A 144,179-nucleotide genomic window follows, 5' to 3' on the forward strand; every position below is an offset into this window, starting at 1 on the left:
ATTTTTATTTTGGCTGCAGGGAAGATGTTTTTGCTTCTTTAAAAATATAAGGTATCTTTGGGAAGGGGTGCAGTGCACTTGACCCACTGCTTAGCGGACAATGGGGACTTTCTATTTGCAGCACTTACACTGCTCCATTGCAACCAAACTGTTCTTCAGGGAGGTAATGTGCCCTGGTGCAATAATCAATGCCTCTCAAAGATTCTCTGGAGGCTTTTTATGACAGCAAAGCCCCTCTCAGTTTCACTGTAACACGGAGGGGAGAAGCTAAATGTTACTAATCACACGTTGGAATCATTAACCCTATGTGGTGCACAGAATGGGACATCACACCCAACCCTTTGGCTGTGGGGACTGGTGTGTCCCTGTGTGGCCCCCAGAAACCATAGAGATGGGTCCCCTCTCTCCTCACAGGGTCACAGAGACAGCCAGACATGGGGACAAGGCATTGTGTTATTTTACCATGATGCTATTAATAGACCCTTTTGGTTTCCAGGTTTTTAAAAATCTTAATATAATCTACATAGAAAAGCCTTGTTCATTGTCCCACAGAAAGTGACACTAATTAAAGGAAATTTTATTTACCTTTATTCAGTTGGTGGTCACAGTTGGGTGAAAAATACTTTTTGCCACCTATTCATTCATAAAGAAGGCGTGTTTTCTACCTGTTAGATGACCATAGGGATGGGTGTCAGCAAACGTGATGAAAATGTGTAATAAAGCATAGAGGGGGTGCGGACTGCCCCTCTTTTTTCCCTCTCTTACCCTTTTCCACCCGAACACACTCTGAGTCCCAATGAAGCAGCTCCCTACTGAAGGAGTCTGGTCACTTGGCCCTTGCTCAGATGTGCCTGCCTCTTAGATGAGTAATGAAATCCCCTTTTGTTCTGCCTTCTTATGCCTGAAACATTCACTTAAGCCTAATGACATTTTCTTCATACTCCATCTCTATGGCTTTGGTAAAAAAGAGGACCATGCTTTGGGTTCTAAGGAGGGAGAGGGAGTGGGGTGGGAGGGAGTTCTGGACTAGCTTGAGGGCAGAGGAAGAGCAATGAGAGCAAAATGGTTTTCCTCTGGACGGTGCCTGTTCTCCCTAGAAAGGATCTAAAACCAGCACATTGTGAGGATTAATGTCATTCTGAAGACTCCTGTCTGATATTCATGAGAAATTTGTATTCCTTTAATTTTATTTCATGCAAGGTAATAATCCTTACCTTATTATGCTAAAGGAGTGTCTACCCTTTCACTGCCCTGTGCTTTATTACACAGTTTCATCACATTTGCTGATAAGAAATAGTCCCTTGTCCAAATCAATTTTCTTGAACACCCAGGTTCCTTCCAAGATTGTGGTGGGGGGAGGGGGACCTCTCTTCAACAATCCATATAGAGACATGGCTCTGGGCTTCAGGGAGGGGATGGATTTTAAACCTATAAAGTAGTCATCTGCATTATTAATGAGCCCCCCCCAGATGATGTGGAGGTGGCCCACTGCTGGACTGTGCTCTGAGAGTCCTAGTGGAATGGGCTCCTCCATGACCAATGGGGAGCAGCCCCTGGGTCTCAGGAGATGGAGGAGAATGTGAAGTTCTGCCACCATTCCATTTTTTAAAAAATTTAAATTCTTTATTGTTTAAAGTATTACTTAAGTCTCCTTTTTCCTCCATTGACCTCTCCCCAGCCACCCCCACCCTCCCCCAGCACATGCCCTTACCCTTTCCCCCCGATCTGTGTCCATTGATTATTCTCATATGCATGCATACAAATCCTTTGGTTGATCTCTTATCCCCTCACCCCCCGCCTTCCCTCATAGGTTGGACAGTCTGTTTGATGCTTCTATGCCTCTGGTACTATTTTTGTTCATCAGTTTATGTTGTTCATTATATTCTACAAATGAGTGAGATCTTGTGATATTTATCTTTCTCTGACTGGCTTATTTCGCTTAGGATGATGGTTTCTTTCGCTGTGCAGAAGCTTTTTATTTTGATGTAGTCCCATTTGTTTATTTTCTTCTTAGTTTCCATTGCCCTAGGACAGTGATGGCGAACCTGTGACACGCGCGTCAGAGGTGACACGCGAACTCATTTTTTGGTTGATTTTTCTTTGTTAAATGGCATTTAAATATATAAAATATCAAAGATATAAATCTTTGATTTACTATTTGGTTGAAAATATCAAAAAACTTCTATATGTGACACAGCACCAGAGTTAAGTTAGGGTTTTTCAAAATGCTGACACGCCAAGCTCAAAAGGTTCTCCATCACTGCCCTAGGAGCTACATCGGTAAAGATATTGCTATGACAAATGAATGCTGTTTTGCTACCTATGGTTTCTTCTAGGATTTTTATGGTTTCCTGTCTTACGTTTAAGTCCTTTATCAATTTTGAGTTTATTTTTGTGTATGGGGTAAGTTGGTGGCCTAGTTTCACTTTTTTTGCATGTATCTGTCCAATTTTCCCAACACCATTTATTGAAGAGATTGTCTTGACTCCATTGTATGCTCTTACCTCCTTTGTCAAACATTAATTGAGCATAATGGTTTGGGTCAATCTCTGGGTTCTCTGTTCTATTCCATTGGTCTATATGTCTGTTCTTGTGCCAGTACCAGGCAGTTTTGAGAACAGTGGCTTTGTAGTATAGCTTGATATCTGGTATAGTGATCCCTCTAACTTTGTTCTTCTTTCTTAAGATTGCTTCAGCTATTCATTCTGGGTCTTTTTTTTTTTTATTCCAGATGAATTTTTGGAGAGTTTGTTCTAGGTCTTTGAAATATGCCATGGGCATTTTAATGGGGATTGCATTGAACCTATAGATTGCTTTGAGTAGTATGGACATTTTAATGATCTTGAGTCTACCAATCCATGAACATTGTATATTCTTCCATTTGTTTATGTCTTCTATCTCTTTGTTCAGTGTCCTGTAATTTTCTGAATACAGGTCCTTTACCTCCTTGGTTAAATGTATTCCTAGGTATCCTAATTTTTTTGTTGCAATGATAAATGGGATTGGCTTTTTTTTTTAAAATTTCTCTTTCTGTGAGCTCATTATCCTATATAATAAAAGGCTAATATGCAAATCAACCGAACGACGGAATGACCAGTCGCTGTGTTGTGCACTGACCACCAGGGAGCAGAAGCTCAATGCAGGAGGTCAGTGCACTCCCACAGGTAGAGCGTGCTCAGCCAGACACCCCCTGAGTGCACGAATTTCATGCACCAGGTCTCTAGTTGGTGCATAAAAAGCCATAGATTTCTGGGTGCTAATTTTGTATCATGCTACATTGTCGAATTCATTTATTAGTTCTAGTAGTTTTTGATGGAGTCTTTAAGGTTTTCTATGTACAATATCATGTCATCTGCAAATGACAATTTAATTTCATCTTTTCCAATTTAGATGCCTTTTATTTCTTCTTCTTGTCTGATTGCTATGGCTAGCACTTTGTTTTACTATGGTTGCAAATATCAAAAAACTTCTATATGTGATACAGCACCAGAGTTAAGTTAGGGTTTTTCAAAATGCTGATATACCGAGCTCAAAAGGTTCGCCATCACTGTTCTAGGTTGTTTAGTTTGTTTCAATAGAGTTGTTCATAGTATTTTTTTTCAATCTTTTGTATTTCTTTGGGTTCTGTTATTATTTTGCCTCTTTCATTTCTGATATTGTTTATTTGGTCCTCTCTTTGCTTCTTGGTGAGCCTGGCTAGAGGTTCATCAATATATCCTTTTAAAGAACAAACTCTTGGTTTTATTGATCTTTTGTATTTTTTTTTGGTTTCTGTTTCATTTATTTCTGCTCTGATCTTTATTATTTGCTTCTTTCTGATCACTCTGGGCTATTCCTTCTTTCTGATAACTCTGGGCTATTCTTATTGCTCTCTTTATAATTTGTTAAGTTGTAGAGTTAAATAACTCTTATTACCAGTTTTTCTTGTTTTTTTTTTTTTTTTTTTTTTTTGTGGTAGGCCTGTAATGCTATGAACTTCCCTCTCAGGACTGCTTTCACTGTGTCCCATAGGTTTTGGATTGTTGTGTTTTCATTGTTATTCATTTCCAGGATCTTTTTGATTTCTTATTTGATATCCCAATCATTGTTTAATAGCATGCTATTCAGCCTCCAGGTGTTTGAATTTTTTTGATTGTTTTTATTGTAGTTGATTTCTAATATTATGCCATTGTGGTCTGAGAAGATGTTTGATAAGATTGCAATCTTTTTGAATTTGGAGAAGCTTTGCATGTGACCCAATATGTGGTCTATCTTTGCAAATGTCCCATGTGCACTTAAGAAGAATGTATATTCTGTAGTTTTGGGGTGAAATGTTCTGAAGATGTCAATTAAGTCCATCTGAGCTAGTGAGTCATTTAGGATAGCTGTTTCTTTGCTAATTTTTTGTCTAGAGGATTTATCCAGTGATGTCAGTGGGGTATTAAAGTCCCCTACTACGATGGTATTGCTGTCAAGCTCTCTCTTGATATCATCCAGAATTTTTTTTTTTTATGTATTTGGGTGCTCCTATTTTATGCATTGGGTGCATATATGTTTACCAGAGTTATATCCTCTTGCTGTGTCAATACCTCTAGTATTATGAAGTGGCCTTCCTTATCTCTTGTTATGGCCTTCACCCTGAGGTATATTTTGTCAGATATAAGTATTGCTACCCCAGCTTTGTTTTCCATTTCCATTTGCCTGAAAGATATTTTTCCATCCCTTCACTTTCAGTCAGTGTGAGTCTCTTGTTCTGAGGTGGGTCATGTATTCTTATCCATTCAGCCACTACATGTCTTTTTATTGGAGCATTTGTGCCATTGACATTTAAAATTATTATTGAAAGATACTTGTTTGTAGCCATTTTTATTTTTTTGTGCCTGTATTCCTTCTTCCCTTTTTTTCTTCTCTTTACAACCATTCCTTTAGCATTTCTTACATTGCTGGCTTGGTAGTGATAAACTCCCTTAGCCTTTTTTTTTTTTTTTTTTTAGCTCCTGATTTTCCTTCAATTTTGAATGATAGCCTTGCTGGATAGAGTATTCTTGGATTCAGTCCCTTGTTTTGCATCACTTTGTATACTTTCTTCCATTCCTTTCTGGCCTAATGTGTTTCTGTTGAGAAATCATTTGATAATTTAATGGGAGATCCTTTGTAGGTCTAACTTTCTGTCTCTCTCTTGCAGCCTTTAAGATTCTCTCTTTATCATTAATGGTTGCCATTGTAATAATGTGTCTTGGTGTGGGTTTTTTGGGGTTCATCTTTTTTGGGACTCTGTGCTTGTGTGACTTTTTTTCTCCCCCAAATCAGAGAAGTTTTCTGACATTGTTTCTTCGTATAGGTTTTCTAGCCCTTACTCCTCTTCTTGTCATTCTGGCACCCCTATTATATGTATGTTGCTTCATTTCATGTTGTCCCAAAGCTACCTCAGGCTCTCCTCCTGTCTTTTATTTTTTTCTCCAATTGCAGTTTAGACTGGGTGTGTTTTGCTTTGGGTGCAGTTTAGATTGGGTGTGTTTTGCTTTGGGTGCAGTTTAGATTGGGTGTGTTTTGCTTTGGGTGCAGTTTAGATTGGGTGTGTCTTCTAATTCACTAATTTGGTCCTCTGATTCTCCTAGTCTACTGTTGAAAGCTTCCATGTTGTTTTTTATTGTAGCTATATTACTCTTTATGTCCTCCTGATTCTTACATATGTTGTTGATTTTCTCATCCATCTGGTTTATGAAGTGTATGACCCTTATTCTGAATTCTTTTTATGACATATTGCATACCTTCATTTCATTTAGTTCCTTTTCTGGCGATTCTTCCTTTTCTTTCCTTTAGGGGTTGTTCTTCTCTCTCCCCATTTTTGCTCTCACCAAAGGATCTAGGTGTTGAGTTGTGCAGGGCCTGTGGCTGCAGTGGTGGGCTTGGTGGCGGTCACATAGTTGTGGGCAGTGGCTGCTCTGCAGGCAGTTATGGGTGGTGTCTGCTTCTTGTGTGGCAGCAGGGTGGCTGTTCCTTGTGCAGTCACGGGTGGCAGCTGCTCCTCGTGTGGTCACAGGTAGCGGCTGCTCCTTGGGCAGTTGCAGGGCTGCTGCTTCTCCCGTGGTCATGGGGTGGTGGCTGCTCCTGTGAGGGGAGGGAGCAGTCATTGGGCGGCTGCTCCTCATGCAGTTGCAGGCAATGGCTATTTCTCTCATTTTAAGTTTTAATGAGCAGGTATTTTCCCATGATCACCTTTGCAGACCAGTAATTGCATATCCTGGATAGTTCACAGAAAGCTATTGAAATGATAAAATCCAGACATTTTCTAAGATCTATCAAGGGCCTACCATGTGCCAGACATATTAAAGTACTTTCATGAGCAGTGCAAGCAATGAGAGGCATTGATGGTGTGACAGGGTAGTATGGACTGCAGTGTTCAGGGAAATCTTCCTAATGCATTGGGAGTTGGTATTCTGTTTAGAGGAGTAAACTTCATTTCCACAAACTCATCAAGAGCATCAGCACCAAAGTCCTGAGACAACTTGTTGAATATTTTCTTGGCTTTGGACCATGGCAGAGAGTCAGCTGGATGATGACAGCACTAGACTGATGTCTGTTCCAGAGTTGTAGCCCTGGCTCTGCCATTAGCCAGCCATACAACCATTATGCCAGGTCTCTACCTCTCTGAACCTCTGCTTTAACCAAGGTGCTTATATTCCTCCAACTCATATCAAGAGTCAAACAGAAGGACCTGTTGCTTCCACTCCCATGATTTTATCCTAAGGCATGTTTTCTCACTGTCATCACTGTTATCATTTTGGACAGAATAGCATCTGCTGTAGAAAGATGTCCTGCACATTGTAGGGTACATTGCAGCATCCCTGGCCTCTACCCACTAAATGCCAGTAGCAACTCTCCCCAACAACTTGTGACAATCAAAGTCTCTGGACATCATGGAATGTCTTTAGGAGGACAACATGACCCCTGGTTGAGAATCATGGTTGTAGGAAATCAAAACAAAGATGGTTGTATGAGTAATGAGACTGGCAGCAGCATTATATATATCATAGTAAAACATATGAAAACCATTTGCATCAGTGGTAAGAGAGGGGTTAGGGAATTGATATATTCATTTTATGGCATATTATGTAGTCATTACAGATAATATATGAAGTAATATATTACAATTTTTCATATAATTCTATTAAATATATAAATGGAATATTAGATAAATACAGACTGCAGTTGAGTAAAAAATGCTCTCAGCTATAAAATTTGGGGATTAGAAAGACCCTTAAAAGTTACCTGGTCAAATAACTTACTTTTCTGATCCTGAGATTTCTTTGGAGACATCTTTACTAGCGGGGCATATATCCCCTGCCTAAATCCCTCTGTATTAGTTTTCCATGGCTACCACAAGAAATCATCACAAACTTGGTAGATTAAAACAACAGAATTTATTCTTTCACCATTCTGGAGACTAGAAGTCTGAAATCAAAATGTCTGCAAACAAGTCTAGTCTCTTTCTGGAGGCTCTAGAGCAGCAGTTCTCAACCTGTGGGTCGCGACCCCTTTGGGGGTTGAATGACCCTTTCACAGGGCTCGCCTAAGATCATCAGAAAACACATATATAAATACATATTGCTTTTTTGATTAATCACTATGCTTTAATTATATTCAATTTGTAACAATGAAATTGGGGGTCACCACAGCATGAGGAACTGTATTAAAGGTCGCGGCATTAAGAAGGTTGAGAACCACTGCTCTAGAGAGAATCAATCCTTCCTTGACTTCCAGTTCTGGTTGCTCCTGGTGTTCCCTATTTTGTGGCAACAAAATTCCAGTCTCTGCTTTCTTCCTTGTGTCTGTGACTCGCAGCTCTCTCTTTTTTCTCTTATTAGGACACCAGTCACTGGATTGGAGCCCTTCTAAACTCAGGATGATCTCATCTTAATTACATCTGTAATGTTACCATCTCCAAATAAGGCACACTCACAGGGCCTGGGATCAGGATATGGGCATATATTTAGGTGTGTGGGGGTTTGCAATTGAAATCACAATCAATACCCTCTATTGACAAGCTTCTCACTTTTTCCTGAAGCTGGGTCTTTCACTTTTGGACAGCTTTGAAGTAGAACATTCTTTTTTCATATGTGTGTGTGTTTTTAAGTAGAACATTCTTCGTGTTGCATAAACAGCTCATATATGTATGATTATCACACACCCTGGAGAAATATACGTAGTTGGATGGTGAGACTGAAGGATTTGTTTTCATTTAGTTATATGTTTTTCCAGTTAAAAATAAAAACTGCTTTATATCATAATAGAATCCAGTCACATAGAATATATGAAATAGTTTTGTACATTTTGAACTAATACATAAACAGTAGGTCTCTTGGATGATGCCACCTTCATTTTGTAGGTGCTTATCTATTTGGTGTATGCCACCTGATGAGCCTAGGCTTGGGGCATTAGCAAAGAGGGGTCATCAAAAACATGTTTTAGAAGAAGTTAACATTTGCTATTTTAAAATACCATGAAATCATACTTACTATTTTAAAAAATCACTGTGAAAAAAATTAGAACTTAGATCAATTTACTTATTATTATTATTGCCATTGAAATGGCAGGGCTGGGAACATCCTACATTTTTCAGTGCTGGAGGCTTCAAAGAGCATCCTCTCAGTGGAATGTGGTGATCAAAGGCTGTCCGTTCTGAATAAATCAGTCAAGAGTCACCTCCGTTTCCCATCACACAGGAACCAATAACTTTCTTCTCTTCTTTAATTCTTCTGTCCCCTCCTTTTATTTATCTTTCTCTGCCTTTCTCTAGTTCTTACTCCCCTACCAATATCTCTTTTATCCTCTGTATCTTTCTCCTCCTCCTCTCCCCTCCCCAGATCCCAGTGAACACATGTCAGACATCTGGGTCCCAGCACAGAGAAACAGCTCCTCCAAGTTAGGAGGGGCAGGGCTGTCTTGACACCTCACTTGGACACTGAGGGGCCTCTGAAATACTTCCCAAATCCCTCTCTTGATACATATGATATATTTAAACTAAAGCATGCCTCCTTGTCCACTCCTCCAGGCTCTCAATGACTGTTGCCCAGGGCTCTCAAAACATCTCATTTCCCATGGCTATGTGGAGGGCTGCACCAGAGCCTGGGGTTCAAGGCCTTCATGGGTCATTCACAAAAGTAAGATGCCATTATATTCAGAGATTGGTAGTGAGCCCTGGAAGTGGCTAACAAGAGGCTCCAGGCACCCACAGCCATTGCTCCAGCCAACCAGGAACACCTGAAAGATTTGAGAGGAGCCTTCTGAAAGCCAGTAACCTGCTTTATTATTGGCCTAGGTTATTAATTTTTTTTGTTCACTTACAGACATGTGACTATAGTTATCTGCTAAAGGTCTTTTTAGCCAAGGGTCTCATAGCAGAGGACACAGGATAAAATTGTGGTGATAAGAAATTAGTCTTGACAATCAGGAGAGGAGAAGCCACTGCTCTATTTCAGGTAGTCTAGAACCAGGAGCTGTTTCCATTGATGAAGGAAAACATCCCTCCCTTACTCACCTGATAGCCAGATGAAGTCTGGTTTGAGCCTGACTGTGGAACCCACATGGTAACTTTCTAGAGTTTGGGCCTTGTTTCCCCATCTATACAGAGGATGAGCATCACCTCTTCCTTCTCATTCCTTAGCCAGGCTGTTGTGAGAAGAAATTAGGACCAATGATGGTAAAATAATAAAGATGCCATAACCACATAGCTAATGACTCTGTGAGTGAAAGCAGAAGGAGCATATCTCAGAGCCTCTGGTCTCCATTCTCTTCACCAAGCTTACTGAGTGGGCTGAGTAGTGGCCCCCAGAAGATATGTTCACCCAGAACTTGTAGATGTGACCTTATGTGGGAAAAGGGGTCTTTACAGATATAATAAGGGTGAAGAGGGCAAGAACATCCTGGATTAGGATGGATCCTAATTTCAATGACAAGAATCTCCATAAGAGATGAGCAGAGACAGCCCTGTGAAGTTGAAGGCAGAGATTGGAATGATGCTGCCACAAGCCAGGGAATTCCTGGAGCCACCAGAAGCTGAAGAAGCAGTAAAGGATTCTCCTCTAAGCCTTCAGAGGGAAACTTGATTTCAGATTTCTGGCCTCTGGAACTGTAACAGAATAAGTTTCTGTTGATTTAAGCCACTGACTCTGTGGTCATTCATGCTGGCAGTGCAAGGGAATGAATGTACTCACTAGGAAAACGTGGCATATTGGTGGAAAATTTCAGTGTTAATAAAACACCCCAACATATTGTCACAGAAAGGCACAGATTTTGGAGTCAGATAGACCTGGATTTGAATCTCAGATCTACTGCATTTTAGCTGGATGTTCGTGGGCAAGTTGTGTAGCCTCTGAGGTCACAAGTTCCTCATCTGCAGAAAGTGGAGGGTAACACCTCCCTTCCTGGGGGTCATGAAGAGCAAAGGAGACAAGGTCCAGGGTGCTAGTTCTCTTCACCCTCCCTTTCAACTTCCTCTTCTCTTCTTCCTGCTCAGAAAGCTCTGGTGATCTACAAAATCAAGTTCAAGTTCCATAGTGCATGTTTAAGATCCTTCACATTTTGCCTGTCATCCACCAACGTTTCTTTTGAACCTCATTTCCATCCATTTCCCCCTAAAGAGTCTACTTCTGGCACTTACTTGTCCCTGAACCACGTCTTCTACCAATCCTTCCAAATCTGTACATGTGGCTCCACCCATGCCTTCCTCCTCCACCCTGTCAGCTCCATGCCATGCTCCACTTCCTTCAAGCATCTTTCCTGCATCACTTCCTGTGTTTCTTCAGGGCACTGATCCATTCAGATTCAACCATGGAGCACGAGGATTAGGGTGATAGGGAAGACTCTATTTCTGGGGTCCTTGATCTCATCCACTCCTCCTCATGTCTCCTCTCATATCCCCTCACTTGCTTTTTCTTGGTATTAACTTCCTCCTAACAACCCCCACCCTCACCACCACCATGCAGATCATTTACACTGTGCTGTAAAACAGTGATGATAGCTGAAAATATTGCCTCCTGAAAGGGGACTCAAAATCCTAACCCTAAATAATGAACTTCATGTGTCATCCAACATAGAGATACAAGGTGCAAAGGGGAGACACAAAGGTCTCTCTTAAATCCACCCAGCTGCCTCTGCTGTCTGAGTGTGCCTGCCATTAGGAATGTGAGGCAGCAACTTTCACCACCTCTCACCCTTCTCTATGTCTGTTGCCTATTTATCTGCTTTATTAGGACACCATTGGATCTTATTTCTCCATGATACCTTTTCTTATTCCCACCCAGGCTTTTTCCTCTTCTTTCTTCCTGCTACTTCATGTTCTAATTGCTCACTGGGGGGACCATCCATCTTGTTCACTAGGTGTTCAATTAGAGTGGACTTCAGCTGCTGAGCTCCTCCCTTTCCCTCCCTCACTCCCTCCTGTTCTGCCCACCCCCAGATGTCACCCTTCAGGAAGCAATATATAACACCCTCCATCCCGGCAGTCTACTGGCCACCCGCCATTCCCAGTCTGAGTCCCCATTAACTACGCCAAGGCAAGTGAATAAATAAATCTCTAAGTGGGGACAGAAAGAGGAGGAAGCACTGGTTCAGAGCTAATGAAGGTCACCTCCTAGCCAGGCCTCCCACTCCCACTTCTATGAAATGAGCCCAGAACTGGGGAGGCAGCTTCCTCCTCAGACAAGAATCCTGTGTGTGTGTGTGTGTGTGTGTGTGTGTGTGTGTGTGTGTGTGTGTGTGTGTGTTGTGTCTGTGGTGTGGCCCTGGGTCAGTTCCAGGAACACAGTGTATTATCATAGTTTTGCTGTTACTATTCAGCTTAATTTGGTCTTCACACACCATGCCAGCTTAGGAGCAGACAGGCACAGCATCTCTTGTCAGGACAGACAATGCCTGCTTGATGACTAGTAAAGTGACATGCCATATGTATGTTGTATTATGAAGTCACTCTCTGTAGGCTGGTAGATAGACAGTATTATAGCATCTCAGGAATGGGAAAACCATCTTGCCCAAGATTTGAGAGAATGATGGAGTCAGATTTGCTCATTCCTATTCTAATTTTTATTCACTAACAATCATATTTCTCAGAAAGGGAGACACATCAGAGAATGCTTGGTTTTATGCCAGGCCATCCCTGAAACCATAGAATAAATGAGATAATTTTTTCTAGATGGTCAGTTTTACTTTTTTAAAAATATATTTTATTGATTTTTTTACAGAGAGCAAGGGAGAGGGATAGAGAGTTAGAAACATCGATGAGAGAGAAACATCTATCAGCCGCCCCCGAACACTCCCCACTGGGGATGTGCCCGCAACCAAAGTACATGCCCCTGACCGGAATCGAACCTGGGACCCTTGAGTTCTCAGGCTGACGCTCTATCCACTGAGCCAAACCGGTTAGGGCTAGTCAGTTTTACTTGATTGTGAGTAATTTGAGACATAATTTAATATCAGTAATATTAATCTCATGGTGTTGTGTTATATACACATACATACATATTACATATACATTTGTATTATGGAATAGAAAAAAATGTTTATATTAACTTTTATAATAAAACAGAGGCAAAGTAATTTCATGCTTGTTTTCTCTATTGCATTGATCCCTGGACTACACTATCACTCTCCCCTGCTTTAGGGATGGCCTTTGACAGGCAAAGTTTGAGCTCTGCCCACAGACTCCCTGGATTGATCTGTTTAAATGACTCTAACTCCCAAACAACACACACACACACACACACACACACACACACACACACACACACACACATTTCTGGACACATACCAACTCAGTTACAAACTATATTTCTCAGGATTTTGCAGATAAAAGTAGCTTTATGATTTAAGTCCCTGCCAATATATGGTAAAAAATGACATGTACAAATTCCATGTCACTTCTTAAAGGCAATTGCTTGCCCTCACTTCTTTTCTTTCTCCTTTCCCTCATCTGTAAGAGAAACTTGATCACAACCCAGTTCTATCTTGCAGAGGAGGACAACACCAAGAGAATAGCAAAGTCACAATGTGAAGGGAATCTAGGTCCCTTTACAATCTCAAGGAGCAAAGTTCCAGTTCCAGCTGCTTACCTTGGACTGTTATGAAACAGAAAAAAAAACTCATCTATCTTATTTATGAGATTGTATTTCCAGGTTGCCTTGTTATAGTAAATCCCCTTATTTATACAGCTTCTTAGCATGAGGAAGAAGAACATCATCTTGAGATTCACAGTCTGTTCAACTTAATTCTCTCTTTCTCAAACTGTGGTGTCAAGGAATGTGATATGGAAGGTAGTGGTGGTTCTCATTGAGGTCAGCCCTGGAAACTAAAAGATACCTCTCATCCTAAATCCCTTGCCAGGCAGCTGAGTCCTCACTCTATCCTAGTAACTCCAAACCCTGGCCAAGTCACTCTAATTCTTGAGCCTCGATTTGCACATCTTCAAGAATGGTCATTGTATTTCTACACGAGAGTGATGACAATGCTTGTCACCCTGCTTCTTGGCCCCAGTTCTCAGAGGCCCTGGGGGAGCATTGCCTTTACAGGTGTGTTTCAGGTGGCTGGCATGGTCCTTCAGGTGCAGGGTAAAGCAGGTGTTTATCTTTCAGTACTGGGGTCATCCAGGCTTAGCACATATGTCATTATTCCAGATTTTGGGCTCTTTCTTAATGAGGATACCACCTTGGAGCATGTCATCTTATGGGCTTGTAAAGCCACTCCTGAATCACGTTTTCCAAGTTAATAGCCAAGGTGTGGGATGTTCTTGAGGAGGACACCAGAACAGAAGGAATAGAGTGATAGGAAAAAGTCAGATCCTAGACCAGGAATCACAGTGGCTGGATCCAGTCCCAGCCCTGACATTGAGTCACTCTGTGACCCTTGGCTAAGCACTTGCTGTCTTCGAATGCCATTCTGGAAAGTGACTAAGTTGGATCTGGTAGTCTAGAAGATTATTTTCTAGTTCTAAAAAATCTGTGATTCTAGGCACTGTTGAAAAAAGGGACAAGGACACCAGTGGGTAAGGACAAAGCAAATAGAGTGGAACTCTAACAGATGGGAATAAATTCATTCATTTTCTCATTTATTCATTTTTTCTTTCTTTTAGCAAGATGTCACCAAGCCCCTACTATATGGGAGTCCCATGGATAGAGATAATAGTGAGGTGAAAGCCTGGGGTGGGGCAGGAGCTGGGTGGAGTGTCAAAGCGGGGAAATGGGGGAACATCTGTAATACTCTCAGCCATTAAAATAACAAGAATGAGAAACAAGGGACTGCCTCCTTTCCTAGGTATTGAGAGAGTATGACCACTATCTGGCACCAAATGAAGCCAATAATTGTCCACTGTGTAGTTAATTCAGTCCAGTGCAGACTGCTAGACAATAGTCATTGACTCCATTCATTCACCCTTATATTTCCTTTTTAAACTTATTTTTATTGTTGAGAGTATTACAGATGTCCCCCATTTCCCCCCTGTGACCCCCCTACCCGGCTCCTGCCCCACCCCAGGCCTTCACCTCACTATTGTCTCTGTCCATGGGCTATGCATATCTATACTAATAAAAGGGTAATATGCTAATTAGACCGGGAGACCTTCCGGGCATCCTTCTGGACAAAGCCATGGTGGCAGGGCTGAGGCAGAGGCAGTTAGGAGCAATCAGGTCGGCAGGGGAGGGGGCAGTTGGGGGCAAGCAGGCCGGCAGGGGGGGAAGCTAGGGGCGAGCAGGCTTGCGGGGGGGGGGGGGCTGTTGGGGGCAATCAGGCAGCAGGCAGAGTGGTTAGGGGCAATCAGCCAGGCAGGCAGGTGAGCAGTTAGGAGCCAGCAGTCTTGGATTGCGAGAGGGATGTCCAAGGGGTCCCAGATTGGAGAGGGTACAGGCTGGGCTGAGGGACACTCCCCACCCCTGTGCACAAATTTTGTGCATCGGGCCACTAGTATACATATAAGACCTTTGGTTAATCTCTTACTGCCCCCTCTTTCCCTCTGAGATCTGTCAGTCTGTTCCATGCTTCCATGTCTCTGAACCTATTTTGTTTGTCAGTTTATTTTATCCATCCCTATTTTTCAATGTGACTTGAAATGGTAGCTGTAATAAGAGTAATAAGGAGAATTACTAATGTTTAAAAATAAATGATGAATACAAACCTCAGCATATTGGATTCCAAAGACCACAGAATTGCTGTGCCAGAAACAAAAAGATAAGGCAGCAACATGAGCTAGGAATCTGGGCCGTTGCCCGAGATCTGTCACCAACTACAGTATGAGCAAGGCACTTTCTCTCTCTGAGTCTTAGTTTCCTGTTCTTTAAAGTCTAGGGTTGAGCTGGATTGTCTCCAAGGACTCTTCTAGGTCTGATGTTACATGAGTCTGTCCCTGATATTATTCCATAAGGTAGTATTCCCTTCTAATAGCACAACATAATGAAAACTCCCCAGAGCCAAATGCAACACCTCTGTTTCCTTTGTATGACTGATTAAATTAGAGAAAACCAGGCAGGCTCTCACTGGAGAGCCTGGGAAATGGCTGGATATGTGGAAGATTTCTGAGATTAGTGCACAGTTGCCCTTGGCTGGATTGTGAAGTTCCCTCGGAGTTTTCTTTGTGTTCTAATTAAGCATAAACTAGAGAAGTTCAGCTATGTAGAGATCAGGCTTGTTGAGCCTTTCCTTAATAGAAAATGATTCTAAACAAAGGAGACCTTTTACCATTTGATGCAAGGAGATGGATTTATTCTTTGACTCTTTTTTTACATCTCCCAAAACATTTTTAATTACATAAGAATATATAAGCAAACCTGAAAAACATCTTGAGGTTCATCTGACATTCAGTGTAATAGAAACTAAATAGGAACATTTGGTAATGCTCTCTGAGAACATATCTGAAAGATGGAGAGAACACACGTGTGTACAGTGCTTGTGTAGAAAAATGGTCCTGAGATAGGAATTTCTCTAAGGTGACTAGGGTGCCAGTGGGCCACAGGATAGGCACTGGGGACCCCCGTAGTTCTGTCTTACTCACCCCTCAGGTCCATGTGAAAGGAAGCATCTTGAGAAGGAGAGGTGAATGTAGCTCAATTCAGCTTCCAGGATTAAAATTGGGAAGAGCTAGGGGTTACGAGTTATTGAAAACCTACTATGTTCCATATACTGTGATAAGCACCTCATAGGTATTTTCTTTTTTTAATACAAACACACATAGGCATACACATCCATTCACAACATTTTGAAGTAGGTATAATTATCCCCATCTCATAGATGAAGATGAAAAAAATGGAAAGCCACATCTTATTAATTCTGAAGCCTAAAGCTTGTCACAAAACCAGTGGTTCCCAAACTGCCTGAGTTAGGGGAAAGCCCCTTTATAACATTAAATTCTTTCTCTTTGCACTTCTCTATACTGCTAAATTTTTAAAAATCCATTTGACAGCTAATGATTGGGACACATGTGAATTTGGTGGAACTATAAGGAACATTGCACTAACTATGCACAAGAATCATGGTTTCCTTGGGCCCATGCAAGAAAGGGGCAAGAAGTAGAGTGAGTGATAATAACACCTGTGTCATATCACATGTGGAATCCTCTGACCTACAAGACTTCAAATTGAAAGCCTAAATTTTATTCTTTCTTCTCTAGCACCTTATTTCTGAGAACAATGGATTTTGACATTTCTATACTTTCAAGGAGATGTCGGAGTGTCCTTGAGAAAACCAAAACAATGCTGCTCTGTAAGTAAATATGTGCTGAATGAATGAATTACCATAAGCCATTCATTCTAGGTTCATTAATTAGTGTACTTCATTCATCAGCTGCATTGTCCAATTTACTTTACTGGACTAGCTGTCTTCCACCCTGGAGGGCTAAGAAAGAGATGAGATCATTAGAGTTGAGCTCTCTTTCAGGATGTGGAAACAGTCTTGCTCTCTTGAAGAATTACATCCCGAGAAACTGAGAGGCAGAATAAAAATAATCATATTTATATGTTATAGCTGCATAAAATTATGAAAGAACATGTTCCCTTTACTATATTAAAGATGTAAGTCTAATCAGGCCTCTCTCCAAGCTCTTCATCAAGGTGGAAATTCTGCAGCAGGCTTTCTACACCCTATTGTGTCAAACAGAACCTGCTTAAAATGCAGGAGACTCTGTGGTGTAATCTCAGGAAGCCCCCTCCCTTAAAATAATCTCTTCCCCATTGGTCTTCTGGCACTACTTGTCCTGCCACCATTCATTTCTTTGGGCTAGCTTATTTTTCTGGAATAGGGACAATGGACATGATAAGAGCTGAGGTTGTATAGTTCTGATAGGATAGATGGAGAATTAACAGTTCAAAGCATGAGGTTCTGTTTTAAGGCAAATTTGGATGAAGACACCCTGTCAGGCAGGTAAAAGTTTGGTGGTCCATTGAACTGGGTAGGCTATCAAGGAAAGGGTACAGAATGGAGAATCATTTGTCTGTGTGTGTGTGTGTGTGTGCACGTTGAAGATAGGAAAAACAAGCTTAATCTGATCCATTCATTCATACATTAAATGAACATTTGTAGAGCACCTACTGGACATCAGACACTAAGCCAGGCAGTCATAACTTGAAGCAAAAGCTTTGCAAGCTTGTTAAAAATATATATACTAACAAGTATAAACTGAAGGAATTCACAGATTATACAAGTGAACAAGGATATAGGTAAAGGAATATTTCAATAGGTATGGTAAAGGGGAAAGTTAATCCCAGAAGACATCTGGAAATGTTGTAGTTTGAGTAGGAAGAGAGGGAAAAGGTCATTTTGGGTATAACTTGGCTCCAACATTAATTTTCCCTCAAGTAGAAGTTGGCGCAGCAAAAGCAGAATCCTCACTATTCCCCTATAAATGGGCTGAGATCTTTCCCCAAAGCACTATTATGCATCTGAACATTCTCTTACTATATTTATATGGGAAAGAAAGAAAGCGATTCACAGCCTCCCCAGTTCTTTTTCTTGCTGCTCTCCATTTGTCTTTGTGGCTGGCATGTTATTTCACTAAAGAGGAATGTCCTATTTTTAAGAGGTGGAAGACAGTATGTGGAGTGGAGATTACACTAATAAATTTTGATATAGAAAAAAGGAGACCTTCCCTTATTTCCTTATGATAAAGGAAAACCAATCTAAGAATTTTGAAACTCAGTGTCATCCCAGAGTGACATGAAGGTCTTCGGATGGGAAGAGATTTATTGAGAGGGTAGCTGAGCGTGTGCCTGGCTGGTAATGTGGGAGAGAACAGCAGTGCCTTGAATCCCCTACAATTTTTATTAATGCCCTACACTAGACTCTGGAAGTCCCCATATCTACTCTATGGTGGATATGTCCTTTCCTTCAGGATGTGATGCTTAAATCTACCTTTCCTGGGGTGATTCCAATCTCAGATGCCATCTGTCATTGATAAACATTTTTTGTTATCTTCTACATTCCAAGAAGCTCTAAGTATCAAAAATGTAAAGACTTCAAGGGTAAATAAAAATTGTTTCCCCTGTCACACGTGTATTAGTTTGTTAGGGCTGTCATAACACAGCATCACAGACTGGATGGTTTAAGCAATAGAAATTTATCTTCTCACAGTTCTGGAGTCTAGAAGTCCAAGATCAAGGTGACCACAGAGTTGGTTGGTTTCTTCTGAGGCCTCTCTCCTTGGCTTGCAGATGGCTTTTCCCTGTGGCCTACCATGGACTTCCCCCTGTGCACATCCTTGGTATCTCTGTGTGTCCTAATCTTTTCTTATAAGGACACCAGTCAGATTGGATTAGGGCCCACCCTAAAACCTAATTTTAACTTAGTCACCTCTTTAAAGGCTCTGTCTTCAAATATAATTACATTCTGAGGTATTGAGTATTAGACTTCCACATATGAATTTGAGGAGCATAAAATTCTGCCCATATCAGCAAGGCAACTCTCTATACTCACAATAAAGCAGATATCTTAAGCCAACTTACACTGAAAAAAAGGATCAACAGACTGACCTTCTGGCCACAGTAGATCTTCCCTATAAATGTGCTGAACTAGCTCCTCTAAGGTTGTGGGGATAGCCCCACAGCTCCAGGCTCTCTTTCATATTCCAGTAGAGATGTGATATGCAAAGGTAATTCCAGGCAGAGGGGACAGATGATGCAAAATCACAATCATGGTAAAGTCCTAGTGAAACATTGGGTGTGTAGGAGACATGACAGAAAAGGTAAGTTGGACCCTAAGGGTAAGAAGCTGGGCTTGTGTGCTAAAGATCATCTTAATTATATTTTAAATTGAGCTGATTAAACCTTGGGTTTCTGTCATTGCAAAAGTGGTTCTATTTTTGGTTCCCCTTACTCCTAAGAAGTAGCCTTTCAACAATCAAAACTGAAAGCATTTCTTTGTCAGTGAATTTTGAATTCTGATTTTTTAAAATGTATTTTATTGATTTTTTACAGAGAGGAAGGGAGATGGAGAGGGATAGAGAGCTAGAAACATCAAGGTACATGCCCTTGACCACAGTCGAACCTGGGACCCTTCAGTCCGCAGGCTGAAGCTCTATCCACCGAGCCAAACGGATTAGGGCAGATTTTTTTTTTTTTTTTTTGTCTCTAAAGGATGGAGAGATTACTGAGGTTCGCCTCTTTTTTTTAATATATATTTTTTATTGATTAAGATATTACATATGTGTCCTTATCCCCACATTACCCCCTATCCGCCCGCTCATGATTCTCTTAGCTGCCACTTACAAATAAGCAAATGCCTCAGGAGGAAAATGGAGCTGAAAATCAGTTCTACCTTTCTGTGCTTCCCCTTTCTCTGAGATCTTGTCCCCTCATGTTCATGCTGCCATTGTAGCTCTCCAATTACTTTAAGTATGTTTTCCCTTTTTTTCTCAACATTTTATGTTTTATTTTTATTTTTAAATAATTTTCAGACATAAAAAAAGGTTATAATATTTAACAGTGAACAGTCACATACCCACAGCCCAGATTCTATGTCTTTTTCATGATTGGCTTGTTTTACAGATATTTTTCTTAAGACAAAATTTACATAAAACAAATTACACAAATTTTAAGTGAACATAGACTGAGTTTTGACAAATGTATACATGGTTTAACCCAAACCTCTACCTCTCCTGAAGCCTCTATCACTTCATATATCACTGTATAACCCAAACCTCTATCATGCTATACTCTATTCAGTGACAGGATATCACTATATAATCCAAACCGCCTCTTTCAAGTCATTTTCCATTACTGCTATCCCAGAGACAACTGCTATTATAATTTTTTCACAAAAAATTATTTTTGTCTGTTGTAACACTTCATAAGTATGGAATCACACAAATTATATGATTTGGGGTAAGTTTTCCTTAGTTCAATATAATATTTTTGAAGTTTATCCATAGCATCGTGAGTATTCATAATTTGTTCTTATTTACTGCTGAAGAGTATTGCACTATATGAAAATACAACAGCTTGTTTATCAATTTCCCTACTGAGAGATACCTGAGGTATTTGTATCTTTTGTCTTATTTCTGATCTTAGGGAAAATGCATTTAAAAGTTTACTATTAAATATTATGTTAGTTGCAGCTTTTTTTGTAGGTTCTCTTTATCAAATTGAGAAAAATCCCTTATTTTGCTCTGTATGTATGTATTTATCATGAATAGGTATTGAACTTAATATTGTTAAATGTTTTTTCCTGAATCTATTAAAGATATCCTACGATTTTTCTTCTTTTTCTATCAGTAGAGTGAGTTATATTGATTTGTTTTCAAATGTTAACTGAGCTTGCATTACTTGGATAAACCATACTTGGTCATAATATCTATTCCTGGATTTTATTGTTAATATTTTGTTACAAAATTTTGAATTTATGTTTATAAAATATATTAGTCTATAATTTTCTTTCTCTGCTTTCTTTATTTCTTTCAAGTTTTTCCTTTTTATTCTTTTTCTTTTTTTTTAAAAAAAAATATCTTTTTCAGACTTTGTGTTAGCATTTTCCTGGCTCATATAACAACTTGTAAAATATTTAAAGTCTGATGTTATTTCCTCCTTAAATTTTGATAGAATTTATCAGTATAACCATCTTTTCCTATATTTATTGGTGGGAAGGTTTATGATAAGAAACAAATTTAGTTTTCTAGTAGTAGATAAAAGGCTATTCAGATATTCTACTTGACCATTTGTTAGCTCAAATAATTTTCCCATTTCATCTAAGTTGTCAAATTTATTGCATAAAATTGCTCATGATGTTCCCCTGTTTTCCTTTTTACCTCAGCAGAGGTTGAGTGATAATCCCTCTTCCATTCTTAATCATGATAATTTTTTTTCTATTTCATTTTTCTAGACCAGTCTAGCTAGGAGATAACCAATTTTGTTTATTCTTTCCAAGAACAAATTTTGGCTCTATTAATATTTATTTCTTTTCTTATCTTTATTATTATTTTCTTCTTCTTACTTACTTTTGGTTTACTTTGTTCTTCTCTTTATAGATTTCTAAAGTGTGGAATCTTAAGTTATTGATATTTTAGACCTTTATTATTTTTACTATAAGCATTTAAAGCTAACTTTTCCTGTAAGTACCATTTTATATGCATCCTAGAGATTTTTGACATGTTGCATGTTCATTATCATAGATGTCAGAATATTTTCTACTTTCTGACATGATTTCTTCTTTGCCCTGTGGTATAACTAAAAGTGTCTAGTTTAATTTGTAATTACTTAAGGGTTTATAGACCTCTTATTATTATTGACTAGAGGCCCAGTGCACAAAATTTGTGCATGGGTAGGGTCCCTAGCTGCTGCCGGCTGCTGGCCAGGACCTCCCTTCCCCTGGCTGCTGGTTGCTGGCTGGAGCCTTTATTCTGCGATCCCTCCTGGTGGTCAGTACATGTCATAGTGAGTGATCGAACTCCTGGGTGAGCGAACTTCCGAGGGGACACTTTGCATATTAGGCTTTTTTTAAAAAAATATATTTTATTGATTTTTCACAGAGAGGAAGGGGGAGAGATAGAGAGTCAGAAACATCGATGAGAGAGAAACATCGATCAGCCGCCTCCTGAACATCTCCCACTGGAGATGTGCCTGCAACCCAGGTATATGCCCTTGACCGGAATCGAACCTGGGACCCTTCAGTCCACAGGCCGATCCTCTATCCACTGAGCCAAACCGGTTTCGGCCATATTAGGCTTTTATATAAATAGATATCTAGTTTTACTCCATTGTACTCAGAGAATATACTCTGTGTGAATTCATTCTTTAAATTTAATGGGGCTTGTTTTATAACCCAGTATATGGTCTATCTTTGTAAAAATACTATGTGTACTTAGAAAGAATGTGTATTTGGCATTTATTGGGTGAAATCCTACAAATAATAACTAAGTCAAGGTGGTTGAGAGTGTCATCTTTGCCTTAACTGGTATTTTGGTTATTTGTTTTAATTGTCTTGACCAGGGTATTAAAATCTCAAACTATCACTGGGAATTGTCTGTTTCTTCCTCTATATCTGTTACTTTTTGCTACCTCCTGTAGCCTATGGCTAGCCCTCAAGCTCAAAACTGAAAAAACAGCAAACTCATCTCATCCCATATTTTCACCTTTTTGAAATATCATCTCTCCTCTAAAATATGGCTGCTTTTGTTCATTCTCTGGTCCACAGTATATAGTTATCTGTAGGAGAGTTGGTATGAAAGGGTTTATATAGCTATCTTATTAGTGAAATCTTCAAATAGTTTTTAAAAATATTTATCCAGTTTTTCTAGGTATTTTTGGTTCTCAAATGGTATATTACAATTTGGTCTGCCATAACTGAAGTGAGAGTCTCCAATAAATATATATTTAAAGGATGTTTTGCATCATCATAAACATAATTGATACATTTAAAAATTAAATGTAACTATTCAAATTTTAAATGTTTATCCGTATATCACCTAAAATAATCGTAATATATCAGTGGTACAAACATTATGTTTTGGGAAAGTACATACTTGCTAAAGTGACCAGATCACTGATCTATGATGGCTCAAGTTTGGAAGGAATCTTAACTCCTCAACTACCCATCTAAATCATTAGTTATGGAGGCAACTGATTCTAATTTTGGAAAATCTGTGTCAAAACCATCCCCTTGTCTTGATTTGAAATTTGAACCCATGTAAATCCCACCCATCAATTTTTGTTCTACCCATTGGAGGCTTGCAGAACAGTCACATTTTCATTTACATCATGACCCTCTAGATGTCTAGATGTCTGGGTCCTTTAATTCCTGTTTATTGGATATTCTTAGACTCCTGAGTTCCATAATGCCAAGGACAGATATTGGTGTCAATTCTCCTACAAAGAAGGAATTAGGAGATAAATAGGAGAGTAAAGATTTTGACCCTAAGTTTTATCTATTTACCTATCTATTTACTTATTTGTTTTTGCTTTATTACAAGAAAAAAAATTAAAAATTTGATTTTTATTGAAATATTTCCTTAGCAAGACAGATTATTTTGGGGGGCCATCTTTAATACAAAGGAAAGGAGATGAAAAAGCAGGCAGAATGATATGGGGAAAAATTCATTCAGGTGGGAATTTTAAAAGGTTAATTATAATATTATTGAAAAATAGGGTTCATTTAATTAATCTTCTCTCTTCAGAGAGGACCAACCCTATGTCATTGAAAATAGGAAAGTAGCCATTTCACTTTTAAAGCTGTTCTTTAACCTCTGCTGTGATTAAAATTCTTTTCTGGTTCCTACTGAAACCTTGCCTTCTTAATGTTAAATTAATTTTCTTTTGTTCTTCCAGTAGTGTACAATGGGCACAAAATAAAGGAAATTAACTGTTAAAATAAGTTGAAGTAAATAACAAAATAGAAGAAAATGTAAGGAAGGAATTAGAGGGAAGTGGAACAACATTTCCAGAAGGAAAGCTGAAGATGTGTCTATTTCCTGGGGGTTGTATGGAGAAAATAGATGAAGTGAAGCATCCTGGGAGTCAGAAATTTGGGTTCCACATTCTCACTGATTAGTCTCATTATCTGTGTGATCTCTGGCCAGTCCCTTCATTTTCCTGAGTCTTAATAACGTCCACTGTAAACTGAGGGATTTGATTAGAGGAATCTCAGGCACCTTCCAACTGTGAAAGCACATAAGTCATTAATTCATTGATTCTACATTACAGCCAATCTGTTTTACAATTTGAGATATGGAGTGTGGACCAGTGATTCATACTGTGAATCTCTTGCCAAATATAATTCCATTCTCATCTTGACCATGGACTCTCTGCTAACTCTGGGAAATAGACACAATTTTTGGTGAATTAGTGTATAGAAGGCTATATATTATCTATATATAGAAGAATATTTCCAACTTTGTTGTTTACCTCTTTTATTTACTTAATTTTTTTTAAAGATGCCCATAACATCCATTGGGGAGATCAACACAGGTGGAAAGATAATTACTGAAGCAATTTGCAATGTTATTCTTTCTATTTACTCCAAAGGAGCTAATTTCTAGCTTTGCACTCATTATTGAAAACTTTTGGCAAAAGGCCTTTGTAAGCAGTGGGAGAAGGACCAGTGGAATTCTCTTATCCTTTCTGGAGGCAGAGAGGCTGGACATGATGGAGCAGTGAAATACAAATCTGATGCCTCATGATTACTATCTTGGCAGCAGCTTCAGATTGTAAAGCTCATTCACAGACAGGTTTTGAATGCTGGCTTGTCTGCTGAGTCTGAGCCCTAAGTGGCATTTTAGTCTATGTCTGTGCTAGAGGAAGAGACATTTGCATGAATGTACATTTGTGACTGGATGGGATTCAAATGAAACATATGTAACAAAACATCAATTGCCCATAATGTTCCAATCCAGGATTCTGTAGTTTCTACATGGGCATTTACAGACTTATTTCTTGTTAGAAATGCAAGGCTTGACTTCTGTATGTATCTTGGTGTTGCAAACACTAGTAGTTTTGATTAGAGGCCTTTTAATCTTTGGAACCTAGCCAATGGCCTACCCCTTTGGAAAAAAGTCTTAGTAAGTAGGCACTGTGTAGCTTTGCCCTGCTGCTGCTGGGAGCTCTCTTATCCAAGGCTGTCATGTAGTCATATAGGTGTGTCTGACAGAGGAACCTGCTGAGGAGATGGTAGGTATTGAAATCCGTTCTTCTTCCATGTACCAAGTCACAATTCTGGTGTGAGTTACATTCTCTCACAAAGGCACACAAAGGACCCAGAGATGGACTTGACCCTACTCTTCTCCATGCTCCATATTTTTCTTTCTCTCACCACCTAGGATAACCTTGAGCCCAGAAGAATCGACTATGGACACTACAACACCACTGCTGCTGGTCTTAGCCATGGACTAGAGACAGGAGTCCTGACTCGTGTCTGAGCTACTCTGAATGACCTTAGGCAAGTTGCTTGTCCCTTCCTTGGCCTCATTTTCCTCATCTGTAAAAATGTCATTGTCTCAAGGTCGGATCGTGTAGCTGGAACAGGCAGTTGAGGTTCAAACCTCTGTTTTGCCACTCATTCATACCCATGTGTCCTTGTACATGTTACATAAACTCTTTACACCTCAAATTTAAAATCTGTACTATTATTATCTTCACTTCACAGATTTAAAAATTGAGGTCTAACAGGGGACAGGCAATGTGCCAAAGATCACACAGGAGCTCACAGACATGAATTCTGTCTTCTAGTTTAATAGTCTAGTGCTAAGGTCAGTATTGGGCACTCTGTTGCTTGAGCATTATTTGCATTCTGAATGGGGGGCCTGAGGACAGTCTGCTCTTAGAATGGGAACAGGGCCAGAACTGTCAGTGAATTGACTGGTAAATATAGCAAACTATCAGATGGGTTGGTTGTAGGGATGTGTCTTTCTGTATATGTTTGTGTGTGTTGGGGATGGTAGAGGTATATAAGTTATTTTAACTTGAAATCAGCTTTCCTTGACCCCCAAGAACTGTTAACTTTTTTTTTTTAGTGTTTCATGGTAACTCTGGGAACAAGGTCTTTAAAGTAAAAGAGTCAGTGATTAACTAAGCATTCTTTGCTTAATTTTCCTAGACTTCTGGAGTGGAGAGAAGAATGTTTTCCCAAGGAGATATGGATAATAGAATGAACCTTCCTTGCCCCCTCCGTATGCTTCTCTTCTGTCTTGTCAGTGAAGATTGGTTTTGGGGGCAGGAGGTAAGTAAGCATTGGTCTTGGGGGCAGGAGGATGAATGAAATGACTTTTGCCATATCCTCCCAGCCTCAAATTCTGGGGAGAGTTGTGTAGGAGAAGAGTACCAATACTTGTTATACACTTGGCTAGACTGAACGGGGCTCCTAATTAGGGGTAAGGAGACCTGGATTTCCATCCTATTTAGCCTTAAATTATTGCAAAAGTAGCACCTTTGGATTGCTATTTATTTACTTTTCCAGACTTTCCCTACCTCTTACTACCTAGAAGGGGTAGTAAATGCAAGGTATGGCCAGAAGACTTTTCTAATCCTTAATCCCACCCAAGTCCTCAATTAGAGGTAAAATCCCAAGATGACTTTAATTCCCAGTGGAAGAAATTGTATGATGGAAACAGGGCTGGCTTTCCAGTTAGCTTTTCCAGCTGTGAACTTGCATCTCATGTTTAAAATATATATATATATATATATATTGATTTCAGAGAGGAAGAGAGAGGGAGAGAGAGATAGAAATATCAATGATGAGAGAGACTCATTGATTGACTGCTTCTTGCCCCACACTGGGGATTGAGCCCACAACCCTGGCATGTGCCCTGCCAGGGAATCAAACCCTGACTTCCTGGTTCATAGGCCAATGCTCAACCACTGAGCCATGCCCACGGGGCTCCTGTGCTTTTTCCAGCATGCCATGGAAAGTGCAAAATGCAGGTTTCACTCACACTGACTGCCCAGTAGTAATGGGTAGTATCGATGCTGCCCTGGACTCAGCAGGGAAACTTGCCATTCTTTGCATTGGGAAGTCACCTGGCTGTGGCTTGTAATCAGCTGTTTTCACTCAGAGATGTCATTCTGGGCTATGAAGGTGGAGGAGAGTAGATAATACAAACTCCCAAGTGGATTCATTAGTGTGTTTCTTTGTTTTCTTATTTACATTCCAAGTTATACAAGAAAAATGAGGGTAAGTTCCTTTAACATATGGTAAAATCAAGGAACTGAGAAGTTCAGCAATTTTCCTAGCTCCCAAGGCAGTGACAAGGCTAGCTGTCCATTTTCCTCCTACCAGGCTTCAGCTCCCTGGTTCTATGGATAGCATCGCCTTTCATGGTTACTCAATGCTCTTACAGCATAAATTGAAGCCTAAGCTCCACCTTCAATCCTTTATTTCCTCCTAAGCATTCAATGTTTAACATTCCGACCCTCCCCAGATGAAGGAAGACACAGTGAAAAGGCTGCCTGGACCCTCTTAGTTCAACCCTTGGGTCCCAGACTTCTCCAGAAGCTAACAGACCTGCTCCAAAGGTCTAAGAGTCTCTCAAATCACAAAACATCTATGTATTTTAAGACATCCTAATTGACCCTGTGTAAATACATCTCTCTTCTCCACGTACAGCGAGGCTAGAGAGTGGTTCGGTTCCTGAGTAGGGGTGGCTGGGGATTGAGAAAATGAAAAAAAGAGACAGACACAGAGACGGAAAGAAAAAGCTGGGGCCAAGTGGGACCACTGTCCTCTGACCAGGACAGGGACAGAGACAGTGACCCCAAGCCAATACAGCGTATTTATTTTATACAGCAAAAAACAGGAAGTTTTATTAAAAGTCAAGACAAAGGAGATTATGTGCATTCTTGGGTGGGCTGGAGTCTTATTCATTCCTGGTGCTTGGCTGGATTTAAATAACAAAACCCACCTCCTGGCACCTGGGCTGAAGGTCAAGCTGACAACACTCCTGCCTTTTGGCAAAGCATGTTTCCAGGACGTGGCTTTGCCAACACCACTGGCTTCAGCTGACAATAATTAAAAAAATGCCCATGTGCCTTCCCAAGTGCTCTCTACAACCCTGTTTTTCATGTTCATCTCATTTAGTTATATCTAAATACAAGTGTGTAAGGCTCAAGAAACAGCTCGCTGGTGAGTGGACACAGCTCAGCAGATGCTTGGAAGGGACCGATTACTCTCAGCATTTGTAAATCTGAACCTGAAATATGAAATGCAGGTATATGTGATGAGAGGGATGGCCTAGGGAGTATTTTATTGTCTGAAGATGGAATTAATGGCATTACCATATCTATGTCGAACCCAGGTAGTAAAATTTTATGAGTTCTTCCCCATGAAATATTTTGTTTATGTCACATGGGTCTAATCTAATGGGTTTTTTTTTCTTTTTCTTTACTTCCCCACCCCCACCCTTTTCCCTGCCCTCTTTGTCTCTTGAGGCTTATACCCTTTGGAAATGCATTAGTTACCTAGGAAACCTTAATGTCATATTTTTTATGAGTAGAGTTTGGTGCAGCATAAAGTTAATTTATAGGGTGGTTAGGAATTCATGTCATGACTAGTGAAATGGGAGACTTTATTATGATTTCTATATCCACCTGTGTGGTAGGAATACATACCTTCCCTCTATCATTATGGGTAATTTCTTGAGACATAATTATAAATATGTATGCCATTTCACAAAATGAGTTGATCCACTGTTGTTCAATGTAATTCGTTATATTGTTCAATGTAAGCCCTAGAACATAATTAGCAATAAAAACAAACCAATAATATACCAGGCAATCTGTTAAGAGTTGAGGACATGGTGGAATTTCCTTTTAAATGATGAGGTGGCTCTGCCTTAGAGGCGAAGAATGAATAAGATGAGATTTTGAAATCCTTTGACTATGGCTTTTATGCTCTTTGAGGTCCACATTAGGAAACTATATAAATTCTAACTACATTCACTATTTCATTCTACTAATTTCTTTGTCCAAAGGGGAAAATGCATACCCAGGAAGTTACATTAATGAAAAGTTCAATGATTTACAAATAACAAACAGGACATTCCAGAGTCAAGTTTTTTTCTAAAGGCTGAGTTCCCACACCGCACCAATGAGGTGGCAGTGCTTTCAGTTTAAGGACTATTAGGTTGAGAGTTAAAGCTTACAGAGTGCCAGGCACTATGCTGAGTGTTTTAAATAAATGCGTTCATTCAGTCCTCACAATCCTCCTATGAGGTTGGCATTGTTTCTGCCATTTACAGATGGCTTCTGAGAAGTCCAGGGACCTGTTCAAAGATACACACTACTAGGTGAAGAAGGCAGTGTGGGACCCAGGTTTGTAAGACTCCCAAATCCACTCTTTCAATGAGTTCTAGTTCCTGATCTGTCACTGTTTCCCTAGGGAAAGTCATGGAGAGGCTGGAGCCTCAGCTTTCTCAACTCTTCAATGTAGTAGGGATATAGAAGCTGAGAGAATGTGCTGTTTAGTATCCCTGCTCTCTTTAGAGAGTGATGCTGATAACAGCAAAGCTGTGCTTTCTGGAGATAATAAAACTTTTAGTGAAGACTGGGCTTGCTGAATCAACATAGACAAGTCACTTAGTGTCTGTGGACAACTGCACCCAGTTCGAAAAAAACCAAAAAGAATAATGCCTCACACATGACCCTTGAGGGCATTTGGGCGGAGTTGCTAATTGGCATGATAGCTGGTGTGACTGTTGGTTAGTAATGCTGCACTTAAAATGTGTGTAGTATTGGGGTGGGCAGCCAGGCATCTTTTGAATGCCAGGAGGCAAGGTATCAAGAAGCCCTTCCTGACCCTTAAGTCCCCAGTCCCTAAGTCAACACCTTTTGCACTCACTTTAATTGTTTCAGAAACAGACTTTTGGGCTCCAGCAGCACTCAAGCAGCTGTCTGGGTGACTGGGGGTGGAGATGGATGAGGTAGGGGAAGAGAAAGTAGCTGCAACCACTCTGCCAAACTTCTCCACAGTGCCCTCCAGCAGCAGAGGAGGCAACTTGCAAATATTTTAGGCTCAGCTAAGGTGTGGAGTATAGTTTAGCAATCTCAAAGACAGGAAAGAGAAAAAAACAATGAGAAGACAGACATTCTAGGCTAGGTATGTGATCATGAGGGGAAATCACTAAGCTTGTCTTTGCTGTACATAGTCACAGAGGAAGGGGTCCTTAGAGGTCATTTGGCCCAATTCTCTTATTTCCTAGGTCAACATGTCACAATGAGTAAACCACACATTGGTACTGCCCCCAACACACAGTCCACTTAACTGAAACATTGAGTAGATTAATGCTGTTTTCAGAAGGTAAAGGCATATTTCATTCCATTTCCATTATGTTTCTGTTCAATGCTTCAACCACAGAGTGGTGCTATTGCAAAAGATAAGGGTGGGCAGAACACAAGCTCTACAAATTTGCTTTAGGAGAGAGTTTGAAAAGGGGTTTTCAAACACTAGATCTGGTTTTTGCCCTCACAAACCACTTTCAGGAGTCAGAGCCTTATATGCAGATGCAGCACGGGGAAAAGAAGATTCAGGGGCCTACAAATACAGTCAAGATCCAAGGCCATGGCCACAGAGTCAATTTGGAGGGAGCTGATTGCCTAGCTAATAAAAAAAATAAAAACAACAGCAACCTAGTTATGGATGGATTTCCATACCCAGCACTGCCTTTCGGGCAGGAACTCACCAGCTTACTTCCCAGTTCTGTTCTTTGCTTTAACTATCTATACCACTAAGTTCTTTCTCTATTTAGAAAATCAGACTGGCTTACAAGTCACAACGTTCAGCAGTTCCAAAAGGACTCCCTATTACATACACTAATTCTTTATTCTGTCTTTTAAAAAAAAATACACCTTTCTGGCACCCTCTTCTTATCACCTTGATGCACGCTTGGAAGCCCAAAGGGAGACCTGGGTGTGGGTGGCTTGTCTTCCTTAGAGGGGAGAAGAGAACCTTTTGCTCTGAAGTAGAAAGGGAAACCGTGAAGAAAATGGCATTGTGCCTGCTCAGGAGAGATTGCCTGACAAATGTCTCCCACAGAGGAAAGGGCTAGTGGCTGTCCATTTGGGGTAAAGTGAAGAAAGTGGGTCGTTCACCCTCTGCTCCGCCCGATTCTCTCACTCTTCCTCTCTCCTTCCCCAAGCCCTTCACTCCTTCCCCCACCCCCCAAAGGCACCGCACATATTTGGCAAGATTAAGGTGTCACCTCTCATATTACAACGCGTGTTGATTGCACGCAAAGGCAGACCCACCAGCTCAAGACAAAACCCTCTGGAGTTGGGAAACAATACAAACTCTTCCTGTGATCGCCTAGGTCCTGGCAAAGTGAGGCGGCCAGTCAGTGACGGACCGGCATCCGGCATCCACCGAACAAATTCACAAATTTGGGTCTTAAACTCACTGCTACCTTTTCTTCTTTTTTCTTTTTTTTCCTTCTTGATTTTTCAAATTCAAGTTTGTCCCCCGCCCTTCCCCTCTTCTCTCCAGACTGCCTGTGACCGACAAGCTGCAGGGCAATCAGCCGGCACATGTTTTTAACCCATTCCTCACTGCAGCGGGAGCCAAGCCCTCTTTCCTTGCTATCTCTGGGTTACTGGAGGACCTGGAGCTTCCTAGAACTCGGCGAGGGGAGCTGAAACCCGGGCCTAAATCTCTCCTTTGAAAGCTGCTGGGTGGGGGGTGGGGGTGGGTGGGCAAGTGCGGGAAGTGGGGGACGGCAAGGGGGCGGGCCAGAGCCCAGGGAGGAAACCAGAATCCTACTGAGCACGCCCAATGGACCCTTCGCGGAAGCGTGCCAGGTGTGGGGGACAGCTCGGCAACCGCGTCTGGCCTGGAGGAGGACCTCGACATTTCGGCACGAGGGGGGCACTGAAAGAGGACTCCATTCTTCCCAGGGACCGCGGGAGGCACCTCCCCTGGGCCTCCCTGGGCTCTTCTAGCCGTTTTCGATGTGGTAGCGTCCACCGGCCAGAATAATGACGAGGCAGGCACAACCTATCTAGTACGCAGCCCCCAGACTCCCCACCCCTTCCTGTCTCTCCGCCGCTTCTCTCTACCTGGGGTTCGGCCTGATAGGATTAGTGCTTCTTCTCAGTGTGTGACCAAATTTTCCAAAAAAAGTCAAAGAAATTTGGATGTTTTGAAGCCGGACCCTAGCTGAAACACAGAGCGGGCTGTTTATTAGACCCCTCGAATGGCAGGGCAGGGAGGCGCCGGGCACACACTCATTTCCTCTCCTCACCCCCCGCCCTTCTCCCCTGTCCCCAAGGCGCGTGAGTCTAAAGGTCCTGGCTGGAGATGGAGTGAGGAGTGGCTGAGAGAGCCAGCGAGTGGAGCGGGGTTCGGAGATGAGGTCCGCCACCCCACGACCCGGGAGCGGGATAGGAGGGGAGCAGGACTTCTCCTTGACCCCTAAGCGCCACTTCCCCCTCCACTTTCTCTTATGGCAAATGGGTGAAAGCAAGATGACTGAGCTCGGTAAATTTAGAGAGAACGACCAGAACAAGTGGGGTCTAGCGGGCAGCTAAAATTATCTCGAAATAGGAGATGTTGCCCCCTCCCCATTCCGTTCTTCGAAAAACCTACGGGTGCGGGAGGGCGCGTCACTCCTTTCGGAGGTCCGGGAAGAGGTCTGTTTCTTGCTTTTTCTGCTTCCCGCGCTGTCTGCGCGTGCAGACTGGTGGGTGCTGGGCGGGCGCTCAGCTGCAGGGCCGGATCCTAGTTTGGAAAAAAAAGGGGTTTAGGAAAAGTTGGAGCCTCGGTGAAAGGGGAGAGGCTCCGATCCGTCGCCCACTCCCTTCACGTCACGCACCCCCTCACACAAACGCACCCTGGGTTCCCCAGACCCCGACCCTTTCTCCCCCAATACTTCTCTGACTTTGATCTCTCTTGACCGCCTGCAAGGCGCCCAGCGTACTGTCCCCACGAGCAGCGAGTTCGCCGGGGAGCGATGGTCCCTGGGCGTGTTCGTGCTGTGGGGTGGGGAAGGAGTGACGGGTGGGCTAGATAGGGGGTGGGGAGAGATCTGGAGCTGGAAGGGTCTAAGGTTTGGAGGAGGAGTTTACACATTAGACCCAAGCCGCCCAGAGGAAAGGGGCAAGAAAGGCCCTTCTGCCCAGTAAAGAAAATCTTAAAAAGAAAGGGAAAAAAAGGACGAGCAAAAAGAATCGTTTAAGAAAAAGAACAAATAAGACAGGCTGGAGACATGCACATGTAAAATGCAGTGAAAAGGTGAATATTTCGTTTTTTCCTGGGTTTCTAAAAGGGAAATCGAGGGGAGACTGAAGCAGACTATTCGTCTGGAAGTTTTGGGGGTTTTTCTCTAAGAGGGGCTAGGAGGAAGGGCCCGGTCCTCCCACGGGTCCTCCCCCAGACTCCAGTCGGAGGGGCGCTGGGGCTCAGGCCCGCAGGGCGCAAGACCAGCCGGGCGCGGGGGCGGGACACGCGGCGCGCAAGGGGTTAAGGCGCTGAGCGCGGAGCCATCTGGCCGGGTTGGCTGGTTATAACCGCGCAGATTATGTTCACGGAACTCAGAGTTGAAGGCTCCTCTCTCTACCGAACAGCTCCGCGCGCGGCCCCACGAGAGAGCCGGGAGCAACTACTTTCTTCCCTTTTCTTTCTTTCTCTCTTTTTTTTTTCTTTCCCTTGCTGGGGAGTGGCGGCGGCGGGGTGGGGGAGACTTTGAATGACCAAGCTTGCGCCCACCTTTCTCTTCATGTCGACGTCTCTGGAAACAGTCACACGGATGCCATGGTTACTTCTGCCACGGTAAGGGGAGGCGGGCACGTTGGCTGGGCAGGTTTGGGGCTTGGGGGCCTAGTGTGGGGGTTTTCATAGTGGAGTAGCGCGGGGGGCCCAACTCCGCACCCCGCCCCACCCCCATCGAGCCGCACTACCTCACTTTCCCGGGCTTGTGCCTTCCCCGAAGTTTGCGCAGGGATCAGCCCGGGCCCAGGCGCAAACACAACTCTCTCTCTCTCTCTCTCCTTTCCCTCTCCCCTCCTCTCGTTCGTCCTTCGGATGTCCGATATCTGGGAAAGTGATCAGGTTTAAGGGACGTGGATTGGAAACGAAGGGCGGAGGCGAGGGGAAATGGGGGCGACGGAAGGGCAGGGCAGGGATTCAGCAGAACCGCCACCACCCCTTCCCCAACACAGGCATGTGCTCCTGCAGAGAGGGCTCCCGGTGCATCCGGTAACAAAAGGGGGTGCCAAACAGATCCCGGGTAGGCAAGGGGCGAGGTGCCGCCGCCACTCCCCGGCACGCCCCCCGCGCCCGGCTCTTCGCGAGCTCCGCGCGCTCCACTAGCGGGGCCCAGACGTGGGCTGGGGGAGGAGAGTCGGAGCCCTGGACCTGGAGGGTCGCTTCCCAGTTTGGGGAGTTGAGACTCCTCGCCCGACGAAGCCTACCTGCTCTGGAGGCCCCCTGCCTCTTCCTCAGAAACGACGCTGCACCCGGGGCAGGTCGTGGCCAGCGCCCACCCTGCGGCTACCCCACCCCGGGTCTCTGAGCAGATGTTGGAGCTCCGCGCGGCCCGCGCATCTGGGACCCGGCGGAAGGGCTGGGGGCACCGGGGACCGTGCATCCCTGGCGAAATCCTGAGCCTTCCTCCCAGCCAGCTCTAGGAAATTGAGGCGGAGGTGTGGAAAGGTTGGGAGGCGCGGGGACCGGCGGAGCTAGGTCGGACTTAAAAAGACCCACAGCGGTTCAACTCGCACCATTACCCCAGAGCTCTACTAATAATCCTATGAAATTTGGGGTGCTTGGGGGTTGAAAGTTCAGGGAAAGAGGGGCCGGGTGGGGGAGGGGACTCTGCTTGTGGCTTTCTTGTTGCTTTCGGGCGCGAGTGGGTGCGCTGCTTCTTTTGGGGAGTTTGGCTGCTGCGTTCCTCGTCTGCGCTTCAAATGCACGGAACTGAGAGCCCTTAGCCCACTAGTGAGGATCCCTGGCTCGGGCGGGGGTAGGGGGCGGGGGGATTTCAGCTGGAGGAAACACGGAACCTGAACCTGACCGCCTGGTCTCGACCTCTGGTGGCAGGGCGGCAGGTTCAGAGTCTGAGTGGAGGCAGCTGCCTAGAAGCAGCCTGAGAGCTGGGCTCAGAGCTGCAGAGCCCGCGCGGACTTGTTTATGTGTGTGCAGAGCTGGGGGCCCGGGGTTCAAAGGGGTGGGTGTCAGTCCCGGAGTCTGATGTTTGCAACTCAGATGATTACAGAATGTGCTGGACGGCCTGCTTTTCAATAAAGAGATGCGCTCTCCCACCCTGTAGAACAGAGAGCAAAAAAAAAATCTAAGCCCTCTGCCCTGAATGTCAGGATGGGAGACCGTTGTAACATAGAGGGAACTTTTCTGTAGGTTCTGCTTGCACAACGCTCAGAAATCCTCCAGCCTGTCCCCCTCTGGCCGGCTGGCCCCCAATTCCTTCCTGACATGTTGCACAAAGAAAGTGGAGCGGTAGAATTCAGGGTAGAAAACCCAGCAGTCTCTGCTTGGGACTCAAACGCAGAGACCTGGCTTTGGGCATGGGGGGAGATAAAAACAGGCTCCGTGAATAGTATTGAAGAAAAGTGGAAAAATTGGGGCGGAGGATTGCAGGAGGGAGTGCGTTGGTGAGCACTGCATTGCAGCTGAAAGTAGAAGATTTGATTCTCTGATGGGTCTGCTTTCCTGTGGAGGTTAGATCTGGACCCTTGGGTGCTCTGCTTTGTCAGAGAAGGAGGTTTTTACAAAGTTTCTGCCTGAGGGTGTGTGGGTGGGGAGAGGAGAGCAGGAGCTCCACCCTGCCCTATGTTCCACGGAGGTGTTCTGAGGAGTCTGTGAGATGGACATATGCTTGACTGGCAGGAGAGGAGAGCAGGTGGGAACATAGGTGTAGCTAATGAGAAATCTGTGCTGAGAAGGGTGTCGGAGCAGGAGGAGAGGTACAGTGTGTTGAAGACAGATGGCATGTGTATGCCTGCACAGATACATGGAGTGGGTGTGGCGTGGGAGGGCAGCTAGGCTGTGTGTGGGAGTGAAAGGTGGATGTGTGTGGAAGGCTGGGTGCCTGAGGATTACCAAAGGGATATGTATGGAGGTGGGAGAAGATTATCCCAGAAGAGCAGAGTGTGAACTTTATGAGTGTGCTCTGGGAAAACTAGCTGGGATGGCATTGGATCATGTGGAGGATCGACACATTATGGAGAGACTGATCAGGGAAGGATGCTGAGTTGGTTTTTGCTTTCATCTCCTCCCCACCTCCCAAGAAAGGAGGGAATTGGAGAGTGCTTAGAATGAGGGATGTGCATTTAAGGGGAAAAGTCCTGTGTGTTGGCACTGTGTGGGGATCAGGGAGGATGCATGAATAGGATTGGAGTGAGTGGAGGAATATATTTGGCATGCCTAGTGGTAGAGATGCACGCTGTATTATGTTGCATAATGAATTTCATATTTAATAGAGGAATTTACTGTCACCAATTGATATTGATTATCAATTAAAATTTATGGAATGACTACTGGCTGCTCAGCTCATTGCTGGGTACTGGGCCATGGCACAGTGCCCTGGAAAAATTCCTTCTTGGAGCTCAGCTGACTGCTGCACTTTTGCCAGGAGGAACGAAGCGAGCTCGATGCTAGTTGAGGTTTCTTCGAGAACTATAATTCAGTTTCTAGAGATGTTTATGGATCTTGGGGGCCAAAGGGACACTGACTTGAAATATATCTGTGGTTTTGTAAAAAGATGGCATAAAGATAGGGATGATGTATAGTTTTGTGTGTTGGGGAGGGAGCTGAAGCATGTTACTGTTTCTTGTAGTGGGTGTGAGCTGGGAACTGGGGTGGGGTTGCCCCTATCCAGGTCAGAATGAGGGTCCTGATGCAATGGAGTGATGAGTTTATAAGTGTGTAATGCCTACTTGTTAGCAGGAACAAACTTGATATGTGAAGCTGGAGAAGGGTGAAGGTTTCATCAGAGAAGATGAGGGTTGAATGTTTGTTAATCTTGATGTTTTCTGGGTAAAGCTAACCTGGTGTGTGTGTCTGGAGTAAAGTAACTGGGAAAAAGTTAACCAAGAAAATAGGAGGAGTGTAGATTCTGGCTCTTGTGAGGGAGTGGGTGTATGTTTTTGGAGGAATTCTGTGTATCTAAGGAAAGATGCTCAGATGTGCATCTTCAGTAAAAAAAGGCATAGAAGAGCTGCAGGCTTTGGAGCCTCTGGGAAGTGAGGGGAACGTGAAGGTGGTTGGGTTCACACCCCGAGAGAGCTAGTGGTGTGGCTGCATCAGGACAGGGCGAGTGGTGCACTTTGGCTATACATACTTGCTTGTCTGGACCAGGTGACAGGGAACTTCATTAGGTCCTAATTGTGTGAGAGGACATATTGGGGGGACTTTATTTGACTCATGACATTTTTGAATTCATGAATTTATAGCTGTGCCATTTTGAGATTCAGTTTATTTTTAGGGGCAATGCATCCACATGAGAGAGAATGAATGTAGGGTTTGGCCATTGGTCAGAAGAAGATCTGGTGGCAGATATTTCTGAAGATGGTGTGGTGGGGGGTGGAAGATACCCCATTGGGAATGTCTGGGTTCTAGTCTCACTCTGCCACTTTGGAGCAGTGTGGCTTCAGGAAAGTTTTCTCATCTCTCTGATCCTCTGTTCTGTTTCTCCTTTTACAAAAATGGCAACGCCTGTGATACCTCTTCTCCCAGTCAAAGCTTGGTGTGTTTAGGAGTACAAAGCTATACTCAGAGATGAAGTCCAATCGAATACAGGTGCCAGTGTTTATGTGAACTTGTAAAAACGGGATCTGTACCTCTTCTCCCGATAGTGAAAGTTGGTGAAATAGTCTCAATGCCCTCTGTATGTCTACTGTTCACCCACTGTGTAAGCAGAACTTTCTTTAACTGCCTTAGCTTACTCATCCATAAGATGGAGGCAGTCAAACCTAGGTGATAGTTGATGGAAATCTGTATTCGTAAAAGGAATCTGAACTCTTCAGAAGAAAGGTGGTCCAAAAATCAATGTTATTAATCATCAGAAACAGATATTGTCCTGTTCTTTAACATGAGCTGTTAAAGACCACGAGGCCACAATGAATGTGACTTAGAGAAGAGAGAAAATGATCATTGTCCTTGGTGTATTTGAATAAAAGAGGAGCAAAGCCTATCCCTTCTGGGTTGCTGTGAAAGTCTGTTTTCCTCTGAACTGTGGGTCCTTGGCAGGCAAGAGCCTGTAGATATGTGGGATGGCGTGCATCCAGTGCAGCAAGCTGGTACAGCCACTCTCCCCAGAGACAAAAATGGAGGCAGAGGGGCAAGGAAACCCACTGAAGCCTCCGAGTCCACCCAGAAGTCAGCATATACTGTTGACTCCTGGCTCAGAGTCAGGCTCCCATCCCTGAGTTCAGTGGCCATAAATAGTCAGGAGCTAAGCTATTTCCATGAGGCACTAAACCAATTCTGTTGCTTTTCTTGGCGAGATCGGGCCAATTAAGTTGATTGGAAGAGGTCACTGCTGATGGGTCTCACATTCCCCTGGCGGGACAGGCCAGCAGAGTCTAATTACATAACATTTCCCATCTCTGCAATTCCACTCCCAGATGTATCAGATGTTCAGGCCTCTCTTCTTCCCCTCCATTCAGGACGACTAATTGAGCAGGCAGCTTCTGCTCCAGGCTTCTCCAGACCTTTTCTTGAATAGTTATTCCCATCCCAACTGAAGGGAATGTAAATCCACATGTTGGCTGAAGTGAGAGAGGGGAGACAGGCCGGCACTGAAGATCTTTAAAACCCACCAATGGGCTTCAAGACTCACCAGCTGCTCTTTTACTCTTTAATGAGGCAGGCAGTTTCTAGCGGTGGGTTGAACTAATGACCGTTGCTAGGGTTTTAGATTTAGTTTTATTTAAAATTGAGTTTGTTGGAGAAGGACCAAATCTTCTACTGGAGACAAGCCTAAGCCCACTGTGGTGCTGCTGATAAGGTCTGTGGATGTAGTTTGTGCGTGGACAGGCATGTGCAGAGTGAAAGGAGAACATGGGATATGTGTATGTGAGCTGGGGACACCTGAGCACAAGAGTGGCCCTATGAATGCAGGAGGCATTCATAGGGAGGGAATGGCATGGGTGGCAGGTAGATGGTGCCTAGCTCAGATTGAACTGTTATCATATTTCTTCTTACAGAAGGGACAGCTTGTGGAAAAAGTTAGAAACAACTTCCTTCAGCTCATTTGTACAGAGGGATGGAGGATGTATGAACTTTTAAGAAATAGGAGGCCAGTGTACATAGTACCTCACTCTTGCCTGGACAGATTTCTATTAAGATCAAGGTTGGACAAAGGAAACCTTTCAGAGGACTCACTTTAAAACCAGTGAAAGCACATGTAGGTGGCCAAAGATTTAAAGTATTTTTTGTTATTGTTGATAGTTTTCCATAACTCAGCCTTTTAGTCCAGAATACCAAGAGGCTAGAGAGTACATGGTCGTCAGAATGCTTTGGCTGTTTCCTGTTCTCATCTGTGTCCTGGTCCTTTTCAACTGATCTTAACTGTGAGCCACCAGAGGCCATCTGTGTCTCTGGACATCCTCACAGGATAAACCTCTGACAATAACTGGTTGAGCTGGAGAAGAGAAGAACAGATTTCGAAGTGAAATTGGGTGGGGGCTGTTGTTGTTGATCACTTTTTAGTAGCATCTCCAGAGAAGACATTTGTTGAGCCCCACATCTTTTATGGGTTTGTTCAGTAAGGGATCTTTGAAAGGAGGAAAGTTCTTGCTCATTTAAGGCCAGAGCTGTAAGTAGCTTGTTGACCTCAAAAGATGCCAGGCCAAGGTGACCTTAAGCAGCACGGGGCAGCAGAAAACCTGCTGACTTGGAAGTGGGAGACCAGGTTTGGAATTAAGCTCCGTCACTAATCAGCTGCTGTGTTATCCTGGATGTTCTCTCTCCAGCCCTTGGTTTACCCATCTGTAAATGAAGGGCTTGAATTAGAAGATCTCAAAGTCCCATTCCAACTCTACCACCCTAGGATTCTACAGTAGTACTACCCTTCTGCTCAATCAGTGCTAGTAGGTCTGACTTGAGGTACATCTTGGCACACCCTAAATGAGCTCCTGTTTATATCTTTGGGGAATGGCTGACTCAAAGGCAGAAAGTCATGCAAAGAATATGCCATAGTGTTTTGTTTTGGCCAAGAATGTTCACAAAGTTGGCTTAGCCTGCACAGTGTATACAGAGCTGGAAGAGGTTGTGTTTGGCTTTCTGGTAGGCCTGATGCTAATTAATCATCTAGCTTCCATGTGAATTCCTCTTAGCGTTAGTATTTCTGACTAAGATAAGGACCCAACTTTAAGATGATTGACGATGATGATAATTGTAATTAATATTTGAGTCCTTACTGAGTGTCAGACATGATTACAAATAGTGTGTGGCATTATCTCAATGCCCAGAATAATCTCATTTACAGGTGAGGAGACTGAGGTTACATGAGGTTAAGGGATATGCTTACAGTGATGCAACTAGGTATTGGTGTGCTAGCTTTCTGTCCTGAAGCCTGTGGCCATCCCAAGTCCATCACCTGCCAGTCAGATTCTGTTTTCTACATTCTGTGGTGTCATCCAGATGGGAGATTGTTTGATAGCCCTCAGCAAAGTCTATCACCCCACAGGGAAGCCTGCTCCACTGGAGGGTTCATTTTCACTTGCAAGACAAATGTTGAGGTTTTTTAGCCACCTGCTGGCAAGCGTGTGTGTCAGATCTGTCTTAGCTCCCATTGAACAGCCTCCCACCCCTCATACTTCCATTCTGTTGACAAGGGAATCTGCCCTTCCAGAATGGGGGTATTGATTTAAGCCACAATTGCCTTCTTGTAAACTCTATAAGATTGGAGCTGGACATCTGGTTTTGATCCACACACCCACAAGAGGTGGTAGGTCCCAGCATTCTTGAGTACTGCAATGAGGATTGCACAGAATCAAAGTAAAAGAAAATCTGAATGGAGACCATGAAGGCTTTCAGAATTTGGAAAATGGGATAGGCTAGGGAATTCCCTACATTTATACTGTGGCCAATGTGAATATAGATTTTTTTTTTTCTGAGAGATTGGGGTCAGGGGGTGCTGCTAAGGACTGGGGTCCCCAGGCTCCTTTTGGAGAAGTTCTAGTGTCCTCCAGTTCTGGAACTTGCCTGCTGCAAGCCCTCCCCTGGGTAGTACCACACGTAGAGCTGCCAGAGGGGTGCTTAGAGTGCATTTTGCCCTCTCTGAAGGCTGTGACTGAAGACTATTGTTCTTCTTTCTCCCTCGGCTGATTTCCACACCACAACTACCACATTCTCATCCTCAAGGCAATTAATAAGAATGACTTCGTTCTGTTGCTTAAAGGGAATGCAATATGCTAATAAATGTACAACACTAACCAAATGCTGGTGAGGTTGTAGGTGCTTCAAAACTATGTGTTAACTTGGTTTAAAACAACTTTTCATTTGTAGGGTGACTTAGCCCTTCTATTATGATCTTTTTTGTGATAGCCAGGTCCTTGAAATATACTGCCTCCCTCCCTCTGTTTCTAGGTCTAAGGCCCTGGCATTTAAAAATATCTTCCCCCTCTGGTTCCAAATGATCCCTTAGGGAATATGTTTCAAGTTCTCAGTCTGGGATTATTTCTACCCTGTGTCTAGCAGACCTAGTCCCGATTGTTCACAGGACATGCCCCTGCTTCCACAGGGTTTAAGAGGGAAATGCCACTCTGGGAATCACCTGATTCCCAACAAGTGTGTCCTGTGATGGGGAAGGAGCCCATCTGTCCTGCTACCCAGCTTGCTGTACTTCTCTTTGCAAAGGACTCAAACTAGCTGTGTGACCTGGAGCAAGTCACTCTCCCTTCATGGGCCTCTGTTTGCTCTTCTGGAAAAGGAGGGGCTTGGATTCATTAGAAGGTCAAAAGGACCCTGCCAGTTGTGACAACCCACATATTCCATGATCCTGCTGGTCCCTGAGCCTCATTGTGGCCCAAGCCTGGGATTTCCAGGTATCCCTGCTGGCCTGGAGAACTTCCATGCAGAAATGTGCAGGGGAGGAGGAGGAAATTAAGTTATGTGGTGCCAGATAAGTTATTGAACATATGGATGAGTGTGTGTTTATAACGTGCTGAAGAAGCAAGCTTGCCAGATTTGTGGCAGATTTTGGATTGGAAGTTGGAGCCTAGGGAAAGGTTTATGTGGGATAAAATTGTCTGTGGGTAGCTGAATTCAGTAATCTAAATCAAAAAGATCACGAACTATGAGCAAGGAGACCAGACTCCACCCCTAACTCTTCCAGAGACTGACTGTGCATTGGGGGAAGTCCCCAAACCACACCAGGTTTCACTTTCCTCGTGTGTTAAGTGAGAGAGTTAAGGGCTACTGGCTTTGGTGATCCCTAAAGTCTTTCCTGCCTCATCATTTATTGTGGGAATCGAGGATTAATAGAAAAACCTGGATGGATGGCTCCATAAGGGGATATGGCTTAAATGTAGAGGGAAATGTCCTTTGATTGCAAAACTATTCTAGTGGCAGGAATATATGTCTATTCTTGAATTTGAGATGGTGTTGGAGGATGTACACTCTGTGTGTACATTGTTTTAGAATGCTCTCCTCTCCATCTCCACCAAGAATATGGAAATCATCCTTCACCATTACCTTCCCTGGGCAACTTCCCTCCCTTCCTCAGAGAGCCTGGGGCTCCTTCCCCAGACATCACATGTTCTACCACTTAAAAGCTTGAGTTTTATTCCCATTTCTATCTTCTTACTAAAATATGAGCTCTGCAAAGAAAGGGATCTGGTCTTTTCATCTTGTGTCCCCCAATACCTTGAACAGTGTCTTCTACAGAAATGAGTTAGGAGAATGAATGCATGGTGAGTTATAGTGAGTTCTGATTGTGCAGGGGTAAGGGTCTGGGTTCAGAGAGGTCATGCACTGGCCAAGGGTCCAGAGCCGTGTTCTCTGTGTCTCCATTTGGCCTGTCCAGGCCTGAGGTCATGAAGCCTGCTCACCAGGAAAGACTATTCTTTTTCTCTTTGGAGACCCCTCTGCCCCATGGCTTAGTCTGCTTAGCTCTTCTGCAAATTTGGGATCTTGGTCACAGGGGATTGGGTGTCATTGCACATGAATTAAGGTGATTGATGTTTAAACACTTGAAAAGCATATGTTGGAAGATTATCCAGTAAGCATTCTGCTGGTAGCTAAGTCTAGGCCTGTGCTAGATGTTAGAGAAGATGCAAGTTGGATGCTACAGCTCTGATTCTGATTTGATGAGGGAGATAGATGGCTTACATCAGTGTGATCCAAGGAGGGGCAACATGGGCATGAAATGTCAATTGCAGGGGTCTCAGTTGAAGCATTGTTTTTAGTGTGAATGATGGAGGAGAATCTTCTTGGTCAGGAAGAGTCCAAGGGTTTGTTAACAGTCTTGACTTGGGCAGGACAGTGGTTTTCCTGTCATTAATTTCCAAATGTCAAACCAAGTCTCTGAGTCTCTCAGAGCCCATTGTGATATGTGCCCCCTTGTTCTTCATGGGGAGAGCTGGGTAGGGTGCATGTTGTCCAGGTGATGGGGCTTGGATGTGTAAGTGTGTGTGCTCACAGGTATGATTTTCTGGAGGACCCTGCTCATGGCTGAGGTCTACACAAGCAGGAAGGTGGATCTGCCTGAGCACCTAAGCTCATTGTTTCTCTCTGCTGCCTGGATGCATAGTGTCTCTGTGACCATTTCTGACATGAGGACAGACTGCCATCTACTGTCCACTTCTGTCCTCTGAGTCCCTCCTGCTTTGTGAGCTCCTCAGCATTTTTTTCACATCCTGTTTTTAATTGGTCCAGATACCAGTAGAAATGGAATTGACATCAGGTTCTTATTTACTGATTTCTTTGGAATTTAGAAAGGAGCCTTTAAAAAAACATAACACATCTGTTAGATGTTTTTCTTGTCTGCTTAACAAAAGTGTTATTTTAAGGGAGCCTCCTGTCTTTCTTGATTCTTCTGAACCACCATGAGAGGTCCCACGTGGGAATACCAAGAGGTGAAAGGCACGGCTCTACCTTCATGAGCCTTGCACTCTACCTGGGAGCTCAGGACAGACTTGCAGAGAAATAGACAATAGGATGGGGCAGGATGTGTTTGGTAGATGGCAGGGACCACAGAGGCTCTGGAAGTTTGGAGGAAGGAGGAGTTCTTACAGGCTGAGGTGATTGGGAAAGACAAGTGTGGGCAATTTTTTAAAGCTTTTTTTTAAAATCGATTTTGAAAGAGAGATGAAGGGAGAGGGAGAGAGAAACATTGATATGAGAGCACAAGATCCATTTGTTACCTCCTGAACATCTCCTACCTGGGATCAAGCCTGTTACCTGACCTGAAATTGAACCAGTAACCTTTTGGTGCACATGAGGACAGGCAGCCAACTGAGCCACACCAGCCAGGGCCACTGTGGCAGTTTTTAGCAACCCCAGGGTTTGGTGAGAGTCTCCTGTTAGAGCTGCCTGATGTGATAGAACAGGCTCTGCCCTGGGAGTTCAGGGACCTAGAAGGCCTTAGGTCCACTGACCCCGTTATTGGGGCTGTGAGCTTGTTGTCTGAGGGTGCTCCCATCCCTGCCCCTACATTAGGTACCACAGTTGCACGCAGTAGGAGGTGGCTCTTGGTTTCCAGCTTGTCCAGGAGCAGTAGAGCCAGAGACCCAGTGGGTCCCATGCAGGAAAGGGCACTCAGGTGTGGTGCTATCCTAACCCCCAAGCACAGTGGGAGAGTCTTTCCCAGAGGAATCTCAGGTGCTATACAAATCTGAGGGGGTGAGTGACTTCAGGAGTGGTCTGCCAGGCTACTTCTCTCCACACCTCCCCTGAACCTTCCTTCCAAAACACATCTGTATCGTACTTGAGTCAAAGATAACTCCCCCAAAAGAAACAGCAGTAGTGTTGGTCATAGCCCAAGTGTAAGATTCCTTCACATTAGAATTTGTTTAACCACTCATTGCTTTTATGGAGTTTTTTTATGTATCTGAGACTTTTTGATGGTTGTGGAATAAAGTGGGAAAAACGGTTTCATAACTCACTCTCATATATTTTTTCTTTCTCTTAGCACTTAAATGATCACCAGGGAAATCTTCAATGTGCTTATTTCACGTTCTCTCTCTCTCTCTCTCTCTCTCTCTCTCTCTCTCTCTCTCTCAGAGAGATTTTTAGATTGTGGTCTATTAGCAAGTCTAGAAAATCAAGTTGAGCTTGGCTTGGGTTACTGGTAGAGAGACCTCAGCTTGTCACTATAATCCTCTGACATTTCCCTTTTACTTTTTGGCTCTTGTATGAATTGGCAATATATCTTCCCAGTTCCCCCTCCAGTGTTTACATCTTGTTTAGGGGCTGCTGTATAAAATTACTGTCTGTCTGCCACAAGTCTCCTCAAGTCTTTGAAGGACCACTTGACAGAGGCACAGTCAAGGATAGAGCTAGTAGAGAAGGTCTGCTTTATAACTAAGAGGGGGAAAATGTGTTAAGGGGTCAGTGAAGGGCTTCAGGGTTTTTTCACGTGCTTTCCTGTGGCATAGTGCTGTCTGGGGCTCTTGTCCAATAAGAGAGAGTGAGCAGGAGCTGGGATAGAGACAGAAAAGGAAATTCTCCTAAAAGCAGCCAATGTGGAGGGAGACCATCTGTTCTGAGTAATGAGTGTGGTGCCAAACAACCCCAAGAAATACCTGGGAAGTGTTCCGATGGCCTGTGTGTGATTTGTAGTCAACAGTGAAAGTAGGAGGAGATGGGAGAAGAGAGTTTCAGGTGAGGAAGCAGATGGAGAGAGGCCATGAGGTGAGGAAAACAGGACTAACAGAACTAAAAGAAGTCCAGGTATGTTTTGCACAGAGACAGTCATGAGATAATGTGTGCGTTGAGGTGGGGAGGAGGCAGGAGTCAATGGTGGATTACTCTTTATCCCATGGGTGATGGGGAGCTATTGAAGATTTGGAATTGACATGGGGGAGGGCACAATCAGGCTTTTGTTTGAAAAAGGATCACTCTGGCTGCAATGTGGAAGATGGCTCTTAGTAAATATAGTTGTTCAATGAAAGAATGACTGTTGGTTGGATGGATGGAAGAATGAATGAGTGAACAAATGAGTGAAATGTAGAAGGGGAGAATCAAGCCGGACTTTATCACTGATTACTCTGATCAGTGCGGGCTCCTGGGGATGGTAAACCAGCCTTGGAGGATGAGGTAGCGGGTAGGTAAATTGATTATAAGCTCTAGTTGTAGGAAACATGGACTAAAATAGTATCTGAATGCTGAGAGTTTAGGGTGGTTGGCAGGGGGCATCTCACAACCTTTTCCTTCTTCTTTGCATTTCCATCCTTATTTGATTTCATTCAAGATACAAAAAAACAATGAAAGGGGCTTTGGAGTTGAGCCCCAGAAAGTCTGAAACTGACAGTGACTTGCCCCAGAGGGTACTGCTTGCATTTCAGACCCTTTCAAAGGCTCAAAGTGGAATGTGGACAGATGCAAAGCTTTCTGGAGCATCTAAGGGGGACCCAGATCACTGGATATCAGCTGATTCCTATAGGTTGTGTGTATATGAACACACATGCACATGTGAGTTTCAAAGTCTCCCAAAATTACCAAATTCCACAGAACTTCTTTTGCCAGTAGTGGATCTATATAGAGTTACCTGCAAGGTTGCATTGCTTAGCATCTACTAGTATAAGGAGAGTGAGTATGGCAGTGACCCAGACAGATAGATACCTGACATGCCATCCAGCAACTTGGGATGTGGGAATATAAAAGCTCCCCTTGGTAAAGCCAAAGGGAGACAAAAAGAACCTCTAGTGCAGCCGTGGGCAGACTACGGCCTGCGGGCCGTAATCGGCCCGTTTGAAATGAATAAAACTAAAAATAAAAAGACCGTACCCTTTTATGTAATGATGTTTACTTTGAATTTATATTAGTTCACACAAACACTCCATCCATGCTTTTGTTCCGGCCCTCCGGTCCAGTTTAAGAACCCATTGTGGCCCTCGAGTCAAAAAGTTTGCCCACCCCTGCAATGTCATCTCAAAGGTCTTAGCTCCACAAAGACCGTCCCATGTTCTTACTGTTCTGATCTTACCTTGCACTTTGAAATCTTTTCACTTTGGCCAAAAAAGCTGAATATCTAGGGTTGGGACAGAGGCATCTGTATTTTTTAAAACACCATGTAAATTCCAGTATGAAGCCAACATTGAGAACCACTTACAGTAGTATCTCTGAGCCCTGTTTTGCCCTCTGCTACTTACTCCTGGCATTTGCCCCTCCTGGGTGTGCTCTTGAGAACTCCCCATTTAGTTAAGAGTGTTTGGCTCATTTGGGCTAAATTCTCTTACTCCTATCCATCCAACATTTGCCTCCAAAAGTGGAGACCAGGAGGGCAGATCACAGGTGCTCAGAGGATTCTGAAGTGCCCATGCCCACTCCCATCTACTGAAGGGGGTATTGCAGGTACATGGTAGGGAGCAGGGGAGAGATGGGAACATAGACCAGCATTCCCAGGGCATTAATGCAAGTACTTTTATATATGTCTTCTCATTAATTCTCCCCCCCCCGCCCCCGGCCCTCAGCGGTAGATATATCAGGCTGGAGGGCACGGTCGCCACAATGCATTCAGAATGCAGAATGGTTTGCATTCTCTAAAAGATCAGTTTCCCTGGGAATATGCATATCGGTCAGAGCCCCTCCTCTAGGCTTAACCATGGACCAAGGCTGCTGCTCTCTGGGAAATTGAGCACCTCTCTTCCCTTTCTGTTCTGTAGGATCAGCCTAAGCACCAGTCTTGGGACAGTTCTTCCAAAAGGATGTGCTTTAACCAAGGGGCCGCCAGGTCAAGAAAGCAGTTGTTCTCTTTCCATTTTCCTGTTGGGGGTCAGGACTTGCAGGAGGGCTGTGGAGTGGAAGGTCAGAGACGGAAGCTAAAAATCAAGGCCTGAAGAAATTAGTAAGGTCTGAAAAAGTTACGTTTCCAAGCACATAGTCCCGAATTGTGAAGTGGACCATGTGGAATCATTGCAACCCCTAGGTTTCTCATTGACTGAAAGATATTTCTGTGTATGCTGTCAGGCAGGCTGGGTCCGGATTGTCTCACACCTATTGCTGACTGTGTGCTTCCGTAAGCACTTTGGATCTGGGATCCTCCAGACTGCTGAGTGGCCTACGTGTAGTTCAGGAACTATCATGTGGTGGAGTGAGCCACACTGACCAGATGTGAGGGTGGTGGTTCCAGGGAGGAGGCTGGACCGTGGTGCAGCCATCATCTGCAGCAATGGGCAGTGAGATGGGGACAGTCCTCCTTCCGCACAAAGCACTGATAGAGGATTACATGTCACTGACAGAGAGAAGCCCTGCAAAGAGCAATGGGAACAAAAAACCCCACAGGGCTCTCTCTGCTCTCTCTGTATATCATGTGGATGGCACTGAAGTCATTCTTGGCAATGTGTAGCGCCACCATCCAGCCCTCTCTCCCAGTTACTCTCCCCTTCTCCCCCCAGATCCTAAGTATAGTCACCTTTAGCAGTGGCTTTTTTAAAAAAAAAAATCAAGGAACAGTATGTTTTAAGGAGAGGGGTGAGATATGAGCTGAAGCATTTATATCTAGACTCTGAGCAATTTATTTTGTTTTCCAAAGTCTACTAAAAAAAAATGAGCCCATAAGGGATCATAAACTGAACAGAAAGTTGACCATAGTATTGAGGAACATTAGCTACATTGACTGTAAGAGGAGTTAAGGGTGATCTTCCCCTATAGGATCCCAAAGGGGAGTTTAAGGAGAAAGTGCTCCTCAGACTATTTCTGCCTTAGAGCTAATGGTGAAGGAATGTAAACCTCATTACAGGGAAGGAAACTGAGAACTAACATTTAAGTAAGAGGACCCAGGTTCTATTTCCACTTCTGTCAATCACTAATGGTCACAACCTCTGGGAGCCTCGTTCCCTCTTTTGTAAACTGGGATAATAAACCCTAACTACTTACCATAACTCTTGTGGTGTTTTAGATGAGCTCATGCCTAGGGAAGTGTTTTGCAAGCTGTAAATTACTTTACAAGTATATGTACTGGTTTAAACTGGTATAAACAGTTGGGTTGAAACAATGTGAATAGCACATTGCTCTGTTTGGGAGATGGCTCTTCTCCAAGCTAGCTCACTTAGCACAGGGCCAGGAACATGTTCCTTAACAAGACACTGCTGACACCTGGGTGCTCCTGCCACATTGAGGGTCTGGGAGGTAGCTGTCAGGTGGCAGCCATAAGAAATGGGAAGAAGTGTTACAGCTCTGGCTTGAAAGAATCAATGTATTCCTTTACTGTTTTCTGATGATGTCATCCGGGTGTAAGCTCAGGCTACTGCCATTTGTGAGGGGCAGCTCATGGGACAGAATGTGGAGAGTGGACATGCACAGGACAGTAAAAATGTTGTGCAGGAAAGTTGAGTATGTGTCACCCCCCTCCCCTTCTGTGAGGCTGGCCACTGAGTTTGTCTCCAGCTATTTATTCTTGTTGAGTTCTTTCTGCAGTTATAACCATCTCTGTAAAACAGAATCCCCCCCACCCCCGCTTCCAGCACCATCATGGGTCTGGTTGCAGATCTCAAAGATGACCTTTCCTACTGCAGTTGGCACCATATTTTTGGTTGATTGTCTTATCATTGTGAAAATCCCCATGAAACATCTCTATTCTCATTCTGTGGATGCAGCACCTTATGTCTTTGAGATCATGAAATATTCGAAGTCTGTTTCTGAGTACTCTTTGGTTCCTTGCATTTGAGTTTTTCTGGTGGTAGATAATTGCCTTTTGTTTTCTTTTTAAAAAAATATATTTTTCTTGATTTCAGGGAGGAAGGGAGAGGGAGACAGAGATAGAAACATCAATAGTGAGAGAGAATCATTATCGGCTGTCTCTTGCACACCCCCTACTGGGGATTGAGCCCACAACCCAGGCAGGTGCCCTGACCAGGAATTGAACTGTGACCTCCTGGTTCATAGGTCAATGCTCAACCACTGAGCCACGCCAGCTGGGTGCCATTTCTTTTCATGGTGCTGGCTTTCCTCGTATGGGTGGTCGGTTATTCTTGTTGTCAAGTTATCTTTTGTGGCAGATTCTCCTGGATTACTTATATGTGGCCTCTGGGCTTGGCTTCAACTTCCTAAATCGTCTGTGGTTTCTTGAATGTTTACCTTCTTTTAAGGATTCCTTACAGCTTCTGAACACTGAAAGTCCCGTGTCTTGTTTTCAAGCCAAGGCAGCTATAAATCTATGTTGAATGTATTTTTGTTGCGTATATGGTTTGATGTGTGAGGAGGATTGCAGTGGGTACTTGGTCTGCCATCTTGGAATGGGTGTCTCTTCCAAGTTCCGAAGAATGCTTTGGTCACATGAAACATTGAAGCATATCACTACTGTGAAGATAATGGTGATAAAAGCTAGCACAGGGCCTGCCCCATAGCAGGGGCTTATTTTAGGTAGACAAAGCTGTTTTGTTATCTGTATATTATTGTGATTAAACAGAGAGCATCAGCCTGATTTGAAATCCCATCTCCATTTCTTCTTGCCTAGGAGACCTTGACAATTCAGTTAGTTTCCTCAAATATAAAAGGATGACATTGCATTGTTAGAAGGATCAATAAGGCACAGTATGTAACTCAGTCTGGAACATGGTCACGGTTCAATAAGTGTTAACTATTACTATCATGACATTATTATTTTGAATATCAGTAACCTCCAGGGGGGAAAATAGCTACAGTCCCATCTCAGGGAATCCAAGAGCAGGGACTGCAGCCAGGCTTCATGAGAGACCAAGGAGCCTGGAGGCTGTTCGTTCTCTGTCTGCAGAACGACGTGGCTCTGCGCTCTGTGCGTGGTGTGCCACTCTCCTCTCTCCCCTTCTAGGCCTACCAACTGACTGTCCTGGGGCCCCAGATCCAAATTCTGTAGAGATTCTTATTAGCCCAACCTGAGTCAGAGGTTCACACCAGTTCATTAGCTGTAGACCAGGGAGCGGGCCGTGTCATGTGGAACGTAAATAACTTCAGAGGCCCAACCTTTCCACAAAAGTGTGTTGTTCAGAGTGCAGGCCTGAGACTGAGCCCTTATCCCTGAGTTATCCACTAAAATGATCTCTACATCACGTCAGAACTGAAAACAGCTATTGGACATGTGAGCATGCTCAGGTGAGCTTCAATAGAGGCAGTCTGAAGAAGTCATTCTCTTCTGAGCTGCTCACTGCCCTGTGCTAAACTGTAGGGCCAAGCCTCTCCTTAGGAGCTTTTGCTCCAGAGAGGAAAGAAGCAGTCAACAAAACGCAGATGAATATGGGTGACAACTAAACAGACCACATGGAGCATCCAGTTCGGAAAAGGACAGGTTGATGCGTCCGTCCCTACAGGACTAGTTCTTGCTGAGCCTCAGGCCATGTTCAGGTCCACCTGGTCTTTATCTGTGGGTAGCCATTCAATCAGGGCCTTTCCTGGAGTAGACAGACATGAAATGAATTGTGCATGTAGTTTAGGAAGGCTTAGTGAGGCTTGAAAGGGTGGGCCCTCCAACCACCCTCACACGTGCCATGTGGCCTTCCCATCTGCAGGCCACTGCTCAGTTTCTTTTCCCAAGTACAGAGTTTAGTCTTTTCTCTGTGAAGCTTCCCATGGGCTCTGCCCCTTCAGTTCAGAAAGTGCAGATCCTCAGTGTACACACACAGTTCCAAATTTGTGTGAGCTTTGCCCTGTTAATTCCCTACATTTTTCAAGCTGAATGCAAGATTAAACAATGACGGCCTTAGGCATATCCAAGATGGCAAGAATTCAGATCCTTAAATCCTCAGCAATTAGATAAGCAGTTTGTGATCCAGGAGGAGGGTTTTAGTGTGGTAATTTTTTTTAATGATTTGTTCAGGATTTGTTGGCTTATTTATTTGCATATGGGATCACCACACAGGGATCACACTGTGCTAGATGCCTTATGTGCACATTCCCAATACCCATAGTAACTCAAGAAGACAGACCAATTTGGCCCATTTTGCAGATTCAAAAACTAAGACTCAGAGCTGTTAAGCCGCTTGTCCAACAGAGCCTTTAGCACAAGCTAGATCTCTCCTGTGCTGCCCATTGACACTGCATCACCTCTCTTCAGTATAGTTGTCTGTGTCTGTCTGTCTAGATTCCATTCATCCCTCCTTTAAGTGAAGCTTTTCTGTAAGAAATACAGTGTCATTAGTGAAATTCTCCTCCTCTTGGGGCCTTTTATTGAATTGTTAGATTAATTTTTGAGTTAACTTCCAAATGTCTCAAAGCCATCGTCCGCTTTTCACTCTTCTCTTTGTTTTCTACATTAGCTGGGATTTTGGTTGACAAACAATTTTGCTCTTATGGAAGAAAAGATTAAATACAACTAATACCGCCTAAAACTTGTATATTTGAAGAATGCACCAAGTATAATCAGGCTCCTTGAACGTGACTTATTTGTCCTCCCACAACACAGTCTGCCTGCCTCACATTTTATAACTGAGTATTCTGCCTCCATGAGGTTTCCCACAACCGTACTTTTGTTCCTGTTATTCCCAAAGCTTAGAACCTGTCTCCTGATTTTGTTTGCCTGGCTGACTATTACAGGTGCTCATGCAGGAAGCCTTTCCTAAGGCCCCAAACATCTCTGGTTTATTATTGCATTGCGTATGCTCATGTCTGTCTCCTCTGAGAGTCTGTAGACTCTTTGCGGGTAAGGCCCTATTCTAATTATCTTTATATCCATCAGGACTTAATGTGGTGTTCAAAAAAATGTTGGTTACACTAAACTGAACTCCAGGCAAACCTACAGCAGCACAAGGGATTCCAAAATTTGGCAAGATTCTTTCCAACATTGATATATCTTTGTGGGAAGCTTTGTGGTTGCCTTTAAAAGCCTTTTTTTGGTCCATGGGAAATTCATCTAGATAACTTTAAAAAGCAGCTGACTGCTTACTGGCCAGTGCTATGAAGTCTTGTCTTTTGATCTCTAAGAATTTCTTTTGGCATTAATTGACATCAGGGATAACTCTGCTGGCAGGTGATTCTTATATCAGTACCAGAAAGATCCTTCTATCCAGAAATACTTAGTAAGCTCCTGTGATGTGCTTGGCACTGTTCCAGGTACTATAGCTAGAGCTGTGAACAAGAAAAATTAACTCTCTGTCCTCATGGAGCTTACATTCCAGCAGAGACATCTGTAGATGCAGAAGCAAACAAGCATATGATAGATAAATAAATGGAATTCTACCATGGGGATCAGTGCCATGATGGAAAATAAAACAAAGTGATGTGATAGACCACGGGGGAGGGTATTTTATTTTATTTTTTAAATTTTGTTTTATTGCTTAAAGTATTACAAAGAGTATTACATATGTCTCCTTTTTTATCCATGGGGGAGGGTATTTTAGATTGGCATGTTCAAGACCCAGCAGGAAGTTTTGTGTGGCTGGGGTCAGAGAGTGAGAGCAGCTGGCCAGCTCAATTGTGTAGGATCTCACAATTGAGAAAAGAAGGACTTATCTCACAGAATTTATTTGTGTGATGGTTTGAGGTGTGTGATAATAATAAACTCAAAATGGATAAAGGACTTAAATGTAAGGTTTCCCCATGCCTCCTCCAAATATTTTGGGAAGCCAGAGTCCCTCCCCACTCACCCATGCACACATATACATACATACAAGTATGATGGGAGCTATAGGAGGGTTCGAACCAGGGAATGTTGTCACTTGGTAGACATATTTTAAAGGTCCCTCTGCCTGCTTTGTGGGGGACAGTGAGACAAATCAAATGCCAATACAGTGGGCAATAGAGAGTGGTCTGGATTCGGTGGTCACTAGGGAGGCGTGAAGAAGCAGGAGGATTTGGGGCCTGTTTTGGAAGTAGGGCTGGAAGGACTTGCTGATGGACAAGTGATGGAGTGTAAGAGAAACAAGCTGTGATGAAGAAGGAGCAATCACAGTCCCAGAAGGAAGACACACCATTGTTCTTGTCAGGTTCCTAAGCCCCTGCCCCGAAAGAGCTTCTTTCCATGCTGAGCACTGCATCATTACCAGGAGCACAAGAGAAAGAAAACTAGAATGTTCACTGTGCTTCATGTATCTAATCTGAAAAATGAACTCTGCTCGGCGACCTAATGGGCATAAATTCTGGTTCTAAAAAAGCTGCTCATTCAGCAACTAGCTACCGAGTGCCTGATATGGTAAGGTATTGTGTCCTGTGCTGGTAGGGAATACAAAATGCGTTATTCCTCATCTCCAAGAACTTATTTCCAAGGAAATAAGACATCTCCAGCTAAAAAAAAAAAAGTTCAAGATAGAAATGAGAGAGCCATGGGAAGGTTACACCCAGAGGGCAGCTGGAGTTCTAAAGGCTTCTGGTGGGTGATTGAGGAGACCCCTGGTCAGGCAAGAGAATTTCAGTGGGTAGATCTGGAGAGGCACAGAGGTGGGAGGAAGCATGGGTGTTTCAGGCTGGACCAGTGTGCCTGAAAGGGAGACAGTCTCTGCAGTGCAGCAGCTGAAGCTGGGTCTCAGCAGCTCCCCCCTCACCCCCCCCCCTCCCAGGGCATTGTGGTTTTGGGGAAAGAGCCTGTTGTATCCCCTCACGGCTTCTCTTCCCTTTTCCTGGTTTTGGTTTGCATTATTTCCCCCTAAGAGCGTTCTTTGAACTTTCTGGAAACTCCTCTTGGGGTCTTCTCATCTGTTCTTAGTTTAACACTATGGGGTTCTGCTTTGTAGGTTGTAGCCTTCCGGAAGTGTTTCTCCAAATTTGGTACTGGGTACGTGTTTTGCTGTTTTGTTGCCATCCCAGTCCCGGGAAAAGAAGGACTTATCTCGAGTGTGGGAGCTGGGCTTCAGAGAAAAGCCTAACACTTCCAACTCCCAAGTTTACAGAGCTCTGCCAAACCTGGATTTACAGAGAAGAGGAAAAGCACTAACAAGCTATACTCTTTGTCAAGTGCAAAGAAATCATTTAGCCCCTCTGAGGTCTGCCAAAAACAAGCTACTGGTCTGTGAAACCCCGGGATAATCCATCTGATTTAAGCCCCGCGCTTAGTTATTTAAATCATGGCTGCACATGCATTTATTTGCTGGCGTGTGCATGTACAAACACACACATCTATCTCTTTGTGCCCTTTGTCCAGCCTCTGACAATGTCTCTGCTCTCCAGGAGACTGGAGTCCAAGGCTGCTAAGACGTGACTTTGGGAAGCATGTCATTTATTTCCTTCTTCCTGTGGAGAGTCACTGGCCCAGTAGTTGGGGCGTGGAGAAGAGCCACTCTCATGTTCTCGGGCAGTGGTCGGGAAACTCATTAGTCAATAGAGCCAAACATCAACAGTACTTCTTCAAAATAGACTCACCCAGGCCGAAAACCGACTTCTGCGCATGGGCCACGAAGTTTCAATCGCACTGTACGTGTGCGCCCGCACGTGGTATTTTGTGGAAGAGCCACACTCAAGGGGCCAAAGAGCTGCATGTGGCTCGAGAGCCTCAGTTTGCCAACCACTGTTCTAGGGCATTAAGCCCAGGTGGGCATCTGCATTGTGGTCATTGATCTGGCTCCACCAGGCTTTGGGAGAACTCCATTTGTGTCTCGTGACTCCCCATGGCCCCGGAAATGCTTGGACTTAGAGCAGCAACAGACTGCCCTGCCTTTGCTCGGGGCCTCTGCCCTCTTTAGAGAGACTCGGGGGAGGAATTATAGCAGAGCAGCATGGACTCAGGTAAAACCCCGCAGGTCCTGTGCCTTTTGTTAATTTACATCTTGCAGTGGGAGAAACCAAATAACAGATATTATCTTTGTTAATTAATAGTGGAAGTGATCAGGGATTCTTCTAACTACTGCGGGGTTGGGTAAACCCCACAGTGAGAAAAATTTCGTTCTTTGTTTTAGTTATTAGGAAACTCAATACCATACTATGGGGTTTTTAGTTTAATTTTTCCACATGGTATCCCCATCCCACTCAGCCTCCTGAGCAGGATCCTTTGTTGATTCCCGATTAAATCAGCAGGTATAAGGAACATTTGTATAGTTCTTTGATCTAATCAGAAACATAAAACGTTTGTCTCCTTAATTTCAGTGTTATGGCTTTTCCTAGATTAAGATTAGGGCCAAAGAAGTACCATAGAGCTGATTGGGGCTACTTGGAGTCCTGCTTTCATGTCAGTGGACAGAGGATGGGACTGACAACTAAAGGTGACAGTTAAAGCTTTGGGGGTCCTTCCAGAAATAGTCATAACATGCAACATTTTTTCCTGATTACAAAATAAATACCTGCTCTGATGCATGTTCCTTTTAGAGAATTAGGAAAATGTTAAAAAGAATAAAGAGGATGCCACTTACCAGAAATCCCATCAACATTTTAGGGTATATCCCTTGAAGTTATTTTTCTCTGTGTGTGCATATTTATGTGCCCCTGTGTGTGTTTCCTTTTTTTCTTTTTAAATAAGGGAAATCATCATACTTTAAAACAATCTTTAATTGACATTTTCCTCTTAATACTGCATTGTATGTATTTTCCCATGTCTCTAACTGAACTTGCATAAGATGATACACTAGAGTCCATCATGCATGGTACTTTAACCATTTCATTACTGTAGCACATTTTCAATGTGGCCATTTTTTTTTCTGCTGCAGTTAACCAGCCTTTTATATATGTTTTTTATACATATATCTAATTTTTTAAGAAGGGATTTCTAAATGTTACCTTTCTGGGCATAAAGATGTTAACCTGTTGAAGAAAGGCAGTGATTTTTGAAAGGTTATCAGCTCTGAGCGGGGAATCAGAGTTGACAGTTATCCCAGGGCAGCAGAAGGGCTCATTGGCCAACTTTGGGGTCCCTCGCTTCCCCCTGCCTCGCAACCTACAGCCGCAATGAAGAACACTGTGGGTTCGGAGAAAGACTGTCACCTCCCCTTTGCTCCCTCAGCTTGATCTTCCAGGCCTATGTCCTTTTTTGATCTAATTTTTGGATTGTTCTCCTGTTGCCATCTGCCCCACACTACCCGCAACCATTCAGCGAGGGCACATTGCAGAGTGCAGTGGGAAGCAACTCGGGCGCAGGAGCCAGGCCAGTGTGGCTTTGAATCCCAGTTCCACCACTTACTAGTGAGGTGGCCTTCAGTAAGCTACTTTACACATCTGTCACCCTCAATTTCCTCATCTATAAAATGGGAAAAATCATCTAATGACCCAATTGGATTGTGCTAAGATTAAGTGATTGAATCCATATAGGATGCTTAATCCATGTAGAATGCCTGGCATGTAGGAAGCATGAAATAACTGGCAGTTTATTAAATGAACTTTAAGATGGATAAATCAGTAACAGAGTATTATTATTAATGTAGATTCATATTGTTTTGGCTTCCAAGGTCTTTTGCAAGGTATTAGCACTACGGTGTGTATGGGACTTACAACAAGACTTTTCTTCGAGTCCCCAGCACCAGCTCTCTCCTCCCTTTTAGTGTTTTCCTGTCCCTTTCTCTCCTTCCCTAGGACACTCACTATTTTACAGAGCGTGGGCTGTTCTCTGGCTTCCCAGTCTGACCAAACACACATGCTTCTCTTGCCCATTCCTCTCGGACTCTCCCTCCTTATCAGTTTATTTGTTCCTCGAAGGAGGGATTGGAGCCCGGCGGCAGCTTTTCTAGTTGGCTTTATTGGTGCTGCACTGTAACGCATGCTCTCTGTTACTTAGAAATCTCTTTGATCCATGCCTCAGTGTATTCTCTCAACAGATGTGTTGGGTAGTTGGAGGGTTTTCTTCACCCATTTACCCAGCCTCCTGTCCCTTCAAGCTCCCCACTTGTCTGGGGTATTTTCTCCAGCTGACCACAGGCCAGAGACATCTGTGCTGAAGGTCTCCTCTGCCCAGCAACACCAGGAATGGCATGGCCGCCAAGACTTTCTGGAGTGCCTGCTTAGGGGGAGGAGGGAGGAAGATGTTGGGGATTGTGCAGGTGACAGTTCAAACTTCTTAGACAAGTTCCAGGAGCTCTTTGGATGCATGGTATACATGGTGCAGCTTGTACTCTGTGACAACTTCCCATTGTCTGTTGTGAGGCCCTAGGGCAGTGATTCTCAACCTTCCTAATGCCATGACCCTTTAATACAGTTCCTCATGTTGTGGTGACCCCCAGTTTCATTGTTACAAATTGAACATAATTAAAGCATAGTGATTAATCACAAAAACAATATGTAATTATATATGTGTTTTCCGATGGTCTTAGGCGACCCCTGTGAAAGGGTCGTTCGACCCCCAAAGGGGTCGCGACCCACAGGTTGAGAACCGCTGCCCTAGGTAACCTAGGAGGACCACGAGAGTAGGTAAGTGTATGAGTTTCTCAGGGTTGCAGTAACAAAGCATCACAACCTGGGTGGCTTTAACAACAGGAATTTATTAACTCACCATTCAGGAGGCCAGAAGTCCTAAATCAAGGTGTCGGCAGGGCTAGGCTCTGTCTGAAGGTGCTCGGGAAGGAACTGTCTCATGCCTTTCTCTTAGCTTCTGGAAGCTTGAGCTGTTCCTTAGCTTGTAGGTGCATCACGTCAATCCTCCCTCTTCACATGGCATTCCTGCTGTGTGTTTTCACATTGTCTATCTCTGTGAATGTCTGGCTGTGTCTAAATTTCCCCAGTCATATTGGATTAGGCCCACCCTCATGACCTCATTTTAACTTGATTACCTCGGTAAAGATATTATTTCCAAAAAAGGTCACATTCTGAGGTACTGGAGGTTGGGACTTGAATATGTCTACTTTTGAGGGACACAAATGAACCCTTAACAGGAAGGAAAGACACTGAGGATCCATAACTTCACATGCACATGCTTTGTGTAAATATGCAACCAGTTCTTTTCAGGGTTAGGATGGATAGGGCAGGACCTTCAAGTGGGGTCTTTGTCTCAGCAAGAGTGATGGCCAAGGAGGAAGGTGTCTTGCTTTCCTTGTCTCCATCCAACCCTTTTTTTTCCATATGACTCCTGTCTCTCTCTTTCATCAATTTGGGAGTTTCTGAGAGCTGAATAGAGGAAGCAGCACAGCAGGAGCCCACCTGGTAGGGAACAGAGGAAAGTGCTGGAGGTCTGGGGAAGCAGAGGTGGAGGTAAGTGGGAAGGGGTTGAATGGTCAGGAAGAGACAGTGAGGGGAGCACCAGATAGGTGGAAAGACTGTGGAAGGTTGTTTGGCAGCCATGAATCCTTGTTCCAACCCCACCACTAGGCTGCATGCCTTCTCTGGCCCTCAGCTTTTCCATGGATGAGATTGGGAGGTGATGGTTGCTGCCTAGGATCCCCTTTCTGGCCAGAACACAGTTCTCAGAGCCTAATGTTTAGAGTAATGAATGCCCTTGGCCTGGGACCCCTGCAGAGGGCACAGTCCCTCTTCCTATGGAAACTTCTTCTGAGCAGGGCTGCACTCTCCACAGGGTCACCTAGCACCCATCTGGTGCCCTGCCTGTGCCTCTTTAAATGGCTCCACCTTCTCTCCCTCCTGACTCCTGTTTCTTTCCACATGTAAGCTTGCTACTCCTTTTCATGATCCCCATTATTCTTTGACTGCTCACATCTGTGTTTGATCCTTGTCAGCTCTGGGAGGCTGTGCCAAGCTTCTTGAACGCAGCCCGTGACTGCCTGGGCCATGTACTGGGAGTTAGCGGGGAGGCGAGAGGATAAGCCGGGCTGAGGACAGAGTGCCTGAGCCTGGCCTCCAGCTTTGACTCCAGAAGCGCTGCCCTACAGATTAAATGAATCTTTGAGCTGTTAGCTTGAAAATAAAAAGACATTTCAAAGTGAGAGGCAGCAAGCGTTTGAGATCAGAGGAATAGCTATTCGTGCAGCACTGATTCTGGCAGAAGCCCAGTGTTCTGATTAGGAGACAAAGACAAGGGGTGTTTATGAGAATGGGAAAGGGACCAATGACATCAATAGAAGGAAGGCATTTCTATTGGTGCAGTAACATAATATTGTGATGTTAATTCTAAACAATGTTTTTAATTCTCAGTCCAGTAGTTTTCAGTCTCGTAGTCGTAAAAACTGCTTTCTTGTTATCTTTGCAAACAGTTCCTCAGGACACAATGTCGGAAGGTTATTTTGCCCTGTTTTAACACTCCGAGGTTTGAGGTATAAGACAGGCCAGGCAGTTCCTCTGGGGTGGCAACTTTGGCTCCATTTTAAAGTGTCTCTGTTTATATTGTTGTTTAAGGGGCTACGTTCATCTGCTCACCTAGCCTCAATACCTCCCCACACCCAAACACACACATTGCCCCTATGTTGAAAAGAGCCCAAGCCCTGCTCATGCCATTGCATTTAGCCTGCCTACACCCCGGGTGGTGCGAGGCCAAGATCTGCACCCTGTTTATCCGGGTGATGGGGAAGGCCAGGTAGGGTAGGTGTGGCTCCTGGAGGTAGACTGCCTTGCTCAGGGGCACTCAGCTAAACTCCAGACACACTGCTGACTCAAAGACACTGCCTGCCATTGAGGGCACTGGCTCTGTCCATCCGTTTACAGAAGCCTCTTTTATTATGAACAGAAACAGTGAAGAATAACCAGGGAGGAGTGCCGGGAATGAAGGTCAGTGGTTAGAATCAGATAGTTCAGAGATTCTAGGAAAACGGGATCAGCTCTGGTGTGCTGTGGGTCATAGTGGCCTACCCCAGACTGGGTGAGCTTCAGTGCCGTGAAGGCCAGTAGAGAGAAAGGAGGGGTGTGATTCACTGCAGGGTAGGCAAGCTGTGTACTTAGGGATGACTTTTTCCTTCAAGTGTCCTAGGAGTTCCCGGTCACTGGGCAGGCCTCAGGAATATTGTCGTCAGTTGTTATTTTGCACTGGATGGTCCTTAGTGGTGCAAGATGCACTGCAAGTATTAAATAGCCTCCTTCCAGTTACCCTGACAACCAGGAGCGCCTCCACACATTTCCAAATGCCCTTTAGTAGGCCCAGTACCAGCCCTTTTTGAGACTCACATAGCCCAACATTGATTAAATGAGTGAAAAAACAATGAATGATAAACCTCCCTTTGTGAGTTTGCAATTTACTTCAGCTTCCTTTCCTCACTCCAGAAATGGACTGAACATGGGGGGCTGGAGGGCGGTTTCTGTCCCCTTCAACCCCAGGTGGAGCCATGCCAAGGTTATTTAATCCACCTTCCTGCTGTGGGGCTGGCTGCACCCACTTCCTCAGGCAGGGCCATTGCTGACTCTTCAGACCACTCTCTGGGCTGAGGTGGTCCTCCTTGTGTTTCTGGATGGCTTGTGAGCTCTGGGATCCCACCTCCCCCTCCACCCCTCCCCTTGGAGCAGCAACTCAGGGTCCTAGCTCTGGCATCAATCTGCTCCTTGTCAGACGATTGCAGGGGAGGCTTGTGTAAGATTCTCTCTCAGCAGCTCAGCAGAGATGGATGACGAGGACCAGGTTCCGTTTCTGAGCTCTGGTAGTTGCCAAGACTTTTACCAGGCTTCCTGGAACCTGCCTGTGCTTCCTTAGGTCTAGTGAGTAGGGCCAAGGTTCATCAGTCTCTGAATGGTTGCTCTGCTAGTAGCACTGGTGTGCTAAGTGTCCCACTGCTACCCGTCCAGGAGGGTCTCTGCCTGGGTTTGCTCACCTGCAAAAGGAGAAAATGATCATCTTGCTACTTTTGCTGCACAGGCAGAAAATTAGAAGAGAGAGAAAATATTTATGAAGTGCTTTGAAGTCCAGAGAGAACAGGACCTTTGTAAGTTCATGGCATATTAGGATTCAAGGAATGCAGGGTCAGAGGTTAGAAATTGATCTAGTCCCATCATGAGTGTCATTGCCAGGAAGTTCTGGGGAATCTGTAAGCTAGAGGCACCTGCTGTCCCTCTGCCACCCTGGGATGACTTCATTCCAGCTTCTACCTTGATTCTCTCCTCTTCACAACCAAACTTCCTTTCTGGAGACTCCGTTTCCACAATTTGTATTCAATGCTCAAACCTCCTATATTCTGGTTCCCACCATGGTCATGCCACAGAGCCTTCTGTGGCCCGTGGTCACCATGGCTCTAACCCAGTAAAGAGAGCCAGCCTCATCCTGCTTGCCCTTGGATCACCCTTTTCTATGTCTTCTTTCTTGAAATTCTCCTTTCCCTTGATCAGTCATGCTCCTGCTTTTGGTCCTACCTCTGTAGCACTGTCTGCCCACTGTTCTTAGCTGACTTTTTCTGCTCCACCTGCTCCCGGCTCTCCTCTCTCCACACACTCTCCATAGCCAATGCCAAGCATTCCGATGGTCTCCCGTATCTGTCTGAGGCTGACTCCTGCACACATATGTACTTTCTCTTAAGCCACAAGCCCATATAGCCAGCTGTCTGATGACACGCCACCCAAATGTCTTATGGATACCTAAACATCAGTATGTCCCAAATTGAACAGGTCCACTCTGTGCCCCAAACCTGCTCTATCTCCAAGTGAATATTCTCCATCGTTTCCCAGCTTAATAAATGGAACCAGCTGCTACTGCATTTGGCCAAATCAGAATCTGGGAGTCATCCTCAGCGTGTCCCACTCTCTTATTTCCCCATGATCAGACAACCTCCAAGTCCTCCTAATTTTAACTCCTAAACATCCCTTGAGTTTGTCCAGATCTGGCCCTATCCTAGTCAAAACCATCTCATCTCTTGCCATTCTACACACCTTGTAAAGCTAATGAGGTCATTTTTCTACTTGAAATTGTATAATGGTTTCCTCTTCTTCTCTCTCTTCTCCCCACCTCCACTCCCCTCTTCTTTCTTTCCCTCTCTTTCCTCAGTCATATTGGATTGTGTTGTTTTCCAGAATACACAAAGTACCTTCTTGCCTCTGAGCCCAAGTATTTAGGTATTTGTTCCTACTATCTAGAACAATATCTTTCTGCTCCCCTCTCACCCCATGCCTCTTGACTGACTCTTATCACCCTTTGGAGGTCAGCTTGAGGGTCACTTCCTTTGGGAGGTTGCTTCTAATTCTCTGTCTTGTGACAGGGAGCCCTGTCACGTGCTTCCATAGCACCTTGTACTTTCCCTCACACACAGCATTTCTTAGTCTAACTACTGGTTCAACCCCTTTCTTACTATACTATAGAATTCTTTTTTTAAAAATTTTTTTTATTGATTTTAGAGAGGAAGAGGGAGGGAGAGAAATAAAAGCATCAATGATTAGAGAGGATCATTGATCGGCTGCCTCCTGCATGCCTCCTACTGGGTGGGAATCGAGCCCACAGCCTGGTCATGTGGTGACCGCCTGGTTCATAGGTCGACAGTCAACCACTGAGCCACACAGGCTGGGCTAGACTATAGACTTCTTGAGGGCAGAAACTATATTCCTGCCCATTCACCGCATTATTTCTAATCACACCTGGCCCAGTGCCTGGCTTAAAATAAACAGTTAATAAATAGCTGTTAAATGAATGGATGAGTGAACAAAAGGCGTTTGCCCAGCAGAAAGTTGGAATAGTATCAAAGAGCAGGGCTGGAATTAAGAAAAAAGCTTCCTCAGGGTGGCATTAGGAATTCCCAGAACAGGTGACTAACCCTCATTCACTTTGGCAAACATTTATTCAATGCCACACAACCAGGTAAAAAATTGAATGAGGTTTAATCCCTTTCCACAAAAAACTTATTCCTTCTTTGAAAGTCTCTTAAAACAATCTCTGAAATGATTTTTGAAAGGTAGACGAACTGGTCCTTTCTTCTCTGTGACCAGTGATATAGAAAAAGGGAGCATGCATACACACACACACACACACACACACACACACACACACTCAGAGACATCATGCTCACACACATGGACATGCCCAAGTCCTTCTTTTACAAGATGGTAACTCATATTTCAGTTTGGGCTCTTGGCATGCCATGGACAATCCCCTTATCCTTAGATCTGGGGAAGCAAGCGTGACTGCTGTAGTGAAGTTTGCAGCTCAATCTTTGCTGATTTCCTTTACGTCCTCATTTCTCATTCACTGCTGCCAAACTCATTCCTCCCAGAGTTACCACCTGACTTTGCTCCCCCAAAACTAGCTTTCTCCTTTCTGTGCTAAGAGTTCATCTTCTCTTCCTCTCATGGGTACTCAGATGGGATGAAGTCAGAGGATGGAGACTGACCACACCCTTCCTCCTTGACCCCAATTCAGTTTCTTGGCAGTTACCCAGAGGCAGCCAGTTCTTGATGGTGGAGGGTCATCTGAGAAGAGGCCTTGGGAAGCTCAAGGCTCAGTGCTTGCCCCCAAGTCCTTCCATTAAAGACATGTCTGTCCTTCCCTCTCAAAGACAGTGCTGTTATTCCCCTGCTAAGGTGACACACAGCACTGGCTTCTGCCCTTCACACCCCAGCAAGAGGCTATTTCCTGGAGGCCTTATAAGTGATCCCATCCTCTTTGGGGCTGTTTTCATTTTTAATCATCTTTAGGGAGGAACATACTAGTACGTATTGGACTTTTGCCTGGCTGTGAAATTTCATTTCCATTTCTTTACACCTGTGGTTGCAATATGAGAAAAAAGACCAGAGCTCAGCTGATGTTCCAGACCTAGGTTATCGAGGTGCTGTGGCTCTAGTTTCCCAGAAGGGGCTGTGTTCCTAGAGCAGATTTCATCAGCGGAGCCTTTGAGCGGATGCATTTCTTCAGCTGCCTTCTCTTCGGGGGTCTCTGGCCTCTAATTCTTTCTTCTGCTCGGTCACATGAGCTCAGTCTGCGCACTCGGTTCACATATTTAAGTCTGATGTTAAAACGATATTTGATTAGCCATTCCAGATGCTCATTCCAATTGAAATTTGTCCTAAGGGGCCAGCTTATCCTCTGGCTTTTCCCCTTGTTCTGATCCCACCTGTCAGCTTTCCCCAGGGGACCTCACAGAAGCAGAACTGGTCTTAGTTTTGTCCCTTTGTTACCACAATACCAATCATCAGAGGGATTTTTCTATCATATGTTCCTTTCTACCTTGGCGATGCCAGTGCTTGGAATCTAATGGATACACATTTCAACCCAAGACCTGGGGCACCTTCCCAAGGACAACAAAAGAGGGCGAGGTCAATACCAGCACCCCGCCCCAGATTTCACCTCATTCTCCCCTTTCTATAATAAACTGGATCAGAACCAACAGCCCTATAGGAATACATTTCTTTGCCTCAAAACCAGGCCCTGGAGAGCATTTGAATCCTTGGCAGAGAGGTCTAGGCTTAATTAATTTTTCTCTTTTTTTCCTCTGAATCTCTTGGATGTGCATACTCACATTCATGTACAATTGGGTGCATAAAAATTTTAATGGCAGGTGGTGTTAGCAGTTCTTTTCTTCCTGAAACAGACCAAGGTTTTTCCATCTGGACTTTTTAGCAGGACCTAAGAATATTGACTTTCTAACCACTTGGATATGGGTGGAGTGAGCAGAATGGGAATGGGGAGAAGCTTCAAGGGGGAAATATGCTTATATATAAATCACATGTGAAGGGGGTTTTGAAGTCATTATTGCTTCAGGATGTGTGAACCATAATTATTTTTTAAGGTCCTGATTTGCCCAATGAGCATTTCCCGGGGTTGCTGCTCCAAGCATGACGTCTTTGCTGTCAGGGGGTCCGGTCTGGTCTGATAGGAGTTTAATCGCTTTAAAGGGGTCTCAGGGTGGGATCTGGTTTCTCCAGGTCCTCAGCTGCGGTCAATCCTGCCTGCAGCTCAGCGTCCAAATGACTGCGATGATTAAGACAATGGAGTTCAAATGAAGAAGAGACATTTCCCCCACTCTTTCCCCTTTTATTTCTTTTTAATGGTTGGCTGCACAAGGCAGTAAATCACTTTTAGGCTGCAGGGCTATTGGCCATTAAACTTGCTCTTTGCTTTCCCCAGTTTTCTGCTCAAAACAGGCAGCACTGTTTTGCCTGAACTCTGAAAGTGACTTCTCAGCTGCCTATGCTCAGGCTTTTGACTCCTGAGCCTGGTCCTGCCTTCTCACCGCCCTCCTTCCATGTCTTCACGCTCACAACATTTCTTGACTCCATTCTTCATGCTCCGTCAGCTGCAGCCCTCGGTCAATAATGGTTATTCCAGGGAATAGTTGTCAAGGGTCATGTCAAACATGCCCCCTTTTTGTTTTGAGAGTGTTTTCTATCCTCAAAGGGCCTTTCTGGATAAGAGGAGGGTCAAATTGGGCAGCTTACAGGAAGAAGCCCTTAGAAGGGAAGTCTGCATCCACATGCCATGCAACGGTGACCCAAGACGTATTTTTTGGGTTAGCTACATTAAAAGAAATGTGGAGAACTTGGAAAAGTTGGGGGAAAATTTTGAAGAAAAATGTTGAAAATATTTGAGAGGTCTGTGTATGGGGGAACTTTAAAAGGATGTGGTAGAAAATGGGATTTGTTATAAAACTTTGTAACAGGGTAACCTGTTCTTTCACTGAAGTATACTTTAGTGCAGGGATGACAAATAAATTCAGCACATGTACTGCCATTCTCCATTTTCTCCCCATAGCAGACATCACTAATCAATCATAGTTCTTATTCCCACTGAGCTTTACCATGCCTTTGAATCCTCAACACAGATCTCCAGGTAGCCATATATATCAATTAATTGAATTTGGAACTTAGATTGAAACCCATTTGCCACTTCTAGTTTAATAGAAAGAATATTCAGGTTAGTCAGAATACCTGAACTCTAACCCCTGATCTACTACTACTTATTAGTAATTAATTATTATCTAACCTGAGTTTTCTCCTCTATGTTAAGAAAATAATGCTTAACACAGAGGTCTGAAGTAAGGATTAAGTAAGATAACATATATAAGATAACACATGTGGTGGCACATTGTAAGTTGCACAGTGATAGAAAATATGAATGTGATAGTGGCACAGACACATCCTGCCTCTTTCAACCCCAGAACAATAGAAGGCACTTCTTTCACCCTCACTGCTTCTTTTAATGTCCTCAATGAAGGCAGATGGAGAACAGCTGGGCCCTCTAAGTCTACCTCGCTTTAACTTCACATTCTTAACACTCTTACTAAATCTCTTTCTCACAAACAAATAAAATGCTCCATCGTTACCCTGAGAGGAAAGAGTTAAAGCCCACGTGTTAGGACGTGACACATTGCATGTGTAGACTGTGCCAACACCAGGCCTCTTTTAGTACTTGGCTCTTTCACATGACTGGGGAAAGTCCTCACAGAGATCTGAGGAGAGATCTTTGTACAACTTGTTTTCATGATGTTTCCACTGGTGTGATGACAGAGAAGTGAGTTGACGTGGAGGTGGTAGGACAGGCTTTTTTGGGAAGAGGTTTCACTGTCGTGCATCTCATTCCAAGGTGAAAAGATTGGCGAGGGGTGTATAGGGCATCCCCAGGAATGACTTCTCCGAGATGATGTCAGACTGGCATTGGACCTCACCTCTAGACTGGGAAGGTGTTATTTTCAGAGCGGCAACCTCGGGAACATTCTTGGAGCAAATTAAACCCTTAGTATCATAAATTTACATATCCTGTGCTACCAATGACTTCAAATGCCTTTCTCAAAGTGTTTTTATAATGCCTTGAGTAAACAAACATATATGTAGTGTGTTTTATTATTTCACTTCCTGTCCTATTGATATGTACTGGAAATGCCAAGCTGACTAGATCTCTTCCATTTGACTTCAAATTCTTCTTGGACTTTGTCTTGTTATTCCTTCCATTCCGATGTGGGCACCTCATGCCAAAGATTAGTTAAGGGCATCATGTCCTTTCCTCTGGACCCAGAAAATTGCGTCAGTTTGAAATTCAGTTTCATTAAGCAAATATATCATGATCACTTGAAGTGTGTGCTAGACAATATAGGGGATATTGAAAGGTATAAAACATAGTCCCTGCCCTTCCACATCTCAAAACCTATCATGAGGGAATAAACAAATACACAGAGGTCAAGGCAAAATACTAGCAGAAGGTTTACAAAAGAGATCATCAAATGCCTGGGCGTTCCAAGGAGGCAGATCCCAAAAGGCTTCATGGAGGAGGTAGGGCTTGTAACATTTGAGATCAGTCTTGCAGCAGGACTCGAGATGGGTAGGCAGGGATGGTTGAGGGTGGGACAGTAGAGTGGGCAGAGGGGATAAGACTATAAGATAAAGACCCCTGAAGGGTAAAGATTGCTATGAGAATGGATTTACATAACGGATATGGTCTAAGAGACAGGACTCTTTCTTTCACTGATGTTGGGTTTTAGAGGCATAAGTCTGGTGTGTATGGGTACTCGAAGGAGTCAGTGTGGGATCTTGGTAGGTCTGTGGAATGCTTGGACAACTGCACAGCTGGCTCAAGCCTATTTTCTTTATACCACACCACTGGGGTACCAACTTGCTGTGAGAACTTGGCCAAGCTGCTGCCTCTCTCTGGGCCTCCATGTCCATACCTTTAAAATCAGGAGGTTGAGTTAGCTCATTCTAGGTCAGTCACCTGTGATTTTGTGATAATAACAATGATGATGATGATGAAAAGGTGATAGAGTTATTTACTTGTTTGTCATGCTTCTTTGAGACATGCAAGTAGAAGTCAGGGGTTTAGTCTGGGCTTGGTCTGAGCTTGGTCTGAGCTGTGCTGTGCCTGTCTGCTGCACAGGAATGGTAGATAGTTGGCTCCTTCCCACTGGAATCCCCAACAGGTTCTTCATCACAGGGGCCACCAGGAAAAACTTGGAATTTCAGCTGAGTTCAGCAAACACTTTTTTTTTTAGTAAAGTATAGTTGGCATGCAGTATTATATTAGTTTCAGGTGCACAACATAGTGATTCAACATTTATATACCTTACTTTATATCACCATGATGAGTCTAGTAATCATCTGCCCCTGTACAAAGTTATTATGATATTATTGACTCTATTTCTTGTGCTATACACTTCATCCCATGACTCACATATTTTATAACGGGCAGTTAGTACCTCTTATTCTCTTTCACCTTTTTTACCCATCCCTCTATCTCCCTCCCCTCTGGCAACCATCAATTGGTTTTCTGTTTCTATGAGTCTGTTTCTATTTTGTTTTCAGCAAATGCTTTTCAGCCAACTTTTGTGCCAGGCATTGTGCTGGGGTTGTGTGGGATGTAAAGAGTCCTGTCAATATCAAGGCTGACAGGAAGACATGGAGGGAGCAGTGTTTCCCAGATCTGGTACTTCCTAGAGTTACCATGGAGGATTTTTTTTTTGTAGATTCCTGGGCTTCATCCCTTGATGATGTTGATTTACTAAGCCTGGGGAAGGGCCTGAAAATCTGTAATGTGCAATATTAACTGCTCCTAGATGGTTGTGATGCTGGGCCAAGTTCAAGGAGCTCTGATCCAAGGAAGACTGTCAGTCGTCGCTATTCAGAATGACTATGTTCTACCTTATTTGTATTTATTTTAATTTATTGGATATTTATTGGTTTTTGTCCTATGGGCTTGATATAGATATCTATGCCCCAGGGCTGGGGGAATGGAGATGGAGAATATAAGTCAGAACATGATAATATCTCCACTTCTGAGCACCCACACAAGTTATGGCTTCATTAGGAAGGCAAGTCATTCACGTGTGAAATGATGTCATTATTGTCATCTTCCTTCTCTTCAGTATTTATCTAAGACTCATATTTCATCGACAGAGACTGGAAAGGGCCCCTTAAGTTGCACAGGTCAGGTATTATTATCTTAGTTTTCCAGATGTGGAGACTGAGGCTCAGAGAGATGAATCAATATGTCCAAACTCACAGGAGTAGCAAGTGGAAGACTAGGCCTCAAAGCAAATCTCATGACCTCAGTCCAGGGCCGCTCCCTACTCCATGCTAAGTGAGAAGTGTCCCCATCCTCCAAGATTAGTGGATTCTGGAACTGGGATAGGCCTGTGTGGGCTGGGTGTGCTGGAGACAGCTGCATGGGGAGCCGGAATCAAGGTGGCAGAGAACTCAGGCTGGAGCTTGCTGCCAAGAGCAGGGCAGCTGGCACAGCTTTGATCTGGAAGGATTCCTGCTGCTGAGAATGACAGCTTTTTTATATCTACTTTCTAAGGTAGTAACGCCATGACAACCTGTGTTTATGTTATTTCATCAGCACAGAATTCACAGGAAGCAGAAAGAAGGCAGAGTTTAGTACCCAGAACTTTACCAATGGGAAAGCTAAGGTAGAAGGTAGGAATTTTCCTAAATAAATGGGACTACTATTTATTGAATGCCTACTATGTGCCAGGTACTGTGCACACTGGACATTAATCATGAAATGCCTCATTTATTCCCCATAACTGCTCTGTGAGGTAGGCATCATTAGCCTGATTTTACAGTTAGGAAAACTGAGGCTTACTGAAATTATGTGGCTTACTCACAGTCAGACTACTAGGAGGTTGGAGAACAAGCCTTTGCATGTGGGTCTCTCTGACTTCCCAGCCTACCCTCTTGCATCAAAAGCCCCAACTGCCAAACTTTCCTATTAGAACTGGATCCCCTGAGTCCCAGGCTAGTGACCCTACTAAGTTCATCAAGGGAACCTCAGCAGTAGCAGCAACAACAAAGGCTTGGCCTTTCTCCCACAGCACCCTCCATGCTTATCTAATAAGAACCATGCACCAGGAATGGCTACTCAAGGAGCATTTCCACAAGACTCTTCTTTCTTCTCTCTGTTGAGGCTCATAGATTTGACAGGAATTGCTGAAGTGGCAGAGTCAGGACCAAAGGACAGGTCTCTTGACCCAGCTGTCCTTGTACCATACATGGATTAGCCTCTCTGAAAAATTCTGAGTATTCTGAGGTATCACTAGCTAGAAGTGGGGGCCTGGGTGAGATTTGTATCCCACGGTCCATGCTCCAGCCTCTAATCTGAGCTGCCTGTAACCTGTCTCAGGACAGGTCCATATTAGAGCTTTGCACATCTTTGAAGCAAGCTCCACTGTCTCTCAATATCACACCGAGCATGTCCTTCCTGAAAGACTAGCCCAACTCTGTTCTGCTGTGGCCTGTGATGGATGCACCATGGTGTGGGCAGCTCTCTATATTCAGCCTCAGTGCTGTCCCCAGTGTCTACATGGAACTGGGCCTGTCCCATTCGGTGCAGTTGAGTTCTAAAGCCAGCCTGCAAGGATAATGCCAGAAGAATGTGCTGCCAGCCCCCGGGGTGTCTTTTACAACAACTGCTTGTTCCCTCGTAATTCTTCTGACAAATTCTCTTTTTGATCCAGACTTTCCTAGGCACTGATTCATTCCAGAAGTGATGTGTGTGCACACATACATGCTTGAGGGGGATCTGGAAAAGGGGAAAGAGGGGAGATGGGAACTCTAAATCTGCTCAGATGTGGTAGAGAAATATGTTCAGGAACTACTTACTGCCTACTCACCGAATTGTTATTTGCTGTTTTTTTCTTCCTGGGTAGAGTCTCCTGTTCAGACTTGAACATGAAAATTCCTCCACTTCAGAATGAACAGGCCAGAAATGCTGCAGGTTGGGATTCCCCAGGAGGACTGGCAGCCGTCTGCCCCAGGCCCAACAAGGGAACCTAAACTCTCTGTACTTATTCGTTTAGTCCATGGGAAGGATGAGGGAAGACACAGAGAAGGAAGGGACCACCCCTAGAAGTTTTCCTGCACACTTTTTGAACATTGCGAAGGAAATTAGGAGGAGCTGGTCCTATGATTTGGGTCCTGTGATCTTCATCAGACCTTTCCTTCTCTCCCTCTCATAACCTCAGTGATGGGAATGACAGCATTGCATTTAAAAAGAAGAGTTTTGTTCTACCAAATGTGGACATCTTAGTGCCTAGGAGGAGAGGTCTTCAGTATGGTGCTTGCTCTTCCTCCATATTTAACTTGCCATATTCCCTTAAGTGTCTTCTGTGATTTAATTGATCTATTGAGGGTTAAAAAATATTAAAAAACAGCACAATTACAAAAACAACAACAGGTAGAAATGTATTTGATTGGGTGTGCAAAACCCAGTTCCCGCTCTATCATTACCTGGTTGTGTGACCTTGGCAGTTCACTGAGCATCTTGGGCCTTGGTTCCAAGGGTGAGGAACAGACCAAACTCCAAGTTCCTCTGAGCGCTAAAATCCTGTTCTTCTGTGATTACTATTTTAAATGCCGCCATCATTTCAAAGCAAGTCCTCAGGGAGATCCCACAGGTGAACATGACCTTGTGTTGTGTCTGAGAGGTTTTGTCATTCAGTCCGTCTGGGGTCATTCGCAGCTGCTAGTGGCTTGGACTGGCCTAGAAGGGTGGAATTTGGAATTTGGCATTTTCTTCTCCAAGGGATTGGCCAAACGCCAGATTCTTCCGTCTCCCGCCTCTCACCCTTCCTCAAATGGTTGTGTCTAAGAAGATTCTTTTGATGCATCCTGCTAGACCTGTGCATTAATCTTGCTTCTTTGAAACCTACACATGATGAATATCCATGCTTGAATTCCGACAGTTAGAGATGAGGTACATTTCACCGCTCAGTTATCAAGTTGGAGTGAATTTATTTCCCAGTTCTCGACAGCAGAGGGATATACGGGCAGGCCCTTATTCCCTGCCTTTCCTGTTCTCCTCCTCCCTGCCTGCCCACATTCCCCTTTGTCCCACCATGCCTTTGGTCCCTTGGATTTATCATGCTGTACACATGTTACACACTTGCTAGTGGAGTGGTGATTCTTTTCCATTTCACTTTCTCAAGCTCAGCCATAAAGCGACTTTGCCTGCTCCTCTCCCCACCTCCCCGCATCAGCCCCCCACCCCCCATGGTTTTCCTCTGATGAGATTTCCTCTCTGAGGGAATATTATGGTCCTGTTCTCTGTTCCCAAACAAATTCCCCTGGTTCTTGAAATCTGGTTTCAATCAACATAATCATAGTCTGTTCCGTGATATCAACTCTGCCTTGATTTGTTCGTGTAATTCACTCTGTGTCCTCCACCTCTCAGGCTGTTTTATATACACACTTAAGTGCATATATATGTGTATATATTACATATAATGTATGTATATTATGTATTGAAAGAGAGATACATTTTTCATCATGCCTGTAATTTCTTTTCATCTTTCTCTAAATCAGGATCTTAATGCACATCACCTACACCGATTCATCTGAAAACCCTAGGGGCTTTTTTGTCCTTTTTAAGAACAGCTATCTAAATCTGGGTCAGAAACTAGTTATAAACTGGGGGCAGACATCTTTTATCACTCGTCATAAATCTCATCCACATAATGGGTGTAGTGAAGAGTGAGTTGGGCGGTTTGCTTCTTCACATCTCACTCATGCCATGGTGTTTTCTCCTCACTCAGTCTTCATTCTCACCCTGTTGTTAGTTCTTTCTTTTAATAGGAGGGAAAGATAAGAGGTGGCCCTGGGGAAACTCTAATACACAGAGGCCATAGAAGACAGCATAGTTAGGAAATTGGAAATGGCAACTTAGTCGAAGAATCTGTATACTCACCTATACTGGATCCTACTAGCCTGATAATTACGCTGTCCTGGTTAAGCTGGGAGATGGGGAAGCAGGCACTATTCTAAGTGATAGTGAAGCCCTGCCCCCAACCTGTGAGGTCATTAACACTCATCACCTCATCAGGGAGGGTAAATACCACCTGGAAAAGAGAAATCAGTTGACCTGCTGAATGGATTTTGTAAATCTGTAACAGACAGTTCTGGGAAGTCGTGGCTTTCAGAGCCAGGCACATAAGAAACATTTTTTGTGACTTCTGAAAAATTAACTCTATAACAGCCACAGGGTGGAGGAGTCAGAGCATAAGGACATGAGAGCCACTTTCCCCAACAGCAGGCTAGGAGGGGAGGGATGAGGGGAAGCGGCAGAGCATAGACCTTCTCCATGGAGGGAGTCAGGGAGAGACCTGAGAGTGCAGCATCCTAGAAGAGGAAGAAGGTGCACTGGGAGGCACTTGGTGGTGGGGTCAGTGATGCTCCCTGTGGTGCAGTGATCATGGCATAGTACCCAGGATAATCGGGAAACTTGCATATCATCACTTAACTATTGGCCATGGATGAACGTAGAATCAGAGCAGATTTTATAATTTAACTAGAGACCCGATGCACGAAATTCATACAAGAGTAGGCCTTCGCTGCCCTGGCAGCTGCCTCGGCCCTTGCAGCCGCGGCTTCATCTGGAAGGTCATCCAGATGGTCATTCCGCTATTGGGCCATTCAGTCGATTTGCATATTACGCTTTTATTATTATAGGTTTTATAATTAATCTACAACCGACCCTGACCAGGAAGGCAAAATGTTAAAACACTGGCCAAACCTTTCTTGAAAGTCACAAATCTAATTGGATGTGTGTCTCTTTCACATTGCAAAATAATATAAAAATAATTTTCTAGCCATGAACTTTTTTTTATTTAATTTTTAAAGTTTTGAGATAATTTTAGACTCATGTCATCCATTTCTTTAATTACCCATGTCTTTGATTTAGTGAAACTCCTTATATTTCAAAAAAAAACCAACAACATACAACAAAATGAGAATGCCATTTTCCTTTTGCAGTGTTACTTATTCATGAGTTCATTTTAGGGGAGACTTCTGGCCTAGAGGTTCTCATGGGGGAAGAAGCATATGGTTAGGGTTCTTCCCCTTCTCTGATATGGGCACAAGAACTCTTGTAACTTCACCAAGAGTTGGATTAACTACCACAAACTCCAGGAGGCAGTGTGTAGGAAATGAAAGTTTTGCAACAGGAAACACCCCCTCACTCTGAGTTTAATTCCTGAATTTTGTGTCATGGTCTGGACGCTGAGGTGGAAGCGGGGACATCTGTGTTCCTAGGACATTCCACTGGGAGCCCCGCGGTAACTGAGTGAACCATGCATGCAGTTCCTGTTGATAAACCTCCCTGCCACACATCTGCCCTTGGCTACAGGGCACTGGGCTGTGCCTTTCTCTTTACTTCTGATCCTGGATGAGCCTACTCTGCCTTTTCCTGGGTCCCTGGTGCAGTGGCTGGAGAAGGGGGACCAGGGAGGGGCATAAATGGCTTTCTACACTGCCCTGCCTTCCCCTGCCTCTGCCTATCCTCACTGACCCAGCTGAGTTGTGACACCAGAAGACCCAATGTTTCTCTCACCTGCAAAGTCCCAGTGCATACCCTGGGCATGCCCTCCAGCCTTGAGTCTGCTCTGCCATAAAATACTGATTATGTGTATGCAGCCCAAATGACTTTTGATAAAGGCTATTGTTGTGAAATAAAAAATGTGTGTCTCTCAACTGCTGGTATTCACAAAACCTGGGCACGGTGTAGACACCTACGCCTCCCTTTCCCAACCCTTCCTTCTGGCGACACCAGTGGCAATCAATTCCTTTCCTCCATTCCAGGTCTCCTCTGTCCTCCCCTATTACTAGAGCTTGTAAGAGACATTTTAAATAGACTACATATTCATAATATAGTGAGAAACATGGACTCACTGACTTTAAGGTCTTTTCTAGCACTAAAAATTCCTCTGGTTTTTATACATTGTTTCGTGGGCTATTAATTTGGAGCAGACTGCCCCTGGAAACAGCAATTCAAGGGGCTGGGACACCTGAATCCATACTTCCCGTTGTGCCATCAACCAGGGAATGGCCTTAAATGTGTCACCGTCTTCAGTGGGCCTCAGTTTCCTCACCTGCCACACAGAAGCAGTATGTGAATTTGCAATAATGAAATCATATATGAGAATTATAAATTGATATTATAATTCAGTAGCCTGAACATATTTGCACTCTGTTCTCACACTGACATTTCAATAGGTTTTTGGGTAGACAGCCAGAGAAGTGCCAATGCTCAGGGCATGGTCCCTTCCCAGAGGCCTTTCGGAGGGGCCAGCTTCAGCATTGGCAGTGTAATATGTGCATCTCCTCTGAGGCCATACTCTGAGGGAGCTCCTGTTGGAGATAAGGAAGAGGTATGGGTGGAAAGTGGTGAGAGCGGGAGGAACTCTGCCCAAAGAGGCATTGGAAAGAGGGAGGGCCTTTGCACAGAGATTTGAATTGGTTCACTGGGGATAGATTTCTGGATCTCTATGAAATTCAGGAACAGATCTCTTAGCACAGTGGTTCTCAACCTTCTGGCCCTTTAAATACAGTTCTTCATGTTGTGACCCAACCATAAGATTATTTTCGTTGCTACTTCATAACTGTAATGTTGCTACTGTTATGAATTGTAATGTAAATATCTGATATGCAGGATGGTCTTAGGCGACCCCTGTGAAAGGGTCGTTCAACCGCCAAAGGGGTCGTGACCCACAGGTTGAGAACCGCTGTCTTAGCGGAAGTCTCTGCTTCTTAGTGGAAAGCAGAAAGTGGGTTGCGGTATCCTGGAGGTTTTCTGTCTTTGTGGTGGTCGGAAGGCTGGGAGAGATGGGACATCAACTCTCCAGTGCATTGCATAACCCCTGCAAGCCTGATGTACAAGACAGAAAGCCAGCCTGGGGCTTTCACACAGGGTTTCATGTTGATAACTGTGATATCGGAGACCCTGTCCAGAAAGCATCACCTGGCTAGAGGTTGTTATTTAGCTATTGGTAAAGTTGCCATCTATACATAATTAGGTTCTAAAGGAGGTTTGGGATTTATTTATTAATTTGAAATTTCTATGCACAGACTTGATCTTCATGGAATGGGTAAGAATCCCAGGACTGTACTGGTGAAAAGGGTTGAAGGACAGTGTGGTGGGAAGGGTGAGCATGATCTGGCCTGTGGTGTACCTGAGTAGTCAGGAAAAAGAACGAGAGTCAGAAGATGGGGGATCTATTTCCAGCTCTGTCACTTACTGGCTGTTTGCCATTAGACACATCATTTAACCTTCCTAAGATTCAGCATTCTTAAATTTAAGATGAGAAATATTGGTCTTCCTTTCTCACTGAGTGACTGTAATGATCAATTTGAAAACTTACAGTAGAACAGTTAAGCATTGTTATTATGACATTTGGGACTCTACCACTCCCACTAACCTTGCCTTTTTCCTTTAGTGATTATTTACTCTCTGTTCCTCTTTCTGGTCAGTTTTTTTTATTGCTGTCATTTGAACCTGCCTGGGGTGGGAGAGGGGAGGCACTCATTCCCAATGATGCCGGGACTGGGCAGTTTCTCAAGGCTGGCTTGACACTATCACTGGTCACTTTCCCATTTTCTTCTCTTTTCCCCCCCATCAGGCCCAGGAATCCTGGGAGGGTGATGCGAAGGAAGAAAACCAGGGCAGTGGGAAATGGCAGGGTGAGAGACCACTATTGCCAGGAGTTAGTCTTAGAGCTAGCCTTTTGCTTTCAGTTCTGGAGAATCAGCAACCTCAGATTTCTATGTTGATGCAGTATTAATTTAGCCCTAGAGCTGTTATTCATGAACTTATTAAGTGTAAAAATGTTTTTTCTTTGGTCTAGGAGAGCACTCTCTCTGAGGCTTACTTATATTCTTAGGAGGTCCCAGCAGAACTCCTGCTTTATTTAGTTCAAAAACAGCCTCTTCTCCCCTAACTGGTCTTGCTAAAGGCATGCACCTGGACCTTCTTTTTGTCACCATGGAGCAGGGGTCCTCAAACTACGGCCCTCGGGCCACATGCAGCCCGCCGAAAACATTTATCCGGCCCGACAGGTGTTTTTGCCGCCGCTGCCTGTTGCTTAGCAGCCGACTAGTTTTTTTTTTTAACTATAGTCCGGCCCTCCAATGGTCTGAGGGACAGTGAACTGGCCCCCTGTTTAAAAAGTTTGAGCGCCCTAACCCGTTTGGCTCAGTGGATAGAGCATCGATCTGCGGACTGAAGGTTCCCGGGTTGGATTCTGGTCAAGGGCATGTGCCTTGGTTGCGGGCACATCCCCAGATGTGCAGAAGGCAGCTGATCGATGTTTCTCTCTCATCAATGTTTCTAACTCTCTATCCCTCTCCCTCTCTGTAAAAAAATCAATAAAATATATTTTTAAAAAAATAAATAAAAAGTTTGAGGACCCCTGCCATGGAGATTTAAGCCTTCTTTCTCACCTTTTTCCTGCCCAGCTCTTTCCAGATTCTTGTTTATCTCCTGGGAGTAAATTCTTTTTCATCCGTACCCATAATTGGTACAACTCATAAGATAGGCACTGTGTTAGGCACTGGGGCTACAGAGATGAATTTTCATACATGTGAGCCTGTGTGGGTTCTCAGGAACTATGAAACCCAGTAGTTACCTAGACCTCTGCACTGAGCTGATAGGAGGGTCTCCCAGGGCTTTGCTCCAGCCTGGACTTGGACTTCACAGCAGTGGCTAAGGGATATTTTAGCCCATCCCTAGTTTCATCTTCATAAGCCCTATTGGATGCTGGTTCCCACTTTTCTTTCTTTAAAAAAATATATATACTTTATTGATTTTTTACAGAGAGGAAGGGAGCAGGATAGAGAGTTAGAAACATCGATGAGAGAAAAAACATCAATCAGCTGCCTCCTGCATTCCTGCTACTGGGGATGTGCCTGCAACCAAGGTACATGCCCTTGACTGGAATTAAACCTGGGACCCTTCAGTCCGCAGGCCAACACTCTATCCACTGAGCCGAACAGGTTAGGGCCCCACTTACTTTTATTTGCAGGTTCTCTGGTCTTGTGCATTCACTTCTATCCCTAGGAATTCCCAATCTAATCCTGATCCTGTGCCAGCATTGCAGGGGCAGGATTCTTTGTTGGAGACATTGCGATCTACTGCTAGGCGGGGTGTGAGGGAGAGATTCAGGTGCAGAGGGGTATCAGACTCCATGCAAGTTCCTTCCCATCTCAGCGCAGGCATCCTTCTCTATGAACTAGAGATCCACTTTCCCCCTGCCCTCCTTCCTAGAGAGGAAACTGCTGCTTCTGGGCAGTGGGCCAGGGCTGCTGGAATTGAAATTTTTATTTTCTTTATTGGCATCTGGATCCTCCTTTGCACTTACTGACATGCAATTTTGTATGAGAATCACCCATGTCATCCATCCCAGCACATCCAAAGAGTTCTCCTGCCAACTCTCACATCAACATCCTCGACTGATCCACTGTATTGCTCTTTACTCTGAACAAGTCTCTTTCAAGCAGCGGTTCTCAACCTGTGGGTCGCGACCCCTTTGGCGGTCGAATGACTCTTTCACAGGGGTTGCCTAAGACCATCCTGCATATCAGATATTTACATTTCGATTCATTACAGTAGCAACATTACAGTTATGAAGTAGCAATGAAAATAATTTTATGGTTGGGTCATAGCATGAGGAACTGTATTTAAAGGGCCAGAAGGTTGGGAACCACTGCTTTAAAGGGTACAAGTAGTCCATATCAAGGGCCTTTGGAGAAGAGTGTGCATGAAAGGGAGAGCCAATCTAATCTAATAAACAACAAACATGCAAATTGACCATACCTTTGCTACGCCTTAAGTCATGCCCACCAGACAATCAGAACGACTATATGCAAATTAACCCAACCAAGATGGCAGCCGGCAGCCACAGAGCTGGAGTGAGCAGGAGGCTTGGTTGCTCCAGTGATGGAGGAAGCCAAGCTTCCTGCCTGCTGCAGCTGGCTCTGAGCTCCACTCAAGGCAACAAAGTTTCAATTATAGAAGATAAATAAACCCCAGATACCTGCTTTCAGCTAGCTGTGGCCACAGAGCTGGAGCAAGCAGGAGGCTTGGGTTGCCCCTGGCGATGGAGGAAGCCAAGCTTCCGGCTCGCACTGGCTGGCTCTGAGCTCCACTCAAGGATACAAAGTTTCAATTATAGAAGGTAAATAAATCTCAGAATAAAAAAAAAAGAAAGAAAAAAAGGAGAGTTTGGGAGCTTCCATCACCGGGGGGGCTTGGCCAGCCTGAAAACAGCCCTCAGCCCCTCACCCAGACTGGCCAGGCAACCCAGTGGGGACCCCCTAAAGGGGGTGTGGCCAGCCTGAAAACAGCCATCAGCCCCTCACCCAGGCTGGCCAAACCTCCATGGGGTGAGGGTCCCCACTGGGGGGGGCTTGACCAGCCTGCAAAAAGCCATCAGCCTCTCACCCAGGTTGGCCAGGCACCCCAGCAGGACCCCCACCCTGATCCAGGACACACTTCAGGGAAAACCAGTCAGCCCCCACCCATGCACCAGGCCTCTATCCTATATAATAAAAGGGTAATATGCAAATTGACCCTAACAGCAGAACAACTGGGAATGACTGGTCACTGTGACACACACTGACCACCAGGGGGCAGATGCTCAATGCAGTACCTGCCCCCTGGTGGTCAGTGCCCTCCCACAGGGGGAGTGCTACTTAGCCACAAGCCAGGCTGATGGCTGCCAGTATAGCGGTGGTGGTGGGAGCCTCTCCCGCCTCCTCATCAGTGCTAAGGATGTCTGACTGCAGCTTAGGCCTGCTCCCCACTGGCAAGTGGACAACCCCCGAGGGCTCCTGGGCTGCCAGAGGGATGTCTGATTGCCAGCTTAGGCCCAATCCCCTGGGGAGCAGGCCTAAGCCAGCAGGTGGTCATCCCCCGATGGGTCCTAGACTGCGAGAGGGCACAGGCTGGGCTGAGAGACCCCCACCACCACCACCACCAAGTGCACAAATTTTTGTGCACCAGGCCTCCAGTATCATTATATCAGGACAAAATCACAAATGGTCATGCTTTTTAAAAGTTTCATTCCTTTGATCCAGTGATGTTGTTTCTAGGAGCCTTTTATTGAGTACATACTACGAACCAGCTGCCATTATAGGTTCTAGGGAACATCAAACACAGAAAGAGAGCTTACAGTGTCTGGGGAGATGGACACATGAAAGGATGGTTATAAAAGAAGGTGGTAAGGACTAAGGGGACATCTTCAGGGAGGTGATGTGTGAGCATCATCATATGGACAAATGGGAATCAGCCAGGTAAGGAGAGTGGTGGAGAATATTCCTGGAAAAGCAGGACTCAGGGGAATCCACACAGAGGTGAGAGCACATGGTGGTCTGCAGAGCTGAGGACCCTCCCTGTGGCTGGTGTGCACGGTGTGAGAGGAGAACAGGTAGGTGAGGTGCCCAAGAACCAGACTGCGAAGGTCTCTAGCCAGTTTGAGCAATTATGGCTTTATCTCCAAAGTTTAAAAATAAACAAAACCAGGAATTTATCCAGCTGTAGAGTGACCCAATTAGGCTTAATTTTAGAAAGATCATTCCATTTGAGTGTGGAGAAGAAATGATAGGGAGGCTGGGAGAGGGCAAAAGTGGGGTCTCAGACACCATCTAAGAATCCATGGAAGTAATTCAGGCAAGAGAGATAGCATGGGCTATAGAGGAAAGACGATGGGTTTGGGGAACTATGAGGAAGAAGAATCAACTGGGATTAAAGGTAAATTTGATATGGGGGCGGGGAATAGAGGAGTCCAGCATGATCTCTGATAAATGCTGGAACCCATACCCTACCAAGCAAGCACATGGGGCTGGAGGATGAGCATGGTTGGGGGAAGGTAGTGACTTCAGTTTTGGATATAGTGCCCTTGAGATGCCTCTGAGACATCCAAGTCAAGATGTTCAGTAGGCAGTTGGAACTATGGGCTCAGAGTTTAGGATTGAGGACTGTTCTGGACATGTGGATATGGAAGTCGTCCACAAATACACACACACAGGGTGCATGAATTGCACAATCATAAACACAGATGAGAAGAAGAAGGCAGGGTTTGGGGAAACACTGAAAGAGTGAAAAGATAAGTACTGGGGCAAAAGCTATGAGTGAGTACTATCATAGAGAGGAAGGAGGGAGATTGAGAGGTTAAGGAAGGAGGGCCTGCAACACGTCTGTCTGATTTTCCAGTGAGGAAGTCAGATATTCTAGGAGGGGAGTGTCACAAGGGACCTTGTGCTGGTGGTGATGAGGGTAGGAGAGAATTCTGCTTGTTGCAGGGTGGCTGAGGAATTGAAGGTAACAGATGCAGGTGCTCTTCTATGAAGCTGGGCTGGGATCAGGTAGTTGTCCCTAAAGGAAGATGACTATTTCCTTTTCTATCTTTTAAGATTGGCAACATCCAGACATTATATACTGAGGAGAGGAAACTTGTAGAGAGGGTTAAAGGTATGGCTTGGAGGGAGCCTTGTGGGATGAGGCTTTTGAAGAAATGGAAAGGAGTGGGACAGCCTATCAGTATAGGTGCTGTTACAGAGGGTTATGTGACAAGGATGGCTCAGCCAATCTGAGCAAATTATGGCTCACTTAGGGCAGCCACATGTCCTGGTTGACCTAGGGCAAACCTGCTGTGCAGCCCTTACCCCAACAAATGATGAGTAATGCCCCCCCCCCCTTTATTGTCACATGTGTTCTGTTTGGGTGATAAAGTATCTGGTCATTTCAGTTCATGCATTTGAGTAGATTTGTAGGGAGTGTTAGAGAGTGAGAAGGAGTTCCTACCTAAGGGACTCTTTTCCTTTTCTCCCCACCGCCCCCTTATGAAGTAGGAAGGAAGATTTCTGTGTTCTAAGAGGCCAAGAGACACATGTGGTTTTGAAAGAGCTGTGTGAGGAATGGAAGAAAGACCTGATATGAGTATCTCTATATATAAAAGCCTAAGTGACCAGCTGACCAGCCAACTGGCCAGTAGCTATGACATGCACTGACCACCAGGGGGCAGATGCTTAATGCAGAAGTGGAAACCACAAGCATGGAAACATGGAACAGACTGATGATTCTCAGAGGGAAGCGGGGAGGGCGGGAAGAGATTAACCAAAGATCTTATGTGCATACTAGAGGCCTAGTACATGGATTCATGCACCTGTGGGGTCCCTTAGCCTGGCCTGCTGGGATCGGGCCGAAACCGGCTCTCTGACATCCCCTGATGGGTCCCAGTTGCAAAAGGGTGCAAGCCAGGCCAAGGGACCCCACCAGTGCTCAAATCTATGAACCGGGCCTCTAGTAAAAGCATGAAAGCAGTAACTTGTGGATCTGAGCTGAACCTGAGAACATAAATTTACCTGGCACTGCATAGTGCATATGTGTGTTTCCTCCTCTTAGCAGTCTGGGTATCATCTGGGAGAAATGGATGTTTGAATTGACCTGAGGTGGGGACACATGGGGTAGATGTGAGCAGAGGATAGAGGGTGGCTGAAGCAATGGATTATGGAAATAACGTATACCAATTGTCAGCTTTGAATATGAAGACAATTATTGTAAGCACTGTTTATGAGAGCGGAGAATTGGAAACACAATTTCCTGCAAAGGGATTGTAATCCAATGAAATTACAGCATATTCCTATGATGGAATATTATATAGCCATCAACATTTTGTTTATGTATAATTTTAATATGATGGGATGAAAATATTTAATGGATTTAGATGATAAGATGAAGAAAGAAAGTCATAGAATGACATGTATTAAAGAGTCTCAACTATGTAATGCATAGAAAAACTTGTTTTGAAAAAGGCTGGGCACAAATATTCCATAATGATACTTGTGGGAGCTGATAGACTTCTTTATATATTTTTGGTTTTTTAGAGTGCTCTTTAATATGCTTTTATTATTTTTATAATAAGGAAAAAATCACTCTAGAAAAACGTACTTAAGAAAATTTTTTTTTTAAACTTGTAAAGGGGTGCATGCAATCACAGTTTAATTTGGCTTCCTCTGAAAACCACAGTAGGGAGTTTTCATGTTCTCAGGCCCAGGATGGGGAACATGACCAGCATGGCCTAGTGTTTGACAATGTGGTTTTAGAGTTGGACGTACCTGGGTCTGAATCCCAGCTCTGCTACCAGTCTTCGCAGCAGTGTGGCCATGATGTGGTCTTAGGCAAGCTATTTTCTTTGGGGCTTGATTTTTAAATGTATGAAATAGACAGAATGTCCCCAGTCTCTTCTTTACAATTCCAAATCCTAAAAAGCTCAAAACCCAGAGTCATTTCTTAAGGTGACAGCAGATCCATTTGGCTGCAGAATATGACCTAAGTTGACATGTTTATCTCACTTAGGTGAATATAATTTTGCAGTAGAAATATGAACTTGTCTAATCATGGGATGCTGCCCAGGACCCATTGAGGATATTAGGTAATATTCAGTAATATGCAGGGTTTTAGATAAGGGACTGTGAACTGTAGGACCTGCCTCATAGGTGTATGGTAGAAATAAATCAGATTGCGATTGCATAGTTCTTTTGTTGTTGTTGTTAATCCTTAGCCGAGGATATTTTTCCATTGATTTTTAGGAAGAATGGAAGAGAGAGGGAAAGACAGAGAGAAACATCGATGTGAGAGAAACACATGGATTGGTTGCCTCCTGCACGAGCCCTGACCAGGGCCTGGGCCGGGTAGGAGCCTGCAGCCAAGGTATGTGCTCTTGACTGGAATCGAACCCAGGACCCTTTGGTCTGCAGGCCAATGCTCTAGTCACTGAGCCAAGCCAACTAGGGCTGATTGCACACTTCTTAGCGCCATTCCTGGCATGGAGTAAATGCTCAGTGATGTTAGCTATCATCATAGCTGAGACCATCATTATTCTAAGTGCATGACTTCTGCCCTCTTTTCCTTCTGTTCCTTTCCTTATTGAGATTTTTTAGAAGAAGTCTGAAGTGTCAGTTATTATGGGAACTTAGTTGACATTGTTGAGGACATATGAGTGGAAAAATGGGAACTTTCAGCAGGGGAATTCTTCTGCCTCTTTCCTTCTAGGTTTCTAGCCTCCTGAAGAATAAGACAGGGAACAATGCATGTGAACAGGGCACCGAGATCGTCGAAGAGCAGATCAAAGAATAAATCGTATTCCCTTGGTGAAGACTTTAACCTCAAAGCATTTGTGTTCAAAGTGGAATTGTCATGGTTTCACAGCATAGTTGCTTTACATTTAAAGATGTCCTTTGCTTTAAACTAAAATTAGTCAATATATAATATTTTTAAATAGAGGAGATATTATTTACTGCTTTCAATAGGAATTTACAGTAAGATTTATTATTGCAAGCCCTCCTAGTATTTTAAAACATAATTCAGTTCACAGAAATTTGATTTGCACTCAACCTTTTCACAGGCATAAATAGGATGCAAACTGAGATCATTACTTCTTCCTTTTTTGGGTGAGTCAGTGCTTCATAAATTATATTAGGGTGTCATTAGGCAACTACTTTATTAACATCACCAAGGGGAATTAAAATACATTGTTCTATAGGATCAAAGTTCCACATTTTGAACAAATGGCGGTATATTTCCAGACCCTTTAGTTTGATCACATCAGCGGCAATCTTCTCCCCACAACCATGTGACTCACCGAAGTTGGGATGGAAGTGTCTCTGCTCCCACAAATCTCTGTGGCCCCATTGACCTCCCTATGGTGGGGTCTTTTGCCTTCACGACATCAACATTGAATCACAGGTCTGGAAGGGCCTTCTTTGCAATCCCCTCTATAAAATCCAGTCAATCTGGTCATTTAGTCTGCACAACCATAAACTCACTGCAGCATTCTTTCTAGTAAACCAAGTAGAGCTCCCTGAAAAAGATGGCTCCCATGCTTTGCAAATTGGTCTGGTAGCAGAAGAATTGGTCTGTTGGGCAAAAATGACTGCCTGCTATGAGGTCTCCAACCTTTTTCCACCTCAATTAATCAGGTCTTTGTTGTCCTCCCCCTACTGCATGCCCAACACAGTGTCAGATATATTCCTGCACATTCTTGGGTTCCCACTTATCCTCTGTGTTAGTCCATTCACTAGCACCAAATTGTAGGGCTGTTTGCCAACCCCATCACGCATAATTGGAGCTTCTGAAGTCATATCCCCCCAATTACATTAGTTTAGTTGTCTCATTAGCTGTTATGCATCATCCAAACACATCATCAAACATTTTCCTTCACTCTTGTTGTCATTTTCTAAATACATGTATTGTTGAGAAAGATCATTTTTAACACATATTTTGACTTAACCTGTTGTTTGATTTCCAGTATACAATAAATCTTTAGACTGAATGGAGCCAAGACTGGAGGAGGACAAGAGTAGGGGAGGCTTGGAAAGAAGTAGGTGCAGAACTTGGACCAATGGCAGGCTGTATTCATCTCCCTGGATGGGATGCTCTTGTAGTGGAGGTGGCCGAGCTTTGGAAATGACCCACTTTGTATAAACTGTGCATTAAGGAAATAGGGAGCCTAGAGGAAAGTGCCATGTGCATTTTGTATGATAGGGGCTCTCCCAAAATTCATGGCAATCTTCTCCTCTCAACCATATGACCCACCGACGTTGGGGTGGAAGTGCCTCTGCTCCCATAGATCTCTGTGCCCCATCGACCTCCCTATGGTGATATAGATGAAGGGTCTCTACTTCCTGGGTGTGTTCATAGGCATGTGGTCTGTCCTTTGGACCCCTTAGGACTTTGATAATAGAGAGAGGGTTATCTTTTATGAAGAGTGTAGGAGCGGGAGTCGGGTTTTAGTTTTAGTTTTACCGCAAGCTGTGACAACTTTGAGCCCATCACTCACCTAGTTATGCCCTAAATTTCTCAGCTTTAAAATAGCAATACCGCTAAGCCAGAGTGGCTCAGTTGATTGGGCATTATCCCATGCACTGAAAGATTGCCAGTTCTATTCCCGGTCAGGGCATGTACGGAAGGCAACTGATAAATGTTTTCCTCTCATATAGATATTTCTCTCTCTCTCCCCGCCCTCTCCCTCCCTCTTTTTAAGCAAGACCTTAGGTGAGGATTAAAAAATAAATTAATTTAAAAAATAAATAATAGAGTTACACCCTTTCTTTATAATTTTCCTAACTCCATCTCTACCAAAAAAAGCTAGAGACAGTGGGATTGCATTTTAAATTGCAGTTTTTGGCATCTGGTTGGTGCTCAAAGCACCATCCTTCTCTCCTGTAAGAGTCCATGGTCTGCCACACCCCAGATGTGCTTCTGGGCTTGAGACCTGTGTGTCTGTTTTGGAAAGCTTTGAGCCCTCAATCTGGCCCCTGTGGTCTCATGTTTTCCTTACTCATTTCCACCTGCACTTACTAGGTTAACAGTTTGTATTATTTCCTGTTTCAAGATGTCCTCTGCTGGTTCTACAGAGCACCTGTAGGGGCCCGTAGCCTTTAATACAATGATGCTTTTGAGGAAGAGGAATTGCATGCAGTTCTCAGGCTCCCTTGACCAGTTTGAGGTCATCTTCAGCCCACCCAACTCAACTTCTCCAGAGCTGCAGAAACCCCAAAAAAACTGGTGTGAAGCTGTGCACTGCAGTTTTTTTCAAGAGTCAAGCTCAGTGGCCAAAATATATATCAGAGTGGGCAGGATGCATAGGGGAGGTGCATGGGGTAGGGGTTAAGCGAGGAGGAATGGAAGGTCTGTTTGCATCTACAAAAGGAACATTGGAAGTGATGTTGGAAAAATATCTGCAGCATTTATTTACCACGGGAAGAGGGGAAGCCGGGGTGGGGCAGGAAGACAATAGAACGCTGTGTTGCCCTGCTATAAAAGCACATACTAAGCAAATAATGTGGCCAGCTCGGTGGGAGCACTGCTCAATTAGCCCCAGTACTTAAAGGAGGGTCTCCCACAGCTGTCGTGGCAGCGGGTGGGCTGGAGCAAAGGCAAAGCCCTCTAGGCACCCAGGAGGCAAACCTGCAGGAATCCTAAATGGGAATTGATCGGGTGGGGGTGGGGGGGTGGGAACACAGCACAGGGTGCTCCAACCTGAACCAAACTCATGCTTCTTGAATAGAGGGTCTGAGAGGGGCTTGGTAGGCTATTCTAGGGAGAGGCAGTGTGGAGAGACCACGGAGGAAGTGACCAGAAAAGTGAGTGCAGACATTTCATGCAGAGTGACCGACATATGGAACGTGTTATCCAGAAGGGTTACAGGCTGGAGGAGCTCCTAGAGCTTTTCAGGGGTGGGATGGGGGAGGGGGAAGGCTTAGAAACTCAAGGAGCTTTCTAAACAAAAGGAATTTGAGAAGGGTTGGGGAAATAATGAGAAATGCAAACTTGACCCAGAGTTTCTTTCTCTATCTCCCAGGCTTCTCCCCTGCCTGTCCTTACATGTTTCTAATTCACAGGGACCTGAGAAGGCCATGGAGCCCTGTGCCTTACTCTGTAAATTAGCAGAGCTGATGGGGTGTGTGTGGGGGGCCGGGGGGTAAGTAGGACCCTAGCACCACCTCTCACTTCTCTGTGTCCAAGTGGATAGAGAGAGAGTATGAAGCCCAGAGCCTTGTTTAGGTCTCCTGAGAGTAGGCAGACAGCTAGCACTGGAACGGTTGTAGGATTATTTATGCGGATTCCCTGGCCTTGTAGAAGAACAAACTGATGCTTGGGAGGAGGGAAAAATAGGCTGGTCCATGGTCTCCCAGTGACTGAATGGGGAGGCTGAGGGGAGCACCCAGTCTTAACCCTTGGATTTTCTCCCCTTCTCAGCATCCCTCTCCCAACATACAACATAGACACATATCTCACACACACACACACACACACACACACACACACACACACACACACACTTGAGGGCACACACACTGACATACACACAGAGAAAGACACACACAGACATACACACTCTCTCACACACACTGCCTGTTCTGCTTCCCAGCAGCATGTGTATTGGTTGGAATTCCTCCTCTCCCCTCCTTTGACAGTGGTGCTGCTGGGGACAGGGGACAAATGACCTGCACGATCAATTGTGGCCTGTTTCATGGGCCTCTGTGTCACAGTCAGGGAGCTCTTTTTGAAACTGAGTGTTCATGCCTTTGTACTTTTTCATAGCACTGGAATAGTGGCTACCTGCCATGCCTGGGGCACCAACCTGTTCATTTTGCTGGCTGGCAGAAGAAAATGTAAGCTAATGAAAGCATTGAACTAGCAGTGGCATAGTGGCCAGGTGGAGCAATTTCTCACATGAATCTAAGTTCAGACACCCTCTGGAGCTATAGCAGTAGTGGCTTGGTAGGGAGCATTCTCTCTCGCTACCCCAGTTTTTCCCAACGAGGTGGAAAAGCCACCTGTCCCGCAGCCTTTGACTCAGCTGAAACCTCCTATTCAAGAAAGCCTTGTCTGCCTTTCTCTCCCTCCTACTCCCACCCCCATCTCTCTGCCTCCCTTCTCTCTCTCTCTCTCTCTCTCTCTCTCTCTCTCTCTCTCTCTCTCTCTCTTTCTTTCTCTCTCTCTCATACATACACACTCACCCAGAGTGGAGGGTGGTTTCATACTTTCTGGCTGCCACACTTTTAGGTGACATTCCTGTTCTTCAGGGCTCCAGCCTCTCATAGTCAGTAGTGCATAGTCATTGTCCTGCAGACCCATTTTACATCCCGGATCCACACCCTTCTAAGCAAATTCATTCAATGACTTTTACCTTTTGCTGTGTAATAAACCACCCTAAAACTTAATGGTGTAAAGCTACAGCCATTTTTATTGTTTGTCATGATTTTGTCAGATATTTGGGTAGAGCTGGATTTGGGGGATCTTTTGGTGCCTGTGTGGCATTGACAGAGGTTGCCTGGTGGTACTCAGCTGGCTGATGGGCTGGTCCAAGTTATCCAGGCCAACTTCACTCGCAAGGCTAGCTTTGGCAAGACTGGCTGGAAGACCATCGAGGGGATCTCTCTAGCATGGTGGCCACACAGCTGTCAGATGACTCACATGGCAGCTCAAGGCTCCAAGAACAGGAAGAAGCTGCATGACCTCTATGGCCTCACCTTGTTACTTCCACTATACTGTGGTCAAAACAGCCACAAGCCCCCCGCACACAAGGGGAAGGCACCTGGATACCACCTCTGGATGGAAGGAGAAAAAAAAAATCGGCAGCTGTGTTTTAATTGAGCAACATGCTTGTGCCTGTTATTTTCTGTCTTGGCTAGACCCTGTCATAGAGTGACGAACTTACCCACTTCTGCTATCTGATGTATCAGAGAGGCTCTGTGTATGCTGAAGCTTCCGCTCTCAAGCTTCCAGGGATGTCTTCCCAGGCCAGTGTCCTGTGCCTGCTCTGCAGTCCTCCGCCTCCAGCTCTTCCTCCTGAAAGAGTGTGCAGCCACGCTCAGTGCTCCTCGTCCCTAGAGGATAATAGCAGCTGGCTCTTCGGAAACAGTAAAGTTTCTAAGATAACAGAGAGCACTCATCCTGAGGATGTTGCAGAACGGGGAGACCAAAGGGATGGGAAAGCCAGCAGATTGGAGGTGAAATCATCCAGAGTGGTGCAGGATGAGAGATGGAAAGGAAAATGCATCAAGTCCCAAAGCCCTTGAGGAGGGTGGATGTCACTGGGTGATGGCACGGAGCTATACAAATATTTGTAAGAGGAAGGAGGGGAGGATCCTGCCTCCATGGGCTACCATGTGAGCTGGGTGAGGCTGCCAGGGGCCCAGCCCCCGCACAGGGTAGTGTTAAATATGCTGTATTGGTCAGGCTCACATGGGACTCTTATGCCTCCCTGAGAACGTTCTCCTGGCAACTGAGCCTTGTGGGAAGATTTCCATCTTTATGTTCTTAAATATACTATTCTGTTTTGGTTCCAGATGAGCAGTCCAGGGCTCATTCTCTGGACCACTGGTGGTCCGTGAAGTCTGAAAGGTTGGTGACCGCGGCTCTGGAGAGCTGGGTTCTAGTTCTGGCTCTTCCACTAATTTATTGTTTCATTTTGGGCAAGTCACTTTCTCATCATAAAATTCCTATTGTGTGAGAATCCTAGAAGATTAGGATGCCATTGCCTGGCTTCATAGCTTCAAAGGGACACAGAAAAACAGGGAAGACCAGAAAATGAGACCAGTAATGAAAATCATGTGGACTAGTGCAGAAATGACTCAAGGTTGGCAGAGGGTAGTAGAAGCATAGAGTATTGTGGCCAGAAAGAACCTTTGAAACTCTTTAGCTCAAGAATTCTTCATCAGGGTCTCTAGGTTAAGCCTTAGAGAGTCTGTAAACTGCCTTGAAATGACTTTGGAATTTTTTCCCTTTATGTGCACGTGTATGTTTTGATTTTTTAGGGGGTGGAAAAGGTTTTTTAGCTTTTACTGCATTTTAAAAAGGATCAGTGATCCAAAAATGGCTGAGAACAACTGCTGTAGTCCACCAGTATTGTGTTAGGTGATACTTAACTAGAAGGGATGAGGCCACCTCAGATGGTACTTGGAAAAGTGTGTATGCTTTTTAAAAAAAAAGTTGTTACCATGATTGGGGGACATGATTGTTTTTAAGTGGGTGGGTGCCAGGGCTTCATGTGTAGGGGACAAAACTGAACAATGAAAAACTTTCCTTCCTGAAATACCAGCAGCTCCCCCATGGAGAAATTCTGTACAGAACTGAGACCCCAAGACCAGCCATGGTCCTCCCATAGCCAGAAAGCTAGTTAGTAGCAGAGTCAGTTTTTATTCATAAATCAGAGCAGGAGATGTGCCAAGAGTCCACGTTATTTTATTTCTCCTTGTCAGCTACAAATATACTAACACCAATGAAAACCAAAGACTCAGAAGTCTGTATCACCTTCCAAATTTCAACAATTTTCACAAAGAATCCCTGAGTTATTGGTCTTCTCTACCATCAAATAAGGAAATAGGAAAGGCATAGTTTCCATTTGGGGAAACTGAAGCATAGCTAAATGAGCCCATTAGCCCCATGTCACAGAAATATGTTTTCCAGCTGCTATGAATTGGTGATGCCAGCTTCAGACAGTGAAATGTCCTAGACGTTTCAGAGGGCCTGTCTTGGATGTCTCTTTTTCTAAAAAAGGAAAGAACCATTAATTTTCCAGCATGGTGCTTGCTGCCTAGTTCACTGCAAGCCAGTGGCAAGTGCCTTAGACTCTCTGGAATGAATTCGGAGGTGTTATGCGGTATTGGTTAAAAGTGAGTTCTGAGGGTTCACATACATGGGTTTGCATCTTGGCTCTGCCTCTCAATTGATGTTTGATCTCAGACAAAGCGACCTAATCCCTCTGAGCCTCAGTTTCCTCAGCTGCAAAGTGGGGATAATAATCGTGTCTGTGAGGATTAATTGAGATAATCCATGTAAAGTGTCTCGCAAAGTCCCTAGCATATGGCATGGCTCAGGCAATGATAGCTGTTATTACCAGCGATTATTATGACTGTGTCTGTGATTAAAGACAGCTTTGGGTTCAGGCTATTGGTGCCAAAATTGCTGTCAAAGGACAAGCTTTGGGTTGGCTTTTAGTCTCACCCAGCTGCCCAGAAAGAGTCAGTAGACTGTTTGGGATTGGAGTCATAACATTTATGAAGTGCCTACCACACACTCCAGTTTGGGTGGGAAATGAATTTTCTTCCTGTGTGCACATCCCAGCATCCTGTGTGCACAACCCAGCCTCCTGTGTGCACATTACAAGTGGATGAGAAGGGGCTCAGGAAGTCACCATATAGCCATCTCTCGTGTTCAGGTGAACGATGGCAGCCAGGGTGAGCAGAGGGAGGAAACGCCAGCAGAGTGGAAGGAAGCCTTGCCCTCAGAATCGTCAGACGTGGCGGTTTCCTGGAGAGTGGATTCAGAGCAAAGACAGCCACAAACCATTGCCAACCCCTCATCCTCCTGAAAGGAGGTTGGCTGTGGGGCCATGAGGAGGCATGAGGGGGAGACATAGGCTATATTTGACACATGCCTAATCATCAAGACTGGAGGAGAAAGGCTGCCATCTGACCACACTTATTGTGGTCAAGTCCTCCTGAGGCCAAACCATTATGGTTTGGTTGATCCCAGCCTTGCTGATGCTGCGCTGGCTGATGCACAGTCAAAGGTTTGGGTGTTGCCAAGCCAGTTGTGGTCTTGGTTTGGAAGAGGCATCCAGAGTGTGAAGGGAAGTCATGCTTTGGGATTTCCCTGAGCTTTCAGCTCTCAAGATGAAGCCAACTTCTTTATTCTGCCATTTTGAGACTCAGTTTTGGCAGGGGAGATAAGAATGATACTTTATCGTCACCATCATCATCATAATTTATTATAATTATTAAGAACCCCTCCCTGTAATAACATTAACTTACAGCTATATAGTACTTTGCAGATAACACATATGCTTGACATATAAGCCCAACTCTAACATGAGGCATAAATTAAAAACAAAAAGGTCGACTTGGAACAGTTTTCTGATGCTAAGAGTTTAGCACTAGGTGGATCCCAAACTGTGTACGTAACTGAAGCAACCTTGCCTTGTGTATTTTCACACATGGAAAATGGAGTTAGCAGAGGTGCAGAAAAGGAAACCGAAATCAAAATGTCTCAGAATATTTAATGATATGATAATTTGGAAATAGCCTAACCATAACCCATCCTCATCTTGGGGACCTACACTCTGTGTGTGTGTGTGTGTGTGTGTGTGTATACATGTGTACATGCCCGTGCCCATGCATGCACAAGCCCATGCACCCACACCTTTATGCACAGTGATGGATAAATATTAGTGCCCAGAACAAAGAAAACTAAATTTACTAGATAAATGCCCGTATGGCCTATAGTTGGATTGACACAGATTTTCTCCGGCAGATCCTTCCTTGACCACCCTCTGGCCATGAAATGAGAGTTTGTAGTGTGGAAAGGATAAAGCAAATCTGGGGTTCCTGGGGCTCATGTTGGCACACCCAGCTCCTTTCAGATCTTTTCGCCAAGATGGGACCACTCCAGAGGGTTCCTGAGCCTAAGGAATAACTGCGCTACCTTCCTCTTGGAGCTGCTGGTGTACATTGTTTTGACATGTGCCATACCTTCCATCTTTCACTGCTTTGGGGCCAGAGGAGGGGATGCTTTGAACAATGTAAAGTTCCTCCCCAACAGCTGTGCAAAGCAAACTCATAGCTTTCAACTTCCATCTCAGGGCCTCAAGCTTGCTTTTGAATATAGTTCCTTGATCATTCAAGAATCTCTATTCCTCATTTTCTGGCCTCGAAGAAGGACCAATTCCTTTGTGAGGGAGGCAAGTCAGTCTTCTGAGGTTCTCTGTGTTGTTTGTTTCATTCTGGAATATACTTGTCCTGTTGCCACTGGGAAGCCAGCATCTCATGAAAACTGAGGGCCTTGTCCTAGTCCAGACCGTGGGCCAAGTATGTCAGTTTCAGAACCCCGAGTTAAGTACGTTTTTAACAGAGGAACCATGCCGAATGAGGGATTTTTAAAGAACAGGCTAGGAATCTCTCTCCTTGCCTCTACTCCATCCTGTATTGACTCTGCATAGATGCAGACCTGCCCTGGGGTTGGGGATTTTCAAATGAGGTTTCAGGGAGAGAGGCTGGCTCTTCCTTCTCTAGATCACCCCTCACTTTTGGTTTTGGGGAATTCAGAGCATGCTCGGCACATCTTCCACTGGCAGTTGTTGACTTACTCTCTGATCTTGGCTCCATTTGGGGCCTTCTCTGAAGCTCAATTTATGAACTTTTGTGTACTTTCTAAGACACGGAATGTGATAGTTGCCACGACCCCAAAGGTGTGCTGAGAGTGAATGAGGTGGGTTTTAGAAATGAACGTTGAGTTACGGGGAAAACTCACATACACGTGAGCCCTATACATGTGAGTTCACTTCTCATTTATTCCGTGTAATAATTCCAAGTCATTCCTTCCCTTCATCCTTTTGCAAGCCTTTCCCTCCCTTGTTGGTTTTGGATTCATCTGGCCCCTAGTGAGTTAATCTACATGTTTCCAGTTTGAATCTCATCATGCTATTTCCAGGTTGCCAACCCCCATGGGTGCTGGGGAATAATTGGTCTTTCCTCACCGGTGTTTGTAGCACCTTCCCTTTGAGCGTCATCTGTGCATTTTAATTAATCTGCTGCTTTCCCACCCTCTCCTGCTCCGGATCATTAATAAAGAGATTAACCAAAACCAGACCAATCCCCAGCAGAGGCTCCCCCAGAATCTGTCTCTCCTCGCTCCTTGCCTCGTCATGGGTCAGAACGTCTTTGCGTGGCCCCACTGACTAATTTTTAGACCTCAGGACCTGTGTTCACAGAACAAAGCTAATTTGAATTAATTTTGCAATTAATACCTGGGGAACAAGCTTAGCTGGTCTTTTATATGAACTTAGTTTAATATTTCCACCTCATTCCTTTCCTTTTGGTCATTCAATTTTAAATCTATCGTTTTCCTCTCTCTCTCTCTCTCTCTCTCTCTCTCTCTCTCTCTCTCTCTCTCTCCATTCCCTAAACAAGATGTTAGGGTTATCTGGCAGGATGTGGTCTTTTGAGCCCTTAGCATTAGTCAGAGACCATGTCATAGCTGCAGAAATTCTCCAAAGATTTAGGCCCTTCTGGATACAGCTGGACCGTGTCCTTGTTCACCCCAGCCAGAGGATGCATTTGCCTCCGGAGGAAGGCACTGTACCAGAAATCATGACATCTCTTGAATTTGCGTATTAAAAACTCGGCAGATTTAAAAGTGCTTCCACATTTGATCTCATGCCTCCTCCCTGAGAAAAGCTGGAGTCTGTGTCTTCTTCGTAAGTCACCCTGATTTCCAGCACTGGTGCCAATTAGAGTTGGAGAAGGTCCAGCCAGTGCTCTGTCCACTGCAACACGCGGCCTTGGTGGTATGGGCATGGGAGGAGAAGACCAGAGTGGTGGCCTCAAATCCCTGGAAACTCTGCTTGCAGCTGAGGCTTCTTGGGGAGACACTCAACCTGCTGGTGGCAGCTGTCCTGGCTCTGGGCTTGGAACGTGAGCTTCCTTTGTATATAAACTCTCTGGAATGTTTGAGCACAGGGACAGAGAGATAGCGCAGTATAATCATTAAGAGCATCAACTCCAGATCCAGACTATGATCAGACCAAGGATCTGCTGCTTATTAGCTAGTTATTAAATAAACTTGGGCCTCAATTTACCCATATGAAATGGGAAATATAAGTACTGAACTCAGAGGAATGGTTATCAAGATTAATGATTGGCCCTAGCCAGTTTTTCTCAGTGCTTAGAGCATTGGCCTGTGGACCAAAGGGTCCTGGGTTCAGTTCCAGTCAAGGGCATGTACCTCAGTTGCAGGCTTGATCCATGGCAGAGTTGGGGCATGTCTGGGAGGCAACCAATCAATGTGTCTCTCTCACATGGATGTCTCTTTCTTTCTCTCTCTCTCTCTCCCCCCCCCTCTGTAAATCAATGGAAAAAAATATCCTTGGATGAGTATTAACAAAAACAAAACAAAACAAAAAAAGATTAAAGATTGAATGTATATCAGTACGTGGCATGTAGCATTTTTGTTCCTGTGCTCCCACTCTGACCAGACTAAAAATCTACTCCATATGTAGGGAATAAGTGAGGTCTCTGTTATATGGTTGGAGGAGGTAGAGAGTGTGGGGAGAGGAGAATTGGAACTCAGTGGATACAGGTTCCACCTCGTTGTATATAAGCAGGGCAGACCTCGTGCTTGCTATGGGTCAGATCCTGTACCACTCTTCACCTCAGCTTCCTTTTCCATTTCATCTGCTTCTTTAATACCCCAAACCCCTCAGTGTGTATTATAAACTGAGCCAAAAAGGAGGAATCAGAAATTGCTCTCTTTTGAGTATTTTGAGGGATGGTGAAACCTTGTAGGAATGTTGCTCCAGGGACCAAGAAAACACCATATGTGGGAAAGCATTTGTAAGTGAGGAAAACAGCATATGCAAGTTGGTCAGGATCTTGGAAAGCTCTGAGCAGAGGAAGTGGGCACTGGGGAGAGTGTAGGAAGGGGGTTTTACTGAGGTCTTTAACAGGTCTTTTTCCAATTAGAGCCAAGAAGAGCCTAGGGACCAGGGCCCACTTCAGAGCCAGGGCCTGTATTTTCTTTGGGAAAAGAAGGCAGAGTTGATTGGCTTCCAAACCAGACTTGGCAGAAGTCCATACAGATCGTGGGCCAGTGAGCTGTGTCTTGGGTAGATCTCGATTGTAGTGGGCGCTCATTCAATAAATGAGACCAGCCCTGAGTTAGGCGTCAGGCACGTGTAGATGAAGAAGACACGGCTTCATCATCACCAAAAAGGAGACATGCCGACAGTGATAACACAGCAGGTTCATTGCTTATACACCACAGTGAACCCCAGCATAGACGTCTCTCTAAATCTCAAACATCACTGATGTGCCTTGCCAGGCTGCACTGGCACTGCCTTCCCTCTTCCCAGCCCCTCCAGTACTTTGTATGAGTGCATAGCGGTCAGGCACACAGCATCTCTGCTGCCACAGGTAACTCAGGTTTATGTTCAGGTTGTATTTCCAGTGCCTCACTCTATGCCATTACTGTGATAAGTGCTCTCGTATAGATTTCATTATTTAGCCCTCCCAATAACCAATCAGGCACAAGCCACATGGTTTTTGTTGAGCTGAAGAACTGAGTGTCACCAGTCACTCTGCTGTTATGGAGCAGTCTGACCTCAGACAACTCCATTCACCACCATGCCAAGCCTCAGTTTCTTTATTTGTAAAAATGAGGAGGTTATCTAGGGTCATTTACAGTTTCCAACCTTGTGTCCTGGTAAGTTCTCCTACCAGCATTCGTGGGCTTGCTCTTTATGGCAAAAGCTGAAAGCAGATTATTGTGTGGAGTTTGCAGGCAGCCTGCTGGGTTTAATGCAGCCTTGCGAATAGTTCAGAACACTTACCAGCCTGCAGATGGTCATTCCCACCGCTGATCACAGAGCAACGTGGCAAGGTTTGGGGTGTTCTGGTAATAAACAGTCCAGACCCAGAAATGGCAGGATGAGGGGCTTTGAGCAGTGTGAGAAATGCTCACCTGTCTGAATTCAAATAATAGACTTAGAGAAAGAAGTATGGTGAAAACAGGTCTTTTAATACATCCTCGAGAGCTGGTGTCCGTCCAGTTGTGCAGGCACACACGGGGTAGCAAACACAGCCTATTTATTCAGTCCCTCCTCTGGTTCCTCATTGGCTGAGTACTATGGGGTCACCTGTTTCCTCATACGTTGCCTAGGTCTTATTGTCTCCCCATTGGACCATCAAAAAAAATTGGCTTAGGGCTTTTCTAGTTGCCTCCACTCCCCTCTGTCTAGTTGAGGCAGGTGCCTCAGGGGTTTCCACCATGATGCTGGCCCACATCCACAGTTCTTTGTTCTTATATCCTCTTCCCTCCTCCCTATGTTCTGTTTGCCCTGGGGAAATTCAGCAACCCTTTCCATCAAAAGCCAACCATGCTAGAGATGGGTCACAGAGGCCCATTTTCTACAAGCAGCTTTTTATATTATTACCGTTTTGTTTTTTATTGTCTAAAGTTTTACATATGTCTCCTTTTTTCCCTGATTGACTTCCCCCCAACCACCACCCCCCACCCCACCCCTACCAGAGGTGGCTTGATTTCCTTGTGCTGAGTTTGTGTGTTGGTTCTCCTGAAGAGGGCAGGGCTGTCTAAAAGAGTCAGGAGACCTGATTTCTAACCCACAAAATGCCCTTGGTCTCCCAGAGGCAGTGTGCACCCATGTGGGGTGGTAGGAAAGTCCACCAGTCTTTGTACTTGTATAAGCAGTAGTATTGCCAGTAGAGAATTTAAAACAATAATAAAATCAACTAAAAGTCCATTTGCTTTTTATGCTCACCATGCTTTCATGGCAAGATCAGTGATAAAATATTTCCCCCTGCCCTGCACAGTGTGGCTCAGTTGGTTGGGTGTCATTCTGAGCACTGAAAGGTTGCTGGTTCAATTCCTGGTGGGGAGTATGCAGGAGTCAGCCAATCAATGTTGCACTCTTGTCTCTCTCTCTCTCTCTCTCTCTCTCTCTCTCTCTCTCTCTCTCTCTCCTCTCCCTTCCTCTCTTTCTCAAAATCAATAAACCTCTCCCACCACTTCATTCAGCTCCCTCCATCCTCAGTCACCACTGCCTGCAGGAAGAAAGCAGGCAGTCTCAAGGGCCTTTTTTCCCCCCACAACCCCAGGCTCTCTCAGCTAGATTACCACCGAAATCATAACTCCTCTCCACCACTCTGAACATGACACTCTGAATGCAGTAATCCATGGGCTTTGCCCATCCCTCCTGACCAAAAATGGATTTCTACTCTACCTTCAAACAATTTCCTGAGATGGAACATCTTAGTTCCTATAGCCAAAGCTGGCTTTATGGAAGTGCCTGGGGTCCCACACTCAGAAAGAGGACCACGTTGAACTCAGGGTTCATTGCTCTGTTGTCATCTTGAAATTCTTAAGAACTTTATCTCTGAATATGTGTTTTGTAAGTGAAGTGCAATGGGAGAATGGGACATGTGCCTGGAGACTATGCACATTGGCTCAAACACGGTCACACCTTCTGTAGCCACCCTGCCTCTAAATAAGTTTTGCATGACGCCCTGCACATTATGAAACTGGTTTTGCCTTCAGCCACCCTCACTTCTAGCTCTGATTCATGGCACCCAGACCTCCACCTCCATCTTGTGTGCACTGTGGTGTGGACAGCAGGGAGAGGCACAGACATGAGCAGGGACGAAGGGGCTTCTGACCTCAGAGAAGAGAGGCAGGGGTGGGCAAACTTTTTGACTCGAGGGCCACAATGAGTTCTTAAACTGGACCGGAGGGCCGGAACAAAAGCATGGATGGAGTGTTTGTGTGAACTAATATAAATTCAAAGTAAACATCATTACATAAAAGGGTACGGTCTTTTTTTTTTTTTTTCGTTTTATTCATTTCAAACGGCCGAAAGTTTGCCCACGGCTTGTCTAGAGAGTAAGCCATGTGATGCCATGAAGGATGCCATACCTCCCACCATTGTCATTTGGAAAACATGCTTCAGGAAATGCAAAGGAAGTGGCAATTGCTGCTGCTGGGAGCCTCTTAGAAAAGTTAGTTTTTGAACCAGGCAAGGAGGAATGGGTAAAATCTCCACAGAGAGGTGATAAAAGTGTGCAAGGTGAGGGGAGCACATATGCACATGGGTTATAAAACATATCCAAGTACCTTTTGAAGAGTGAATGGGGCTGAGGCATAGAATGTAAGAGCCCAATCATAATATGATGAAAAGGGAGGTTAGGCCCGAAGTGCAAAGAACCCTTCTCTCCCTTGTGTCTCCCTTCTTCTTTAAACTGTGGTTTAGGATTTCCTCTTCTATAAAATGAAGGAATTGGATTAAATGATCTTCTCTTTTTAATACCCTTTAATTCTGTATGGAGACCACCAGCCATAAAGATGCTTTCCCAAACCATTGATATCATCTTTCATTCTTCCTATCAACTCACCCTTGTATTGACCTTGTTAATCTATACATTGACGCTTATTCTACCTGGGACCTCCCCCCACTAACCATACTTGATCGATTTCCTTATGAGCAGATATTCTGTGTATTCTGTGTTTATAGTGGCTGGGTTTGAGGGGATTTAATAAAATTTTTGATAAACATTTAGTCTCAAATTATGTTATTGAAGCTTTATTCTGTTTGGGAGTGGGGAGGTGGGAGAAGGGGGTATAATTCTAGTGCAGGGGTGGGGAATGTCTGGCCCTTGGGCTGTATAAGGCCTGCAAAATCATTTGGTCTGACCCTGCAAAGGCAGTAGGGGTGAGTTAATTAAATGTTTGACCAAATATAGCAGGCTAATTTTTAAGTTGATAATTTTGTATGGCTTAAGAATGATGTTATAAATATCAAAATGACCCTTGGCAGAAAAAAGGTTCCCCAGCCCTGTTCTAGTGGTATGTAGGATATACTTGTATTTTTCAAGTTTGATTTTGTTGGTCCTGCAAGATTGAAGGAAATGTCACTTAGATGCAGAGTGAGAGGGAGATGAGTTGTCCTGTGGGAACCATTTTCCTAGGATAATACAATTCCTAGGGCCAATTCTAGGGTTGTGCAGCAAAGCTAGAATCCTTTGCTCATGCTTTAACCTTGAGGGAGTCAGTTGTCCACAAAGTGGTTCCCATGGAAAAAAGATGGTCTCCTTATCAGAGAGAGGCGGAAATTGGAACAAAGTGCCTGCAACATTGCTTGCTGGCCTTTGGGGACAAGACAACAGTTCTTCAGACAATATGGGAAAAGAGGCTGTGTCTGTAAGTCCTGGGAACAAGTTAGTGTGGACAGGCTCAGTCATGGGTACTGGGTAAGCAGGGTGGCTTTTCTGTTTCTCATGCCACCTTTGTTTATTTCTCTCCTGTTTCTCCTGGATTTAGTAAAGTCTTTCTGAAAGTGCCGAAGGTGAACCAAAGGGAAGGGTTTTATTTTCCATGCTTAGACATAGCTTTAAAGAGGAAACAGCATACCCCTGGGGGCCAGCGAGGTGATAGCAATGGTGATTAAAGAATGGATACCTCCCGGCGGGTGGTGTGAAACACAGAGTATTAACCGTGGGATTACCCATGAAGCCACCCAGAGAGTCTCTTCCAGGGCCAAGCTTTTGAGAATCAAGGCTTTGCTCTAGTGAGGGAGAGACCAGCAAGGACGGTATCTTGAGATTAGCCCACTAATTCCACATGGACTCAGTGGAAACCTCATGTTGAGGTTCTGCTATGGCAACAGAATGAGTGTGTTGATGGGTTAAAAATGCCATTTAAACAAGGACATAACAGAATTAGAAATCTAACCACTGAGACTTTTTGTAATGAAAACTTTAGTAAACTAAACAAGAACAATTAATCAGCAAGGAAACTTGCAATTCAGGGCAAGTCCGGTTCGTTAATTTCAGCTGGCTGTTGCTGCCTCTCCAGCTTCTGCCGCCGTCTTGTGAATGAAGACAGTCTCTGCGGAGCAGTTGGGTGTCCTGGGGAAGCATGTTCACTGGAGAGCTTGGCAGAGCACCCTGAAACTCAGGCCCTCTCACAGAGTAGGTAGTGGCCCCACATGGTCCTTTACAAGGGGAGAACAGCTCTACCAGGCGTGGCCCAGTCAGGGCTGAGCCCTGCTCTGATGTCACCATACAGAAACAACCACCCCAACCGTAGCCGCAGGGTAGTCCTTTGAAGACTCCAAGGGCTGCATTTGGGTTGGGGGGGGGGGGGCGGGGGGGGCGCGGGCGGGCAGTAGAGCTCTGTCTGGAGACATTTGCAAGGCCGCTGTTACCAATAAAAGGCTATAAATATGCATTTATAATTTTCAGGTTCAACTTCTTCATGATTTGCCAAGGTGGAGTGGGCTATGGTCTTTCCAGGCTCAGGGGATGTCTAAAGAAGTGGCAGGACATTGTCCACACCCAACAGAAGGCTGCAGATAAAGCAGACATCAGATGCAAGTGCAGTGGGGACTGTGTGAATAGCAAAGAGCAGAGACAGAAGGGCTGGCACGCAGTCTCCTCCTGCCTCAGCCTTTGTGCCCTGGGTCCTAGGAAGAAACCTAACCCTTTAATCTGTAATTCTCTCCAGAAATGTTTTTGGCTCATTTTGTTTTAAAAATATGCTTTGCTCTCTCTCTCCTGCTTATACAACTTGTGCGCACACACACACACACACACACACACACACACAATCTCTTTTCCCATCACACAGCCACAGTGCTAGAAGACAGACTTGAGCTGAAGGTACTTGGAAGTCTAGGAGAAAAAAGTGCTTTAGGTTTCCAGGGGTGGGGACTGAGATCTAAGAGCTCTATCTTGGGACGTCAGAGTTTTGTTTGCTCACCTAGAATGGTGGCACCCTGCTCTCTTACCCTCATAGGGACACTCCGGCTCAGGTAGCTGGTCCCAGAATGACATCAGTTACCACAGTCTGCTAGTAACACCTGTGTTTCCTTTTCAGATCTTACAGGTGAACAAGGTGATGTCCATCTTGTTTTATGTGATATTTCTCGCTTATCTCCGTGGCATCCAAGGTAACAACATGGATCAAAGGAGTTTGCCAGAAGATTCGCTAAATTCCCTGATTATTAAGCTGATCCAGGCAGATATTTTGAAAAACAAGCTTTCCAAGCAGATGGTGGACGTTAAGGAGAACTACCAGAGCACGCTGCCCAAAGCAGAGGCCCCCCGAGAGCAGGAGCAGGGCGAGCCCGCCAAGTCAGAGTTCCAGCCGATGATTGCAATGGACACGGAATTGCTACGGCAACAGAGACGCTACAACTCCCCCCGGGTCCTGCTGAGTGATAGCACCCCCTTGGAGCCCCCTCCCTTGTATCTCATGGAGGATTATGTGGGCAGCCCCGAGGTGGTGAACAGAACATCGCGGCGGAAGAGGTACGCAGAGCACAAGAGTCACCGAGGGGAGTACTCCGTGTGTGACAGCGAGAGTCTGTGGGTGACAGACAAGTCATCGGCCATCGACATTCGGGGACACCAGGTCACGGTGCTGGGGGAGATCAAAACCGGCAACTCTCCCGTCAAACAATATTTTTATGAGACGAGATGTAAAGAAGCCAGGCCTGTCAAAAACGGTTGCAGGGGGATTGACGATAAACACTGGAACTCTCAGTGCAAAACGTCCCAAACCTATGTCCGAGCACTGACGTCAGAAAACAATAAGCTCGTAGGCTGGCGATGGATACGGATAGACACCTCCTGTGTGTGTGCCTTGTCGAGAAAGATTGGAAGAACATAGATTGGCATCTCTCCCCATATATAAATTATTACTTTAAATTATATGATATGCATGTAGCATATAAATGTTTATATTGTTTTTATATATTATAAGTTGACCTTTATTTATTAAACTTCAGCAACCCTACAGTATATAAGCTTTTTTTTCTCAATAAAATCCGTGTGCTTGCCTTCCCTCAGGCCTCTCCCATCTGTTAAACCTTATTTTGTGACCCAGCTCTCAGGAGCTGCTCTGTAAAATCTGTGTACACCAGTATTTTGCATTCAGTATTGTCAAGGCCATGACTGTCGTTTTAGTAAACTTGTTAAAATCAGATGATGTCAGAGTTGTGTATAGACACAGTCATATCCCCCTCCTGGTATACTTCATGTTTGATTAATTAAAAGAACTGTTTTCACCTCCATTGAAAACGTTACCCAATAGCTTTGAGCCCCATGCTTAATTTAGTCGGCAAGTTCACTGTCAATAACTCGCTCTCCTCTCTCTGCTCACCTAGAATGGTGGTATCCTGCTCTCTCTTACCTGCACAGGAATCCACTTCACCAATCAGAATTGTGATCTGCCCCAGTGGTATGGCCCCAGAACAGTAACAGCAAACCTGGCAATTTTAGTTTTGGAAGTTTCTTTTCAGCACATTTGTTGTTTGGGGTTGTTTAAGGGTTGGATTTTGTTTTGTTTTGGCTTTGGTGTTTGTTTTGCTTTTGTAAGTGGTTTTCATCCTTTGGACACATAGGAAAAAAATTTTAACTGTTTGTAACAATAATTGTATGGTTACGCAGAAGCAAACTGAAATGGATCATGAATAATCTACCCACAGAAGAAAACTGACTCATCAGAGATCCTTTGGCGCCTGGCCTCCTCCTACCTCCCCTGGCAGTGCCTCCTAGAGCTTCATGAGGAATTAGAAAATGCTCCGGCTTTGCATTCAGACCGGGGTTCAAAGTCCAGCTCCTCCCCTGTGACTTGGTGTAAGGTTTGGAGGCCTCCTTGAGCCCATGTTTCTCAGGGACAGGAAGTGAGATGGGGATTCTGCCTACCTCCCAGACTGTCTTGGGGATTCAGCTAAGTAGCCCCTGTAGACATCTAGCTGAGGGTAGGCATTCAAGAATGCTAGTCCGTCCTCCTCCTCTCTCAGCTCTTGTGTTCCTCTGTATCATTTTTAGTTGATTCATCACTTTGAAATGTACAAGCTCAAATGGAAGGAACCTTCCTAATGCCTGCTGGGTCCCAGAAGGAGTCACAGCAGTGGAGGGGGTCCCTGTGGGAATGGCCACACCTGTTCTGCCATGGCAAGCCTGAAGAGGACACTAGTGCTCCCCAAATCCTTTTCCCAGTGGAAAGTAGTTCACCTTCTTGGGCAGGGGTCCTCAAACTACAGCCCGCAGGCCACATGCAAATACAAATATTGTATTTGTTCCCGTTTTGTTTTGTTACTTCAAAATAAGATATGTGCAGTGTGCATAGGAATTTGTTCATAGTTTTTTTTAAACTATAGTCTGGCCCTCCAACGGTCTGAAGGACAGTGAACTGGCCCCCTGTTTAAAAAGTTTGAGGACCCCTGCTCTTGGGTCTGGAGCCTAAGGAATCTCATCTTTCATCTTGAAGATGCAAGGTGCCCCCTATCCCACTATAGAAGCTGCCATCACTGCCCTGCAACCCTGCCCTATGCCTTCCATGGATTGCCCTGCCTTCAAGGCCCACGTGTGCTCTCTGTGTCTAGAACAGCCACACACCCCAAGATCTCTCTGACACATACCTAATAGAAGATGTGTCCTTTCTGTGCCATTAGCCCTTGAAATAGGCTCAGCAAATAGCAGTGACTTGGTTAAGAGCATCATTCTCCTGCATGTGATTCTAGATGCCTAAATAGAAGGGCAGGAAATGAAGAATTGACCCCGTCCCCCCTATTTGCTAGGCACTTTCAAACATGGACACCATTAGTTGTCACAAGTCCTATCAGGTAGTCATGATGAGCTCTAGTTAACAGGTGAGGAAACTGAGGCCTGAAGATTTAAGTTGCCCATGACCACTGCGCAGGTAAGTAGCAAGTGAATATTTAAATACTTGTTTGAAGAATTATCCAGGACCATATCTTGTTTCCTCCTCACTAGTCCTTCCCTTTCCCCCTTCTGCATGGCACACTGCATTTCAGAGTGAACATTGAAATCCTAGAGAAATGAAAAGCAGTTTTCTGCATGGAATCCTTTTTTACCTCTTGCTTCATGAGCCTACAGCAAAAACACAGCAAACCCACTGAAAGGAGAATGAAGTCTTATGCTTGACCCAAGCCCAGTTCTCAAGCTGGAATTTATGTTCCTCTTCTAGAACTTCTATTCCAAATGAATAGTGGGATTGGAGGTTCTGGCTGCCTGGGGAAATGGGCTTGGGTGACAGAGACCCCAGATACCAGCCTGGAAAGCCATGGTCCTTACAAAGCAGGGCTCTACCTTGAATGGAAGGAGTTTGCCTGTATGTCCAGAGTGGGTCTGGAGCAGCATGCTTCAAGGACAAGTACCACTCTGAGGAGAAAGTGAACCTGAGGATGAGTGAAAAGTTTCCTGAAGGGAACTCTAGGCTTCAGGCCATGTGACAACTTTGCCTCTCCCATGCTAGGTCACAGTGCAATGAAGAATTATCCAGGACCACTTCAGTAACTTTATTAGCATTCAGAAGGAATTAATATCCTGCCAAAGTCAACATGTTGAGCTTATGGGCCCTGGACAGAGCCTTATTTAAGGTTCATAGAAGGCTTCTATCCAGTGTACACATTTGCCACCTTGAAAGGTTGAAAATTATGCTCATCTCTGAGATAGGAGGGCCTTGGAGGGCTGGTGTCCGTCTCCTGGAAAACTCCACTCTCTCTTTGCTCTCCCCTATTGCTTGGATATCACTGGATAAGTCACCAGTCCTATCGGAGCTTTCAGCAGCATCCTGAGATTCTACTACAGACTGGACAGACCTCACTTTCTTAATGAATGCTATGCTGAGAAGCTCTGTTGGCCATTGGTGGAGGCTTCTGTCTGCCCTCTTATCCCTCTCTAAGGTTTTTCCATTTATGGGCTATGTGTTCTTAAGCAAGTTACTAAACCTCTCTGAACCTTTGTTTCCTTATCTATAAAAATGAGGATAGTGCTTATTTCATAACATTGTTTTGCAGTGTAATGAAAACATCCATGTCCTAGCACAAAAGAAGCCCCCTGGAGTGTAACATGATGATGATGATGATGATGATGATGATGACAATAGCTGGCTTTTGGGGGATTTGCAGGAGCCCTCATTGTGGAATTCTGGTAGGAATTTCTACACTTCACAGTGGAAGTATATCAACCATCCCGTGGGAGGCAGTCTCCAGAGTAGCATTTGCTCAGTGCCACTGGCCCAGTCTTACTGACAGGCCTTGAATCCTTCTCAGTTGACACACCAGGGAAGGACTTCTAACCCTTCTCAGCAAAGCTACTAGCAATCTACCTAATTTTCTGAAACAGAGAGAGAGTGTGTGTGTTATTCCTTCTTGCAAATGTATAAGACAGCTTTGTTCTTGTTTTTATTCTCTCCCTCACTCAGTCCTTCTCACTGTGTCCAACAGTGCTTTCTCCAGGCTAGTGTTTTAGGGTTTGGTGTTTCTGAGAATTTCTTTGTTGGGTCCCTTTCCTGCCTGTGTGTTTATGTGTGCTTTTTAGTTCGATTACTTGATGTAAAAACCCTCCATTGAGGCTTGGAGAAACCATCTGCATTTATTTTATCACCTTTGAACATGTGTTTGAGAATGAAATATGTGTAGTCAGTTTATGGCTACCTGGAGATTTGTCTGGCTTCACCAGGAAGATGCACCCCCACCCCCAGGCCTCAAGCTCTGACAGCCCTGGGTGTGCAAAGCCAACACCAGGCCTTCGGCAAGGCTCAGCTTTGACTCACAGAGTTCCAGCGCTACTCTGAAGCCTGGAAAGCAGACAAATGTCTACCACCCACTCACCCCCAACAACCCTGGCCAGAGGGCCTTGTATATGCTTGGTTTCACACACCCAGGAGTTGTCACAGCCACTGAAGACTGACTCTCTCCCTGGAACCTTCTTCAGTCTGACCCTCTTCCTCAGGTCCCCACCCCCAAGTCTTAGGAGACCCAAAGTCCTTACATCGCCTTCTCAACTTACAGTGGGCAAGTGGACTTCGGCACATGTGTTTCACTGTGAGCTGAACACGAGTGCCTCTGTGGTGGCTGGAAGCCCTGGGTGGGTGGTTGGCTCCAGATGGAGGTTGGCCCAGCTTGGAAGAAAAGAACCACAGAACAGGTTGAAGCACTCTGAATGACCATGGATTTGCTGCCTTTAGTCCTCAGCTTGTGTTTGGTTACAGTGTATGGAAGTCCAATGAAATGAGTGCAGATGTGCCTGTGGTGGGAAACAGTGGTAGAGAGGAGTTAAGGAGGTGCAGAAGGCAATGGCCCAAAGCTATCAAAAGTCTTTTTTAAAAGCTGGTTACTACTGATGAGTTTGGCTGAGTTGAATAGTCGCAGAGTTCAGTAATGGCATTGCCAGTTCAATTACAGAAGTTTCTGTGGCAAGAAAACATAAAAGTTCATTGGGAAATTGTGAAACACAGCCTAATGAATTAGATGGCTTTTCACATGAAGATGTATGGAGGTGAGTGGGCATGCATGTGTTTGCATGTGTGCATGTTTGTGTATGTCCATGCATGTGTGTCCATGCACACAGACACGTGTGTGTGTGTGTGTGTGTGTGTGTAGTTGCTTTGATATTCTAACCATTAATGTATTGCATTTTTTAAAGGAAAGGTAATGCTTGAAAAGAATGCTCTGGAGATTGAGCTGGGAGCCAGCTGGGGAGCATATGGAAAATGAACATTCTTGGGGCTAGAAAACAGGCTGGTCAGGGTTGAGGATTTGCAGACAGAAAAGGCATCAGGCCGGCTCCACCAGCCAAAACAGAAGGAGCTGGAGTTGTGGACCTTCTGATTTGGCAGGAAAGCACTGGAAGCCAGTGTGGGTTGGGTGGAAGATAAGGTCAGACCAAAGAATAGCTAATAACAGTAAGGGTTATCATTTATTGGCCGCTTCCTCATGTAAGGCAGTGTGTACATCCTGGTAGTTTTAACTCTTTTGAGCAGCTGAGGACATATAGTTAAGAACAGGTAAGTAACTTGCTCAAGGTCATATAACTGGTAAGGAAGGGTAGGTGCTCCCCCCTACCCCCCAGGAGGTCAGGAGATCTGTGTGGTTTGGAAGGACATGCTATCAACTGAGTCAATGAGACAATGATGGCGAAGAGGCTGAGTGCCTTAGGGACCTTGACTGCTGAATTTCAATGGGGGTGAAGGGGTGAGGAGGCATGCCCTTGGCACATGGGAGACAAAGTGTCAATACAGCAGGGATTTCCAACAATTGTCCCATGTGAGGGAGGTTCCAGACTCATTGGTACAGCAGCTCAGTAGATTGAGGAGAAAAAGTGGGCCTCCCACTCCAAACCCTCCACCCCCCACTCAGCAACTTCACTATCACTGTACTGGGGGAAGGTGTTATAGCTTCTCCTAAAGTATAAAAACCAGCATTGCTGTCATATCCCTTTGGGATTCTTCTAAGACAGGAATTTTAAATTTGGACAGGATCTTTTATTCTCCCTTACAAGGTAGAAATATTTTATTAATTCAATACATTTTTTAAAATATTGTTAAATGCCTACTAGTTGTCAGACACCCTTCTCAACTATATGACCTCAACACAAGAGATGTTAACCCTCTGGGAAGAGCAGTGAATAGAAAGGATGGTTCCTCAAGATAGAGCAGCTTAGAGTACCCTGGACCATTTCCATATCCTCTCTATAAGCACTTCCTCACAAGGTGCTGGCTCTATTTTTAAATAGCTCTAATCATTTTATAGAAATCCATTCCCACATATACAGATACAGCAGCTATAACTAGTTATCAACAAAAGGGCTGCAGGAATTCCAGAAAAAGAGCGACTAAATGTTGATTTGGACAGTCAGGGAAAGCATCACTGAGAATGTGACCTCTGAGATGTCTCTTAAGGATGTGTAGGACTTTGGAAGGGAATAATGATGGGAAGGATATTTCAGACAGAAGAACAGTCTACAAAAGAATGCATAATGGTGAAAGGGTCTGACATATAGAGAGAAAAGTAAAAAGTTTGGGGTAACAACAGATTTTTATAGAGCCCTACTATATTGCAGCTCTCCTCCTAGGCATTGATTAATATAATGACAAACAGGCAGATGAGACTTTAATGGAGTTTCCCATCTAGAGGGTGTGACAGGAAAATAAAGAAATAAGAAAATATATACTTAAGATAATTTCAGATAACCGTAACCACTAAGAGAGCGGTTCTCAACCTGTGGGTCGCCAACCTGTGGGTCGCGACCCCTTTGGGGGTCGAACAACCCTGTCACATGGGTCGCCTAAGATCATCAGAAAACACATATATAATTACATATTGTTTTTGTGATTAATCACTATGCTTTAATTATGTTCAATTTGTAACAATGAAAATACATCCTGCATATCAGATATTTACATTAAGATTCATAACAGTAGCAAAGTTACAGTTATGAAGTAGCAACAAAAATAATTTTATGGCTGGGGGTCACCACAACATGAGGAACTGTATTAAAGGGTCGCAGCATTAGGTAGGTTGAGAACCACTGCACTAAGAAGAAATATAAAACAGTAAAAGGACAGAGAATGAATGGGGAGCAGTGGGGGCAGGGTGAGGGCAGTGTTATCCTATATAATAAAAGGCTAATATGCAAATAGACCAAATGGAGGAACCACCGGTTGCTATGATGTATACTGACTACCAGGGGGCAGATGCTCAATGCAGGAGCTTCCCCCTGGTGGTCAGTGCTCTCCCACATGGGGAGTGCCACTCAGCCAGAAGCAGGGCTCAGTGCAATGGTGGTGGCAGGAGCCTCTCCCACTTTCACAGCAGCACTAAGGATGTCTGACTGCCAGCTCAGGGAGTTGGCAGTCAGCTGGCAGTTGGACATCCCCTGAGGGCTCCTGGACTGTGAGAGGGCACAGGCTGGGCTGAGGGACCCCCGAGTGCATGAATTTTGTGCACCGGGCCTCTAGTTTTTTATATATTTACAGGGATTAAAATGCTTGCTGCTATGAAATTGAAGACATGAATGTCAGTATGCCTAAGGGAAATCATCATACACTCTGAGCATATAATGGCCCTAATTATATAGGATCTTTAACCAAAAATCAAAAGCCAAGATAGGCTATAGAAGTGTAAATAGGACCCAATTTGTGGTCATCTGTCATTCTTCAGCTTTGGGTGAAGCTTTTTATCAGAGATCTTAGGCACCACATGCTCCCTGTAGTAGAGGCAAACATTACACTGCTTTTCCCCAGAGGGTCTTGTCCACCTTCCCTCCCTCTGAGAGACTTTTTATCCTGTCAAACCTATTCCATTCCAGAGCAGCAAGGCTCAGTCACTCCCTCCCATGGTCAGGGTATGTCCTCTGGTCCCCGTCTAGGTACAGAAAGGCCTGGGTTGGGGGGCAGACAGTGGGCAGGGCCACTCTCTGAATTCCTATACTTCTGGCTCCTGCTGGCAGTTCTCCAGTGAAGGTAGGCAGGAGAGCGTAGGTAGCTAAGTTTCTGATTCTGACACCCAAGGGAATTATAACCTAAGGCATGCTTCAAGAAGACTACCCTGGGGTCTTAGCACAGTGACTTTTCTTGGGACTGTAGCTGAGTCATTTGTACTCTACAACCCTCAGTTTTCCTTCCTGAAAAATTGATATAAAAACATTCCTAATTCAATTACAAAGTAACCTGGGAGCTAAGAATGAGCAGCAGGGGTGAGAACATTGAGAAGGTATAGGAGAGGTAAGTTGATGGTCTCTGAGATGCCTCAGAAAGGCCATCAGAACTGCTTCCAACCCCAACCTAGTAAGCCAGCTGGACTCCAGAGAGGTTAGGCAACCCTGCCAAGGTCACACAGCTAACATGTAGGGCAGAGCTGGGACTGCCTTAATGGCACCTTCTCGACCAAACTACAGGAGTATGTGACTTGAGAGTTTAAACATTTCAGCTGGGCCAGCAGAGAGCTTTGGTAAGGGCCCTGCTGATGTCACCCCAGCATCTGCCCTGCCAGCAAGTGGTTCTGCTGCTCTCAGAGACCTGGAATTTTCCACCTGGGGTCTTAAATCTGCGCTTATCAGACCCTCCAGGGGCTGCCCCTCTGGTTGGTGTTGTATTGCGGTGACCCATGTCCAGGAGACCTAGGCTGAACCCCTGATCTCACCACTCATAACCATGAGATCTTGGGCAATTTACCTGATTTCAATCAGTCTCAAGTTTCCTATAAAATGGAGATGATGATAGGACCTACTTCTCAGGTGATAGTGAAATCTCTGTAGCTGGAACAGGCAGCGTAGCCCAGTGGACCAGTAGAATGGAGCAGGGCCTCCCCTGAGCCTTCTTTGAGTTAGGAAAATAGGGAATTCCTGCAGACTCCAGGAAGGGCAAGCAAGGATCATGAGAGATCCCTTGGGGGCCTTGGAACAGCAGTTATTACTAACTGGTACAGTAGTCATTTAGTGTTTGAACAACTGACCCAGCTGTACCTTCCAGCCTACCGTCCACTCTGTCTACCTTAAGGGATGTTGATGGGAGGGAAGGCAAACACAGAAGCCATCGATCCAGCAGCATGCTGGGCATCCGGGAAGCTCTCAGTAACAATGGCTCTCTCCCTCTGAGAGATGGGACCTGTGCCTGCAGGTCCCAGAGGAGAAAATCTAGCTGGTCAGTGGGCAGCCCCGCCCAGACACACTCATTATCCTGCTGCTCATTGCCACCCTCAAGGGAAGTGCCTTTTTCTTGTCCAAATGCTTTGCACTGTAGCCCAAGTCCATTTTTTTAGTGCCTTGATTTTTAAGTCCAGACCAAACCTAGAAGCTTTATAAAGCTCTTGCAAAAATAGTCCAAAAGCACACTGCCATTTGGAGGGGAAAGCCTATCGGGAGGCAGAGGATACCTAATTTTTATGGGTGTCTTTCATAACATCTCCCCTTCCTCCTCCTCGTGCTCTAGCAGAGTGGCATCAGAGGGCTCAGGCATGCCCCTGTTCCCAGGTCCTGGTCTTTTCAATCTAGCAGGAAGAAAGAGAGATATAATGTAGACAACTGAGAGCCTGGTGTGGCCATCAAGAACACAGATGTGAACCCTAGAATCCTGGCCCCACTGCACTGCCTCAGATGAGTCAAGGGTCCTGAAGCCATATCCATCCCTCCTCCCTCTGTGCTGGCTCTGTGTCAGGCCTCCGCTTGGGGACACAGAGTGCAGCACAATCTCCGGGAGAAATAGATACACATAACTGTGAGGCAATGTGTTCAATGTTTCAAGAGCTCTCATGACAGCTTGTTATTAGGACCCAGAAAAGGGACTCTTTGCCTGAAGCCAACACATGGGTTTATGTTATTGTGACATAAGAGCGAGGGCAGCAAGGACCAGGTCATGGAGCCCCATTGTGCTGTGCTAAGGAGCTTGGACCTCACCTTGCAGAAAAGAGGGAGCCTATGTCCTATGGGAGTAAACTAGGAGATGCCCTTCAATAGCTAGGTCACCCAAGTGTCTCATATGTCAGGAAGGGCTCTAAGCTTCATCATTCCAACCCCCAGACCACCTTCACTGGCTGCTCTGCTATATCTGTGCAGACCCAGGAGTCAGAGGAGCAGATGTGGCCAGCCATGTGGTGGATGCTCTATTGCATTCTCTCTGCAGGATGGACATGCTCAAAGGAATGTTGAAAGGAAAGACCTGGAGGGGCATCCTAGAAGATTGAAAACAAGGTTTGAAGAAGGTAGATGCAAGAGTCAGACTGTGGTGGGGTTACTTCTTCGCTCATCTCATCTGAGTGTGACCATCACTCAGTATCATGCTGTGCATTCCCTGGTCCGCTTGACCTCATAGGAGGACCAGCTCTGGTCACTGCCCTTTCTGGTCTCCTACAGCTGGAAGGCCAGATGCTAAGTCTCAGTCCTAGGATAATTGTCTACATTGCTTCCTCTCCCTCTTATCTTGTCAAACTTCCTCCTGAACTTTTGACACGAGCCCTGCTCATGTCAGTGTGACTGTCAGCCCAGTGGAGTTGGCCTTTTCAGGGTGGGTCTTGCATCCTTGCTCAACCTCTAAAACCCACAGACCTGGTTCCAGGCCACTGACCCACACTTCCCTGTTCACCCCAGTGGCAGCAAGGCCACAATGCCTCAAGACAGTAGGAAGACAGAGAGCACAGGCTCCTTGCTGCCCCGTCGACTCCTTTGCACAAACAAGGCCAGTTCACCTCATCCTGCAGGAGCCCTGGAGTATAGTTGGATTTTCTTTTTCCTGATCTGACTTTTTGAAGGATGTGGATGAGAATATTCCCAGACAGGAATTTCACTTTCATCAAGTCCCACCCAAATGCTTTTGGGAATCCCTGTTGTCTAGAGTCCAAGATTCTTGGCTGGGCATTTGGGGTCATTGACAGTGCAACCCCAGCTGTTTTACCGCGTATTTCTCTCTCTCACTAACACTGAGAATGGCCTCACTGATGGGCTTCCCATTTCTCAGACCTGCCTCACACACATCCACCTCCAAGCCTTGGGATAGGAGGTTCCCCATCCCAGCCCTCCCTGTCCTTCCCTGACCATGGCCTTCATCACACGCAATAGTCCCTCTTGCTCTGACTCAGAACTTATGCCAGCAAAGAAGACATGTATGAGGTCCTGGCTCTTGCACTGATGACTTTTCCCCTTTGGCAGATAAGGATGCTAAAGCCCAGGGACAGTCAGTAACTCACCTGTAGTCACAGGTGGTGAAAAAGAGTGCTAGCATGTAGCTAGACCTACATGATCCAGCTCCAGAGCTCAAGCCTCAAAATGTCCTCCATATGGAACTTGTTCCCTCTGACTCGTGAGGCGGGAGAGAGTTCTAGATGACACACTCAGTGCTCCCTGACTCTTGTCCACGGGTCTTTACATATGAGACATGAGACATGTTCCTTCTTCCTGGAGCGTTATCCTCCACTTTTCCTGAAGGGAAATCCCTAGCCAGCCTTTAGTGGTACCTTGACTATAACCAGAGCTGCATTAATTCCCCTCCTCAGGACTAGTTAGAGAATCTGGGTGCAAAAGGCAAACACAGGTCTCTTGTCCATAATAATTAAGAATTTCAAAATGGTGACAGAAAAACATGAAACCCCAAGCAGAGGGCCCTTCTACACACAGGGCCCCATGGAACTGCCGAAGTGACCACCCAGGAAGCCCACCTTGTGCCTGCTCTAGGCTCCAGAGGGCCTGGTGCTTCCTCCCTAGCACTTCCCCATCCCCAGGGCATTGGAGAAGCAGACCTGTGGCATTGCTGAAGCCCCAGTGTGAGTAGTGCTTGGTACACAGTAGTTCCTCAATAATGTCTATTGAGTTGGAAAGACATCCTCTATGCAATCACCTCAGAAGAGGTGATTCTAAGAACAGAAGACATACCCATATGTCTAGGTCCGGATTTTTTGGTGTTTAAAACTTCAAAAAAAAATTTAAATCCTCTATAAAAACAAGAGTGGATACCATTATGCCCCCATTCAGGTGTTGAAGTCCTAACTCCTAGTGCCTCAGAATGTGACTGTATTGGGAGACAGGGTCTTTGCAGAGGTGATTAAGTTAAAATAAGGTCATTATAGTGGTCTTGAATCCAGTCTGACTCGTGTCCTTATAAGAAGAGGAGATTGGGACACAGATACATGGAGAGATGACCAGAAGTCTAACAGTGGGAAGGCATGGGGAGAGGACAGCCATTTACAAGCCAAGAAACAGATTCTTTCTCACAGGCCTTAGGACAGTGATGACGAACCTTTTGAGCTCGGCATGTCAGCATTTTGAAAAACCCTAACTTAACTCTGGTGCCATGTCACATATAGAAATTTTTTGATATTTGCAACCATAGTAAAACAAAGACTTATATTTTTGATATTTACTTTATATATTTAAATGCCATTTAACAAAGAAAAATCAACCAAAACAATGACTTTGCGTGTCACCTCTGACACGCGTGTCATAGGTTCGCCATCACTGCCTTAGGAGAAACCAACAACCTCAGATTCCAGCCTCCAGAATTGAGACAGTGCAGTCCTGTTGTTTAAGCTGCCCAGTCTGTAGCCCTTTGTTAAGGCAGCCTTAGCACACTTAATATAGGTATTTAAAGAAGAACAATTATAAATGTTAAAAGCTGACAGGAACCATAAACAATTAGAAAAATCATTAACTTCCTGGCATACCTCTACAATACTTTATTTCACATATTCTTTTTGTCTGTAGATTCTTCACATCTGATAATGTACTAGTAGATAATTTAGCTTCTCTTGTAACGTGATATTTCAAATTTTGTTTTTTAATATTGACATTTTAGCGAAGTTTCTTTCAGGTTCAAAACTTAATCTTGCTAATGTCATGTATATTTTCAGAATTGTTACCAAATTTAGGAAAACCTCTGTGAAAGTTCTTTCACATATCAGCTGGAAAATGTCAGGACATTGCCATCTGCTTTAATGCAGTGATTAATCTTAAATGCTCTTTGAATTGCCAACACTCATTAACCAATCTGTCATCATCGCTCACACTTGTAGGGTTATGTTATCTTTAGTCATTATATCAGTTTATGTTGAATCAGCAAAAAGAGGGACATTATTTTTCTAATGTGAACACATAATTCATCCCTTTCCTTCAATTGGATTATATAACAATCCAAGAGCCCACTCATCACTTCTATTGGAAATGTATCATTTCTATTGGAAATTTGTCTCTCCCTCTTAATGAATTAATAGTTTAGTGTGACCTGGGATTTTTTTTTGGTTAAAATTTGTTTCTTGATATAAAAATAATTTTAATTGTACTTTTACAAATTTTTTAAAAAACCATATGGCATATGAATACATTGCTAGGATACCTCCCAGCCTTTGAAAGTGGTTGGAGCAAGTGAAGGAACCTAAAGCTGAAGCTGCATTAGCTTCCTAGTGAGTCAGCCCTGGTCTAGGTTGGAGGCTGGGGCTCAGAAGGATTAAACCAACACATACTGCCAGCCCCCACCCTTGCCCCAGCCAGCAGCACCCATCTTTAGACCCACAGTCCCAGGCTGCAGCGAATTTCTGTGAGTTTAGGATGAAATTACACACACTTTCTGTGTTTGTGTGTCGAGAAAGAAAAATAATTTTCTGAACTCAAAGTAGTTTCCTTTGGGGGTATTGCCTACTCTATTTATCTGGTCTACCAAAATAAGATTTTCTCTGGTTTTGCGTATAAAGTTTTTCTGTTTTTCTTTTTCAGCAGTCTTAAAGGGTTTGTTTTTTGTTACCCATTCCACAGTGAACCTCTGCATTCCCTCGGGGTGAGGAAATTATTAGAGGTAGGTGAGAGGGGTCCCAAGTCCCCCAGTGTGGCCCATATCCTTGCTTGGCCCTCACAGTGATTAAGAATGTGGGATCTGGGGCCAGACAGTTGGGGCTCTGACATGAACTTTACTAGTATACAAACCACCCCCTCCAATCTTGGCTTTTCTTGTGGGTGTAATGGAGGGAAGTGTACTTACTAGCACAGGATAGATGTCAGAGTGAGGACTGAGTGAGTTGTTATTATAGGTAAAGCACCTAGTACAGAACTGAACATTTCACTAGAGTTCACTAGAGGACAGTTAGTGTTTTTATTAAGAGGATAATCCAGAGAACTGGGGAAACTGGTAAAGGGAACAGGCAGGCCCTGCCCTTGCTCCAGGGGCTCCTCTGATCCCCTTCCCTCAAGGGTTCATTGGGTTTAGAAGCTGCACCCTCTGCTCCTCTAGCCTGGGAACAGCCATGTGTCTTGTCTCTCGTTTCTTATCAGACAGAGACAAGGAGGGAGCCTACTAGGAAGACTCAGGGCTTCAGCTCCTTCCAGGCTAAGGGCAGGAGATGGCTATACCTGCCCCATTGGCCAGCCCGCAAACACCTAGTGAGTGTTCCATGCAGGCTCAAACTGCAGCTCCCAGGCCATTGTTGTGGACAAAGACCTGCTGCAAAACCTGACTCGGTGTGTGCCAAGCATCAACCATGAGAAGAGCAGGTCACATTCTTCTCCCAGCAGCCTTCCCCAGATCTCACTCTCCTGCCTTGAACTCTGCTCATAACCAGAATCTGCTCTAACTCTGGGCTTAGCTTTTTCAAGAGCCACCCTCTACTGTCATTGTATAGTATGTTTCCAAAATTGTGCACTACCATAGAATATTCAAAAGCATAATCATAGACTTACATGGCATAGGGGTATTTTACCAAGGATCTAAAAGAAACAGCAACATCGTATTGTACCTCACCTTTTTTTGCACAATTTTTACAGTATACTACTCATATTTTGAACATATTTTTAAAATAATTCAACATTCGCTGATAGGAATGAATATTAATATTGAAAAACATTAATGGTGCCCTAGGTGCCAGACACCAGTGTAGGTGTTGGGGATATGTCTTTCATGGAGTTGACAGTCTAATAACAGGAGGAAACAGACAATAAAAAGAACATGTAACACAAGCCAATCTGTTAGCCAGTGATAAGTGCTATGGGGTGTGGGGGAGACAAAGCAGAACAGAGTAAAGAGGACCCAGAGAAAAGAGGGTGGAGTGGGAGGTGCAATTGGAAACAGGAGGGCCAGGGGAGCCCCACCAATAAGCAGAGCTCTGAGCAGTGACTTGGAAAGTTGGTGAGGGAGTGAGCCACGTGGTAGGCCAGGCAAAGAGCATTCTGGGTAGAGGGCCCACAGCATAAAATGGGTCTGGCATCCATGGCAGCCCAGGTAATCCGCTTAATTCTGCTGAGCATCTGCTGATGGCTTCTTTGCTCTGCTTGGGCACGCCTAATGACACCTATCTCATTTGCATTATGTTTATGAGACTTATGCCTTCTACCCCTGCTCCCCACTGCTTTGTTTTCATAATGCAATAAAGACAGAATTCAATGAAATGTGTAAAATAAGTGCGCAAACTCTGTGCCTGAGGCAGAGGGGGACAAGCTGTCACTGAACTGTCAGCTGGCGTGCTGCGCCCCCATGTGGAAGCTTGGAAGGTTTGGCCCCTAGACAGGAAGCTCCAGTTTGGCACTGGGAAGGAAGTCTGGGGATCCGTGCACAGTGCCCCAACCTGCACGCTGAGCACAGGGGAAATTTATGCAAGTCAATGATTTCTTGCTCCATCAAAGCAGAGCCCAGGGCAGAAGCAGGGAGTTGGGGAGGTGTGTGAGGTGGTGGTGGAATGTGGGCCACACCTGTTTCCCTCTCAGAGCCAGTGAGGGCTTTCCTGTCCTTGAACCATAGAGCAGACAGTCTCCCTGAGGCAGCTGTGTGCGTGGGGCAGGTGGTGGGGTTCTGGGAGAAGGTGCGGTGCCAGGGAAGGTGCCCTGGGACACGAACGAGCACTTTGCACTTCTTGGCAAAGGTCCTTCTGGTGACTGGCTAAGCATGTCTTTTTCCTCCAGCGTCCTCTGGCCCAGGACCTCTAAGGCACCCATGCTACTGTTCCCAGAGGCTTAAGGACAAGCTGTGGGACATGTGGGCGTCTGGGCTGGTGAGCCTGGGAATTGGGGAGGGGGTGTTTGTTCAGGGAAGCTGGCCCACCCCAGTCATAAATGCCATCCTCTCAGGGAAACGCAGGAGTATTTTATTGTTTCATTGAAAACTGAGCCCCCAGTGCAGCTGTTCAGGAATTCCAGGGGGCAGGACCGGTGCGGGAAGTGGGGAGAGGGCCTGCTTGTCAAGCATCTGAGATCTTGTTACTGGGGTTGAGGGGAAATCGGATGCGGTTCCAGGGCTCAAATCTTTCTTGCTCCACACACCAGGGCGCTGGCTCCACTGAAGGCCATCAAGACACAAGGGCCATGTGTTTATTCCCCCATCAACCAAGCAAATGGCTTCTGAGCCAGCTCTGGCAGCGTCTGTTTTCAAATAGGAAAGGTTTTTAAAAACACTCTTTGTCTGGAGAGCAAAACCTTCTCCGTGTTAGAGGTGACAGGTTAGGGGGGTGGGCAAACTTTTTGACTCGAGGGCCACAATGGGTTCTTAAACTGTACCGGAGGGGCCGGAACAAAAGCATGGATGGAGTGTTTGTGTGAACTAATATAAATTCAAGGTAAACATCATTACATAAAAGGGTACGGTCTTTTTTTTCAATAGTTTTATTCATTTCAAACGGGCCGCATCCGGCCCGTGGGCCGTAGTTTGCCCACGGCTGGGTTAGGCTGTGCTGCAGACAGGAACTTCCCTCCTGGGCTTGCTTAGGGAGGCTCTGGCACTGGCTTGCCTATCCACCTGGGATGCTCTTCCCTCAGATTTCCAGTTGGCCATCTCCTTCTTGTCTTTCAGATTGCAACTTTAAAGCTCACCTCCCTGCCCCCCATCCCCACCCCCTTGGCACTCTGTCTGTCCTGTCCTGTCTACACTCCTCTTATGGCAGCTCCCTCTGCCTGATATTCCTGAGAGTGCAAACACCTTGAGAGCAGGAGCTACATCTGTGCTTTTTGCTATGCCATGACCACCACCTAGAGTACCCAGCACACAGCAAGCATTCAATACAGATATTTTATCATGTGGAATACAGAAATGGTGTTTAAGACCTGGGTTGTGCATTTTCTTTGATGAAGAGGTGGAGAAAATATAACGTGGTAGAACAATGGAAAGGGACCTGAATCAGAAAAGAAAAATAATGCCTCCCTCCATCCCCTCCCCCCCTCCCCCATGCTCTTTGAGATCAGAATCCATAATTGTTCCTGCCAGGCAACTTGGGGACACTGGGATGGTCTCCCAACAGCCATGACCTCAGTTTTGTCTCCCTTTTTGAATCACATCCTTACCTTATACAGTCTTGAAATCCCTTTATCATTTCTAAAAGGATTTCCTACAATTTAGTGAGTTCTACTTCCTCCCTTAGTGGGGAAGGTATTGTGATTTTACATTTAAAAGTTAAAAGAAAACACTTTCTGTCCCTCTAAACATCTCTAGATTCTCCTGCAGCCAGCAGTAGCTGTTCAACCTTGATTGTGTCACTTCCCTTCTCTGGGCCTCCGTTTTCTGTAAAGGGAGGAGGTGCTGCTGGCTGTTGCCCAGGGTCCATCTAGAAAGCTGTGAGCTTCTGATGCCCACATCTAGGGAACATCCACAAAGAGGGCTTCTCCTCCAATGAGAAGCCTCATGACCCAGTAATTATAGGAAGTAGAGGGCCTCCTTCCTGATGCCAAGACCCCTGCCTACTTGTCCCCTTGGGGCTGTCCTTCCCTTATAATATGCCACTACCACATATCATGAGGACCTTGGTTGATAAGAGAGGAAAACTGAGTTGCTCCACAAGGTAAATTGAGTGCAAAAATGGCCCCAGCTCTGCACCCACCCTGTATCGGAGTCCTTTGCAATGTGAGTTCACACTCCTCTCATCAAGAGGTGAAGCCTATCCCCCTACTCCCTAAATTTGGACTGACTTTATAGCTACCTCGGCCAAAAGAATGCAGGTTTTAAGAGGCCTTTAACCTTTCCTTTCTCCTTCTTCGACCTCTGTAGTTGTCATGAAGGTAGGTCTAGGCTAGCTTTTTGGAAGGTGAGACACCTGGCATAGTGCCAGCCAGCCCATCCATGGCCCTTGTAGATTAACCAAGGCCAATGGAGCACCAGACACACAAGTGAGCCCCAGCCAAGAGCAGAAGAACTTCCCAGCCAACATCAGTCCAGCTTGGCTCAGATCAGCAGAGCTATGCAACTGGTGCACAGACTTGTGAGCAATGATAGACGGTTGTGTTGGTATGGTTTGTTATGCAGCATTAGCTGGTCCATGACACTCCCTGAATCTCCCCAGGGCATCTCAGCCCTCTCTTATTTTGCACTCTGGAGCATCCTTGCATATGCTCTGCCCTTTCTGCCTCCACAATGCCTAATTCAATTCTTAAAAACAAAACTTCCCCTTTGTAAATATATGTAAAGGCATACAGGTAACTGCCTATGGAATGTAATTTTATTTTTCAGTGTCTCTTAAAAAAAAGGTGGCGTAAAGCACAGCTACTTGGGCCAGCCATATCTGACACTGTCACCCCCAAAATCAGTCTTTTGAATTACAGTGCAGATTACACACATCATGTAGATGAGCATGCATCCTACCTCCATCAGCAGCGTGAGCTATCAGGTGAAGTGGAAATCTGACGCAGGAAACATCACTTTTATGGTTGGGAATGGATCCCTGGGGGCATGCAGATTTGGTGGGGTAGAGGCCTCTATGATATCACTGGAACTAGGCAGGCCAGGGAAGCAGGAGCTCTAAGGCATGTTCATACCCATCATTTGGCTGAGGATTGACCCTGCTTTCTTGTGAAAACATTCCATTTCCCTCCTGTGTTCAATGAACATTTGTCAGAAGTCTATTGTAAAGCAGGCAGGCACTGGGCTAAGCCCAGGAGATGACAAGGATAAATAAGGCAGAGCCCCTGCCCTCATGGAACTTACTAGCTCATAATCCCAAAGGTGCAGAAAAACACTAGGAGCACATGCCAATATTTCATTAGGTTCAGATTTAGCTCTTTCTTCTAAAAGTCTGGCAATAAAGCCAGAATAATCAATGCTCAATAATTAGATACTTAAATTATTTATGAGTTTATGGTTCTTCAAATTTTACTCAAATTGCATTTTTTCTTTGCAAATATTATTAATAGTCAAAAGCAAACTCTTGATTTCCAGTCTCCCTCCAAGTCCCTCTCCCTCAGTTTTATCCACCACTATAGATGGTTCCTCTATTGACCTAAGTGCTCAGACCAAAAATATAGGGGCATCATCTAAAAACAAAATAAAACTGTATATGTTTATATATAAAACCTTTTATTCTTTTTTATACTCTATCTTATCTTTTGCAATTTCTGTAATTCTACCCTTTCACTATATACAGAATCCAACCAGTTCTTATGATCTCCACCACCATCATCCTAGCACAAGCCATCACCTCTCATATGGACTTTTGCAGAAATCTCATAACTAGTCTTCCTGCTTCCATCCTTCTCCCCTACATTCTTTTCTAACCAGATCAGGTTATGTTACTCCTCAACTCACAACCCTCTAGTAGTTTTCTATCACACTTACAGTAAAATCCAAACTTCTTATGAGAGCCTACTAGGCCTCAAATGACTTGGCCCTGACCACCTCTCTAATCATATGTCCCAGAAGTCTCCCCCTCAGTAACACTGCTCATGTTATATGATTGGTACTGCTTTTCCTTAAATCTTCCAAACATTCCTACCCCTGGGCCTTTGCACTTGCTGTTCCCCCTGCCTATGACCCTCCTGAGCTGGATCTTCTCATGGATCATTCTTTTTATAATATTTCAATCTCTACTCAAATTCTAACTCTTTAGAAAGAACCCTCTTGACTACCAGAGCTAAAATAACCACCATCACCCACTCTGCAATGTTCTTCACTCTGTATCTTTTTATCCTGCTCACTACCCTATATTATACTATGCATTTACTTATTTACTAATTTGTTGCTGAATGTGAGCTGCCTGAGTGCAGAGGTCTCGGCTGTCTTGTGTGCCACCATATACCTAGACTTCTCAACAGTCCGTTGCTCTTCCCAACTGTGTAATAGTGTTTGTAGAACAAATGGCTAAGAGTTCACATTAATTCTCTTAAGAATTCTAAATGGTTCATTTTTTAAAGTAATCATTGAGTGAATGGGCAAGTTTATAGTATACCTCAAACAGGACTCTTGAAATTCAGAAGGCTTGAATTAAATTCCATTGGTTCTCGATGAAAACAAAACAAAAAAACACAAACATTTATTTTTCCTTCTCCAAATCATGCTTTCTCTCCTCCCAACCTAAGAGGTACTATACTTATTTCCATTTTACCAATGAGGAAACTGAGGCACAGAGAAGTCAGCTTCAGTTTTTGCTATCTCACCAAGAGGTTCAACATCTAAGATGCAAATTCTGCCGAGGAATTGTGGCCAGAGAAAGTGATTTCTGGATCACTTTTGAGGCAAAACTCCTGCACATTGTGTTCTTAACTCCTGTAACAAGGGAGCAAAGTGCCCCTTCCCAGGCCCCGCCTCTGTCCAGCGGGTCCCTCCCCTCCTAGGGCAGGCTGGGACTTGCTTCTGTCTGTGAACAGGGGCTGTGCATGTGGGTCTCTGGTTACTAGGAACACTGCCAGCCTCTAGGAGCCCAAGGCTGCACTCTCCAGCGCCTTCTTGTCAGGCGCAAATAAACAGTTGTTAATGTCTTCCTGGGCGTATGTGCTTGATGTCATCACAACAAGGATCTCTGCACTTGGCACAGACCCGGGTGCAGACACCCGAAGCCTCCAGGCTGACAGCTGCATGGGGTCATTTTCAATTAGAGGATGTCTTGGAAAAGAAAAGAAAATACAGCATCGCAGCCTCTCCTGCAGCCCGCCTGCCCAGGGCCTGGGGACTCCCAGGTGCAGCCGCCCTGCCACTCCTCCGCTTGCAGGGAGAACAGTCAGCCCTGTGCTCAGCTGGGGGCAGCTTGTAGAATCTTGCCCTGTTCCGTCTGCACTTCCAGACAGGAGGAGAAAGTACGAAAGTACGGGGGCCTCAGGAGAAAGTACGGGGGCCTCAGAAAGTAGTGGCCTCCTGGAGAGTCTCATTTTTGTGTGAGTCCTTGTTTTCGAGGGAGAAGGAGGTCACATAGCACAGAGCAGTGGACAAGAGGATCTGAGCCCAGGTTTTGCTCCCTGCTAGCTGTGTGACCTTGGGCAAGTTCCTTGACCTTGTTGTATCAGTGAGAATTTCAGCAGGAAGCAAAAGTATAAAGTCAGATTGGGTAATTTGAGGCGAAGTGTATTAAGTGACTATTTAGAAAAGTGTGGGCACAAGGCGTCTTGTGGCATCTGGGACTAAGAATAGCAGAGCACCATGCCCCAGGGAGGGCCACAATGAGAATGAGCAAAAAGGGGGATGCCACAAACTCAGCAATACAGATCAAGAATATTTTAAAAATTAAAATTAATGTAAACAATTCGTGGTGAACAAAATATCAAAATTATAAATTAAAACAGACTCTTGCAAAGCCATGTCCAGCCAAGTTGAAGCCTGAGGCAAGAGGGAAAAATGGGCTCCCCATATACATGTTTCTGTGTATTTTAAATGGTTAATTTTTTCTCTCTGAACATTCAGGTTTTTTTAAATATTGAAAATTGAAAGTAAGTATATAAAGCTCACATTATTTTAAGTATTTTATTCACATCAAAACCAGTGTGTATTATAATTTTTACTTCCCTGGATTAAAATGGAAGCAAACTCATCAGTAATGTTTTTAGAATCTATTTGTGGATTTGTCATTTTCAATTGAGAGAGTTGCCACGTTTGACAATATCTGTTGACCAAGTGACTATCTCTTATATAAAAGGCCTGTGGCCATCACACCATAACGCTGTCATGACCAAATAAGCAGTGGCTCTTGTGGGGGGTGGGGCCGGGCACGAGCTACTAGTGGCGGAGAGCTACAAGCAGCGGAGGGCTACAAGTGGCAGAGGGCCAGTCAGCGAGCTGCAAGCGGTGATGGGCAGGGTGGCCAGCTGAGGCAAGTGGGAGCGAGCTACTCAAGCACGATTTTGTGTGCGCTGGGCCTCTAGTCTTATATAATTTTTAATTAACTTCAATTCACTAAAATTCTTTCACAGAACAACACCAACAGGTAGTATTAAAAAAAGAAAAAACACACCACACACAAACAAAAAAAAATCCTCAAGGCCACTTCTAAATTTGGAAAGGATTGCACTAAGCAAAATGTGTGAATCTGTTTTAGAAGATCCAAATGCAATATGATTTTACATTATAAATGGCTGATATTGCATAGTTACAACTATTTCAGATGAATTGTCTACAGTGCTTAAATTGTCAGTATACTTAAGATCTAAATCAATGACTTTGTTTTGTAAATCAGATCTATTCATGGAAAATAACTTTTATAGCTACAAAGTCCAAAATTTGTTTAATTTCTCTATCTCCATTTAAATGTGAAATTAGGACATTTGAAATCTTGATTTCTATTTGATGTGTACTGGCATCACCCTAATTCATATTCTTATTCATGATTCATATATTTCCAATTTCCTTACTTTTTATTTCATTGTTTTCTAAATTCAGAAAGTTTATTAATATTTCTTGATAAAGTTTTATATTCACCAAACAATTTCAAAGTTATTTCTTTTTATTTGTTATAATTCACTACTTTCAATAGAAAATATGATAAGTAAAGAGATAGATTTTGAAAATATTAATGACTAAAGGCCTGGTTCATGAAATTTGTGCATGGGGTGGGGGGGGTCCCTCAGTCCGGCCTGTACCCTCTCCAATCCGGGACCCCTTGGGGGATGTCTGACTTCCAGTTTAGGGACCCCTCTGGGATCAGGCCTAAACCAGCAGTCAGACATCCCTCTCACAATCTGGGACCGCTGCCTCCTAACTGCTCGCCTGCCTGCCTACCTATTCACCCCTATCCCCTCCGCCTTCCTGCCTGATTGCCCCTAACCACCTCTGCCTGCCAGACTGATCACCCCTAATTTGGTCCCCTGCCAGCCTGATTGCTCTTAACTTGCTCCCCTGCTGGTCTGATCTCCCCTAACTTGCTCCTCTGCCGGCCTGATCACCCCTAACCACCTCTGCCTCAGCCTCCGCCACCATGGCTTTGTGGGGAAGGATGTCTAGAATGATGTCCGTAAGACGTTCAGTCTATCCGGTCTAATTAGCATATTACCCTTTTATTAGTATAGATGGTTTTGCTTCTATTAAAGCCAGGAAAATAAAATTAGAATACATTCAGTTTAGAGTATACAAAAAACGTTTAAAACTAACTGCATGGATTCCTCCAGTATATGGGTAAAAAAATGGACGTATAGCTTTGATGCGACCTCAGAATCCCAGCACTGGTGGCCAAAGGCACACCTGAAATACCTAGCAAGCCAAGAAGGGAGTAGCTGCAGTGCAACAGGGATCCTGTGTCAGCCAAAGGACCCCCCTGAGGGTCTATTCAGTCCTGCTGTGCTTAGCTTTGACCCTGAGCCAGCCACATCACCCCTCGGCCTTCATTCCTCACCTAGGTGAGAAGGTGATTGGGCTGATCCAAGACTCCACAGTCTTGGTGTTTAGGAGAATGACCTGGGAGTTTTAAAAAATCTACTTTCCTGGGCTTTCCCCCTGGAGATTCTGAGTCTGGACTTGGAGCACAACCCCGGAATCTGTGATTTTTGCAGGCTCTTGTAGTGATTTTGAGGGGTGAACACACTTGGGAACCACAAGTCTAGGGGGTCTCTTGGGTCCTACCAGCCCTGGCTCCAGAACCCTCTTCCTCTCAGGGTAGAGGCTCTAGAGATGGTACGTTTGGAGCAGAATTCCACAGAAGGGCAGGAGGTGAGGAAGTTTCTTCAGCACAGAGATGGTATAGGGACAGCTGTGGTAGGCAATGGCCTGGACCCTTTTTCCCCAGCTTATTCTGAGTCCTACTTGTTTTTATTGTTGTCATCATGTGAGATTATTATACTGTCTTGAGTGTTTCCATATCTCATCTAACCCCAGTAAAATCCAACTTTAATTGATCAAAAAAGGTTGTAATAATATTGACACCCAAAATATTGTGTGTATCCTCTCAATCTGCTGACAATTTCTCTGTGGCCTGGAAACAATTTGCAAGGCACCTGCATCTAGCTCTAGATTCCTTCTCAGATCAACTGTTTTGTAGACAAACAGGTGACTCCAGAGGCTGTACCTTTACCCAAGGAGTGGTCAACCGGCCATGGGGAGTGTATAGAGCTGAGGGTGGAAAGAGCCAATAGGAGATGGGGCAAAGTGACAGGCAGGACAGGAAAAGTTGAAGCCTGGGGTGTGGATCTGGATGTTGGGGGTATAGCACAGCCCCACTGGACAGGTCAGGCCACAGACCTGAATCCAGGGTGAGACTGGATGCTGCAGAGGTTGGCCCTGCAGAGGCACTTGGATGACTTGCACATGAGACCTGGAGACATGCATTAGCTGGGCTCCATCTTGGAGAGAGGGTGGTGGACAGGGCTCCAGACAGCAGGCAGTGCTGGGGGTCACTAGTCCTATGAGTTCTATTTAGCAATGGTTGGACACCAAGGTCCAGGCTCAGGCACAAGGACTGGTGTGCCTCAGAAGCTAGGTCTGGGGCAGGAAGATGGGGGGAGGTCAGGCAAGGGAGCTTCCCATAACTAGTCCTATCTTATGCAAGCTACTGTGCTGTGCTCCTTTTTTCCATACAACACTCTGAAGTCATAAGATCCCATTTCATAGGGGAAGAAGCTGAGGCTTAAAAGAGAGGTTCAAGGATATGGTTGTTAGATGGTATTTAAACCTGAGCCTGTGTGACTACCAAGCTTGTGTTCTTTGCCAGGGGACAAATCAGGAGAAAGAGGCTGGGCAGAAACCAGTCCATGGAATGTGCACCAAGACTGGAGTTGGTGTGGGAGGCGAAGACCACATGGATCTTTCTCCTTCCTAACTCTGAGTAGTGTTGCTTACAGAGAAGGCCACGGGGTTGGGTGAGGGGCAGGGGCTGGTGCTGGCTCCCTAGTCTCTCTCCATCAAGCTTGGTGGGTAAGCCTGGGAGGGGCAGTGGTAAAGACAGCAGGACAATAGATTTGTCCTACCCCAATGATCCACAGATTAGAAAATGCCCAAGACCTGCCCAGGGTTCCACCTGACATCAGTCAACATTAACTCAGTGACTGCAGTTTATAGTAAGGACAAGTATGGTCTGGAATTAGCCTAGATATAAGGAGGCTGCTGGGAAAAGCGATCGTGATGATGTTGGTAAGAGTCGATCAAGGTTTTAGAAGGTGGAAAAGGCCATGTCTGGCAGAGGCCAGAGGAGACATTTCAGGCTGGGGCAAGAATGGCGCGTGGGATAGCTCAGAGATGGAGGTAAGTGAGAGGCAGGTGCTGAAGTCAGGCCAAATTGGGTTCCCATCCCAGCTGTCACTTGATGAGCTGGGTGATTGTGGGCCAATCCATGACTTACTTGAGTCTCTAATTTTTTACCTTTAAAAAATGGAAGAATAACACTAATCTCTCAGGGTTCTGCTGTGAGGAATATGTTAAATCACACCTCTAACGCACTTGGCACAGTGCTCAGCATGTCTTCAGGAACACAGCTATGATCAGATTATCACGGATGCTGCCAAGGTTCCTGTAGCCAAGGTGGGAGGAGAGAAGAGGAGCAGGGATGCTGAGGCGGAGCTGATGACAGGTCCCCTCACAGTGCAGGTGCCCATAGACGGCATCACAAACGAGGTGCTTGGGGGCTGCCCCCACACGAGCATGGGAGCAGAGCACGGGGCTTGCAGCCAGCTTTACAGAGGTGGGCTTTCAAATCCAGAGTACAGGCTGACAGCGCTGCCTGGGTGGTGGCTGCTCCTCTGAGGGGCTTGGGCTGCCCACCTGCCTAGGCTCCTTGGCCAGTCTCCAGGATGCCAGGCAGCCAGACGTGAGGTCATGTATTTATTAGAAGGACCCTGCAGCTGGGGTTGAGGAGAACGGAGGGGCAGGATTCGTCCGTTTCCAATGCTCCCCTTGAGGCTGCTCAGAGGGACTTGATCTGAGGCCCTCAAGCAAAGCAGGTATTAGGTGCAGGGGTGAGAGAAAAGGGTCCTGCATCTCCACCCTCCCCACTCCTACCTGCTTCCTTCTCACTGTCCTGGGCCAGGTGGCCTCTCCTAAATGAAGCTCCTGAACTTGGTGGCAGGTGCTGGTATAAATACAGCCCACAGGCACCACGTGAGAGCAGTCTGCTCAAATTGCCTTTCAGTCACTGCCCCAACACCTCAGGCAGTTGAAACTCCCCAGGAAATAGCTCTGGTGGGAAGGAGATTGTGCCCCCACCTGCAGACATGGCCTCCAGGGCTGAGAGGAGAGGCAGACCCATGCGTCTGAAGTGGGAAGGAGACCAGGGAAAAGTGGCCTCAGAGGATTGGTCATGGCGTGAGGTGAATGAGGTCACAGCATTGAAAGGGTTTCAGAGGCCATCAGACCCTGACCTCGAACTTAGAAAGTGGGGAAACTGAGGCCCAGAGAGGTGAAGTAAACTTCTCAAGTAACATGAGGAGTGAATGGCTGTAGAAGGCTGAAAAATGGCCCCCAAAAGATATCCATGTCCTGATATCTGGAGCTGGGGAATGTTATCTTATATGATGGAGAAGGAGTGAGTCTTTGCAGATGTGATCAAATTAAGGATTTTGAGATGAGGAGATTATTCTGGATTATGTGCATGGGTGCTAAATGCAATCACATGTATCCTTATAAAAGGGAGGCAAAGAGATACTTGACAACCCAGAAGAGAAGGTCATATGAAGATGGGCAGACAGGGATCTCAAGATGCTGACCTGGAAGACTGGAGTGAGGCAGCCACAAATCACCAGGCCCTAGAAGAGGCAAGAGTGGATTCTCCCACCTCTGGAGGGAGTGTGGGTCTGCCAACACCTTGATATTGCTCCAGTGGCACTGATTTCAGACTTCTGGCCCCCAGAGTGTGAGAGAATACATTTCTGTTATTTGAAGCTACCAAAGTTGTGGTGATTTGTTACAGCAGCTGCAGGAAACTAATACGGTGGTTTATGAGGACCAGGCCCCGCCCTGGAGCCATGTTTTTCCTATCATTACCAGCTGGACTGATAGGAGGAAGTGATGATGAGAGCCAGGAAAGCAGGAATCCTGATTTCCATTTTCTTTCTTCCTACCAGCCCTGCTATGTCCCAAGGGTAAGGACAGAGATGCATTATTTGGGGGAAGCAGGGTAGGCTGGGGAGGGAGTAGCCACAGGAAATTAATGGCAAACGTGTTCATTCTGTCCTGTGTGTGCAAGGAGCAAGCCAGCAAGGCCAGGCTGGAGGCAGGGCCCTGGACCAGCGTCCTGCTGCTAACCGAGCCTTTAATACTGTCTAAACACAATTTGGGGTATTTACAGTTGGAGTTGCTACTGTGTGGCACGAGCATTTGAGTGGCTCAGCCAGCATCTCCCTGCAGGCCAAGAGGGAGTTCCTGGGGTTGATTAGAAGAAAAGCCATTTTGGGAAAAAATCTCTGGAGCTTGTTAGCATCTCCTCCCTCCTGACTGAAGTGGCTCTGAAGGAGCAGGACAAGCCAGAAGCCCAGGCCCAAACTCCAAGGCACAGGCAAGGTGTGGCCCTCTCCCGAGCAAGAGGCAGAGATTGGTCAGCTTTGGTTTATCTGAAAGAATCCTGGAGGTGGATACCCAGGTTGGAAATCCAGCCTGCCCCAGCCACCGCAGCTGTGTGGCTTTGAGCGAGGCGCCCAGCCTCCTGAAGTGGTAACAGTGGAAGGTGAAAGTGTTTGTGAAAGGGCTTTTGTAAGCTGTAGAGGGCCAAGATCCCAGGGCTGTTATTTCTACCCCATTAGCTTTGTTGGTTTTCCTAATAAGTTCCTATTACACCCTGGCCAAGTAGATTAGATGGGAAAGGGGTGGGCGATGATGCCAAACAAAGCCTGACTCAAGGCCAGTCCATCGCACTAGTAAAAAACTGCAAAACAAATGATCCTAGGACACATACACACACATTTCCAAGGAATTGGGGGGTGGAATGGCCTTATCCCTTTTGAGCTATAGCAGGAGACACTGAACGCATACACGGGAAATGACCTTATTAGAAAGCAACAGATCCAAAAGTGCCAATGACACAGGCCAGGCAGACATGGAAATGCTGAAAGCCCACACAGCTGGAGCACAGGGACGAGGCTAGACCAAGCCAAAGTATACTGCACTGCCCAAGTTTGACACTGAGGACTGTGAGGCCCCAGGCCTGATCAGGTATACTTGCCAGGGTATGGGAGGAAGGTAGGGCTCTCTGAGAGAACTGTCACTCATCAGCCTCAGGGTAAGGAGCAGGAAGAGCATCTCTGTGGGGTTACCAGGGTGGCCAAAGTTAGAGGAGGCTCTGGGTCAGAGACCTGTGGTCCCCTGAGCTGTAATACCTGCAGGCATTCTGGTGGGAGGGCCCTGCTGAACTTAGCACTGCGGGGGGAGGAGAGAAGAGTAGGGTGAGTCTTAGTGAGGAGGAGCCTTGTACCACCCAAAGCACTATGCTGTCTGGGACAGAGCTCATGTCAACACCGGCCGCTGAGTGTCAGATGTTCAGGATTAGGCAGGTGGCCTTGGATGTGACCAGAGTTCTATGTTCTAGGAATTACACAGAAGAGAGAGGCCATGGTCTCCCAGAGCAAGTCTGAGTTCTGGCTACAGTAACTAGGAAGAAACCACAGGACCAACTCCTTAGGGGCAGGTGACATCTCAAGAGTGGGACATCTTGCCCTAACCGGTTTGGCTCAGTGGATAGAGCGTCAGCTTGAGAACTGAGGGGTCCCAGGTTTGATTCCAGTCAAGGGCATGTACCTTGGTTGCAGGCACATCCCCAGTAGGGGGTGTGCAGCAGGCAGCTGATCGATGTTTCTCTCTCATTGATATTTCTAATTCTCTATCCCTCTCTCTTCCTCTCTGTAAAAAAAATCAATAAAATATATTTTAAAAAAATAAATAGTGGGACATCTCTTCTGAGGTGGTGGGTAGTTATCATCCTCCTCAGACTGTGGCAAACTATGGTCATGCATAAACTCTTATTGGTTTTGTTTCATTAATCTGTTTCCTCTTCATCCTTGATCCGCAATCCTCTCACCCACCCCTAATGTTTTTGATATAAATCTTTAAATATTAATGGACTTTCTAAAGTACATTTAAATACATTGTGTATGGTATGTGGGTACTGCACATAAATGGCATTGTGCTATGGCCTTTCTGTTTCTTCTTATTATTTTATTATTATTTTTGTTGTTAATCCTCACCCAAGAATATTTTCCATTGATTTTTAGAGAGTAGAAGGGAGGGAGGGAGAAAGAGAAAGAGAGAGAGAGAGAGAGAGAGAGAGAGAGAGAGAGAGAGAGAGAGAGATGAAAGATAGACATCAATTGCTTGCCTCAAGCAGCATGTGCTCTGACCAGGGCCAGGGATGGAACCTGCAACCCATGCAGGTGCCCTTGATCAGGAATTGAAACCATGACCCTTCAGTGTGTGGGCCAAAACTCTAACCACTGGCAAGGGCTCTTCTTGTTTTAAATTAAAGTTAGGGTTTTAATATCTGCAGGTGATGCTGTTTGGGCCTAGAAGTCTTGGTTTTGATGGGTACTGCCTGGTGATTCAGGGTGTACCTAACCCCCTTTAACTTACCCAGGTCCCTGGGGATGTGTACCTACCTATATCCAACTCTGTTCATGTCCTCTTCTGACAATGGCTGGAGTCATCACATAAAAGCATACTTTGTTGTACTCACTATTCCTAAATTTCTCTGCAGAACCTCAGCACTAGTCCTTCTTCCTGCCAGAGGTGCACAAAGCTGTTTTCCCATCCTTAAACAACATCCTTGATAATCTGATCAAAGTAAAGTTTTGGGGTTTGTGGTAGTTAAGAGTGTGGGTTCAAATCCTCACTCCATCCCTTTAGCTATGTGACCTTAGGTAAGCCACTTCTCTGTGTCTGTGTTTTTTGTATCTGTAAAATGGGGATAATTATATAATTATCTCATAGGGTTATTATGAGGATTCAATGAATTAATGAAAAGTGCGGTACATATTTAAGTGTTCAATAATTACAACTACAACTAGTATTACTTGCTGCTGCTGCTGCTGCTAGTACAACCACTGCCACTGAGGCTTAGCATCTCTTCATATACTTGGCCATTTAGGTTTTCCCCTTTTGCGGATTGCTTATTCATATATTTCCTCATTATTCCATTGGCTACCCATGTTTTTGTTACTGATTTGTGTTAAACATCCAGTGTATCTTTTATTGTTGAAAATATCTTCTCTGAACCTATTACTGTTATCTTGACAGTGATGTCATTTGTTAAACAAAATTTCTGAAAAAGTAAAATCTCTTTTTTAAAATTTCCTAGTGATTTGTGCTTTGGAGTGTTATTGAATAAATTCTTCTCCACCCCAAATTACAAATATATTATCTATTTCTTTCATGATGTTATAATTTTACTCTTCACATATAAATCTTAATTTTTCAAAAGCTTACATTACTTTTGGTGAGGTAGGTATAAAATTTTATTTGTCCAGTGTAATTCTTTTCTTCATGATTTTGTGATGATTTATACATATGTATTTAGAAAAGGAATATATAATATGAATGTAATCAGATTTGTTTAGTACTGAATTCTATTGCATTGGACTCTGCCTATCCCTGCACCAAAATCACATTGCTTATTATTATTACACTAGTGTCCCAGTGCATGGATTCATGCACATTGAAAGGAAATTAATTAAAAGAAATATTTTAATATTGCTATTCGCCTTTTCTCTATAATAGAAGTGTCAACCAAATTCACAATCGACAATGACAGATTGAAACACACATGTGTGATTGGCACCGGCAAGAGCTTTATATGTATTGCACGTGCTCAAGTCAACTTAGCATATATATATATATATATATATATATATATATATATATATATATATATATATATATATAAACTTGCTTAATTAGACCTGCTTTCTGATTTAGCTAAACTTTTTCCAGCCTAGTGAGGCACCCCAACTTCTCTTTCAGGTAATTGTCAGCAACACAGCAGTAAATATCAACACAAAGCAGATTATTATTGTAGGTCACGTAGGGAGAACAAAGGGTAAAATATTTAACTGTAGCAGTATCAATGAGACTGCTTTTTTGCCAAAAAGTTATGGCAAAAATAAAGTGACTATATTCTGTGCAATGAGAAAACCTGAAATCATTTTCAAGTTCCAGCATTTCTTACTTCTTTTCAGTCAGGTCAAATTTCTAAACTTTCTAAATCTCCATTTTCCAGCTAATGAAAAAAAATAGGATTCTACCAAGTCTCCTATTTATCTACTCCAGGACTTCTGTGAGGATCAAATGAGAAGAGGCATGGGAAAATGCTTCACAGACATTTGGTTAAATTGTAAAATGTTTGCACCTGGCTATAAAGCAAGTTGTGTTCCTGGGCTGAAGAAACTCCAAGGAGGTTAATCTCTAGGCAGAGAAAGCCAGGCGTTGCTATGTGACATTATTACCCAGCACCCACAGCGACCATTTCTGGGCTTGGCTGGTCTGTGGGCCACATTTTGCACCATGAGGTCTTGGCAGCGTTGGCTGTGATTTGGTGGGGTGTCACTCCAGGGTGGTGGCGGGCCCTGTGTCCCACTTGGGGGAAGCCGAGTGTTGGTTTGTCGGCACCAGGTTCGTGGTGCCTTTTATTTTTAAATGACCAGTGCACATCATGCAGCTCCTGTGTTGAGCATCTGCCCCCTGGTGGGCAGTGCGCATCATAGCTACCAGTTGGACAGATGGACACTTAGCCTTTTATACATACAGATTAATATGGGTTTGTAATATTTTCCTACTGAGTGAGATAACTATCCTAACTTACTTTTCTTTAAAAAATTGTAATTAGTTATTTATGGATCTATATTCTTTGATACACATTTGGAATAAGTTTATGTCCCTCAAAAAATCTTTATGAGATCTAAATCGGAATTGCCATAAATTTTAGGTCACTTTGAAGAAAATTGACATATTTACAATGTTAGGTTGACTATTTGTGGATAAGATATACTTCTTCATTTATTGCAATATTTCTTATTTATTTTAATTGAGTCTTTAATTTATTTTTAAAAGATCACTAGAGACCTGTTGCAGGAAGATTCCTGCAAGAATAGGGCTTCCTGCGGCTGGAGTGAAGCAGAGAAGGGAGCGAAACCCGCTGAAGCGGGCTTCGCTCCCGCTCCATTGCTCGCTGGTTTCCCTCCCGCTCTGCTGCCCTTTCCCTCCTGCTCCGCCGTGCGGGGTTTCCCTCCCGCCTCCTGCCTCCACCACCGTGGCTTCGTTCCTGTCTCCACCGCCTCTACTTTGCTCCCTTCTGTAGTGCTTCGCTTCCACGTTGTCTTCAGTCCTTGCTCCCAGCTGGTATATGCAAATTAACTGCCATCTTGGTGGCTTAATTTGCATATAGTCGCTCTGATTGGCTGGTGGGCATAGCGAAGGTATGGTCAATTACCATTTTTGTCTTTTATTAGTATAGATATGCATTGTTTATAAAGCTAATTTTAGTTTTTATTGTTATTTTTATAAGATCTTAATTTATTTTTATATTTCTAATATAAAATGTATATAACAAAAAGTTATGGCAAAAATAAAGTAATGGTACAATTTTTTAAAATTGATTTTACATCTGTCAGTGTAGGTGATTTTGTGTTCTGATAAATTATCTGATGGTTCTATTGGTTTCTCTATGTGGATAGTTCTACCTTCTGCAAATAATTTAGTTTCTCTATTCCCTTTCTATCATTATTTCTAATGTTTTTTCTTGCCTTATGGCATTAGTCCATTATTTCAGAATATTAAAGAGTAATGGTCATAATGAGTATTCCTTATAATGAGCCCCAGATTAAACAGAATGTGTCTAAAATTTTCTCTCTTGAGACTAATGTTCACTGTGGGGTTTTGATATGTGTCATTAATCAAGTAAAGAGACATATTTCTGGTTTTGTGAGAATTATTACTGTTTTTGCTATTATTCTGAAAAGACATTGAGATTTATTCAATGCCTTTTCTATATCTATTAAGATAATAATATCATACTAGGGGCCCCGTGCATGAAATTTATGCACGGTATGGTCCCTAGGCCTGGCCTGTGATCAGGGCCATCTTCCCCAGCTGCCCACAGCCGGCCCTGCCCTCCACTGCCACCCACCCCTGGTTCCCCATTCTCCATCAGGCGATCAGAGCCTGATGGCCAGGGGAAGGGACCAAGAGGTAGGCCATTCCCACCCACTCACCAGCCCCGCCCCTGTCACGGGTCACCCTCTGTGTGTGGGGCTACTGGCAGGGCAGGGGTCTTGGCTTGGCACCACCTGCATCCCCTGCCATACCTACCCCTAGTTCCCCATTTGCCATCAGGCAATTGGAGCCTGCTGGCCAGGAAAGGGACCAAGAGGTGGTCAGTGCGCCTCATAGTGACTGGTCAAGCAGTCATTCTGGTTGTTCTGCCATTAGGGTCAATTTGCATATTACCCTTTTATTATATAGGATTATTCTTCTGTGGTCCATTATTTTACTGAATTACCTTGAAATAATTTTTATATTGTTACTTCTTTTTGAAAATATTCTTGTTGACTTTAATGCATTATTTTAACACATTGTTTGCGGGTAGTTTTTATCGCACACTAACAGGTGGCATGGGCCATTTTTGCTAATTTTTTGCTCAAATGGCAACGTTCAGTAAAATTACGATAACTTTAGTTTACGTATTTATATGTTACCCGCATTCTACCACTAGTCTATAAAAAAGTTTTAATACGTATCCCGCGCTCTGCTACACTGGTAGAACGTATAAATATGTAAAACATATAAATACATTTCCCACATACAATGTGTTAAACACACAGTTGGATTTATTTAATAAAAATATTTTTTATTGTTTGAATAGTCATATATAAATAAATGCTTAAAATGAAATAAATCTTTTGAAATGTCATTTGTTGGCTTTGAAATCAAGGTTATAGGAGCCTCATTTAAAAAATTCTCTCTCTCTCTCTCTCTCTCTCTCTCTGCTGGAAAAATTTGCATAAGATAGATTATTTATATTTAGCTTGAAAGCTCAATAGCACTCTCCTATAAAACTTTATGGGTTTGGGGATTTGTTGGCACATGTGTAAATTTGGAGGGAGCATTTAATGTTTAAATTTTTTAAAGAATGATTGATTTACTCAAATTTTCTAATTTATTCTTTTGCTACTTTTACTTTTTTCAGAATTTATTCATTATACTTAAATTTCCAATATTTTTCTAAAATAGTACATGGTAGTTCTTTTGTTGTTTAAAAGCCTCTGTTATATCTAGTATTATTTTTTATTCACTCTATATTTTTTGATTTGTGTCTTGCCTTCTTTCTTTATAAAAAAAAATTTTTTTTTAAAGAGGAAGGGAGAGAGATATAGAAACATCAATGAGAGAGAATCACTGATTGGCTGCCTCCCGTACACCTCTCTCCAGGGATTGAGCCCCAACCTGGTCATGTGTCCTGCCTGGGAATTGAACCATGACCTCCTAGTTCATAGGTCAACACTCAACCACTAAGCCACAACAGCTGGGCTTTTTAAATTTTGATGTCTTGCTAGAGATTTATCATAAGTATACTAAACTTTTTCACAAAACCAGACTTTAGTCTTGTTAATTTTTACTTTTTTTGGCTCGTAATTTGTTGATTTCTGCCCTCATTTTAATTTTCTATTTCCTTTTTAGTTTTTCAGATTTACTCAATTGCTCTTTTTCTAACTGTTTGAGTTGAAAGCTTAGCTCATTTGTTTTTGTTCTTTTTTGCTTTGTTATGATAAATGTATTTAAAACTGTAAATTTTTCTCAGAGAAATAATTTAGTTGTGTCCTACATATTTTGACATATGGTGTTTTCATTTTGTTTAATTTTAAGTATTTCATACTTTCCCCTGTGATTTCTTTTAACCAAAGGGTTATTCAGTAGTATGCTTTATAGTTCCCAGGCATATGAGATTTAAAAAAAAATGATCTTTTTGTTACCAAGACCTAATTTTATAGCATTATGGCCAGAATGTAACTTCTGCAATGTTGGTGCTTTAGAATTTATTAAGGTTTCCTTTGTCATCCAAGTTTAATATTGACTTTTGTGAATGTTCCACATGTTTTTGAAAAGAATATGCATTTTATATTTATTAGGTGTAAAATGTTTATGTATTGGTTAAAGCCTATTAGTGAATAGTTGTGTATTTCAAATTTACCATATCTTTCCTTTTTTATTAGTTTGATTGATTAGATTCATGGAGGAATGTGATAAAATCACCAATTACAACAAAATATTTATTTATTTCAATAGTTATGTTTCAGTTTTTTAATTTATATATTTCAAGACTTTATCATTAGGTTCATATTTGTTAGTGATCACTGTATTATCTTCATTTTACTGATGTGCATAGTATCTCCTTTTGTTCCTTTGGATGAAGTTTTTTTTTTCTTTATTGATTAAGGTATTACATATGTGTCCTTCCTCCCTCCCCCCTTTACCCTCCCCCCCCCCCCGATTCATGCCCTCACACCCCTGGTGTCTGTGTCCATTGGTTAGGCTTACCTCAAAATCCATTTCATCTGGTAAAATTGACACCCTGACTAGGTTTGGGTACACATTTGTTTTGTATCTATTCTCCATACCTTTATTTTTATATACTCTGAGTATATGCAAAGGATATTTCTAACTCAAAAGAGTGTTAGAAATCAATAAAATACACACATGAAGCCACTACTGAACTCATGGTAGAACATCAACCCCCTGGGTGCTCCTTCTAAATCTCATCATGTTTCCTTAGCCCCCAAGATATCCTGAATTTTTGTCTATAATTTTTTACTTTATGTGGGTTTTTTTTTTTACATGTTCGTGTATTCCTACGCAGTAAATACCTTTTCAGAAGCTCCATTTGATTCATTTTCACATCCAATTGGCTTATTTTATTTATTGGTCCTTACTAATTTTTTCAAACCTCAATTTTATCTCTTTAAGGATAGCAAGTATAGTTAGTTTATATTCTCTATCTGATGACCCTAATATCTAAAGCATTTGCAGGGGTGACTCTGATTTCTTTTTCTGGGGCTAGAGATGAATAAAGAGAGGTAGCTCTGTGAGGTTACTTCAGAGGAATAGGCGTACTCCTGGAATTGGATTCATGCTATAGATTTGGAGGAGCTAATCCCAGGACCAGGCTTAAACAAAGGCTCCAAGGCCCCAAATCAGGGCTTCCTATCCATCTCTCCTCGTAGCTACTCCCGGTCTATGATCCACATTGCAAAGCACAAAATGAACAGGTCATGACTCTGTGATTCTCTGAAGGATAACTCAGGAAGCAATGAGATTGATACAGTATAAGATTAATATCCTTTTCCAGCTGTAGAGTCACATGTGGAAGAGGTTTATCATCTTCATGCTGGCTGTAATCTGCCAGCATCTTTAGAGCTGTGATAAAGAAATATCATATTCCTCACCTCTGCTAGGCATGCAGCAGAAAGAATCAGGGCTGGGAGACAAGGAAGTTTTCTCAGAGGGAGCCAATCCTAAATGGAATTGTAAAGAAATCTTACATATTTCCTATTCAACAATCACTTCTCCTTTGTTCTTCCTAAAAGAACCCTGACATTTCTCAGGTATCCTGTTCTTCAGAAAAGCCTGTTCTTCAGGGGAAACTGAGTTGGTTTCTTCATTTTTAATAAGAGATGCAAGAAAAAGCTGGCTTCTGTTCTTCCACTGGGCATTGTCATGTCTGGATGAGATACTAGGAACTGCTACAGCCAGCTTGTGACCATGGGAGGAGTCAGCCACTGGAAGATGACAGCACCAGGAGAATTACAGGGTAAGGAGCCAGAGCCCTAGCATACAGAGCTATCTCTGCTTGTGACTTTTCACGTGAGACATGAATCTTCTTACCCCTTAAACTCTTGAGTCAAGGCTGTCTATAACTTGTAGCCAAAACATCCCAACTGAATCAGGTATAGGGGAGAGTACTTCAAAATCACAGTCACAGAATGGAAGAGAACTAAAAGAGTGTCCAATGTCCCCCATAACTTCCTACACAAGGAAACTGAGACCTGGGTCCATGCTAATTCCTATCAAAGCAGTGACTGGAATCCAGGTCTCCTGGTCCTGAATCACAGTCATTTTTTCCATGACTGACAAAATAAGCAGCATTTACTATAATTCCCCAGCAGTGAACACCTGTTAGTTTTTTTCTGCCCCAAGTCCCTTCTTTATGTGATTTGTTCCTCATATGATTCCATGTGATTCTGATGGGGCTGACAATCAAGGGACATCACTGGAGGGGTAAACATGTGACCCACACTGGCCAATAAGACGTCATTATTACTCTGATCAGTTCATTTTGGGATGAGCATGTGACCCCAGTCTGGCCAATCAGAATCCTTTTCAGGAATTGTTACATGTGGTTGGAGGGGTAGGAAAGACCTGAGATTCTTTACATGACTAGGTCTTTTCTTTTACTTAGATACTAGAGGCCCGGTGCATGAAATTTGTGCATGGGGGGTCCCCTCAGCCCAGCCTGCACCCTCTCCAATCTGGGACCCCTTGGGGGATGTCTGACTGCCAGTTTAGGCCCGATCCACAGGTTTAGGGCCTAAACTGGCAGTTGGACATTCTTCTCACAATCCTGGACTGCTGGCTCCTAATCACTCACCTGCCTGCCTGCCTGGTCACCCCTAACTGAGCCCCCCACCACCGGCCTGAGTGCCCCTCACTGACTCTGTGTGCTGGCCTGATCACCCCTAACTACCTCCCCCATCAGCCTGGTTGCCCCAACTGACCCCCTCTGCCAGCCAGGTTGCCCCCAACTTCACCCCCCCACCGGCCTGGTTGCCCCTAACTGGCACCCCCCTGCTGGCCTGGTCACCCCGCATGGCCCCCCCACCTGGTTACCCCTCACGCTCCCCCCCCCCACTGGCCTGGTCGCCCCATGCAGCCTGCTGTTCAGTCGTTTGGTTGTCCTTTACTAACCCCCCTGCCAACCTGGTTGTAGGCAGCCATCTTGTGAGGGTGTGAGGGTTAATTTGCATATCAACTCTTTATTGTATAGGATGATTTTAACTGTCACCTTCTCAAAAAGAGTCATGGGGATGTAAAGTACAGCATAGGGAACACAGTCAATAATATTGTAATAACTATGTATGGTGGCAGATGAGTACTAGACTTATTAGGGGGATCACATCTTAAATTATATAAATGTCTAACCACTATGCTGTACACCTGAGGCTAATACAAAATAATACTTTAATTGAAATGTCAACTTTAGTTGAAATCAATAAATAAATATCACCTCTGACAACTCAAACTAAAGTAGCCCACCAAGCACTGTCTCATTATACTGCTTAATTTTCTTCATTATATTTACTGTAATCTTATTTTTTCGCTTATTTATTGGTCTCTTTTTATATCCTCTTATACCTCCACCATTAACAATCTTGTTACTCTAAGAAAACAGGGACTTTATTTGTTCTTCTATATCTTCAGTGCCTGTCACAAAATAGATGCGCAATAAAAGTTAATTATATTAGACAGTGGTATTGTCTAAAATATCTGCTGGCCTTCAATACTGTGCCCTCTCCTACAGGTTCCTCTAGGAGGCTCTTTCCTGTAGGAGGAGTATATGTCCCCCACCACTGATTCCAGATGTGATCATTGACTATTTTGACCAATAGAAACCACTGTGAGCATTTGACCAATGTGAGCTGCAGTGATCTATGCTGCTACTGAACAAAAGCTTGAAGAACTACTGAATGCATGGCCTCAGAGCTGGTTTTTACCTCTTTCACAAGACCAAGAGTCTGCTCTCTCAATCTGGTTCAGTAAGAAAGACTGATATAGAGCAGACCTGCAGCCTTCCTACCCTGTGAAGGACATAAAACATAGGTAAGAAACAAACCTTTCAAAATGTAAGACACTGAGACTTGGGGGGTGGTTTTTACTGCAGCAAAATCTAGGGAAAGTTGATTATACATTGGTTAAGTTAATTGATAAGCCAACAAATGATATTTTCCTTGAACTAGTTTGAACTGGGTTTCCACCATTTGCAACTAAAAAGGCTATCACTAATGTATTATCTTATGTTGTTCTCTTTTCATTTGTTTACATTTCATCTACCTCTACAGCGTGTGAGGAGAAATATAATCTTACTCACCACTGTATCCATGGGGCCAAAGATAGTATTTGCTCATGTCTGTATTTTGATTACTTGGCCTCTGCCTCTACAGTCAAGCCATTCAAGACAGAGGCAGAAAAGGGAACTTTCTGGCTTCAGTTATTCCAAATTAAGAGTGTTTTTGTTCAATTCTGAACATTCCACTCTGCCATCTTTCTCTCTTATCTCCACTGATCTAACCTATATCATTAAAATGAAGAAATAGCAAAGGTGGCTGTTCAGGTGGTTTTAGGCCAAGGAGTCCTGCCAATGAAACCAGACAAGTAGAGATGAAGATAAATGACCTGGAGCAAAGGTCTGGGCTATTCTGAAGCTCTCATCTCTTTATATGGGGATCTGACAATTTACTGATTTTCAGCTGAGGGTACCATATTTTGTTTTCTAAGTAGAGTAAAGTTTTTGGATCTAAAGAGAAGCTCAAACCTTCTGTGAATAACAGATGGGGATAGATGAGAAAACTCATGAGGATAATCAGTGCCAGTGTAGTCCAGAGTGGGTGAATGATGACAGGGCTTGGAAAAGAGGCCCAGGAATAATAAGTCCATTGACCCAGCCAGTTGCCTGTGAAAGGAGATGGCTACAGGTGACTTCCTTGTGGTGTGGAGAAGACTAGTACATGATGAGTAACTTATCCTCCAGACCTATTGACACAAGGCAACCTGGTTTTGTGACAGGAATAAAAGATCAAAGTTTGACCTGAAAGACAGTGTTCATGAAATTGATTTATGGTTTACTTCTGAGTCAGGAACATGAACACATAAGACATAGCACAATGTACATCTGTCTCTTCCAGATGGTTCAGAGAGGGTTTTGAATGAGATGGTTTAAAGAAGGATTTTAAGCCATAGATGGCTCTGGAAGTCTGCTGAAGCCCATAAACACTATTACCAGACTAAAGGGGTCTGTTTGCCTGAGTGCATCATAGCTCAATAAGATACCAAAAGGAACTTGAGCAAATAAAGGGTTTGATTTTAGGAAGTGGTCCATGCCCGGAGACACAGGTGAGTCAACACTCAAAGACTTGGCTCCCCATTGGCTTTCAGGGGATGGATTATATAGTGGGGGGTGGGAGGAATTAATTATGGTGACCAAGGGATTTAGGGTCGTGATCTCTACTGATTGGTTAGTGCTAAAGTAAGGAGTAACTGTACATCTGGTCCTGATGTTATCTCTAGTTTAAACCAAAATTCTATCTCTGTGGTCAACAGACCCAAGGATTTGTTCCTGAGATTATTTGATGCTGACTAGAACCTCACTGTCCTGAAGGCTTAATGATTAAGGGAGTGATCATGTAAGAGAAAAAGAGACAGATTAGTCAGGGTGCTAGATGAGGCCAGTTTAAATCAAAAAGGAAAGAAATGAATAAAGGTCATATTAAAGAAATGAAGTTTCTGCGCAGATACAACACTTCTAGAATAATGTTTTTAAGATCCACATAGCATAATAAAACACATAGGATTATAAACAAAACAATTAAAACACAGTTATCAACATATGATGACAAAATATGATTAAAAACATCATTAGTAATATATTAAATAACAAGATATTGCACAATTCTAAAAACTGTCCTATTTCATGAGTATAAATATTTTGTGACATCTGCAACAAGAATGTGCTGCTGCAAAACTATCTGTGAATTTTGTTGGTGACAACATCTCCAGTACCACTAATAGTAATGTGATTAGGTGCTTATCCTCAAAATAGAAGGACATGCCTGCTACACTTGTTAGAGGTTAGTTCAACAGAGTTGCATTTTTTCCCATCCATGTTCTTGTATAAATTATATCCAAAAATACTTTGAAAATATGGATTCTTGGGTAAGAACCCTTCATTTAGAGATAGTCCACTTGAATTCAAAGAAAATCATGTAGTATTTTCTGGGATCCAGCCTTCCCTATCAGTTCAGCCTTAAACAACCCAGTTAATCAGTGTTTGACTCAAGAAGGCAAGCTGTTACCTGCTTGGTTGTTCTGGCCTATTGTGCCAGGGAGCCAGACTGGGCTTTAAATATGCATGAACTGGCTTAGTGCTTGTCACTCCTCCCAGAGCATCACAGAAGGCCTGGTGGCACAGATTTGGCTTACTCTGTGCCCTCCAATTCAGCAGGTCTGGGAGCCATCCCAGCAGGAGCCATGTACCAATCCCTGCCTCCACCCCATCTTCATCCCCTGCCTGAACCTA

General features: G+C 44.4%; 1 protein-coding gene across 2 annotated transcripts; it reads left to right on the forward strand.

The window, feature by feature from the left end:
- The first annotated feature begins 33,014 nt into the window (after positions 1 to 33,014).
- NTF3 (neurotrophin 3) lies at positions 33,015 to 103,565 on the forward strand. Of its 2 annotated transcripts, none has more exons than XM_059681977.1 (2): positions 33,015 to 33,150; positions 102,356 to 103,565. In XM_059681977.1, exon 2 carries the CDS (start codon positions 102,377 to 102,379, stop codon positions 103,148 to 103,150), a length of 774 nt encoding a protein of 257 aa, XP_059537960.1. In that variant the 5' UTR covers positions 33,015 to 33,150; positions 102,356 to 102,376; the 3' UTR covers positions 103,151 to 103,565. The 2 variants fall into 2 exon arrangements, with proteins under 2 accessions (XP_059537960.1, XP_059537959.1); XM_059681976.1 differs by lacking the exon at positions 33,015 to 33,150 and adding an exon at positions 33,437 to 33,687.
- Positions 103,566 to 144,179: the final 40,614 nt, after the last annotated feature.

This window comes from Myotis daubentonii, chromosome 2, assembly GCF_963259705.1.
Source record: "Myotis daubentonii chromosome 2, mMyoDau2.1, whole genome shotgun sequence".
In the NCBI taxonomy this organism is placed as follows: domain Eukaryota; kingdom Metazoa; phylum Chordata; class Mammalia; order Chiroptera; family Vespertilionidae; genus Myotis; species Myotis daubentonii.